This window comes from Motacilla alba, chromosome 1 (assembly GCF_015832195.1).
Source record: "Motacilla alba alba isolate MOTALB_02 chromosome 1, Motacilla_alba_V1.0_pri, whole genome shotgun sequence".
Classification (NCBI taxonomy): Eukaryota; Metazoa; Chordata; class Aves; order Passeriformes; family Motacillidae; genus Motacilla; species Motacilla alba.
In genome coordinates this window covers 13,305,770-13,424,376 of record NC_052016.1, presented here as the reverse complement: position 1 = coordinate 13,424,376, position 118,607 = coordinate 13,305,770, and the positions used below count along the sequence as shown (strand labels likewise).

Here is a 118,607-nt window from a genome sequence, read left to right as displayed (position 1 = left end):
AGCCTGGAAGGGCAGAGCCATCACCAACCTAAGCCAATCCAGAGCAAATCCTCGTCAGAAACACAAACCACTTATTAAATAAGAGCCCGAGGGAGTAAATGCATGCTAAGTGATGTAGGTTTGTACAGATACTGCACACCCTCCTGCAAAATAAAATAAGCCCTGGTATAGTGTAAGCATTTACAGTGTAAGGGCTTTTATTTAGTTGTAATAATCACAGCAAGAGGGTCGCACACTAATGAAAACCGGGAATTCTTCAAGGAGAAAAAAAACATGTGCAAATACAAATCAAGAGTAAAATAATTTATTTAAATGCAGACTTCTGCTTTGCTGGTTTAAATTATTTTGATTTAAATTAAATGCATCCTTTTTTATCAGAAACCATTTGCTGCTACATTGCTCCAGTTTTTCTTCAGTACAGGTTCCTTGAATTAGATAGATTAGATGGACTGGGTTGAATTACAAATCAGACTTTTATTTTGACATAATTAAAACGATGGTACTCTGTAGAGAAATCAAATACAGGTTATAACATTTCTGTAGAGAGAAAATCATTGTATATGAAATGGCTGAGAGGAATCTGTTATTTGAGTCAGACTGGCACTTTCTCCACTGCAGGGTTTTGAGGTTTGGGCTATGATCTAATTCCTGTGCATTTGTACTCCATCCATGCATTTTCCACCAGCATGGTTTGCAAATGCAGACGACAGTAGCACCATGTGTTTATGCAGAAGTGTTTCCATGGTGCTCAGAGAAGAAGAAAGCGTCATTAATAGAGCCAGCCATACAGAGCTTCCCTAAGTCGCAGCTCCAGCTCCAGGCAGGGACTGCCTCTCTGTGAGTCAGATGGAATAAACTTTCTCTGCTAGTCTAATCATGAATCCTTATCATTACAGAGTTACTGGCAACCCTGCTACAGCTGTACAGTTCATCACCTCACTTCCATTTTAAATTCAAGCCTATTTTTAATACAGATTTCTGCCATTAGCATGTTACAACTAGAAGGAAACTCCAGCCTGTTACCGTTTGCGTCTGCATTTCTTCCTCAGGACTTAACCCTGCTTTTGGATGAGCAGTCCCAGGGAAAGTAATTGAGCTCATCAGCAGCCAGATGCAGTAAGGAAGTACACAACCCCTTATTACACACAGAAGAACCTGGATCAGCTAAGGCTGCCTAAATTTTAGATATACAGCTGAACTTAGGGGTGTTATTCTCACTCAGGGCTCCTTCTCTTTTCCTAGGTATTACAGTTCTTGGTATCTTATCCTCTGGAGATCTCCCTGATTGCAAGGAGACTGAGGTAACAGAGAGAGAGGAGCAGCCAAGTGCTTTGCTCTGCTTTGATCAGAGGCAGAAGTTGTAATTTTTCCATCACTTAAAGCTTCCCTAAGCATATATCATATCCTTGATTCATGAAACCCATCAGTTCAAGGATGTTATGCATCTTTAGGATGTTAACAAAGTTGAAGGACTCATACATACTGAAGTCACAGAAGAGAAGACAGTGCTTTTTTGAGCACTGCAGAGAATAATATAAGCCCACCAATTCACAGCAAAATCCCCATAGAAATAAGGTTTCTTGTGCATCTGATTAGGCCTTCAGCATTTCACCTCTATGCTGCTCCAGAAACAGCTTTAAATAGGTAGAAATATTGCAGAAGAGAAGCTAAGATTTAATAAGAAAGGATGGCTAAATTCTGCTAAAAACATTTACTGCAGAAAAGAGGAAGATGTGAAAGCATCACACAACTACATTGTTCCATTGCTTTCACAGAAAACCATAAGGGAAAAAGCAGAAAAGACATGTGAAATTTTGCAGCATATGTGCTGTGTAGGGGAAATTAATTTCAGTAATCAGCACTTGTGGTAGAAATCCTTTGCACCCAAAGGGAAGTGTTTTCAAATCCATTGCTGCTAGTGTTCTCCTGTAGACTCACTGACATCACCAACTTTTTCCACCTCTGCAGAAATGCACTTCCAGTGCAGTCAAGCATCATTACTTTGAACATTTATTGGTTGTCAAGAACATACAAATAAACCCCAACCTCACTCTCTTTCTCAACTGACATCTCAGAGAACTCTCAGAAAGGTCAGAACTGGGTAATCACTAAACCAAAACACAGTACCTACTCTCACTGAGGACTCCTAACCACATTCCCTCCTACAGGACTGGGGTACCTTTCACTGTTTTCAAGGTGAATAGCCATTCCAATCTGTGTTAATCTGAACTAAAAGCACATCTGCATGCTTTTAATACCAGAATGTCCAGGTTGAATGGGAAGTACCCAAGATATGTTTCCAGAGATGTACATCATCAAAATATGGTTCTGCAAATGCCCTAAAAACATCTTTGCCAGAGAAATGATCACATTGCAAAGCAGAATAACATTTTTAGGGATACTTTTTACATAAAATCATAGAATTAGGTTGGAAAAGACCTTTAAGATCAATTAGTCCAACTGTTAACCCAGCACTGCTTGGTTTAGTCCACCGCTAAACCATGTCTACATGTATTTTAAATACCTCCAGGGATGGAGACTCATACCCTGGGAAGCCTATTCTGGGGCTGGAAAACACTTTTGGTGAAGAGTTTTTTTCTGATATTGAATCTAAATCTTCTTTGGCATCACTTGAGGGCATTTCTTCTTGTCCTGTCAGCATTTGATGGTTCCCATACCAGCACATGGAATACAGGGTATGTGGAGAATGAACTGAATTCAGCTGGTAATACTCATCTGTTTCTCAGTGGAATTATATGACAACTTTTTTTTCTTTTCCTGTAAGAGAAGTGCAGAAAGCAACCTTACCAAAGTGGTCCCAGCATCCTGAGAAGTTAGGCCTTTCACACAAAGACTGATGGTCTCCTATGCAATATCAATAACAGAATAAAAGAACTTTGTGAAGTAAGAAGAAAATCCAGCAGTTTCAGGTTACAGAAAATCCCTTTTGTCTTACAAAAGAAAATAACAATAACAAAATTCCTACAGCTTCAGAGACTTCTTGTTCTTATTTTTCCCCCTAGCTGTCCCCAACCTTCAGATTCTAAAACTGGCAAGATTTGAAGTCTTTGTCTTGGCACAGATTGGAGCACAAGCATCATCGTGTTTACAGATTAAAAAAAAAGGAAGGGGGGGGGCAGGGGAAGAAGGAAAGAAAGAAGGAAGTGGCGGAAGGAAGTGGCAGAAGGAAGGAAGTGGCGGAAGGAAGGAAGGAAGTGGCGGAAGGAAGGAAGTGGCGGAAGGAAGGAAGAGGCGGAAGGAAGGAAGTGGCGGAAGGAAGGAAGGAAGTGGCGGAAGGAAGTGGCGGAAGGAAGTGGCGGAAGGAAGGAAGGAAGGAAGTGGCGGAAGGAAGTGGCGGAAGGAAGTGGCGGAAGGAAGTGGCGGAAGGAAGGAAGTGGCGGAAGGAAGTGGCGGAAGGAAGGAAGTGGCGGAAGGAAGTGGCGGAAGGAAGGAAGTGGCGGAAGGAAGGAAGTGGCGGAAGGAAGGAAGTGGCGGAAGGAAGGAAGGAAGGAAGGAAGTGGCGGAAGGAAGGAAGGAAGTGGCGGAAGGAAGGAAGGAAGGAAGGAAGGAAGGAAGGAAGGAAGGAAGGAAGGAAGGAAGGAAGGAAGTGGCAGAAGTGGCAGAAGGAAGGAAGGAAGTGGCGGAAGGAAGGAAGTGGCGGAAGGAAGGACGGAAGGAAGGAAGGCAAGAGAAAATGAACAGATAGTGTGCTTTGGTGACATGGTACATTTGAAAGCACAGGTAGCATGTCTGGTGTGCCACAGTAAATCAGGAGTGACCAATAAATTTTAAAAAATCTTCTGAACACAGAAACAGAGAGGGGGAAAATGATCCCAGCAATGCAAATGCAAAATGCATCAACATTGTTTAACAAGTTTAACTTTGATTACACCTGATTACTGCGTGGGTGGATATTTGATTCTTACTGCACAAAGCAGCGGGGGTTCTTGATGAAATTCCCTAATAATCTGGGATTAACCTTCCTCAATTACCTCACAGCAAAGTACTGTAAGGAACCCACTGGATTGCTGTCCTTTGCTGTAGTGAGGCAACCCTGCTTGTGCAACCACCATGGTCACACAGTCCATGCAGGAAGGAGCAACAGGTCTGTGCATGCAGGCTGGCACTCACAGCTGCCCTCATCCACACCCTTCCTTCAGGGCAGCTCCTGCAAGCTCTTCCCTTGTAGCAGAGGTGCTCATGAAGAAGGGTGCAATCTCCTGTGGTTTCCACCCCTGTGAGTGATGACAGAGATGCAGACACACTGGTTTCCCTCACAAAAGCAGGATGGGCTGCCTGCAGTGGTTGTGCCAGGGAGTCACAGTCCTTGGCAGCACCAGGCTGGGAAGAAGACACAGGCTGATTTTTATTGGTTTTAATATTCCCACCAACTATTGCAGCACACGGGCAGCTCAAACTTTGTGTCTGGCTGTGCTGTGACTTAAATTACCACTTGTGCTGGGTGCATTGCAGGCTTTGCTGGCTCATAAGGGGCTGTGAGCCTTCATCCTGTTTTCACATGCAGTTTAGGCTGGCAGCTCTGTGGTTGAGATGACCTTATCCTAACTACATTTTCCTTTTTTTTTTTTTATAGGTGCTATTACACGGAAAAATGTAAATACAACCAGGGGCAAACATTGTAGAGGGTACACAACCTGAGCACACTCCCTGCCCTGCTCCCCCAGCTCGGAAGACTGCTGGAGCCCTGCCTCTCCCTGCAGGCAGGGCACCTGCGCTTCCTGCTCCGGGCGCCAGCAGTGCTGGGGTGCAGCTGAGGACAGCCCGATCCCTGGAAAGCCTGCCTAATCAGGCATTTTGCTATTTGGCACAAGTGACTGCATCAAGGGGAAGGTGATTTTTGGGCTGTTTCCTATCCAGGACTGTATTTCCCTGTGTTACCCTTGTATTCACTAGGGGAAAAAGTGTAAGGTTCTGAGTTGGCTTCAGAGTGCGTCACACAGAGGCAAAATCTGGACCTTGGTCCTAGGGGTTTTGCAGAGATCCATGGAAATTCACACTGTCCTAGTCATGAAACCACAGTGACAATGAGAAACTGACACAGTGCAAACATAAGCAAGTAAATATTTAAGTCTGTGTGCCAAGATGGTGACATGTGGATACGAAAATGCACCTGCGAAAGGAATTAATCAAAATGTGAAGTACCATGTTAGAGAAGCAGCACTTCGGATCTGCCTTCTCTGTGAGGTCTGCTGGGCATTGGTCCTCCCAGCTTAGGAATCTGTCAATATGATTAAGGACTGACAAACGGTAAGTGTGTTTTGCTCATCAGAACGTTGTTTTTTATTTTAGTAATCCACAGTTGATTCCCATGATGCTTGGTTTCTAAGATGCAGGCTTACAAAAAAATCCCAAGAATTACTTCCATATGGTTGATCAGAGGCAGGGACAAATCTCACCCCTGAACATTTATCCCTCAGTGTCCCCTTGGAATTTGGTTCAACATGCTAACCCTGCAAAGAAAAAAAAATTAAACAAACTTGCTTTTCTTGGCCATCTTTGTGAGTTGCATTGATTTACTGGAACCAGCATCAGCAGCAGGACTTGGTGGACTCAGAAAAAGAACTGATGACAAAAAATGGGCATTAAATCAGCTCCAAATGTTACATATAATTTCACCCAAATCATTGTGTTCAAACATCTCCTGCGTTTAAGAGTGAAGCAAAGTAAATCACCCCTGGTGCCCACAAGAGCATGTAATCAAGGAATTAATTAGAACCAATGAGCATACTGCTATCTTGCAGCCCAGCTTCCTACCTGCAATTTGCCCATATGGACAAGCACCATATTTGTAAGTGTGAATCCCATTCTGACACAGATTTATATATAAAAATGGAACACTGTTTTCAGTGGAATTCATGCCCAAAAAGCAGAATTATACACTCTGTTCAAAGCAGAGCTGAAGGCACTACCTGTAATCAGTGCTGCTAGGCATTGTTGTTGTCTGGTTGGGCTGTGGTTAGGATTAATTTTAAACTGCTGAGACTGCTGAGCTATCTTTTTTTTTTTTTTTTTTTTCCTCAGATATGGTTCAGACAGATCTAATAAAAAATCCTCCAAAAAAAAAGAAGAAAAGAAACATGTATTTCTACCACTAACAGTATGAAAATAAAGAGGTTTTATCCTTTTGCTAAGGCTGTGATTGTTACATCCTTATTGGGCTCTGGCTTGTTTCTGTCTTGGAAGAAGAAATTCAATGGTCAGAAGAGCATTGTCAGGGCCCCTGCATTTTTCAGCTCTTCTGGTTTGAAAGCAAAACCAGTGAGAGACTCCAAGTCAGAAATACAATTTATTAGGAAAATGATAAAAAAACCCCAAAATACATGCATACAAAAGAAAAACCACTGACAGAGTCAGAATACAACCTGACACGCTGCTAGTTAGGGTGGTGGTAGCAGCCCAGATGAAATGGTCTTGCTGAAGTGGTGATCCCATAGAAAAGATCTGGTAGCTCTTGTCCTCTGGAAACCAGTTGGTAGGGGCTGCCTGTTCTGTTCCAAACCCCAGACTATATCCAGGTGGGAATGCTCAGCTCCTCTTCCCTGGGCAGAGCATCTCACAATGGGCTAATATTATTCTATGAGTCATGTGGTGGGTCCATTAAACAGAAATGGCTCCCGAGGGAGTTATCTCTGAGTCAAGGCAGTGATGGGCTCATTAACAGGAGATAAGGAAAACAATGTCCCTCCTGGTTTCAACAGCTCTTGAGGATGGGAACAGAATACATCTTTATATTATAACATAGGACACCAACCCTTTGAAAAATTATGCCCATATGTGTGCCAGGAAATGTTAGCTGGTTTCATTTTGCATGAAATGCAAATCCTGCTCAGGAGAGGGATCAGTATAGAAAACCTCCAAAACCTCCATCTGCAGCAAGGTTGTGCTGGCAACACACAGACTGGCCAGTTTTCTTGCCAAACAACATTTCCTGGCAGACTTGCTTTCTTAGAGACAGCTATGTATCTGCCCTTGCTGATGCATCAGCAGACATAGCTCACTGTAGTGTACACACGGATCAGACAGCAACATGGGAAGTGCAAATTCAGGGGTTTCAGGAAGCAAAGCTCAGAAGGACTCAATTCCAGAAACCTGCCAGCTTGACATTTGGAGGTAGGAGGGGGAGTTCAGGAGAAAACAAACAAAAGCAAAAGCCCCCAAAACCTAAAACAAGAACCAAACCTGAAAACATTCAGAACCTCAAACCTAAATGTGATGTCCAGCTTTGGTTTGTTTCTTTTCTATTTGAACATAAAGAGAGTAATTTCTGTAAGTGTGAGCTGTGGGGTTTCCCCTTTTAAATGGGTATCACAATTTTTTTGGATGGAAATCCTCAGGCTGCTGGGACATGGGTGCCTTTGGCTTGGATCTGCCTTTCTTCAGAGGCCACGTCCACTATCTGTGAGGCTCAGGTGAGGCTGTCTGGACAATACAGCTCTTCCATCAATGTGTCTTGTCTTCCACTTAGGGAAAAGACTGAGGCGAGGCCCGAGATCCAAATATGCCCATGAAAATCTGCCAGGAGAGACAAAGCAATGCCACTGCACAGGTGCTATTTGCCTTCTTCAACAGATGTGCTCACTTTCCTTTTCTTCCTGGCTACACTATGGTGAGAACTCATCCTCAGTCAAACTCCTCTTACTCTGTATTTTTCAAATGGCAGACAACAAGCTGGGAGCAAAACATCTTATAGCTACTCTCTGCATATGCAAGCTTGCACTTTGTGCTGCTGCTTTTTACCCAATTTCCCCTATTCCTGTCCTCGATGCCATCAGTTCTTCTCTTCCTGTAGCCTGACAAATCTTCGCAGTGACTTAGTCCTTCAAATCTGACCAAATCTGATTACAGCTTGTTTTCCTGCTGGGTAAACAGGATCACCCCTTTGAGGAGCATCATTAATAACCCCTTTCTACCCAGCTCGCTTCCCTTGAGGCACAACCTCCTGACATCCTTTCTTTAGGTAAATCCTTACAATGCTCACATTAATCCCCTGGTTCTCTAGCTTAATGGCTTTGCCTGTAGCACTCTAAGTGCTGCCTTACTGAAGTCCACTGTCTACATAGTCAATTATCTTATCAAAATAAACCTACTAAGATAGCCAGGCCTGAGATAGCCTTGGTAAACTCATTTTGCACTTGATCTCATTTCCCATTTACTGAGGTCAAGCTAGTTGGTTGCTTGGGGATCCCAGCTTACACAGCTCTCCAGCCTTAGTTTCTTAATGATAGCAATGACCTTTGCTACTGGTAGAAAGTCTCACCACTTGACTGTGTTTTCACATGCCAGTTCCTGAACGGGGCAATTATGTTGCCCCTCATTTCCCCTTACCACCACCCACACCCTTTTCAGCAAGAAATGCAAGCAGTTCTTCTGGTTTGCTTCCTCCTGCAGTTCTTCTGGTTTGCTTCCTCCTGGCCACAGCCCAAGGCTCAGAGGGGTTCCTCATAGCCAGCTTTGTTTATGGCTGGACACAGTAATGTCAGTCCAAGCGTGGCCTCGAAGGTTTCACTATCACAGCCAAAACAACTCAAGCCACGCATGAGCAGGTTACATCAAAGTGGCTGGCATGTCAGGGATACTCAGTGGAAGAAAATGAGAAGGCTCTGGGGACTGAGGACAGGATAAGCAACATTTCACTTTCCAAGCACTGGTCCCAGTGCAAGCAGGTGACTGAACAGCATGAACAGCCTGCACAAAGATCTCACACTCCTCTGCCTCTTACAGCTCCCCAGCTACTCCAGAGCAGCGGCGGCGCTGACAGACCGGAGACCAAGACATTTCCCACACCCAGCAAATGTCTGTGCTGACACAAAGCCGGAGCCCTGGGCTCCTGCTCTTGTCAAATCCATGTCAAACAAGGAGCTGTCCTGTGCTCCTGCTGCTGTGGGGCTGGGGGAGAGCACAGGGATGGGGTCTTTGATACAAGACGAAAGCACAAGTGTGATTTTCTCCTCTGCTCCAGCAGAAGTGACTGCTCGGAGGCAGTGCAGAGCCACTGTCATCAGAGAGGTACGGATCACAGCAATTCTAAACCTACCAGAAGGGCAGCATCCTTATTCCTGTGCTTCTCTGTCTCTTGGAGTTATTTTCTTAACTTGCAACAACATGAGGTCTGACACCACATCAAATATGCTTAGTTTTTTTTCCCACCAAACCAGATTCTCTTACACTGTCTTGCAGCTTTCACCTTGTAGTTCAGTGGCCATGTCCTCCTAGACCTCAAGTGCTGTCTCAGTTTTAAGAGCAAGAGGTTTCACAGTTAGCAGATTCCTTTGCCTAGTGATTGCTGTCAGGAGCTTGCCTGTCCTTTCTGCTGGACCAGGCTCATCCTAGGAACACACCAGGGTACTGACCACAGCATCAGTGTCTTTGGTGACCTCTCTAAAGCCTTCATTGCCCTGCGAGTTTGGCTACATGCACAGGGTGAGGGTTAAGCTGGAAGAGCAGATGCCACTGTCAGTGTGATGCAATTCAGTGGTGACATTGTTTTGATGCATGGAAAACTCCTCCTGGAAGGAGGAGCAATCCTTACAGGAAGACTTTTCCATGCATCAAAACAATGTCACCACTGAATTGCATCACACAGAGCACATAAATAGAGAATGGAAACATAGGCAGATATTTTTAAGCCTTGTCAGACCAATGGATAAAATAGAGCATTCAATGATGTTGTTCACATGTTCCTCTTCCGTCACAAACCAGCACTTCCCAATTCTCTGAAATTCAATTCATGAAGAAACAAATGCAGAAGTAACTTTTCAAATGTCGAGCTTTTTGGTGTTCCTAAGCTCTTTCTCATGAATTCTCATGCCCTTTTGTTCTCCTGGTACATGTTCAAAAGCAGGAGCCATTCCCAAGGAACAGCAATATTACAGAGGAAGCTGGTGAAGAAATAGCCACAAGAGAAAGACAAGAAAGAAGGCCCTGGTCACAGCCCAGCATCAAAGAAATCCCTGTGGTGAAACATAACCACCCAGTCAAGTAACTCAGAGTCACCACAGGGCTTTTCCTAACCTATCATACCTACAATTTCGCCTACTCTCAGTTCAAGTCATTCAAGCTGAGGAAAGTCATCCTTCAGCCTGCCGGGTCCTGGTACTATAAGTTCTCTCCAATAAGCTAATAGGAATTTCTGAGTATCATTCCCATCCACCTGCTTTCCTAAATTTCAACTACTGCCTCCAACTCTCCCTCCCTCAAGCGTAGCTCTTGTGCCTGTACACAACCCATGATTTCCTCAGACACCTTGAACACACTTGCAACTTGCTGGCAGAAGAAAGAGAAGCCCTTACTTACCAACCGTACTCATTTCTTATGAAAATTTCTCATTTCTTTTTCATTTCTTATGAAAATTTTCTTTTTCCTTTCTTATGAAAATTTTCTCATTTCTTTTTTTTCTTAAAAAACCTTATTTTTACACTACTTCTATCCTTGCAAAACCAGGAGCTTCAGCAGAGCTTTGTCTGGGATTGAAGGGGTTTCTGTCCCAGAAGACTGAGCTCCTTCTCCTGCAGCTGTTCTTCAACTTCCTTGCACCTGGCACATCTTTTCTACACTGTGGGCTGCAGTCGTGCTCCCCAGACTGTCTCTTTTCCCACAGAAAGGAGAAACCTGCTCTCAAAGCAGAAAGCAGATCTAACACTCAAACATCACTGCTTGCACAATGCAGGAGGAGCATCACTGTTTCAAAACCTACAGCATGATGAAATCTTCACCCCTCCCATCGCTAAGCACCACATTCCATTAGGGTTTATTTTCATTGGCAAGCGCCAAGGCCCCAAGTTTAGCCTGCTGGTGCTGTAGGGTGAGTTGAGAGTGGTTGAAAGGCAGGATTGATGGACTCCTCTGCTTGCATGACCCACTTCTGATGGGCTCCCCCTCCACCCTGATACTCTCTGAAAGGACAGGAACTCAAGGCCAGCAGCTCCTGCAAAGAAAGCACCTGAAGGGACAACAACACAGACCCTCAGACACTGCCACCATGCAAGCGGGGAACACAGTGGCAGCACACAATCTGAAATAAAAATATCACTTGATTAACAGCAAGGAGTAACCAGCCTGTCAGCCCTGGAGCTTCAGATCCACCACTGGAGCCAGATATCAGCTCCACGAGAGATCCCTGAGATTGCTTCACTGATGTTCCCAGGCTCAAAAGCAGGATTTGGAGTGTACTAGGGTGCTAGGGAGGTTTCTGCCCACACTCTTCCCTTTACCAACATGTCAGTTATGAACCTGATGAAGGGCAGTAACGATGAGTTTGCAGTTCCAATTATAGATGTGGACAACGAAAAGGTGATCACACTCCAGGAGATGTTCCCTGTGTCCCTGACCTTCCAGGTTGGGCCAAGCTGGCATTGCAGTGCCTCTCTCAGTGGTAAGGCAATTACCCTGCTTATCTTCTGCCCTGCAGAATTATGGTTATTTGAAACAGTTAGATTCTTTTGTACTTTTTACATTTTTGTTTTAAAATCTGTGTTAAAGACAGCTTTTGAAAGCATTATGAGGAGAGCAGTAGATGCCACAAAGAGGAGAACACACCGATTTTCCACTATTTCCCTTTTGCCCTGAAGAGTGAATTGAGCTTACTTTTGGACAGTTTGTAGAAGAAAAACCTGCAAAGAATGAGGCTGATATTTCTGCAATAAACTCTGTTTTCTCAGCAAGAAACCAAAGTCCAGCGTTCTCTGTAACCCAGTTGTCCAGAGGCACCTCCGGTCCTGCAAGGGCATCCTGCCAGGGTGAGTGCTTCCCTTGCAAGGCAGGCAGGGTCAGGCACCGCTGCCCCACCAGGACTCTGCCCAGGCTCACTGCAGAGATCCAGACCTCACGTGGCACTTGCTGCCCCTGCTTGGAATGCCCCTGCTGCAGAGCATTGTTATTTACTGGCCCGCAGTTACAGGCACTTGGGGACTGAGAACTGGGGTAAGTCCAGAAATATTCCCCACTCAAAAACAAAAAAGAAAAAAAAAAAAAAAAAAAAAAAAAAAAAAAAAAAAGCCTGCTGCTGTTACAGAGAAAAAAGTGCTATAAAAGAATGAGAGATTGGTAAGAGTTTGGCACTGGTCCAAAATGAACATATTTTTAGGGTCCAAAAAGATTCTGTGGAAAGACTGGGGAAGCAAAGAGAAGATGAATAGGGGAGGTGAAAAATGAGAATTCCAGATGTGCCTTTGCAGTCCCATTTTGGGGACAGCTGTAGGATCTAGAACAGGAATACTGATGTGTTTAAGTGCACCACGCATTTTTAGTGTTCAACTTTTTTCCTAACTCCTGGCCTGAAGGCCTCATGGAGTTCTGAGGAAATGTCCTTCAGGGTCTCAACCAGTTTGTATCTCCAGTGCTGCAGTGCTACCCTTCACAGCCCCCTCGAATTGGAGCCCTCAACCCTTAGCTCATCTAGAAAGGCACATTTTTTTAGTCAGAAAGAATTACCCTTTTTTTCCAGATGAATGTGACGGAAAATTCTAAGTCTAAATGAGTGCTAACCACAGTGTCCAACACATGGCAGGGGCAGGTCAGCAAGCTGCTCCAACCTGGTATTTTCCAGAAGGCATATACTGGCTACTGGTGCACAGAAGCCTAAATTTTCATTAATAAAAGATATAATAAACCCCCCAGAATGGTGCAACATGGTGAGTCAAACTCTTTGCAGTGCTCAGCATCAGAAGGCCATCTTTGCAAAGGGAGAGAATCGTGCTCACCTCCCCACACCACAGTCTCATCCAGGGCAACGCTTCCCTGCCACGTCTTGGAGATGGAGGTGCTCCCTGATGGAGAATGCTCTCCTCATCACTTGTGAACATCCCATGGGACTCACACACAGAGATCCCTTTGGGATCAGTGCATCCCTTTGAGCTTGAAGACTGCTGCTCTCCCCACCCTTGGTTGGCAGGCTTGTGCTGATGGTTCCTGCTGCTGGATCATTATCCTCCATCCATCTGCAAGGAGCCCTCAACACTTTTCTCTGACATCTCTTGGATGTCACTTCACTGCACTGCACATCATGTTTTCATTTTTTTAGGAAGCTGAGAATTCAGGAAGCTGGAAGCAATTATGAGAACCAAACATCTCAGCGCCACAGGCAATTTCTTGCCAATGTAGAGATGTTGTCCCATCTTCCTTCTCTGTTGGAGGAGCTCTGTGACCTTCCTCTCCACTCCTCTGTCCTTGAGGCTGGAGCAGAAGCCATTCCTCACAGACAGCCATTCCACAAGACAAAAACACAAGGGGTTTTTCCTCTCACAGGCCCAAACCTTAGGAGCGAAAAACCCCGCTTTGCTTTTGAGCACTGCACCAACCTGGGTAAATTCAGAGCTGTTCTAGAGAAAACAAAATGAACCAGAGAAGCAGAAAAGGTCATCAGGCACTGCTGGCAGTGTTGGAACATCGGCAGCTTTTTTTCCCACTTCCTTTTCTCTTACTATTTCTTCTGCTAGATGCTTCTCAAACTCTGCATTTGCAGCAGGGCACAGAGGAGGAGTAGATCTAGGAATGAACATGGCATGATGAAGCATTGAGGCTACTGGGGCTGATGTTCCCATGCAGACCTGTGCTCTGAGCTACCTGAATTCCCCCAGAGCCCCCTCCAAGCCCCCTCCACTCTTGACTTGCCCCCAAATTCCCCAGGGACTCTGCTCTGACCCAGCACTGCATTTGTGATTGCCCTGAAATCCCCCAAGGCTGCAGCTCAAAAACTACCACCGCTTTCTCCCACAGACACCAAGGGGGAAATTTTTGTTTTCCCTCCATGTGAGAGGTGCTGGTACCTTCTGGGGTGAGCAAGGATGCTGGAGACCTGGTGTGGAGGTGATCGCCAGCTGGTAAAAATGTTCAGCTTCTACAAAGTACAACTCCAGCCATGCTCAGTCCTGTTTCTTGCTCCTGTGTTGTGCTCCTATACCTTCCTCACCCCCTGACTAGACTCCTTCAGCTGCCTAACCACTACAAAAACTAAAAACAAAGGATAAAGCAAGGCAGTGGGATCACAAGGTGCCTCAGGACACTACGGAAAGCAGCACTGCTAGACATAGCAAAGGTCAGCCCTGGTTTGGGAGGGCTTGGGGTCACCAGGGAGCTGATCTGGTGGGGTTGTTGGGGAGAGCATTGCCCCCAAATACTGAAGAAAGTTTTTTAGAAATGAAGAGACTTAGAGGTGACCTCAATGGTCTCTACAACTACCTCTTCTACAGTCTCTTCTACCATGCCTACAGGAAACAGCTTTAATCTGGACAAGGGAGATTCAGACTATGTACTCGAAAGGGTTTTTCACTGTTAGGATGGTCAGGCATTGGAATAGAATTCTCAGGGAGGTGGTGGAGTGGAGCAGGCACAGGCCCTGTGAACCTGCCTTGGCGTTCAGAGACAGAATGCTGAGTCAGGATGACTGGACAAAAGGAGCCCCTCTCTCCCGCTTTCGGACCCTTGCTTATCTCTCTGTAAAGCTATAGGTCACTTTCCTTTAACCCTTACCATTGGACAATTCTCAATCCTCCCTAACCCTATATAAACCCCTGTTTCTGCCCGGCTCATCGGAGCCGCTGTCCCTGAGACCCTTCGAGACACCCCGTGGAAGAGCTACGAAGAAGACCAATAAAGACATCGTCTTGGAACCTCACACAGCGCTCTCCTCTCTTTCCTGGTCTTCCGAATGCCTGCTGCGTGCCCCAGCCGAGCCTAGCAAGCCCAAAGAGCTGAAATCACTCATGAGCTGATAATCACTGAGCTGAAATCACTAAAGGCTTGCTAAGGCGTAGGCGGTGGCACTGCCAGAGCTTGGGCTGATTAGCCCCCCTCAGAGCTGTGCTATCCGGCTTTGATGCAGCTCCTGGGTACACCCCGTATCCCAGCCAGCGGCATTAGTGGAGTCACCATCCTGGCAGTGCTCAGGGCGTGTCTGGATGTGGTGCTGGAGGTTGGTTTTGTGGTTAAGGGGTTAAAGTGTTGTGCTGTGTGGATGGTTGGACTCGGTGATCTTGAAGGTCTCTTTCAACCCTGAGGATTCTGTTGAAAATGATGCAACTTTAAAAACTTTTTATGTAACTTTAGTTTTGTTTGCCTTTGCCCAGGGGGAGGGGAATTGAAGCTTCTCTTTAGAAGAGTCTGTTCAAAGAGGTTGGGCGAGGTTTTATGAGTTTAACGTCTACAGATTGGGAGTTGCCAGAAAATACACAGGAGGTAAATGAACATTAATGAATATTACACAGGGTGGGGTCAGAAACACATGGTCTGGGAAGAGATCGATAAGAGAATCAAAGAATGAGGACCTAATCAGCATCAAAGGCGAAGGGATCAATAACCCACAGGAGATTGAATACTAAGAACTGTGTAATTTAGGACCAATGAACATTAATGTCTTTGGAGTTTATGCATAAATAGGTGAAAAGTCTAGTAAAGAACCATGTATGGTGGAATGATTTTCACTGTGCTACCCGGCCATGCCTGGATGGTAATTTCTTCTGCACATCCTGGCCAGAATAAAGTAATGCTGTGATTTTCTAACACTGAAAAGATGTTCAGGGAGTTCTTGTTTTTCCCGCAGTTTCAGAAGCAATTCTGTGGTTCTATAAAGGGCCAGGCACAGGGACAAACATTCCTGGCAAAGGCTGGAGGCTCTGCTCAGGCTGCAGCAAGGAGGGGAAACACAACCCAAAGCATAACCCAAAGGTGAGGAAAACCCTCCCAAAACCTGTCCCCAGCGCAGACACAGAGGGGGATCCCGCTCAGCGAGGATCAGGGAGGGGCTGCTCATCCAGGAGGGAGAGGCTGTTCGTCCACGGGAAATGCTGTCAGCGCTTTTTTTAAAAAAAGAAACAGTTAGTTTTATTGCCCCTGTTCCAGTTTCGAGTCCGAGGGCTCAGCTCGGCGCCCCTGAGCGCAACCCCGAAAATGAAAGCCAGCCAGGCCCTCCGCCTGCGCCGAGCCGGGCCCTTCGCGGCCGCCGAGGAGGGCCCGGGGGGCTGCCAGGGAGGGCGCGGCGGGGCTGCCGAGGAGGAGCCGAGCCCGGTGACACCGCCCCGGGAGGCCGCGCACAGCCGGGCCGAGGGGAGCGGCCCGGCGCGGGTTAAACAGGCCGCGCCCCGGGCTGCGGAGGCCGAACCGCGCCCCATGGGCCGGGGCGGGTTCCCGTGGGCTGCTCGAAGTCTGCCGGGAGCGGTGGCCATGCTGGCCGGGCTGGCGGCGATCGGCGGGCTTGCTGTGTGAGTACCCGCGGCTCGGCTGCGGCCCGGGGCCCGGCTGAGGCGGGGCTGCCGGCTTTCGCTGCTTCTGCTTCTCACCAGCGAAAAGGAGAAGCAAGGCCTGAGCTGCGGAGGGTTTCTGGGGAGGGCGTGGTTGGTACTTCATGGCTGAAGGAGCCGCGGGCTGGGGGCGCTGCCTGTGCGAGCAGCCGCTGTTGTAGCCTGCCCGAGGAGCAGGGACAGGTGTCACTGCCATTGCCTGGCCCTGCCAAAGCTGAGCAGGCCGGCCAAACCTTACCCCTTACTTTTGTACCCCTGAGGGTCAGCCTGACCTTACCCCAGGGTACAAAAGCCGCTGGGTGCGGATGTGAGCTTGCTCATGCACTCAAAAAGGTGGAGAACATGGTTGTGGTCACATACCTTGCAGATGGTTCAGCAGTCCTGCCCTGGGTTTTTGGTCTTTGAGCTGGGTAGGATATGCAGCTTTATCCTGCCAGCATCCCAGCAGGACATCTCCAGGTCCCCTGGCCCAGGGCTGGGGTGCCCAGGAGCTGCCACACACTTACCCACGGTAGGTGCACAGGGTCCATGTGCTGTGAGGAAATACATCCTCTGAGTGAGACTCGTGTGGCAGGCAGGGTATCCAGCCTGCTGGAGCTTAGCCCATACTGAACTGGAAAAATTTAATTCTCATTCTCCTTCTCTTTTTTTCTTTCTCATAGTGTCGTCTACACTCAAGTAGCTGTAGGACAAAAAATGTGTCCTAAGGGAGTGGAAAACTATGTGGCATCCATGGTGCTGAGTGCAGTTGGTGACACGGTGGCATATTACAACGGGAGATGGGAGTTCCAGATGAGTGGGCCAGTCATCCACAAGGAGCTGGCAGACATGGGGGGACTGGCCAACATCAGCCTCCAGGGCTGGATAGTCAGCGATGATACCGTGATGCACTTGGCCACGGCTGAAGCCCTGGTAGCAGCTGGGAAAAACCCGACATTACCACATCTCTACACTCTGCTTGCAAGGAACTACAAGGAGTGCATGAATGACATGAAGGGCAGAGCTCCAGGTAACCCCTCCGTCCTGCTGTCTGGGTAGAGCTCTGCTGTTGTTCATGTCTCTCCTGCAGCTTGGGGCTGGGAGCTGGGGCTGGCCCCGGCTCTGCTTTTGGCTCTTTAGAGTGTTAACTGTATGTCACAAAAGGAAAAGTGTTCCACACTCAGTACCTGTTTCAGGATGAGCTAAAGAGAACAGAATAAGGCAAGCTGAAGTGGCTTGAGCTTCTGTGAACTAGATGAAAAAGATGTTGTTTTGTTCACATTTACAAAACATTCTTAGGGGTGTGTTTGAGGCCTAGCCTGAGCTCAGGAAGGGTGAAAACTTTTGAACTTGGGATTCCTGCATTCAGTGGCTAAAAAATTCACATTCAGCTACTGTAATGCACACCCTGAGATGCACCCCAGAAAATTAATGCAGAACTTCTCATCATAAACACAACAAATTACATGTAAAATATATTTAAAGGCATAAAGATCCTTGTTTGGAATAATTACACTTATTAAACGCAAAGTCTGCTCGTGGCTAGCTCTGCATGCCTGATTTCTGCACCAGGACAGTCGGGCCAGTTTTCTTTTCTGAACCCTGTACTTCCATCATCTCTCTTTTCTCTGCACAGACACAGTGGTGCTGAGTTTGTGTCACAAGCAGTGGGCCTGGCAGTATTCAGGAAAGGCACCTTGACAGGTTACAGTAGCCAAGACACGTACAACATATCCCTGTGGTTCCTAGCTCACCCAGTCCTCCTGACCCAGCTCTTCCCCAAGAATTCCATCTGTCTCTGCAGCCATGGCCCAGGCTCTTCTGGATGCTTGGATTACATTTAAATTGGAGCTGCTTAGGCTGGGCCTCTAATTTGACCAGCACAGGAGGCGTGAAGTATCCAGGAGACACTCAAATTCGGCAGTCCTGTGCAAAGTTTATACATTGAAATTGTATGTATGCTTAGATGTGCTTATTTGGAGTGGCCAGAGTATGTCAAGAGTGTTCCGACTTGACATTAAACATGGGAAAAGCCAAATCTTGCCACTGAGCATAGTGTATTGGAGCTGTGCATTTCCAAAATAAACCAGGCTGGAAACCTGAACAGGAATTTATTCTGCTTACCTTTCCACAGTGGGCTCCTGTCCTTGTGTAAAGAACTAAATTATCAGTCTTCTTTTAAAACCCATATTCCCAGTTGTTAGAGTGGCCTAATTAATAAAATGTTTAGGAAGGGGTAAGGATGCTTGTCAGGACAGCTGAAGTTGGCAGATCAAACTTCCAAGAGATTCACGGCAGTTTTGGTGAAGCAGCATAGTTTAGTTCCCCCAGCCAAGATGGACTAACCACAGCTTCGAGTGAGACAGTACCTGGAAGGATTTTCACTCTCTAACCCTGGTGACTAAAACCTAAGATGAAAAGGAGAAGAACTTAAAATTTAAATATTAGTAAATAATATCTAAGGATTATAGGACACCTACTGCATTCCTTCTGTGAATTCCTTCCTTCTAAACTGAGCTGCAGTATGCCCAAAAGAAGTTCCTTTTCCTGGAAGTGATGAATTTGAAAGCAGACTTGCTATGGACATTAAGAGGAGTGACAAGGAAAGGTCAGATTATCTAGGTGAAAAAAGAAATACACATTGTTTAGTGGGTCCAAAGACAATTAAAAATTTTGCTATCAGAATTTCTCCTGCTGCAGGTACAGGAAAGGCATTCAGCTCTGGGAGTTTAAATCCTGGCCCTTAGCAGTTTGATTCCCACTGAAGGGAATAGCTAATCCATACCCTGAAAAGCTGTCTGGATTCTCCATGCCATATTGATAAGTCCTAATGATAAAAGCTGCATGCCAATAACTTCGTTTGGCAGTTCAGAATAAATGGATTTTAACTAAGAACATAACCAAGGTGGTGTTCTTCTGGCCTAAGTACTCACCAGGGAATTGCAGCCCTGAAGGCTGAGAATGGAAAGTTGCTGTTGGAACTTTTGCCCAACACAGAAGAGATTTCCTTAGAACAGTGGGGGAAAGTCACATTGATGGCTCACACGAGGCAGTCCCGACCCAAAAACCCAAAGCTGCAGTAACAAAGGGATTCCCACAACGTTCTGAGTCACACTGCAGCCACAGCAGGGTCCCTCAGGGACACAGCCCCAGGAGAGAACTCCGGGGGTAGAAATTCAACGACAAGGTAATCCCTACATCCACTGTTGCTATTTGTGATGTGCCACAGCCCCAAATTGATTGTTCCTTGCAGATTACAAAGCCAGTGAATTAAGCAACGCAAGCACAGACATCTTTTTTCATGGTACAACTAAAGCACTTCTTCAGGAAACCTTCTGCTTCAAAATTGGTCCTAGTCCTCTCCCTTTGGAATTATTTACCACTCTGTGGTTTGTTTAACTCACCTTTTTTATGTGTACTGATCAATCCCAAACAACTGTTACCTGAAGAGTCTAGGTAAGTGGAATGAAAGCCTATCCCAAAAATTGAGTCCAGCTGTTCTTGAAACTTTTTCAGATTGCCCTAATTCACACACTACTTTTTCCTTGCATTTCTTCTTTCCTTAGACCAGTACCATGCTTAAGTTACTTTTAATTTCCTGTTGTTAGTACAAAGGTTTCCTAACCTGGATGTAAAGGATTTCCAAAACAATTTGCTAATTCAGAACCTCCTACAGCAGTTTTTTAAAACCTATTTAAAAAAAATAAGACCTGATGTGATTCCATCTTAGTCTTCCTAAACTGACTTTCCAATGTTTTAATATTTTAACTGTTTAAAAGTGTGAGGGATACTACTTGTAGTACTTCATAAATTGTAAGTCTCAGCTGTCATACACTGGTTTTACACAATTTTTCCACTTGCAAGTTATCAGTAGTCATTTCCTAAAATAATGCGCACAGGCATAAAGCTGCAAGCAAATTGTATTGCAAAATAACCAGTCTATCTTTCCATTGAAAGCCTTGTCATCTTCCTTTTTATTTTAGCTACAGTTGTGCAAGAACAACCTCACTTTTTATCAAGGACTGAGGTGTGTGGTCTCAGCCTGCCCAGACAGGTCCTGAAGAAATGTTTTTTCTCAAAGTTTCAGCAAGAGTAATCTTTGCTTTTGTTATGCAGATTTTGATTTTAAGCTACCTTAGTCCCTTGTGATCCCTCCCTTCCCCCTTGCTTTCCTGGAAGAAGTTCTCTTTTACCAGAATTTACAAATAGAGTGGTTGGCACAGCTTTTTAAAAAACGTGGCTTTGTTTGACAGGTTCATTTTAATGTCCTGCTACAGGTCATTGGGTACAATGCTAGAAAAATGCCTCAATTTTCTGTTAGTCATCATGAAGTTGGAAATTATGCTGCTGTACCTCTTAACAATTTTGATACATGGCAGCCAGCCCTCAATTAGTAAACTACATGAAATTTAGAGGCCTGGACATGTTCCCACACTGAGACATCCTAAAATCAAACTCACAGACACTTCAGTTAGAGGCTGGTTGTGACTGGTCCCAGTAGAGCTGAAGACACTTGACCCAGCACGACATTATTCCTGACAGTGGCCAGCTGTTATTTTTAGCATATGTCCAGAAGCCAGTCTTAAAGCTGTGCATGGATTCAGAGATATTTCAGTTACAAGGGTGATGTAAATGGAGGTAAAACAGGCTGCCATAAACCAAACCTTACTGCCAAATGTGTACGTGGAAGTGCAGAAGCCAAGAGCTCTGCAGGGGACTCAGTGCAGTAGCTGGCTGTGATTAGCAAGGTCATAGATAATGGTGACCGAGTTTGCATCAAAGTGAGGTGAATTTGCTTGACCAGGCTTCTTCCTTGCTACTGTATTCTATTTAGTTTGACTTCCAAGTAACAGAGCACCTTCAAGTTCATCAGCTACCCATCCCACCAAGTGAGGGAACAAAGTGTAGGAGCAACAGCCTGGTTTTTAGGGTGTGGTAACAGCCAGCTGCTGCTGTTACCCTGTGTGTCTGAGAGACAACTGAGCACACTGGGGTTAGTCTGTTGAGCCCACCTTTGCCATTGTCCAGCACATTAAAACTTAAATGAAGCTGCTTGAAACATGCCTTGATTTACCTTCCTGCTGGAAAAGAAATATTTACAATTGGGCCAGAAGAGAAGACTAGGAGAAAGAAAGAAAGGTAGAAGAGAATCAAAAATAATTCAATCTTCAAAACCTGTTTCTTCTTTACACACAAGCATTTGGGCTCAGCTCTCAAAACATTTCACTGTCTTGGCTGGGGAAGCTGGCTGGGCTCTGAAATTTGGGTGTGTTTTCTTTGTCCTATGAATGTGTTGGACTTTAGTCTGAAGAAGCAACACTGGAAGAGGCAGAGTAATTTCTTTAAAAAGTAAATAGCAGAAATATGAAAGAGATGGAGGTGGAATGGTTGCCTCATTTCTTATAGTCTTTCTGTAGTTACCCTTTAGTGGCAGTGTTTGGAGATGAACTAGTGAGCCGGACAAACCTTTGGTCTCACGTCGTGCAGCTGCTCTTTAGCTTATGAAAGAGGAGTACAGTAAAGTCAGTCATGCTGACCGTGTTGAGGTGAGACAGGTGCTACACTCAAGGCTTTCTGACAAACTTAAAACTGCAGCAAGGGAGAGCTGGAAAACATTTTCCATCAGTACATTTTTTATTAGTGAGGCAAATGAGGAGCTTGTGAGGTCTGTGCCTTTAGAAGGAAGTCCTGTGAAAAAGCAGTAACCTAGTCTGGGCTTGTGTCAGAGATCCTGTTTACAGAGAGAGAGAGATATCTAGGTGTATGTGTATCTATCTATTAGTATATATGTTGTCTTGGATAACATAAAATGTAAATATAAACCATGTCAGTAAATGAGCAGTGAAGTGTTTCCTACCCCCTAGACCTTTTAGTTGTTTTCACAAACAAAAATTGTCAGGTCTGCTGGGGAGGACGCAGGTTGCTGCAGCAGTTTAAGGTAGGATATGTATGTGAGCAGACGACTTATGGTTTTAAAAGGAAACTCAAAACCCTTATACAGAGCAATGCTTTCTTCCCCACTGCCCTGCCTGTCTTCCCCCTGTTCCCAAGCTACCTCCTGCTGATGTTTCTGTTTCTTCCTTCTCCTGGGCTCTGCGGCTCCTGTCTCCAGGTGGCATGACTCTGGAAAGCACCATGAAGCTGGCTCCAGGGCAGCCGAACGGCTGGCGGATCCCATTCAACCCACGGGCAGGGGGCTGCGGGGCCGCCATGCGCGCCATGTGCATCGGGCTGCGCTTCTTCCACTCCACCCAGCTGGACACCCTGGTCAAAGTCAGCATTGAGAGTGGCCGCATGACCCACCACCACCCCACCGGCTACCTGGGGGCCCTGGCCTCAGCCCTCTTCACGGCTTATGCGGTGAACAGCGTGCCCCCCGTGGCCTGGGGGAAGAGGCTGATGGAGGTGCTGCCACGGGCAAAAGCCTATGTGCAGGAATCCGGCTTCTTTGTGAAGGAGAACATGGAGCAATGGTGAGCTGCACTCCCTGCACTGCCCTTTAAGTTTCAGTAATCACATTATGGCAAACTCCTAGGGCAGCACACACCTGGCACAGGATCAAATCAGTTCAGAGTACCTTAACGTGGGGGAAAAAAAAAGATGGGTTGTGTTTGGGTCGGGTACTTGTGACCATTTTTTGGATCCCGTATGAAATAGGTAGACTTGTCATCTCATGCAACTGTGATCTTATGAAAGATGGCATGCAGGGCTGGGGAACGGCATCAAGCTTAGGGCTGAGCTCAGTTTGAAAGTTATAACCAAATCTGACTGCATATTCACTGCACCTCTGTGTGCAGGGGCACACACAGAGGTAGAGCTGCTCTGAATTTGGGCGGATGACTCAGTTCTCACTCTGAGCCTTTGAATCCTGCAGGTGCTGGGCTGCCTTCTCCCGTGTGACTGGAGGGAGGGGAAATCTAACTCACTGAAACTTGTCCTTGTGCCTCTTACTGTAAATCACGTCCCTAGTTTTGACAAATGGGGGCCGCCTGCCATTTTGCTGAGCCCTCGCTCTGGGCTCTTGACGTGGCACGTTTTCCGCTGGCGCCTGCGTGGTGCTCAGCTGCGTGCTGCTGCCCTGGGACAACTTACAGCCGCTCCATCCCATCCTGTTTGGCAGGTATTACTTTGAAGAGAAGTGGAAAAAATACCTGGTGGAGAGAGGCATCTCGGACGGGGTCTCACCGCCCAAATTCCCACCCAAGTACGGCGTGGAAGAGAGAGACTCGTTCTACACCTCCCTCAGCTACAGCGGCTGGGGGGGCAGCAGCGGGCACGACGCGCCCATGATCGCCTACGACGCCCTGCTGGGCGCGGGGGACTCCTGGACGGAGCTGGCTCACCGCGCCTTCTTCCACGGCGGGGACAGCGACTCCACGGCTGCCATCGCCGCCAGCTGGTGGGGCGTCATTCACGGCTTCAAGGGGGTTCCCCCCTCCCTCTACGCCCACCTGGAGTACAAGGACCGCCTGGAGAAGGTAGCCAAGGATTTGTACAGCATCATCTAGGCAGGAGATGGCAGGGCACCCCACAGGCACACTTAGCCAGCAGCTGTCCCGTGCTGTCTCGCTTGGTTTGCAAACCTGCTGAATTAAATCTTGAGAATGTAAGCCAGAGCCAGACCTGCCATTTCTCTGTGTGCTGGCTTCAGTGGGGAGGCCATGTCGGTGCTAGCTTCTGGCTGGTGGTTTGATAGGAACACACAGTGGTCCCCCGAGACATCCCTCATGCACTGCAGCATGGCTGCACATTGTCTGGTCTTCAAGAGGAGTAGGAGCACCCACAGCAACCCTGCTGGTCCTGCTGCAGCAGCAGGACAGGCAGCAAACCCCATTCAAACCCCCCAAACCAGCATTCTCCCCCTACAAGGGGAGCAGGGAGCACAAGCAGCCCATTGTGTCTGGGGACAACAGAGCTGTCTTATAAAATTATTTTAGCAGAGGATGTTTTTTGTTTCAAATCAATGTGGAAAAACCCCCCAAACCCAACCTTAAAGCTGTGTGAGCAGCGCCTTTTACCCAATTCCACACCACTCCTGCAATACAGGTAGGAATGCATCATGCTACTTCCCTCTTTGAGTGAATATGAGAGAATTCAAGACTCCTGACCAAATCCTTCCTTGAAGCAAAAGTGGCTAAGGACAATTAACCGGTTGCATTGTACATCAGCTTCTTTAGTGAACTATATTCTGCTTTCATCAAGGCTACTAAAAGTAATTTGCTTAACATTTGCTATGCATAATTCTATTAAAATAACATTTTTCTTCAAATCCAGACTATGACACAGCAAAGTACTTTTACTGTTTTCAGAACAATTTCAAAACCAGTGTGTTTCGCTCAATAAAAAGTCCTGCCAGGCCTCTGTTAAATGTTCTGTTCTATTATGGCATGGGTTGAGGGTTGGATGGGATATCAGAGGTGCCAGGTATCTGCAAGCTCCAGCTACAAGAGAGAGATGTGCTACAAGTGGTAGGTAGAGAAGTTATTGCATCAAGGAGTAGGGGCAGAGGGAGAGTGTTCCCAAGAGGAGGGCCTCAGCACACCTTTATGCTCTGAGTGCACATAAAGGCATAATAAAAGCCCAGATCTGACAAAAAACAGCAGCAATAGGATTCACAATTTCAACACAGTTTACTACAGCTCTCAGGTGTGTTGTATAAAACATGTTTTAGTGCAACATAGTACAAAGTTTTTGTTGGGTTTTTTTTTCACTTTTTTCTTTTTTTAAAAATCCCAAACATTTTTCCACATCATGCATGGATACAGTCTCTCTCTTTCTTCTTGGGTTCGTTACAGAAAGTTACTGCAGAGAGAGTGGTTTGAAAAGCTTGTGTTAAAACTCATTACAGGAAGAGGCTGCCTTAAAAAAACTGAGAGAAGTTTGAGACTGGGCAACACACTGCCAGAGCAATGGAGAAATGTCACCAACAAGGTACATTCAGGGACCACTGTGGGAGCCACTTCCCGGGAAAGCCTGGGTTCTGTGGCAGGCCTCCAGGAGAGCCCTGCTCTGGGGCAGACAGGCTGGCGAGGAGGAGTGTGGCTCAGGCGCAGAGCGGAGCTCTCCCAGGAAAGAACAGCTCCTGCTGACTTCATTCTCTCTTCTTCCTTAAAGCTGAAGTGAGTCATGGTTCCTGCCCAGGAGCAGTACATACAGGAGATAGTACAATTAGGAAACAATACCCACTGGCTTGCAGCTGCAGCTGTTTGCACCTCGATTCTTCACTTCCATTCAATTCTCATCCCACTCCTCTCTTTGCAGACGTCTTAGCCAGAAAGGGGAGACAAGTGTGCGGGTGTGCGATACATACAGATATAGGAATGTGAATTGTATGCATATGCTGGGGCCAGTAAGCAGTTACTTCTTGAGGAGGCAGACTTCACAGAGGGACGAGTGAAACTGGGGCTTCCCAGCAGAAGAAGAAACCAGTGCTGTTCTGGTGGAGGTGCAGAGGTGGCCAACTTCAAACACCTTAGCATGGCAGGATCTGCAGCCACGTGGGTCCTCTCCCAGACAGGAGCAAGGCTTCATGGTGCAGATCTCCTGCTTCACCACCACCTGAAGCTTCACCACCTCTGAAACATCAAGGCATCAGGGTCTAACTGACTTAGTGCTACAGAGCATCTGCTGAGGTCCCCTCTGCTCCCAAAGAGCAGTCCAACCCTCCGGAGAGGACAACGGCTGTGGGTATGGCACCTCTCACACGTGAGGCGGGGGGGGGGGGTCTTGTGGCTGCACCCATCTGCCCCCCGTTGGCTTCAGCCATGCTGCAAAAAAAGAAATGGCTGGATTTGCCAGGAAGACATCAAGGAAGACAACAAAAGGCCATTTTTGGCAAACATTTTCTTCCGCCAGACATAACGCTTACGGGGGAGGAGGCGGTTTCCTCCACAGGACAGGGAGGGGGTTCTTGGCATTAGGGGGTGCAGGAGGTCAGGTGCCCCATGTGGCGAGAGCCCTGGTTTGGTTCACAAGAGCCCTATCTTTCACAGAAAGAACAGCATTTCCTGCCACGGTGACTCTTACAAGAGCAGGTGACGTTGCCAGGAGGGGGAGCTTATGGAGAAATGGATTCTCTTCCTGAAGTCTCAGAAACAAATGGCAGATGCACATACACGCAGGGGGAAGATTTCTCTTGGCCAAGGGGACAGGGAAGTCCCCAGGGTGCTGATGTGCTGCGGGCCCCTTGCTTTGTCCAGGTTCACACTGGGGAGCAGTGCAGCCACAGGAGAACTCGTGACACACGGTGGTTAACTGCACGTCCCCACTACGTGGCATGTTTGCTACTGGGCTCCTTGGCTGAACCATCCAGGGACTGTGAACCTGACCCGTGGAGCGTCTCCTTTCCTCCTTCCGACAGTCTTTACTTTGGTCATGTTGAAGCCTTCAGAGACTGGATTAAGCCTCCCATTCCCAAATGACTGGGGTACAGAGGAGATCTGCCTCATCAGAGATGGCAGCATGGACACCAGGGAGGAGCATGACTCTGGTGAGACCGTACAAGGACCCTCTTTGCTACAACACAGTCAGGGCTTTCAGGTGCTCTTCCTTTCCCCCCTTCAGTTCCATGAGACAAACTAAACTGCTTTCGTCCTGACCGCAAGCACAGTCAATATTCAGTCTCTCCAAGACCTGGGAACACTCCCAAAAGGTGAATTGCTCCCTCCTGAGAAAACGAGTAAGGTGGAGGCAAGAAGATGCTGAGGCTACAGCCAGTCTCTGGAATGGACCTCTTGACAGACAGCCCAGTTAACGCCTGTGGGGACAGACCTGGCTTTGTCTGTTTCAGATGAGGGAGAAACTAGCTCAGTGCACCTTGGGAAAAGATCTTCTTCACTGTGGCACTGAGTCCGAGAAGGAAAAACAGTCTGTTTTGGAAAACATACACATATACTTCCAAAGAGATCATCTTAGGACCAAATACCCCCTGGGAACTCCACACTGTATGGAGGGCAGGGAAAGTCTACAGTTCTTTGAGTGACCAAAAAAAAAAAAAGATAAAAAAGCAACAGCCCAAAAAATCAGCAACTGATGTGAGTCAAATTAGTCCAAGAGGAACATCTGCTATGTACAGCAAGTGCCTCTGTCCATTGGGGTGAGGGGGTATGTTCCCACAGGTGCTGGAAGAAGCCTTGGACCATCCTGCTCCTGGTGGCTGGGCAGAGCTCAGCCACTGTGTTGGAGCACAGACATGGAAACAAATGAAACAAGAACAACAAACCCTGCTGTGCTCCTGAGGGTTCCCGGTGTATCTCTACTTCTCTCCCTCTGTGTGTCCCTACAGGTGTCTCTGCCTCTTTAGTCCATGGTTCCCGGGTGGATGCTGAGGACTGGTGGCTCTAGGCAAGTGGGAGAGTAGTTGAGGTGAGGCTCTTTGATCCACAGCAAGGGAACCCCATTCTTGCCCTCCGAGTTCTTGCTGGAGTTTCGGCTCTTGAACCGCACCAGGAGGATGGTGATGATCAAGATGCCAAAGATGGGGAAGGGGTAGAAGAACACAAAGTAGAAGAGAGCGTCATTGGAGCAGATGACAGACTGCAGCGTGGAGCCTGGAAAGAGACACAGGGTGGTCACATTTCATGGTTTCTCTCTAATCAGGGCATGCAAACTTCCTAGAAACATAGAAAACCAGATGTTCATTATTCTGTGTCAAAGCAGGAGGTGGAGCTCTGGGAAAAATAACAGTGTTAGAACAGAAGAAAGTTCTAACAGGGCATGTTTCAGCTCTATCCCCCCAAGAGTTTCACCAGTGATAGAGTCCTCCCTGGTGGAGATTTTATAGTATCTTATAAACCATTGAGCTGATTGGAAAAGTACCAGCACCACAGACTTGCCCCAGTCCCACTCACTCTTTGGTCTTTTCATCTTGGTTGAACTGAAGATGCACAGGATGCCAGGGCCATGGCCCAAAACAGTCATCACCACTTCTCACCTGCATCCTGCACGTGCACAGCGACCATCCCCGACTCCTCCTCGGCCAGCCGGTACCAGACGCCGTTGGGATCTGCCAGCCACTCCTCCACTCGGCATGAGTAGTTGCCCGTGTCGGCACCGCCTGCCTGCAGCACTGTCAGCCGGAAAAGCACTGCTGAGAGCCTCTGGAAGCGCAGACGGCCCTCCCAGCGACCAGCCTCGGGGCTGAAGATGGCATCAGGCCCCACACTCAGCACCACTTCCCTCTCTTCCTCCTCTTCCTTCCCCTCCTCCGTGTGGTCGCCTGCCTCCTTGGCCCGCAGGCTGTACCATGTCACTGCAAAGTGGGACTCGGGGCTGGAGCGGGACAGGATGCTGCAGTCCAGTGGGAAGGACTCCTTCTCTTGCACTGTGAGGTTGGCAGTGGCTGTGTCCACCTGCAAGGTGGGATCTGAGATGACAAAAATCAAGAGGTGAGCGCTGAGCTATCATCAAAACCACCCTGTCTCAACACAAACAGTCGTGACTTGTGCTGGGCATGATCCAAGCAAAACCCAAATCTTGATGCAGCCTGCCAAGACTCACAGGGACCCCTGAGGCCAACCCTGCAGGCACAGCATCCTCACCTCACCAAGCACCATCTGGCACAGGGTCAAACAGGTGCTGGCTGCAAGCACCATCCTACCCCTGCCCATCCTCACCCCAACTAAGGGACGAGGGGAGAAAGCTGCTGCAGCTCATCCAGACATGCTGTGTGTCAGGATACCAAGGTTTGGTGCATGTGCTGAGGAGCCATGTGCTATTCCTCCCCAGCTACTACTGCAAAGAACATTGCACTTCCTGCTTTTTATTTCTTTGAGAATGCTCAAAGGACTTTGAAGTCATTATGACAGAAGAGTAAAAGACCTTCCAGCAGCTTGGAAAGTCATTTAGGTAAGAGGTTCCTCCATAGAGATGGTCTCAACACTAATGCAGCAAGGATGCTCCAGAAGTCTTCCTCATTTTTTTTCCTCTAGTGCTTACTGCAAGGCTAAAGAGATGTTTTTACCTGAGACACAGTGGCCAGAACCCACGATGAGTTGATTAAAGGCTGACTTCAAGAGCAATTAACATTTGGTTTAGTCATCCTGCCAGGGAGCACATACTCCAGGGATCACAATCAGTCTGGATCTAAGCTTTCATTTAAAGATTAAAAAGCCCTTTCCAAAGTGGGAGCGGAGCAGGAAGGGCAAGTCAATAGCTCACCGAAGAGAGAGGCATTTTCTTCTCCAGTGAGCAGAGCTGGGCAAGCCCTCCCTTGTGCACACCCTGGGTGTCTCTCAGGAGGGGGCTACTGTCCCTCAGCTCTCATCAGCCACAGAGCTGCTGCGCCCAGTGGGCTTCTCATTACAGCACCTGCCCAACACTATTTAAATGGTCCCGTGAGGAAAACCTCAATTAAGGCCAGAGCTCTTCAGGCCATAAGCAATATGAGTATTTGCAGTTCACACCTTCCCAAAGAAGACTCCTGAGCAGAAACAGAAATGAGTTAAGTCATGAAATTTTGGGGACTACGAAGGTAAAAAGGAGGAAGGGAAGGAAATGGCTTGTCAAAACTAACACAAAGCCTCCCTGACCTTTAGCAGGTTAAGCAGAAAGAGGAGAACTGATGTCTGAAGGTGCTGAGAGGTTTTTCTCCCCCTTGCTGATGATTATAGCCCTGACAGATGAGGCTGGAGATCCTCACTAATGAGACATGAGTCACAAGCACAGTTAGTCATTTTGTTAAGTACTGACTGCTATGAAACAAAAACAAACAACAACAAAGCACTTCTAGAAAAAAAAATCTTCAATTAGCGAACTCCCAACTCCCTCTCTTCTTCCCACTCCACATTCTTCTGCAATTCAAGAGGAGCCTCAGAGATTTTTCCTGCTGTTCATTATCCTCCCCATCAGGGCTGGAAATTATCACACTGGATGGAGAGCTGTACTGCCAACCCAGCATGGCACAGGGATTGCCTGGGGAGGTCTCTCTGCTCAAGCCACTTTGGCCAGCAAAACTCCCCAAGCAAAGACGTGGCAGATAAGAGCTCTGTCCCCTGCTCCTCCTCCACAGTACAAACCTCTGCCAGGAATGACCACTAAAATCTTTCCAGAACCTCGTGCTTTTGCCAGCTCCGCTGCACAGCTACAAGGCTGACATCTTGCTGGAATGGGCAGGCGTGAAGCACTGCAGAACATGCAGAGTGGCTGCTTTAGAAGCTGGAAAGTACTCGGTGAAGGAGGACTGTACTGTTATTTGTCCTACAACCTTTAAGACAGATATTTAATCTTGAGTCATATGCTTCAAAAACTAGGGGATTTGTATTTTCCAAGGTAAACTGCCTTTGCATCTTATCTGTTGTTAAAACAGGCAAAACTTAGCAGAATACTCTGGGAATCTGCTTTTAAGGGTTCAGAAGTCCATCAGTGCTGGTCAATGTTAAGAATCATCTTTTGGGAGCACAGGAGCAGGCAGCTCCACTGTGCCCTAAGTCAAGCAATGTTGGCTGAACAGCAACTCCTTGTGGAGCTCAAGAGGAGAAAGAAATGGTATGATCTCTGGAAGCAAGGCTCTGCAGGAAGGTTACAGAGCTGTAGTTCACATATGCAGGGAGAAGAGACAAATGTCAAAGCTCAATTAAGAGTTCAAATTGGTCAGTGTTGTGTCAGCACTTTTTAAAAGCTGTTAATAGCAAGAAGATGTCTAGAAAATGTTGAACTACATTGTTCATTGAACTACCTGTTGAAGATAGTTACCTATTTAATAGGGATGAAGAAAAAGCAGAGGCATTCAATGGTTTTTTTTGCCTCAGTTTTTAATAATACTGATAGACCTTGGGCTGCTCAGTCCCGTGAGTCAGAGGACCATGAGTGCAGGAACAGTAACTTTTCCATCTGCAGACTCTGAAATTGTGAGGGATCAGCTGTATCAGCCAAGTGTCCACGAGTCCATGGGGCCTGATGGGACTCATGAGGTGTTACAGCAGGGCTCCTCCTGAACATATCCAAGGGCCCTGGGAGTCTGGGGAAGTGCTTTTTGGCTGGAAGCTGGTCAGTATATATTCCAATTTACAAGAAGGACATGAGGGAAGACACAGGAAACTACAGACCTGTTAGTCTGACCTCAGTTCCTGGAAAAACTATGGAGAAGATCCAGCTGTGGGATGGGGGGGGTGGGTTCATGGTGCACTGGGTGAAAAACTGGCTGAAGAGCAGAGTTCAAAGGGATACAGTGAATGGGGCTACTTCTGGCTGGTCACCAGTGGTGCTCCTCAGGGTTCAATTTTAAGGTCAGTGCTGTTCAATATATTTGTCAAAGATCTGGATACAGGAGTTGAATGCACCGTTAGCAAATTTGCTGATTTATAATACCAAACAATACCAAACTGGGAGGTGCTGCTGATTCTCTTGAAGGACAAGAGGCCTTACAAAGTGATCTAGATAGACTGGAACTCGGGACTTCAATTAATGGAATGGAATTTAACAAGTTGAACTGCCTGGATTTTACACCTAGGTCCAAGTAACACCATGCACAAGTAGAACTGGGAGAGGAGTAGCTAGAGAGCAGGCCTGCAGAAAGGGATCTGGGGGTGCTGGTTGCCAGCAACCTCAGTAAGACTCAGCAGTGTGCCTCCACTGTCCTCTTCACATGAAAGGACCTTGCTCCTGGGGCACACACCTGGAAAGGACGGGTAGCTTCTTTTATCCTAGTCTCAATCAAAATGTGAGTAAAATCAGGAGCCTACCCTATTTAATCTGCCAAAAGTGCTGAAAAAAAATAATTCTAAGTGCAGTGACAAAACACCAAGCCCATCTAGTTGTATTTGCAGAACTTGTTCTACACACTTTCCAGAAAAGCAAGAGTGCAATCAAGAAGACAAGGAAAAAGGAATCAGTGTGGTCTGTCCTGTGATCCTGCCCTGTGTCTGGACCCACTGTCACTGACAGACAGATGGTGATTCAGTCTGCCCAAGAGGGCACAAGGCTGCTGAAGGCAGATGGCACCAGATCCCACTGACCTGGCTGCTTGACCGTGAGGGTGATGAGCCCGGAGAGGTCCTCTGCCCGCTTGTACCAGCGGTCGCTGGGGTCCAGCAGCCACTCCTCCACGCGGCAGCCGTAGGCACCGCTGTCCCGCACGGTGGAGTTCTGGATGGAGAGCAGGAAGAGGCCCGGGGCCGGGCTCTCCAGGTGCAGCCGGCTCCGCAGGGCGCCCAGCACCGCTAGCTCCCCGTAGTGCAGCGTGCTCTGCCGGCTCAGCCAGGCCACCACCTCCTTCTCGGTGCGGCCCGGCCGCCACACCGACCACTCCACCAAGAGCTGGGATGAGGGGCTGGTCCGGTTCTTCACCAGGCACTCCAGGGTCACCCACTCGTTCTCCAGCACCGTCATGTTCTTGTGCATCTGGCTGACCTGCAGGCGGTTATCTATGGGAAAAGCCCATTAGAAATGCACGTGACCAAAGGCTGCAAGGGTCCTTTGTCACCCCACAAGCCTTTCCTGCATGGCCACAATCCTGGGGTGGGAGGAAAGAAATAAGGAAGTAGAGGGAAAATGATGGAGAAAGGAAAGGACAAAAAAAAAATAGAGGAGAAAAAAAGTCTGGTGGTTTTTAGGGTCTTCTGAAAATCTCAGACTAGTCACCAACAATGACCCATTCAGTGCAGGGAACTGGAAACCCACAATCTCCCAGCAGGACCTGGGAGGTCCTAAGTGCACAGAGACCTAATGAAGGGAGATCACAGCTCACTCTTTTCTTGTTCTCCTCCTAGGATGAGGCAGTAGCCTCATCATACCCCAACTAGTAGCCCCCTGTTGTGGAAAAAGGAAAAAAACCAGCAAGGTAGAGAACAGACAGCTGATTACAGGGAAGCCCCGCAGCAAAACAAGAAGTGGTATGAGGGTAAAGTCACACGCAGTGTTTTGCTGCCTCGGGAATGTCCCTGGTTTTTGCTCCACAACTTCATTGATACACAGGAGGGTGACTGGAATCAGCTCTTTTATGCGAAATGACGTGTCCAACTCTCCTAAATCCTTCACAATTCTTTCCAGGGCCAGCCTGGACTTCCCTGGTACTGCTGCTGCAGCAAGCAACAAACTCTGTACTTCCCAGAGGGAGGTGGGTGATGCAAAGGAGGGGACAGTCACAGACCCCCGTCCCTGACCACCCCTCAGCCATCCTGGGACTCTGCAGACAGAAATGAGGAGCTGGCACTGGCAGCAAGTCATGCCCTGCTGTGCTTCCTGTGTGTGTGACCAGGCAAAGCTGCACTGGGGACCATATCCAACATCCCTCTTGCACCCTTGTCCACAGAGCTTGTGTCTAGCCAGCCAAATCCAGACAGAGAAAACGCACGAAGCATCCTGCTCTAGCCCTGATATCCAGCTGCATCCATCCTGCCTGCAGGATTTTATCTTCAAGACACAGGCAGCTGGAACAAGCAAGGACAAGGCAGGCTTCCTCATGAAGTACCAATGCTCTGGACAGTACTTGCCTCCCTGCCTCTCCCCTTCGCCCCAGCTTGTGTGAGCTATATTTAGCTCCTCCACCAGCTCACCTTTATCAGTGTAATCCACTTCCACAGAAACCACCCACAGAGCAGATTTTTCCTTTCCTAGCAGCCAGCTTCCCACCTCATTAAATGTTATTCCCATCTCATGTGCAAAGGGAAAAGACACAAGGCTCCCTGTGCCTGCCAGGATACAGGCACAGAGTAGAATTAAACTGTGTGCAAGACATAAAATTGCTTTCCCAGGCAGGCACACACACAGGGGTTCCCTCTCAGTAAGTCACTAGCGGACACTCTCGCTACATGGTGCTCTCAAGGATAATGAAACCTGGTTGGATGCAGTCGCCCTATAGACTATGGGGGATGGACAACCTTCACGCGGGGACACTGAAAGGCTCAGCCTGGAGGGACAGGAATCACATCAAAGGAAGGAAAACCCTCCTTCCACGAAAGGATGTGCAGGCATGAGGATGCAATCTCACAGGGTGGCAATCTCACAGGTCGTACCAAGAGGACCCCACCTGGCTGCTTGACGGTGACCTCGGTCCGCCCTGACACCTCCTCGGCCAGCTTGTACCAGGCGTGGTTGGGGCTGAGCAGCCACTCCTCCACGTGGCAGTAGTAGCTGCCGCTGTCGCGCACCTCTGCCCGCTGCACCGTCAGGCTGAAGAGGCCGCCCGAGGCGGAGCGCTCGAACTGCAGCCGGCCCCGCAGCCCCTCCTCCTCCGCGTAGGTGCCGTACTCGAAGGCCGAGCTGTGGGTGGTCTTCAGGATGAGCTTTCCATCAGCATCCGAGGGCTTGTGCACATACCACAGCACGGCGAAGTGGGAGTCGGGGCTGGTCTGGGATTTCACCGAGCAGTTCAGGGGGATGGGCCGGTTCTCCACCAGGGTGATGCTGCGCTTCGACTTGCTCACCTGCAGCTTGGTCACTGCGAGGGGGAACGGAGAAGGATGAAGAGAGGTGGGTCATTAAAAAAGGAAAGAAATTCACCAGATCTGGGGTGGACCAGAGAGTGCCCTCTGCCTTGGGTCCCATATGCCTTTAAGATATTTAGCTATTCCACCATCTCTCCTTTCAACCCCTATCCTCTCCTGGATCCTCCCACTGTGTCCCTCAGCAAGAGAGGCTGCTTTTTCTGTCTGACCTTCAAAAGACTCTTTTTAATTCACAGTGCTCTAAGGCACCAGACTTAGTAAGATGACTACACCCAAACTCAGTGGTTTTTCTCATGGTGAAATCATACCACTTGTACCTCAGGGCAATGAGCTGTTGACCAGTTCCAGAGAAAACCACTTCTGAGAAAGCGCATTGAGACCCCACTGCTGTCACATGCCAGCCATCTCAGTGAGACGTATCCCACAGACACGCAATAGCTAGGGGAGGAAGTGCAGGCACAACTGGAAAAGGAGAAAGAGCACCAGACTGGAAGGGATCAGCAGGGAGCAAGCTCTGCTCCCACAGCCAGGAGATCTGGCTCCAAGTCCACCACAAACTGCAGTCTAGGACAAGCCACAGGCCCATCACCTCTCCTGGCATCCCAAGCACAAGTTCAGTTCCCACGCTGCAGCTAAGCAGTCCCACGGTGTTGAGGATGATACAGCAAAATGATTAGCTCTAGTTCCTGTAAGGAGAGACACACAGATTCCCAATTCCTCTCTCCCTCTACAAACACAAGAGAGAGCCTCTGCTGCAGTGTGTGCTCATGCTGTGCTTGTCACCCCAGCCCCGAGCCAGGGCATTCCTGTTGGCAAGGGAGGACACAAGGCGCCCTCCTGTGACACTTGTGCTCACTGTGCCCTGGAGTCCCCGCCAGCTACAGACAGGGGAGAGGGGCAGCTCCCATCCAGTGGAACACACCACTCCTCCCAGCAGCTGTGCCACCATGGGCCTCCCCTCCTTCACCTCTCCTCACATAGCTGCTCCCCTCTGAAAGGGGTAATGCTGCCTTGCTGCTGACAAGCTGCAAATCTCTTAAATAAAACTTGAAGAATGCACGGGTACAAGTAGCACAACGAAAGTGTGGCACCACATGCACAAACAACTGAAGGCTGCCAGGGGACCTGTGCCCATCCACACCCTGGAAAGACATCCCACGCATCCTGTGTTTGTGAGGAAGCAACGTTGTGCTCTCTCTCTCACCAAGGCATAGGCTCCTTGCTTTGCATCATGCTTTGCTTCCAGCTTCCCTTGGCACCAGGGCCTCGGATGCCTGTCAGCACAAGCAATGAGTGACAGTGCCCAGGGAGAGGATGGGCACAAACAACTTCAAATGGGAGGAACTCCCACCACAGCAATGCTTTCTGCGCTATCACATCTGAGATAGGCATCCTAGTATCGCATCAGACATTCCCCTGGAGCCTGGATTGCCCGTGGCTTTAATCAGTATGCTAATAAAGACTCCGTGCCTGTGGTATGGCATGCAGACACTGGAGGAAGGAAAGGAGGGAAACTGTCCTTGTTTTTCCTCCCTAGGGACTTCAACCTAATGGAAAGAGTCAGTGTCACCCTCTTGAATTTCTGCCATACCCCAGACACATTCCTTCCCCTTTGTTTCACTCTAGGACAACAGCCTTAGCCACCACATCCACCCTCATCCCACCATTTTGGCTCACCATTGGTTAAGAACGGTTATTTCGAGCATTAATCAATCTTCCAAGTCCCTAGGATATGAACCAATAAAGGAGAAGGTGGTTCTCAGCAGTTTCCTTTCTCCCCCAGCCCCCTTTCCAAACAGTTTATTTTTAATTGGTACTGGATTATTTTCTGCAACCGTTACTACGGAAACCTTTGTTACTATAGCAACTGTGTATGTTAAGTCAGTAGCCCTATATCTATTAAAATGCAGTATATACACACACGCTGTGTGTGGTGGGTTGCTCAATATCAACACACACACACACACAAAGCCAGGGTACACATAGACCAGAGCTGCTGAGAGGCAAGCACCCCTCTCAGTGCTCTTCCCACATCGTGGCACCTCCAGGAGATGAAATGAGGATGGCTGACACTGAGTAATTCTAATCTTAGTTTGGGGCAACAGACCCACCTTATACATGACAGATATATTCCTCCACTGAAGCAGTGAGTGCTTGTTCCCAGACCATAACCACAGTAATATTCACTGTGTACTAATAGCATGGACCCCTAAGGTCATCCAAGGACTCTTAGATGGCCCTTCAGTAGCTTTCCCTGCTCCCATGCAATCTTTGGGAAGAAATCTTTTTGAGAGCAATGGGAAAACAATCTTATTAACTCTGGCAAAAATGAAATCCTAATTTTCACACACACCCCCCATCCTTGGCAGGCACTGCAGCCAGCAGTCAGGAATTTGCCCACATTTGTGCTGAGTCCCCTAAGATATTGATGAGGTAGTGCTTCTACGGCTGCTACCAGCTGGAGCAGCAAGCCCTGGCAGAGAATCACAGGTCTTCTCTTTGCCAGACTATACTCTAACAGAGGTTCATAACACTGTGCACGAAGTTTCCTCTAAATTAGAGGTATCAGTGATATGTAATGACATCCCTGCCAATGCACTTTTCATCAGACATGAATTATTTTCCTGAGGGAGGCACACTGCAAAAGTTGCAAGTGCAGGTTCTGTTTCCCTCCCACAGAATTAGAGAGGACATTCTCAGTCTTTTCCAATTCTGTGAATGCCAAATGTTTCCACATCCTGGGGCTGGCTCCTGCATAGTACACAGGCACCCATCTCTTCTTCATTACCTTTTACAGATCCTATAGTAGTGATTCAAGGCTTTTATGGACCACAGGCTGATAACAGCTAAGTTGGAAATGCTGTGGCTCACAGGTTACCTTGGGGCAGCTTCACCCTCAGCCTGGTTTGCTCGTCCATGCAGGGGAGAGATCCTGGTGAAGACACGGGAAGCTTTGTGGGGTAACTCGCACTTCTGCTCTCCCATGGGGCTGACCATCAGCCCCTGTTCACAGATACACAAACAAATCCACAAAGCTCATTTTGCATTTGGGAAAAATTATTTAAAAAGGGGAAAACAGATAATACCGAACTTGATGGTCCAGGGTAATGGGAATGGCACAATACAACGCCAGGGAGTCCATCCATCTCTTCCCATAGTGGTGGTAAGCCTATTCCAGTGCAAACTGAGTCTCTCCATGCCACATGCTTGCCAGGTCATGTTTAGAGATGCTGCCATGACATGGAAATGGTTGTAGCTGCTGGTGCACCAGTGAGGTTGCAAGAAGTCTGACACCCAGGCACCCAGCCAGCAAAACCTCACCCTCCTGACAGGGGGGAAACTCCCTTTCCTGGCTTGAGGATTTGCCTGGGCAGAGAGCCAGGAAAGGGCTCAGCCTTCAAAGGCTGAATTGATCTGGTGTGCCCCAGGGGCTGGGGTTTCGGTGAGGCAGGGAAGGGCTGCTCCAGCCCCATGTCAGGCAGCAGAGGTGGTGGTCCAGCAGTGTGAACAGACACAGTTACCCAGCATTTTCTGCTGGCTGTCAAGAGGCTGATGTTCTCTTAACAGCCTCCCAAACATCTGCTCTGTGAGAGGAACAGGTGCCTGCGTCTAGGTGAAGTTATCGTGCATATCATCTGCAAACCATAATCCTGTTGCCACAATGTCTCCTGGCTCCCTGGAGAGTGCCAGTAAAGAGGATATTGTACCTTAATGTACTGTAATTGGCCCTACATATGCTGTTAAGGCTTTCAATTTACACAGGCAACAAGTCATGGTTAGAAACCTCTTAGGTTTTTTTATCATTATCTCAAGATGCCTGTGGCAGCTTCTGGTCCTCAGAGCTTGCACCTCTGGCTGGGACCTCAGGTCAGACACACCTTACAACCACAGCAAGCTATGACACAGCCAGATCCTCTACAAGCTGATATGTAGTAGATGTTTTCTCCACACCATCAAGCAGGCAATCAGTCTCCTCAAGCTGAGCATGTTGGTAAGCACAGTTACACAAATATTTGGAGGAAGGGAGTGCAGTCATCAGAGGAGGAGGACTGAGACAATGATGTGATTCATGGTTTTTCTGCTGACTTGCTGCCTCTTGGCTCCCTCCCCTCTTTTTCCTAATCATCAAGCTGGGGTTACAACACTTACCTTTAGCAAAGCACTTTGCAACCTGTACCTAAAAATGCTGTGATAAGAAGATGCTCCGTCTCAAACACCTTACATCATTTTGCCTTGTAGGCAGCAAGAAAACACAGCAGCAGGAGTTTACTTCCCACCTGGGAGCCACTGTTACCAAGTCCTGGGAATGGCAATGTTTAATTGCAGCTAAAGATACTGTTTCCCCAAAACAGCCCCAAACAAAACCCCAGAATGTTGCCCTGCAGTAAAGGAGGAGGGGGCCATCCACTGGGGAAGGAGCTCCGCATGAACCAGCAGCTGTGGCACAGAAGGGTGGGCAGGAGGATGGCCACCACCATCCCAGAGAGTCCCCAGAAAGCCCTGTCACCACAGCAGGGAGGCAGTGTCCCACTTTGGAGGCTGCTGCTCGCTGGGGAGCACTCCTCCAGAGAACACTTTTGCTTGGAAAGAACTGATGAAATGTTGCAAAAAGTTTTCCGGGGAAATGTCCTAATTTTAAAAGCCTCCACCGAGATTTCACTGTGCTGAGGTGTGTGTGCAGGGGGAGCAGAAATGAGGCCAGCCCAACCTGAGCCAAGCCCTGGTTTAACGCCATACAGGTGCTAAACCCACGTTTAGCAGGCCAGTCATAAGAGATTCTTTTCCAGCAGCACAGCCCCACGGTGACTTCTACAAGGAATCCCTCTCTCCCCAGCACACTCAGTGTACAACTCTGAAGGGCATTGGCCAGGCCTTTGGCACAAACTCAGCCATTCCCTCAGCCTGTGGTCATATCCCAGAAGTGTTTCATCATTTCCCTCACTAGGGCCTGAAAAGCACTCGGTGCCTGAATTCCTCCAGGAGGATGTTTGCCTGGGATTCAAGAGACCAGTGTGCAGGTTACTGCCACAGGCTTAGACATGCACTAACATTCAGACCCCTACCAGCTCTTCTCCCTTCCACAAAGCAGGGCTGAGGAGCCTCCTCCACCTCCCCAGACACTGCAAGGACTCCTGCTTTAATGACTGAACAGAGTCAAGCAAGTACACGCCAGCCTACTGATTCAGCATGGTGAGAGCTGGGTGACTCACGTTTATTAGGTTATTTGAAATCAAACCAACGTTCAAAAGGAAAGATGTGCAAGTCCTTTTGGAGAGGAGGCATCAGAAGAAAGGCATTTGCAGAAGGGAAGAAAACGAGATGCTCCTAGGAGGACTGTGCTCATTAAGCTTAACCACAGCACAGAAATCACAGCAAAGACAAGACAAAGGCTTCCAGCACTGGGGCAGCCTCCCCAGAGAAGGCAGGAACATGGCAGCACAGCTCCCGACTCCAGCTATTCTTTTTTAACTGAACACAATTCCTCCTGAAACTGGATTAGTGAGGTTGCAAATTGCATTAGCCAACATGGGAGGCTGTTGGTGCAACAGGAGCAGCAGAAAGGGAAATAGCATTAGACTTTGCCTGCCATTATTACTGCCATTATTAACTTGTCACTTTACTGTAGTGTTCCTATAACAATGAATTATTGCCTGCAAACAGGCTGACATGATTGAATTACTGGGAGAGCAGCTCTGTGGGAAGGAAAGACAGCGTTAACCCTTTCCTGAGGAAGGCTCAGCTTCAGCCCCCTACCATGAGGTCAAACAAAAGAGCTGAGGCTATGACTCTGAACACCACCAAATGACCTGCATTTCAACATGTTCAGCAAGTTGCTGTGAAGTCCACAGCCCAGCAGGCAGCCCAGCCGCTCCCCAGCCTCACAGCTGCTGCTGCTGCAGCAAGACCAGCCGGGTACTTAAGTAGCTGTGCACGTCCATGCTGACCATCACCCGTCCAACAGCCCTGCCCAGCACTCAGCCCCAAGCACAGGCACAGGACTGAAGGACACTGCGCTACTGCAGCCTGGGGAGTGGAGTTTGATGCTCTCAAAATGGTGCCAGAGGGTGCTGTGGCAAAGCAGAACAGGCACCACTCCTCAAACCCTATGGTGGATCCGCTTGCTAATCCACACCCCCCACCAGCTCCAGCCCCAAGAAGCCTGATCATCCCAAAGTACCTACAAGTGGCCCCATGCCCTGCCCCTCCCCAAAAGCAGCACAGTCAGACTGCAGACCCACCAAACACTGGGAGAGCAGGTCAAGTCCATCTCTGCATGTGAAGACTGCAGGCAGTGATAAGGACATGTGCTTGGCTAGGGAACAGCTTGGCATTACCAGCCGTGCTGGAGCCTGTGGAACAGCTAACAAACCAGCAGGTAACCAAGTGGGGCCTTGGGGAGGAATGCATGTGTGACCCAGAAAGGCTTTTTAAAGCCCAGAAGCCATACATCTGCCAGTACATACAGAAAAGGCAAGGATGGAAAAAGCTGGGAAACTCACAGCCTCCCAGGTCCAGCCAAGGCTAAGGCAGAGACCACCAGCTGGGATGTATCACTGGCCTGGAAAAAACAAGACTTTCCTCAAGAAACAGAAGCCATGTCAGTGTAAAGAACAGCAAGAAACAAATGTACCCCAAAGCAAAAGGCCTCACAAACCTAAAATCACAAACTTTCCTGCAAAACCCTGAAACGCACATAAAAGTTCTGCACGAGAGAGAAGAGGGGAGGGAGGAATAAAAGATTCCCAGCATGAGTTGTGCCTGCTGTCAGAAAACAATATACGGCTCACTGATCACTTGTAAATTAAAATATGGAGATAGGATCACTGGAAGATAAATTCAGTACCAAGCTACACTGAGGATAAAGAAATAAAAAAATAACATACAGAGATATTTAATCAACTCCTCGTCAGAAAGATTTCAAACAAAGAAGTGCTCTGTCAATTAGGAAAAAAAAGTAATTAAATGCACCCGAAGAGCAAGTTGTTAACACACACAGCAGCACCACACACCAACTCCCATGCCAAGCTGGAGGCTGGATTTCCTGAGATATTTCTTCCCTCACAAAACAACTTGGCAGTTTTGTGCAGTTGCACACTCAGAGCACAACTGCACTCTGTAGTGCAGGGCTGACTTTCGCACACACTGTGTTTGACTTGGGCATTTTTGGCAGCTCCTGCTGAAAATCTGAGTGCTGGGCAGACAGAGATGAGCTGCTAAGGGTGGTGTGAAATGTCATTTTCTTGCCACCCAGAGAGCAAGCTCTCCAGACAGATCCCAGGCAGGATCAGGAGATCTTTTGGATACTGCCCACACCAGCTCTGCCAGTGTCAGGCGCTGCTCTCCGTGCAAAGAGAAGTCCCCTGAGAATGACCCAGCTGAATTCATCCAAGCATTAGCTCACTCCACTCACCTTTAACTGTTCCCTTCCACTGGGCTAGCTTTCTGCAGGTGTACTAAACTGAGCTGGTGCACAGCAGGACCTGTGCCAGCACAAGCAATGGGGCAGGACCATGCAGCCAGCAGCCCACACTGGAGATGAGGATCACCTCCTTCTGTGCAGCAAAGTGCCAGGTCAGCTCCACCAGCAGGAATTTACTTCCCACCTGGGAGCCACTATTACCAAGTCCTGGGAATGGCAACATTTAATTGCAGCTGAAGATACCATTTCCCCAAAACTAAACACTCAAGGACGATGCTGCTTCCATAACTAGTGAGTACCACTACTGCTGGAAGAACAACTCAGTGAAATGAGCCATCTGTCATTTCTGAAGGAATTGTATTCTTGAGCTTCTTAAGGAGTGAGGACATATTACAGCATAATGGGCTACAGATCCATCATCATCTGAACTCCCCGCTTCTCTGTTAATTTGGACAGGGAGAACTAAAGTTATTTTCTTTACCAGCATCCCAAATGCCTATTTAAGAAAGTAAGATAGCCTTAAGAAAAAACTTTTATGTATACATACATATGTTAAAATAAAAGAACCTGAGCCACAGGTTCAGCATGTTCGCAGCCATTTTGCTGTAAGGAAGCAGATCTCAGGTTCAGCGAACCCAGAATTCATTCTTTGACCAATGTCAGAACATGCAGTTTCTCATGCCAAGAGAAGCATTCCTCAGGATACAGAACACAGAAAAATGGTGCAGGTGCCATGTACAGGGATGGACTGCCAAAGGTGCTGCTTGGGCATACAGGGAGGGACCCCTGGGATGGGCACTGCTTTGACTGGAGGCTAAGAATGCAGCAAGAGAAATATTGTGCTGCTGCAGCCTTGAGCCTGCTGGCCCCAAGGCCACTCACCTCTCAGAGAGCTGGGGCTCCGTGCAGAGACTGGGACAGGACAGGAGTGGTCAACACCTGGCTGCAAAGCTGCTCATCACCAGTCTCCCTCTCCCTCAAGGGCTGCCCCTGCTGACTCTGCTTTTGACATCTTCAAGGACAGGAGGAGGTACAAAGCCTTAGAGATGGACACCACCTAAGTACTGCTCAGAGCAGAGTATTTCAGTCCAAGGAAAGCAAACAGGGAATCGATGAGAAGCTAAAGTGTGTGCAGAGAGAGAAGCTGTTCAAGACAACATCAAAGAAGGTGCATGTGCACAGACTGCAAACAGGCTGACACCATGGTTTTGTACATCCACGCTGCAAACAGGAGTGGAAAACTGCTCAGGAGATATCAAAGAAACAAAGCAGAGAGTACTCTGAAATGGAAGTGAAAAATTTGGACCTAAAAGGTAACCATGGAGAAAGCTAATTTGAAAGAGCAGCATATCCTGGATATGGCCCAGGTCTCCTGGCATTATCAGTCTTGTCAGAGGGCTGAAAAGAAAGACTGCCTGCACTAAGATCAGTGGACACACACAGAGCAGGCTGAGTCAGGTTAAGGTCCCACTAGATGCAAAGATGCATTCCCACACTCCTCACCCTTCTGTAATGCATCCAAGATGCTTCATCCATTTAAAGTTCAACTTTTCAGGTCATGCCCCTGGGTGCATTTTCCAGGCTGGTGTCCCAAGAGAAACCTTGAACATAATTGGCTGCAATCAGCTCAACACACCTGGCTCTTACAGGAGGCTCTCACAGGCAAACCTGCAGAGGAGCCAAGCAGCATCCCTCCCAGAAGGAAAACCAAATGCAGGGAGAACTGAATCACAGCTCTGACCCCACAAGGCCAGTGGCATCATCCTCAATAGAGCATCAGGAATGCAGCAGCACATCCAGCATGAGCTCCCTCCCCTGCTGCTTACACCCAGGAGGACAGGGATGTTTGGAGGAGGGAGTGATAGCTAAATGTGGAGAAAAAGTACCCTGGGGTGCTGGCCTGGGATAAAAAACTGTGCCAAGAAGGTGACAGCAAGTCTAAGTGGGGAATCTGTCCCAGAGGACCTGGCAAATGTGGCAACAGAGCTCCTCAGGGCAAATGGGCAGGAGTAGGAGATTACCTGGGGTACAAGGTAGGAGAATCAATGCTACCTCTGCTATCTGCAGAAGAAAAAGGGCTTCAGCTGGGTCACTAACACAGGTCCATGCAAGGGGACAGCTCTGGGTCATGCCACACTGAGCCCCTTCATTTAATGTGTTCAGTGTGCTGGAAGGAAGGAGCAGCAGCTCTGAGGAGGAACAGCAGGTCTTACCCCACTGGCAGTGAAGAGAAAGGAGCAAGTCCCTGAGCACACAGGGAAGAGGAGACTGCTCTGTGCCACAGCCACTGCTGCTGAGGAACAGGCTCCTCTCTTCTGAGCTCTTCTTAAACTCCTTCAGCACTCAAGCAGGAGTACAACCATTTGCCAGATGGAGAGGCAGCTGTAAGGCAGGGAAGCAGTGCTGTTGTACAGAGCAAAACCACTCTGGGACCAAGCACGCAGCAAACTTCAGTTTCCAGACTTCATTTCTGTAAGGAAGTTTCCAGCTCATTAACTCTGCTTGTTTAACTTTATTGCTGGATGCTGCCAAAAGCAAGAAGTGTCAGGTTAAAGCACAGACTTTGTGGCCTTTGAAAACACTTGTTTGAGCCTCCACTCAAGAGTCCAGTCAGTGTCTAACTTGCCACTTGTGGTAGAAAAGGCATCTTTCACATCCACCCATGTGAGGAGTCCTTAAACACTGAAATTACTAAGAATTACTAAGATGAGATAGAATAAAGAAATTAACAGTAATATCTGAGTTAAGGAAAGTTTCTCACTATACTCCACAAATATCTTGCTAGTTAATTATTTGAAAATCAGTCCTCCTCTCCCAGCATTAAGCGTGCTATAAAGCAGCCTCCTTTTCCAGTTCTCCTCTGCCTCATGCCCTCCTCATCTTGCCAGCATCCTCAGACTGCAGTCACCACCATCCACTGCTTGGCTGCTCAGTGAGCCTTCAGAAAGAAGGAGGAGCATGAGACTGAACAGTCTCTCTGTGGCTGCCATGGATGGGCTTGGACAAAGAGGTAAGAGTCATTCATTCTCCAATCATTAGGTCTTTCTGGCCATTGCTAGCCCAGCATGGCCACTCTCTGGTTTCCTGTAGAGAGCAGAAAAGTGCACAGGGCTCTGCACCCACCTGAATGCAGGGCTTCAGGGAGAGCACAGCTCTGGCTCACCCCACTCCTAAAGTAAGGTACAGGAAGAAGCCACCCACCTCCAGCTCCTCCAAGGCCAGCTTGACAAGGCTCCACCTCCCCCTCCATGATAGTTTCAACTTGACAGCTCCTAATAAACCAAACTTTAAGAAGTGGCCCCTGGAGAGCCTCTAGAAGATAATTAATGCTCTAATGAACAGCATGACTGCCTTGTTTGCTCGACAGCTCCCAGGTCAATCAATCTGCTGCAGACCGGCTTGCAAAAAAGCAGTGAGGAGCCCAGCACCCCTGGCTTCTGCTCAGTTATCATCCCCTGCCATCCCTCCTCCCATGTTCATTACTGTCAAAATCCCAGCAGCAAGAGGATAGATTTATAGAGGCGATTGCAGCTTCTCCCTGAGCGCCTGATCCAGATTTAGTCACGAAGGAACAGGACAAGGGACAATGCAAGGATGGAGGGGTGGGGAGCTGCACGAGTATGAAAGGGGTGAGAAGGTGCTCTGAGGGCGGGGGTGTTGTGTGAAAGCCCTGCTTTTTTATTCTGCTGTTGCCAGATACACTCTCCAGCACTCAGACCCCAGGACTTTGCTTAATCACCCCCTCATCTGTGCTGCAGGGGAATGATAAGTGCAGTAAAACACACAATGACAATGGCAATTTAATACACCAGCACAAATCTGCCCCAAGCCTCCTTGCCAAAAGAGAGAGCATTCTGCAGACACTCAAGCCTGCCCAGATTGCAGCACGGCCCCCATGGTCCACTGTCTGCTGCCCTTGTCTGAGTCCTGCAGACCACACGGACATGCACTGCTCCCAGACAGTGCCTGCTGTCTCATCCCTGGACACCTGGCAGGGAGAAGCAAGATCCAAGGAGGAGATGGGAACAGAGCTTGCCTGACAGCCCCTCGGTCTTTCCCTTGACCTGTCTGAACCTATCTACCACCTTCCTCCCTCAGGCAGGACCCAGAACCCAAGGGCTGTTTCCCCTCTGTGCTGTGCAAGAAAGGGGGTATGGAACAGTGAGGTCAGCTGGTATCTCAGGGAGCACTGAGAGCTCAGCCTGAATCCAAATGCTTCCAGGGCCACTTGGATTCAAAAGGAACCACTTGCTTCCCCTAAAAGGTACCTCTGCTTCCCCTAAAACCCAAGGAAACTGTAAGTGCCAGGGAGCCACCACAAATATTCTCTCCAAGGATAGGACACGGCTAATCCTGACGGATCTCTCAAATATCAGCCCACTAAGCCTTGCAGGCTGGATGCTCTTCTCAACCTGGAAAGGGGCAAGGCAAAGGACAAACTAATGTCTCTATATGGGAAAACGGTGGTGAACCCTCAGGGGAAAGGGATGATGGCCTTGGGGATGAAAGACACAGGTTTTCAAAGGCAGGCCAGATACCGCAGCAGAAGGGGAGCCCCAAACACAAAAGAAATCTCTACCCCTGCACTTGGGGCTCACTTCTAGTTCACACTGCACTACTGTGCATGGTCTTCTGCCAGCTTTGGTTTCAGGGAAGCAGCTGGTCTGAACTGAGTTGTACTTTTATTATTCTTCCCCTTCTGCTGCAACAAGAGCTCACCCAGAAAGAAACAACAGGCATCTTGAGAGATGTAAGTGAAAAGGAGAGCACTGCATTGTAGGGAAATGAAATAGCCACAGGCTATCTAGCCAGTCTGGTCTCCAGTCATGTCTAACAGCCCCCCACACCAGCCTGGATTTCTGCCCCACCTGCAGAAGTTAAAACTCAGCAGTGGCCCTAAAGCAGGGCAGGTTTCTGTCCCTGTAAAGCACACATGAGCTCTCAACCCAAGGTGTGCAGACTTGCATGACACTGAGCAGCAGGCCAGCAAAGGGAGCTTTGGATCCCAGTGCTGGTGAACTTACATGATACCTAAATTCTCTATAACCTTCCACCCACAGAGCCAGCACCCTTTATAGGGAATTTCCTCACACTGCCAGTCTTTGGAACAAAAAGATCCCAAGGGATCAGGAATGTCAGTCTCAAAGGCCAAATCTGGCTCAGATGCCGCACAGGAGACTTGTGCCATCATGCCTACAGACCTTGTACTCAGAGTTGGGTTAATGCTGCCATTGTCTGCCTTCCTTGCTCCCTCCTTCAGCTCCTATATGTTTTATCTCTCAAAACACTGCTCATCTCTTCTTGGATTTCACAAAGCAAGGAGGCCACCACTAATTTACCTTTCTCTCCTCAACGCGCTTCAAAGGCTGAGGTATACTGATTTCCATGTCTGCACCTGGAACCTGTCAAGCAGAAAGGTCACTCAAACAGGGAGCAGGGGTTTGAGAGGGAACTAGAATCCCCACACTAACTTAAGAGTCTAGAAACACATGCTGGCTCCATTTGCCAAAAGACCTCCAGACAAGCCTTCTTTACGGTGTCCCTTAGTGGACTGGCAGTGGAGATAGGTAACCCCAAGCATATGGGTCAAGGCAGACAGCCATGGCTAATGGCAAAGGAAAGGCTAAGGCTGAGACACCAAACAGCAACCTGAAGTTATCTCAGATTAAGGTGACTGTAGTGGAACAGAAATAGACAGACAGCTCCCTCAACTGTTTAATCATTCTGGGGTCTTGAATGACCCTTTTTGGTGAAGCCTTGGATATTTATCTGAAACAAATCCAGCATCCACTTCATCAGCACAGGTTTGACTGGGAGGGCTCTAGGGCGTTTATTCAGAAGTGTCTGGGGAAGGTATCTCCCATATCATCCTGAATCCTCTCTGGAGATCATACAGCCAAAGACCCAGAAATGACACAATGCAACCCTCTGCCACCTGCAAAACCAGAGAGAACCAGAGCAGTCCCTGGTCTGACTGCCAACATTTAATTCATGGAGAACATCAACCACTCGCTCCCAGAGGCTGCCTGGGACATGGTAACAAAACACAGAGAGGGTGCAGCCATGGTGCTGGGAGAGCTCTGAGGAGTCCCTCTTCTCTTCCATCCCCACTTGTGAGCCATAAAGCCTCAAACATGCAGGGCTCACTGAACTGACAGCTAAGATTTATTTTGCAGTCGTTTGCTGAGCAGCTGGGAGACTGCAAGGCTCCCAGACTGCAAGACTGGGAGAAGTAAAAAACCACGGAGACCTGGACAACTTGTTCTGTTAAGGCATCACTTGTGGGTTACTGCTCCAGTAAAGAACAACAGGCTGCCAGAGCATGGTTTAACCGAGCTGCCTGCCACCCTGAGCTGTGACACACAGGCTCTCTTCCTGAAGCTGTTATCAAGGATTTCTCTTTCCCTCTCTGTCTCACACACAGATATGCTTGCATAGGGCTGTGAAGAAGCATGTTACTCCAGGGACCACATCCATTCAACACTGCTTCCTAAGGAAGTAAGCTAAAATGATGAACATCACCAACTCGACCTAGCAAGCAGTAAAACATGTATTACAAGGCAGCATAATCAAGATAAATGGAGAAGATTAACCTGGAGATGAGGGCAAGGCAGAGAGAGGGAAGAAAAATGATGGAGAGCTCATGAGGTGGCTCAAGCTCACAGCATCCCCTGAGTTGTCTAAAGACAGGGTTGGGGAAGGTGGAGGGATTATGAAGAGGGATACTGATGAGAAAAACATAAAGCCCAACCAGTGGAGACTCTAGGAAGGAGTCCTTCTGCACAGGAACACAGAAAGAGAACTCACATGCAGCAAGGACCTGAGCCAACAATCTTGAAGGTGTTAAAAGCCTCACTCCAAACACCAACTCCCTATCCCTAAGGCCAAGACAGCAATACATCATTCAGCTCAGCAACAGCCCACAGCTACCGTGGCCACATATGCCCAATTGTGCATGAAAAGTTTGTACTTTTCATGCACAAAAGGGACACCATGAAAATATCAGTGACAAGGCCTACAGAAGGCCCCTCACTCACTCCAGTGGCTGTACAGGGACAGCACCTTGTAGGTTTTCTGACTGCCCCTGCCACGCCAGGTGCCTGTTGCTTATCTGCTGCACACTCTGTGTGGGCACCCATGGCCATGGAGGCTTTCAGCCAAAAGGGCTCAATTTCTGGTGATGATGAAAATCAGGATCTTTGATCACCATCTGTTTTTGAAGGTGCCTCCAGCAGAATGAGAGATGCACCCAGTTATTAGACCAGAGCTGCAGCACTCCACCTATGGTGCACGTGCAGCTTTGGTGGCAACACATCTCTCTCTTTCATTGTGTTTGCCCCATTCTTCTCCTCTTTTCCGAGTCTGCCCTGATAAATGGAGGCGGCAACCTGAAAACCACCTGTCTCACAGGAACACTCCAGACACTGGACTGAGCTCAGCTACCTCACTTCCCAGAAGAAAACCCCAGAAACAGCATACAATAGGCAAAGAGAGGACCCACTTCCCCAGAGGTGGATAAAGGAGCTCCAACGTAATCAGAGTCAAATAGCTGAGCCAGCTACAAATGAGAAACATCACGCACTGCCAGAAGAGCAGTCCTAACTCAGGGGAGACTGTGGCAGTCATATTTTCTGAAAAATCCCTTGGCCCAGGATTTTCTCCTGGGAAACTGAGAAGCCTCAGAGAAAAAGGAAAAAAAATTCTTATCTCATTTGCTTCTCTTGCGTTTTGTTGCTTTGGAATGCGTTTGGACATTGTTTACCAACAGGTGGTTGTTACTTCCTTTCATGTGAATTGTTTTAACTTATTGGCCAATCAGGGTCAAGCTGTGTCGAGGCTCTGGAAAGAGTCATGAGTTTGCATTATTATCTTTTTAGCCTTCTGTAAGTATCCTTTCTGTATTCTTTAGTAGAGTATTCTTTAATGTAATATAGTATCTTAAAATAATAAATTACCCTTCTAAGAACATGGAGTCAGATTCATCATTCCTTCCTGCCACGGGGCACCCCACAAATACAATAGGAGACCTCTGCAGCACCAGCACATACCCCATCCCCCCAACCCCCTCCACACACCCTTGGCACTCACCTGGCCGCAGGACCCTGATTTCCAGCAGGTTGGAGGTCCTGTCCGCCAGCCTGGTCCAGCTGCTGTTGTAGTTCTTCCTCCAGAGCTCGGCCACGCACTGGTACTTGCCGGCCTCGGTGTCGCTGGCCCTGCTGATGCTCAGGCGCACGTTGTTGCTGGACTCGGCCTTCTCGATGGCGGTGCGCGTCCGGAAGGCCGCTGCCCTGTCGCCCCACTGGACGCCGCCGTCGCGCGTGAAGGTGACCAGGTCGTGGAACTCGGTGCTGCCCGCCGGCTGGAAGCGCCACGTCACCGACACCGGCACCCACGACGGGTAGTGGGGCTTGATGATGCACTGCAGGTCGAAGGACTCGTTGTAGGTCACCCCCGGGGTGCGGGAGATGGCAGTGACAGCAAATCCGGCCTCTGTGGGAAGAGAGGAGAGGGCTTTGAGACACCTGCCTAAGGGGGCCCTACTGTCAGCATGCAAAAGCCAGCGTGGTCATCCAGTGGTGTGATCAGCCACTTGAGTTGTGTCAGCTTCTCATTTGCTATGGCTGGGCAAGTGAGGTGAAAAGCAGAGGCAAAAACAAGTGGTGATAGCCTGAGCAGCAGTGACTGCCTGAGTGAACACAGGCTGCAGAAATAGCAGGATTGCCCTTGATTTCTGCCCAGAGGAGTGAGATCCCCTGAGACACAGCCTCTGCAGGCTGCCAAAACCCTGTATGGAAATGCAGCAGCACAATGGCAAGGGAGAACACCTGGCAGAGCAGCTACTCGGCACCAGCCCACTGTGATTCATGTCCACCTCTTGGGCAGGGGGTCCCACCCTGTACCCCAACCCAGGTCTGCATCTGGCTGCTGCAGCTGGAGGAAAAATGAGGAAAGCCAGAAGTAGCAGCCTTCAAAACATGCATTGTAGAGGTGGCAATGGTTACAAAGCCCCAGGATTGAGGGAAAGTGAAAGAGAAGCTGGTTGCTCCTATTCTTCACACAGCACAGGTTTTGTTCTCTTCCAGACCACAACTCCAGGACAGCTTTATGCAGTTATTCTCACACGTCTGCAAGCTGGTCAATACGCTTTGACTTGTTTACCCCCAGGACTCTGTTTGTTTAGAGGAGTTGAAATCAGCAGTCTATTGGTGATTAAAAGGTAACATATTCCAGTTAGTCAACTGTAAGCCAGTGAGGCATACATATGCAGGCAGAGTATTTCCATTGCTCATTTGAACCAAGCTGCAAAGAGAAACATTTTCTCCTCTTTCAATCACTTCAGTGTGGCCAGCAGACTCAGCAGGGACCTTGTTTTCTTCTGCCAACGTCCCCAAGAAGTGCTCCCCTCCTCAGAGGCTCCATGGGGCGTCCCACATGGGCTGACAGTTCCTCCCTCTCCCTGCAGTGTTGACCACCCCAGCTCTCAACGAGCTGCCACTGCTTGAGGAGACCCCAGACAGTGCACAGTCAAAAAACGAACATCTTCTGGATCAGCATGGAGCTTCAGCGTGCCACTGGCTCAAAAAGCTGAGCCAGGAGCTCCCTGCTGCTGCAGGCAGACCGGGCACAGCATGGAGCCCACCAAATCTGCTCACTTCCAGCAAGTGCCTCTGCAACCCCATGGCGTCACCGTGCCAGAGCTCCAGGACATGTAATTACTGAGAAAACAGGTCAATCTTCAGGATTAAAGCTTCTCACAGCATGTTCAGTGATTACCCAGGAGGGCAGTGAGACCCAGGCTGCCTCCCCTGCAGAGATGTTGCGTCTCAGCCCCACACAAGCCCTCACCTTCAGACCCCACAGCAGCCCTCCTGCCCCAGTAAGTGTGTTAGCAGGCCCAGCTCAGAGAAACCCTGAGCCAGAGAAGGCCCTGGAAAGCCAACTTAATTTCACCGAGACCAGCTGACTTCATCAAGTTTACTCTCCAATTGGCCCGGGCAAGGAAGCTTCATGAAGTCATGCAGAAGCCAGGTGTGTTTCTCAGGTCTTGAACTCCATCAACACGGTCATGGCACTTAAGTTAACAAACAAAAGCTCTTCTTCTTTTGGGACTTGGTACAAAAAGCATAAAAGTGGATTGATTCTCCGTAAAACCGCCATAAAAAAATATACCACTCCTTCAACCCCTCCTTCCATGGCCAGACAGGGACTTAAGTCTGTGCCGTGCACTCAAGAGCCTCAGAAGTTCAGGAATATCTGGTCTCTTCTGCCACCACATCTCTTCTGGCTCTTGCTTCTGAACCACCCAGTGGTTAGATTTGTGGGTTTGAACATCATCAGCAGAAGAGTTTCTTACCCGGACAGGCTGGCAAACAATGAGACCTTAACTTGAAATGTGAGTGTCACTAAATTTACTGCATTTTTTTAGAACAGCGGTTTCTGAAGCCATAAACCTCTCTTGCTTTTTCTCAGCACCCTGAATTTGTGTTTCTCAGGACACTTCAAAAACATGAAGCTGAACAAAAAAACCTCCACAAACAGATACAGCAGCAAAACAATATTCAATAGTTTCTCTACTATATTTTTATGAGGTACTTCAGCTTTGCTAGTTAAAGAGACCTAGGAATTTCTTAGGACTAGACAGAACATGCTCAACAGCCAGTGACTGAGGAGTGGAGGAGGTGGGACAACCTTTCCGTCACATCTTCTGGAACTGCTGTGCACTTCTGAGCATCTTAAATTTTAACAAGAGTAGAAGTGACACATTTTACAATCTCAGTGCTTAATCTCAAGACTTTTACAAGTGGCAGAGTAAAGGGAAGGGCTGACACTTGGGACTTGTAGCAGGCCAAATGCTGCTGACCTCATGAGGAAGACACCACTGAAATTAGATGAGAATCTTGCTTTAGTTCTTTACAAAAGAACATCCCTACCTGCTTTTGGAAGCTATACAGAAAAGATTTCTAACTCCAGACAAAACAGCCTCTGAAAGGAAGTTAAAAATAAAGGAGAGGAAAGGAGGAAAAAAAGCAAGATTTTCATCAGAATACAGTATGATTTTGAAGTCTGGTCTCACACACATCTTGTCAAAGCTTAGGATTAATACTTCAGAGTACCAGTAAGAGCCACACAATCCCCGTCCTCCTGCCAAGATTCCCATCTCAACCTTTCAATAGAGCTCCCTGATTGTCTTAGCCTTCGCATTCTGAAAATCAGTGGCCTCACAGAAGCAGTCATTCCTTCTTCAGCCTTCTGCAGATCCCTTTTGGAACCATGAGGACCAAAGTAACTCACAATCCATGCACAATGTCAAACTCCCTACCTGCCCTCTCCTGAACTGATGTGGTTTCACTGTGTTGGAATAGAGGAACCCCTTGGCAGAGCAGAGTACCAGCTGCAATGATCCCAGGTACTGGTTTACTTTGGTCACGGACAACATTGCTGTTGCGGACCAGGAGCTCAGTGTCTCCCTGCAGAGGCAGCGAGGACCATTCCTAACTCACACTTTGACTCACTCTGGCAGAAGTCAGAGATGCTCATCATTTCTGCTTTTTGGGCCAACAGATGCCCAGCATTCTGCACTCCTGATCTGGTGTGGGCAGAAGTAAGGTTTACCCAGGGCAGGCAAGGATGATCATGGGCTGCCAACGGAGCACCACTGACCAAAACCCAGCTCCAGCACCAGCAGGACACATCATGGGACTGGCAGCCTCTCTCCTCTGAAGGATACTGGAAGCCCTAATCCTCTCCTCAGCCATTCCCTGCTCTGCTCGTGCCACAGCCACCCCTCAGACTTTGCCCCAACACACAAGGGCGCATGCAGGCGTTTTGCACCAACCTATGAGGAGCTGTGGGCAGGCTGCTGGGTGCCTCCATTTTGATGGCAAGCTGAGGCAGGAGCGCTGAGAACAGCCTCAGTGATCTGCAGGTGATCTGGGGGACGGCCAGGCACACGGGGGACCGTGGCCCCAGGGCCCCCCATGCCTCAAGTACTCACCCAGAGCAGTGATGGACACCGGGGTGCTCGTGTGCCGCTCCCCAACCATCTGCCACTCCCCATCCAGTGTCCGTGTCCACTCGGCCACCCGGCACTCATAGTGGCCCTCGTCCGCCTTGATGCTGTTGAAGATCTCCAGGGTGAAGGAGCCGGGCCGCACCTGCTCCACCTGGATGCCCCCGTAGCTGCTGCGCTCCGCGTAGGCGGGGCCGGGGTGCAGGGTGCCCTCCCGGTCCAGACGCACGATTTCACTGCGCCGGTTCAGCTTGTCCACCAGCTGCCAGGCGACCGAGAGGCGGCTCTGGGGCCCGAAGCCCGAGCGCACGTTGCAGCCAAAGCGCAGGCTCTCTCCCTCCAAGACATTGGTGGCGTTGTTGACTATCTCCAAGGAGATGCTGGTCTCTAAGGAGAGAAACGCATACACACAGGGGAGATGATACACACTCGCCACTGCTCGGGCTGCAAGAAGGACGCTGCTGGCCAGAGACGCTTTCCACCAGGTGCAGGAAACTGCCCACGCATTTGGGTCCAGGCACGTCTTAACCTCATGCGTGACCACATCCAAAAACAGCTGGTGGGCAGCGAGCTGCTCCTGGTGACTTGCACGCTCAAGGCAGGTGTAGGCCAAAGCTGGGAGAAATCTCTGCCTACGGCTCAGGAGACATTGCCGTGTCTTCTGGTCACAGGTCCAGGATGGGATCTTGGCAAAACTTGAGGGAATTTCTGTTGCTACAATATGCACTGTGTGCCAACTGGCTCTGCCAAAAAAAAAGCTTCCAGCGCCCTGTGGCTTTTTCAATTCACGTCATCCTGATCACCATCTTGCCACATCCATTCCTACCAACAACTTTTGGGAGAAGCTCTCCCAAACTCCCATTGTTAGTGGCACTATAGGTAGCTATCACTGTTTGCTATTGTTCAAAAAAAATCTGGTATCTTGAGCTTCCAGAGGTGTAAGGCTTTGTGGCTGGTTTTTCAGACATACTGAGTGCTGGTTACTCCTGCTGCCTTCCATCACAGTTATGGACACTTAGCACCCTTAAAAAAAATCATCATGTTTGTTCCTACAGCTGGTGATTTATCAAAGGCAAAAATCAAATCTGTCTGAAAGGTGCCTGGGTCTAGAAACAAAACATTTTAGAAATTTGTTCAGTGCAAGATTTCTAGCTAGAGTGATTTTCAAAGCCAAACAAATTAGACCAAATATTGGTAGGACAGAAAAGAAATAGAATTTCTTTTGGAGAAATGAGGAGGGGGAAAAAAAAGCTAGAGGAAAGGGCTGCATTTCCCTACAAATCTCAGAGACAGGAGGCCAGTAAAGCACAAAATCCTCTTGCAGCTACCCTCTGCTTGGTCCAAGCCCACTGCCATGATAGCCTGGGCAACCCATGCAAAGTTCACCATGCCATGGCCACCAGAGTTCCAGAGAGCAAAACAAGGAATGAGTCAGTGGAATCTCTCCTATCAACCTGTTATTTCTGTATTGACCATGTTTATCTCACAAATATAAAAGACATTCAAGGCAAGCCTCCAGTTGTTTTCACCAGAGCTGGCTGACACACAGTGACCAAGACAGAGCTCCACATTGAAGAGCACTGGGGCTCAAGGAGCACACCTGGTTTCTTCCAGTACAGCTGTCTTGCAAGACAGCTGAATCACCATCACATAACAGCCTGCAGGAACCTAGCAGCTCCTAGGATAAACCAAGGTCAAGCTGGTCTCCCCACTATGCCTGCTGAGTACTTTACAGAGCACCCAGCTCCCTGCAGAACAAGGCCAGGAGCGAGACGTGAGGAGTTAGTCAGAGGCTGTCACAAGTACCTTCAGCTCAAGAACGGAACTGCCAGTGTGGTGTCATTACAAGGTGGGGGCATGACTCCCCACCTATGAACCTGACACACACCCCTCCTTTTCATCCCCTTCCCAACAACAGAAATACATCTTACCAGTTGGGATTCCAAGCCCGAACAGCATGTGAACTCTTTTCCTCCTCCTGTACTGCTGTGGTCTGGGCACATCACATCTTTCCCAGCTACCTGCCCAGTACAGCAATGCCCTCAGGAGGGGATGTGCTCGCCTCTACTTACTGAGTGGCATGACAGTGATGGGGATGTTCTTTGGCCTCTTGCTCTCCTTGTCGATGAAGTCTCCCGTCACGGTCTTCTCCCGCTCAGTCACCCTGCAGTTGTACTTGCCGCTGTCCTCCAGGCGCAGGCGGTAGATCTTCAGCACAAAAACATTGTCACTTTCTTTGGCCACCTTGAGCTGGCCCAGGGCCTCACGCTGGGCAAACTCGTTGTTGAGCACCGGCACGGCGTTGGGTCCCAGGCTGGCGATGAGGGAGCTGTTGAAGGCCCAGGAGATGGAGAAGTAGCGGTCAGGGACGTTCTGCGCCTCCAGGATGCAGCGGAACTCCACTGGCTCGCCCACGATGTACATCCGCTTCTCTGTCTCCAGCCGGACACTGAACTCCTTGTCTGGAGAGAGAGACTTGTGTCAGGATGACAAAGCCCATCAGGACAGCCAGCACACCTCATGTCAGGTGTTCACAACTTGCTATGCCCTGCATAGCCAATATCCCTCAGACAAGCACACTCAGTGGTAAAAAGGTCAGGGACTTGTTTTTGCTGTGGGAGACCAGATAGGCCGTTCTGCCAGAGAGGCAGCTTCTTGCCCATCAAGCAAAGAGCAAGCAAAGGCTTCCTCAGTCACATCCCTGTCCTCCAGGTAGCAGCTCTGGAGCATCCAGTACCACTGTGGAATAGGACCTGGAGCCTAGTCCTACTCCCACCCTGCTCAGCCAGAGTCAAGAGGCAGAACGTTTGGGGATATCCCAGAGGAACAAAGAGCTCAGCTGGGTCTTTAGATCCTTAGCAGGAACCTGTGCTGGGGGCTAGGAGAAAAATTTTGACTTGTAAATGGACATTGTGCAATACAAAAGGGTTTGATGAAATTTTTAGTTTTATTCCCTGCTATATCACTCTTACCTCCTAACTTACAAAAATCCTCACTGCCTGTGCTAACACCAAGTGCTTAAGAAGTATGTTTTAGTTTCTGTGCCAGCCCCAGATGCCTGACCACGTCAGGAGACAGGGCCTGCCTCCCAAGCCCCTTTGCTAACACCTCCCTTGGCTGCAGGTAGTGCCTGGGCCCTCCTTTGCCCCGTTTCACCCTGCCAGCAGCCCCAACCAGTGGGGCACATGGCAAAGCAGGGAGCCAAACCCCAGCCACCGAACAAGGCACAGCCCCATTTTCCATCTCCTCCCGCTGCCAGCCCAGGGAGAAGAGGCAGAGGAGACACTGACCAGTGGCTTGCACGTTGACGATGGCACCCTGGGAGCGCTTGCGGGTCATGGCGTACCAAGAATCGTCCGGGTCCTGGATCCACTCCGCTGCCTCGCAGTAAAACTCGCCCTGGTCTGAGGGGTGGAGGTTGTAGATGGTGAGCTTGGAGGTGGTCTCCCCAACTTTGTCCAAGCGCACGTCCCCCGTGGCCTGTCGCTGGGCGTAGGCGCTGCCCGCCCGCAGGACGAAGTCGCGGCTGAGGGAGATGATCTCAACGGGCGGCTCGCTGCCTCGCTGCCGGTACCACGCGATGGAGACGTGGCTGTGCTGGACTGTGCTCTTGGACACCTCGCACTTCAGCTCCAGGGAATCGTGCTCCACCTTGTTCAGCGTCTGCGGGATCGCTGTCACCCGCAGCGAGTCCGGGATCACTGCAGCAGAGCAGGACACAAACAGCCCAGAGTTAGCAATGCCAATATGCTGAGGGTAAAGGCCAAACAACTTAAGAGAGTTGGGGGAGAAGTTTCTTTTCACAGCTGCAATTAAACACTAAGAATTAGCAAAGCTGTGTTAACTCACATTTAGCCCCTAGGAAGAAGAGAATTGTCCCCAAAGCCCTTGGCTGGGAAAGATCATGACCTACAGCACAAACTCCAAGTGTCATGCTTAAATTCCTGCTCAGTGGGCCCCAGCAACTGAACAAAGTTTTCCACCACACTGCAGAGCAGCACAGTTTATTGCATCCATTTCCCATCGAGGCATTTTGTCACGAGGAGCCTCTCCTCCATCATGTGCCCCCCCAGTATGTTCTGTGACCCCCCTTCTTGCCCACATCCTTCCGCCACTCCTCAGCCCTGGCATGGTCTTCACCCCTCCTCAGTCACTGGTGGGGCCAAGCCAAACATATTCAGTTCCTTTAATCTTCCCTTGTAAAAAACTCAGGAAATCCAATTCCCTTCTTCATAGTTTATATTGTTTCCTCTTTTAATGACCCCCTCAGGCCAAAGGAAGGGGTTTCTGCATTCAGAGGGAACTGGCTCCTCTAAGGGCAGCAATACAATTGCATCCTGACCAGCACTCACTCCCAGGACACAGCTACCTCAAGGCACTTGGTAGTAAAACTGCTGGCTACTTTTCCACTTGATTAACTAGAGGAAAGGAAGTACAGCTGCTAAAATCAGGAGGAAAACCAAAAACTGCAGCTCTCCAACCTTGCTTGCATTTAGAGAGAGGTTTGACCACCAGAAGATGAGATTTTTTAAATAAAGAAGCCTTTCTAGATTTTGCTGTCTCAAGGACCATCACGTGGAAAGAAGAATGTAAACTTTCTCCCCAGCTCTGCAGGCAAGGCAGTGTTAGTGAGCCTGTTAATGCCCACGGTTTTGCCACATACCAGTGGAATATAATTAACACATCTCAGTTTGGTTTCATTGACAGCTCTGGATGGTTTGACAAAATTAGCTGAGCTGCCAGAAGCTGCATCTGTTTCATTCAGGCACTGGTACAGAGAGCAATGAGCTGCAGTGAAGACAACCACTGGGATTATTTATGGCAGAAAAGTCAAAATCAGAAGAGGGCAAGGAAAAAAAGGAACAAGTAGGGAGTAAGTGAGAGGGAAATCTTCCCACATCCAGTCCAGATGGCAGCATTTTCTTTTACTACACGTTCACCACCCAAGTTACTGCCCAACAGGAAAAGTACCTTGTAAGGCTGCTTATACTGCAGGTCATTGTCTCTGTCCCTGTCACCACCACATCTTCTACTCCCTCCCTTCCCCTCATCCCTCTCACTGGAACCCCCATCCCCTGTTCGCTGGCAATAGTTTCTGCCCAGGAACCTTCTTACTTCACCTTTTCCCTTATCCCTGACTCCCAAACAGTGATGACAGCAACAATCAACCTTGCCAGTTCACGATGCCTGCACAACAAGCTTTAAACTTCTCATTTCAAACCTTACTGAGTAATTTTCACAGATGCAAAGCTCCTTTCTCTTTGCCCTCCAGCCATGGACTCTTACAACTTCTCCTATGTTATTTAAATAAATTAAGCCTCATCATCATCTTGCTGGAGTGATTTTCCCGAGGAGATGCTTTGAATGCAGAGCCTCTGTGCAACAGTTTATGGGGTGAAAGCAGGTACCTGTGAAGGAAATGTGTCTGTCCTCTCTCCCCTGGTCTGAGAGCCCTGCGTACCCCACCAGTTACCTGTGTGCCCCCAGCCCTGTTCAGCAGCACAGCTGTTCTCTGCATAAGCACAGGGAGCTGCTGACCCCAGAAGCCTGTCTGGATTTGCAGGACAAGCCAGGTCATGCTCTAAGAGGGGACAGGCACTTGGCCTGCCAGACGTGGAGCTGCCCACTTCCCAGGAGTAATACAGTGGGAAGCCTGTCTGAAGGCTGGGTCTCAGGCAAGCATTTGCCACACCATTCCCTGAGCACGCTGGAAGCTAGCACAGATATCATTTTGCCAGCTGGAACCATGACTTTGTATTTCCAGGTCATAACCCGGCTGTAGGGTTGGCATCTTTTATCCCACATAGGCAAGTTTTTGCAAAGTGCACTCCTGGAGAAAAATGAGGAGGTGTCAGCGTGTGGTTAACGCTGTAATTTAACTATGGTAACACCTGACACACTGTGCTGCATTCCTCCTGGTACTTTACTTTAAAAAGGCAACCAAGATCCTCCTGGTTAGAGGAACTGGTAAGACCTTTTGGGTTGCACACAGCCTTCAGGCTGTTGTCTTACATCAGCATGGCAGGGACATATATTCAGTCAGTGCCACCTTCCTAATCAGGAGGACTTGATACATGTTTGATAGATGAAAGCCCAGTTTTCCAAGGATCAGATGATCAGGGAGGAACAAGCCAGAGCCCTGAGGTGGCTGGGACAGTGGGGAGGCTCTGTGCTTCACACCATCACTCTCATTCTTGGCCAGTGATGCACAAACAGCTGTTCTATTTACACTGTAAGATGTACCTCGGTGCTGTGTTCAGTCAGGGGGGAAGTTGTCAGGAGAAGAGAAAATGCAATTCCCAAGGCACAGACCCCACTGACCCACACCAATAAGGGGTAACTGAGAGGGGACCTCATCAATGTATGCAAGTATCTGAGGGGCAGGTGTCAAGGTGGTGCTAAGCAGTGGAGAGAAACATGAGGAAACACTTCTTTCCTGTGAGGATGACAAGAGCACTGAAACAGGCTGCCCAGAGAGGCCGTGGAGGCTCCTTCTCTGGAGATGCTCAAGAGCCTTCTGAACACAATCCTGAGTAATGTGCTTTGGGGGACCCTGCTCAAGCAGGGAGACTGGACTAGATAATCTTCAGTGGTCCCTACCAATCTCACCCATTCTGTGACTTCATGTGACAAGAGAGCTACAGGCATGGCTTAGCCCATCAGGCTGGAGCAGACTAGGGCTGCAAGTCACACAAAAAAAAGGGAACACCATAAAGGTGCTCACCAGGGCAGGACAGAGCATGCAGGATGTGCATTCTCAGAAGAGAAGTTCCTCCCAAGCCAGTCACCCTGCCCAGGTGTCACAGACATCAGTTTGCATATCAGGACATGAGTGAGTCTTAGCACAGAGCTCACCTGGGAGCCCTGGCTTTGCTGCCAGCCACCCACACTCATCCTGCAGCCACCTGCCACAGGAAGCACCAGGGCTTCTGGGGACACTCTGCAAGCTGAGCTCCACTAGAAAGCAAGGACAAGCTTAGATGAGATTCACCTCCTTGTATGAAAGGGAGCAGAGCCACACCTGAATCAGAGCCAAGTGGGCTGCTGCAGGACACATCCTTTTGCTCTTTCTTTCTCATCCAGCTCCTGCCTACTTGTCCTCTCTTCTCTTCTCAATGTGCCCTCCAGGCAGCCTTCTCTGCACTTCCCCCAGCATCCAGCCTTGCTTCCTCCTTGTCCCCAAACACAAGTCCATCCCTGCAGCTGTCATGACCCTCTGGAAGTGTCAGTAGAACTCCCTTCTCTCCAGCATCAAGGCTAGGTTTGGCAGCAAGCAGCTGGACAAGGAGAGGACTGACTGAAAAGCAATTCCTGGCAGCAAATCTACTGCACTATCATCCCTGAGCCAGTCACAGCTGACAGTTCTGAGCTTGTACGTACAGCACTTAACAGCATTTCCTATGAGTCCCCGGGCCACAGGTCACTGCAGAGGGTGTTGGATGGGCTGCTGAGCACAGGGTGCTCACAACCACCACCACATTCTGAAAGGTCCTGAAATATTAAACATAAATATTTCCACTAGAGGGTGTCAGGGACTCAGCCAGGGAGAGTCCCAGGAGGAGGAGCTCAGAGCTGCTCCCCACTGGCCAGGGCAGCCCTCCTCAGGAAGCCTGCACACCCAGCTCCAGTCAAACCCACCTCAAATGCACACACCTCAGTAACACGTAATCAACGAGAACTGTGAGCTAATTACAGCTAATTTCAGGACATGGAACTGGCTTACAGTCTCCCAGAAAACAGGCAGGGAGCAGAGACTGGAGTTCCCAGGTGTGCACTTGGTGCACACCTCAACACACTTTTCTCCAAGCCCCAGGACAGGCTCCAGGCTTCCAGCAGCTCACAGTGCCATGCTGAACTCTGCCCATGCACACAAGGATGATCCAGGTGTCTCACTTTTCCCCAGGCTGGCTCTGGTTCATCCTTGGGTCTCCAAAACCCCAAACATCTCCAAGGGGTAGGTTATGAAAGCTTTTATGAGCTAACACAAAGCAGAGATCAACCAATGTTTTCTCTACTCTCAGGCAAGGCAGCAAACCTGCCTGAGACTCCTTTCCTTGCTAAGCGATACAGAGGATCATCAGGCTGGGAGCCAGAGGCTGGTGAAACAATGCTGTGAAAATCACTTAGCACCACAGCAGCCTTACACTTCAGGCTCTTCAGGAGTGAAACAACTTAGACAGGCTACCCAATACAGCTGGACCATCTCAGGGCCACTGCAGAACAAGCAAAACACAGCAATCTCTTCTTCCCTTGGATTTCGTTAAAGCTTTTACCCACTGATACACTTTAGGGACCCTCTATGGTGCTACCCTGTGCCCCCAGCTGCGTGCTTCATGCCACCCACACAGGGCTAAGCTTACCAAGTATCAGGTGTGAAATATTTAGGAAGAACAAACACATGTATTCCCTACCCCTAAGAAACTGTTTCTGGCTAAGACATGCACCCTGGGTTTTGCAGGGAATTAGTGCAAAAGATATGTTTCCATCTGCCCCACAACATCTTGTTGCCCCACAGGGATCACAGCTCAGCACCAACAAACCTTCCAAAACAAGATGCTCAAGGGGAACAGCAATGCCAGAGCTACCCTGGTGAAGCCAGAGGCGAGCACTGGGAGGCACCTGAATGGCAACAAGGGTGGCAATATGAGGAAAAGGAACACAGCACTTTGTTGTAAGACTCTGCAAAATCTGCTAACCCTTCTGTGGCCACCCATGCCACCCCAGCAAAGGAGGGAGGGTCTGCCACCAGAGACACAGGAGCAGCTGGAAGGGACCTGTTGTCTCCCAGCCACTGGAAGCTCTCAGGGATCCACGCTCCTTACATCCCTCCCCCACAGCATTATTGATTCCCATTCCATACAGGATCCAAGTACGTGTGCAGGCGTGCAGTGGGAGGGAGGGGGTGGTGGTAGGCAGGAGCAGTATCTAGATTAGCAGTGTGATCCTCTGGAGCCCTCCTGCCTGGCAATTAGCTGTACATGCTGATCCATACCTGCTGCAGCAGCAGGCACTCCTCCCTGTCAGTCAGGAGCACGTGCAGTGCCTTCAGCAGGGAGCAAACACACAACCTGCAAAACTGATGAAGACCCTCAATGTCACCTTTGCAAGGGGGAAAAAAATCTGAGTTGATCACGACACTGGTAGCATCCCTTTAGCTTGTTTTATTTTTAAGTACAAGCTAGAAACTCTCAGGTGGCTGCAAGCAGAGGAAAGCTGTTGTTGTTGCTGCTTGTAAGTTCCCTCCACAGCCCAAGGTCCTACCTGAGGATCAGAATTTGAGAAGTAAAACCTTCCAGCCCAAGAGGTATTTTCACTGTGACTGAGGGTGCAGGGTCTCTGTACGGAACATTCCCTCTTCCTTGCCTACCAACATATGGCCACAGGCTCTGGCTACCATGGGGAAAAACAAGTATTAATAGTCTGGTTGTTTGGGGATTACTTTCCTTCAGCAAAGCCCCTTCTGCACTGAAAAATAAGGATAGATAAAGGCAGATAAAATACTAGCAATTGTTTAACTAAGCCAAAAAAGAAGTCATACACTTCTCTGAAATAACAAATTCCTTTCAAGGTCCTGCAAGGTTCTTCAGGCCACATTACTGCTGTGGCCTAAAGAAAAACAGTCAAAATATACTTTTCATCTTCATGGAAGTATATAGATCTTATTTTAAATGAGAAGTCTAACAACAAAGTCACTTGCAGCTGCAATTCAATCCAGAAATGGATAGTGAAGCACTGAACTCACTCTCACTCATATCACTGTAGCATCCTATGGTAAGAGCAGGAAAAAAAACAGCATAAAATAAGACATCCCCAGGTTGCATGCTTGCTGCACTTTTAAAAGGGCAGTTTTCTACTGATTGAGCTACTGGCAGAAGACAGGAGGGGAGCTGGAAGAGTTAAGTGAGACAGCATGGCAGTTGTTTCACAGCAGCAGTAATAAATCCTCCGATTACAATGGTATCCTTGTTGGTACATTAACGACTGCCTGGAATGATTATGCCAATAGAAATGCATCTCCCAATGCAACTGGGTGAGTTCAAGCAGCAAGTGAAAAAGGACACAGAAAAAAACCCAAACAAACAGAAGTAACTAATGTAGGAGAAAGGGGAGAAGAGAATCTGACAAAAGATGCAAAAAGTGGAAATTAGGTCAGCCTTCTGACTCAGGGCCTGAACTTCTCTGTGCCTGTTGAGGGCTTTGCTTGTCACGTGTCCAGCCCACCCATCTGAGGCTGTGGCTGTGCTCCTTCCCAGGCAGTGGCAGAGGGTCCCATGCCTCCACAATGCCCCTTCCAAGAGATGCTGCCCGCGCATCTGAGCTCTGTGAGACCACTCAGACATCATGGACAGAAGCCAGCAAGCCAACCCCAGGCACACGGGACAGCAATGCTCCCCTGCAGCTTCCCCAGCCCCACAGAAACCCACAGGGGCTGGCTCCTGGTACGCCAGGAGCCCCTCAGAAACCCCCTCTCTCTGCACCTAGGGCACGTGTGTAAGGGGAGCAGATGTGCTCAGCCCCAGTTCTGGCTTGTCCTTGATGGACCTGGGAGAGTTGAAGCTTTCTGAACTTCTCAGAAGTGCTTCAGCTCCAGGAAAAAGGACACCTGCCCACACCTTTTGCCTTGGGCTTTACTCTGGGGCTCCAGCTTCACCAGCACAGCACTGTTCAGATCATTCCTTTGAGTGGATATTCCTCCAAAAATGCTAGCCCCCTTTCCCTGACTGCTTTGGGTGCAGTGTGGCAGGTGCTGGGAGCACACTCACAGCCCTTGCCCTCAGCTAATGCTGCTTTTGGGAACAGCAGAAGGCAGGCTCCTGCTAACAAGCTTCTTCTCCTCTATCCACCCCTGTCCCAAAGCATCCCAAGGAGCATCTGGTTATTAGGACAACTAATTTAGGTGGAAAAGTTCAAGCAACCTCATTAAAATTAAAAAAAAAAAAAAAAAAGAAAAGAGGAGAAACCAGAAAACGGTGGTAAAAGGACAAGGCGGCACCCAGCAGTGAGAGTCATCATTTGTTCATTAAGCAAAAATTATCTGGAGCATCAGTGGAGCGAACCCTGATGACAGCAGCCCAAAGGGCAAAGACATTGAGAACAGAGAGGCAGCCAAGGAGTGCCATGAGCTGGGTGTGTGGCAGAGAGCACAGGATTCATCCCTGCTGCCATCTCCCAGCCAGCTCAGGGAGGAGAACTATTCCCTCACACATGCACACCTTTTTTTGCAATCCTGCTCTGAGAGGTAGATGCGCTCTGCAGGGACTGTGCAAATCAGCCTGCAAGTAAAAAACAGCCTTGAGGAGGTGGCAGGGATGACACCCAAAAGGACATGGATGTTTGCTTCTCTGCAACAAGGAAACTTATGCTTGGTAAAAGGCTGGATGTCCCTTCTCAACTACCCAGCACTTGGCAGGAGGTGGTTCCTGGCTAGGCTCTGTGGTCACAGAACCCCCAGACATGATCCAGGCACACTATGGCACTGCCCTGCTCTCACAGCTCTCCAAAGGTAATGCTCACACCCTGGCTCTGCTCTGGGTGATGCCGGCCCTGGGACTTGTCCCTGCCCCAGCTGCTGTGCTCAGTGACACCTGGCCAGGCTGCCAGCCCAGTCCAGCCCCACCAAGCAGCCCACAGACCCCTCCAAAGCAAAGCCTGGGGGAGACACCCAGGGAGGGCAGCAGTGGGCTGCAGACCACCATGTGCCACACCAGCCTCTCACCGGTGGAGGCAATAACCTCCAGCAGCAAGCCAAGGTGAGACAGACCACAAATCCCTCCTCTGCCTCCCTCCCTCCCTCCTCCACAATCTCACCTCTGTGAGGGTTTAGCTCTCCCACTGATCCCGAGCACCAGCAGCTACCGCAGCTTAAGGCAAGCCTAAGCCACTGCAAACACGAGGGCAGAGCGCATCAGCACGCAACTCTTCCACCGAGGGTTAAGCTGATGTGTTTTACTTAACAGCACTTGTGAGCTAAGAGCAGGGATGTGGGAATTTGCTGTGGCTTAAACCAGCACAGGGCAACCTGCTAAGCCACAGCCTCCTGGAGCCTGCAGGACAGGCAAGGGAAAGCAGAGAAGGAGCAAACACAGAGCTGATGCAGCCTGGGCTCCTCTGAAGATGTGCAGGCAACACTGTCTTAATGTTTTACACCTCTGAAGCTGAAGTTAAGAAATGACAGAAATAGGAAGCTTAGAAAATCCTCTTTTCTCCAATTTTTTGAAAAGCCTGATTTCATTCCACCTAGTGCACTTAGGCAGGCAGGCAATACGAGCAGCTGAACAAGGAGAGTTGTGTAGTATCATTTCAAAACACATCCCAGGCCACATTCCCCCCGGACTATAATAATGTTTGTGGTGCTTTATACTCAGGTAAGTCACCCTTCTCAAAAATCAATTTTCAAGGAGGATTCATTCTCCTCTACCTCGGCTATACAAGCAACACCAGGAGATAAGAGTGCAAGAGCTGCTTTCAGAGATTAGTGCCCCTGCTTCAAGAGCTTGGCAGAGATCACACAGGAGGTCAAGGTGTGCATGTGAGAGCTGTTTTTCCTTCACTTATTCAATAATGAAGCTTTTGAGACCAGCAAGCATCTTTTTCCCATCTGCCTTTGGCCACCTATCCTGTCCCTAGAGGTGCAAAGCCCACAATCACAATTTCCAGTATCCCCTTCTGTCCTACTCCTTAGGCTCAGCAGTGCTTTATTTTTGCCTCCAGGGCAAGACAATACAGACCAAGGCACATTTGGTTTTTGCAAGCAGAATCTGAGTCCATCCCCTGCAAAACCCACTCTTCTGCTGAACACACAAGAATGGAACATTTCAACCCTCACAAAGTGCCAAATAAAGCACAGAATTACGCTTTATTCTCTATTATTAAAGCTAAAATTCCTGTTCAGCCCAGGTCTGGGTCTCAAGTTTCCAAGGAAAGACAAAGAGAGAACACTGGCATCTTGATGCACAGACAAGGAAGGAGAGAATCACAATCTTTCACATGCAGATTACTGAGAGACATAGGATAGTTAATAGGTAGATGAGAAGAAGTTTTGAAATCTAAGGCAAAAACCAATCCCATACAAACTAAGACAGTGGAAATCCTTTCTTCATCCATCAGTCCTGTTTAAAGTATGGAAATTATTTGTAACATATTATACAAACATACATCTTCACCAGACAATAACCATCTAGGAGCCACAAAATCAGCATGAGCTGGAAGGATTTCTGGAAGCTGGAAGGAAGGGTGGTGGCTCTTTTGCATATTTCCAAGCTACTTTCTTCCAACAAGGTTTTGGCAGGTCAGAACTGTTACTCTGAAGCTGGCACTCTCATAATGAATGAAAGGCACAGTCTGGCTCTTGCAGGATGGAGTCCAAGTTCCCCAGCCACAAGGACCACCTGCTCTTTTCCTTTACTAGAAACTGAGGAAAGCAGAATTAAGATGAATAAAGCAAATTCAGCCAAACAGTTGACAGCGTTCTGCCATCTGGTCAAGGTAGCATAGATAAAACAAGGAAACGTCCACTTCTGCAAATCTCTTTTCTTGAGGAGTTTATTTTCTACGTTACTTCTGCACTTTGGCCTCTTACTCACATGGCTGTGTTCATCTCTCCTCTCCAAGCCTTGTCTAGCTCAGCTGGTGGTAATTTGAGGGACAGAGGACAGGTAAAAGGGAGGTGAAATGGCTCTGCTTTTTCCAGACTGCAAAAAGTGTAATTGTGCAGCAATGAGCTGGTCTGGAAAAGCTAATGTGGCATGTACAGCTGGCTGACTTTCTGCATGAGAGTGTCTGGCATCTCTGTATTAGTACCTTTTAATAAATGAGTTTATTTTTATATGCATTGATCTCAGCAGCACAGACAGGCCAGTAATGGTTACAGTCAGAAAGGAAAGCTCAGTCTTCCAAAATATAGGTAGGTCTCCTAGAGCACAGTGATCCAAGTTTTCCAAGACACCTCAAATCCTTTGCAGGAGACTGTGGGCATTTAAAAATAACTGTTCAGGAAATAAATCTCTCATTAAAATAGGGAGAAGATGCTTTTGGCACACCTATCATTAACCCAAAGGCACACAGTGCATCAAAGCAGTGCATTAAGAAACCCACTCAAAACAGTAAAGAAAGTAAGTCACAAAATAAACTAGTAAATAGGAAGTTTCCAGTGCAAGATCAATAGCACTGACTCCAGCAGAATTCAGCATTTTATTTATAGGGCCTCCAGCCCTTCTACTGGTAAAGCCCCTGAATGAGAGCCAAGCACAGTTGACACACTCCTGTCCCCAGATCCACAGACATCTCCCACAGTTTTCCCACTCTCTGCTTGTTTCACCATTGCATCTGAGGGCAAAAGGCCCTGCAAGCTGCCAGCTTCCCAGCTGCTGCTCCCTAGCCTGCAGGTAAACGGCAAAATGGCCAGCATGAAGCATTTCACTTGGGCTGCTCCCCAGGAATGCCCTGGGCAGAGGTAGGCTCTGGAGTTTAACTGGCTGAGGCACCCAGGGAGAAAAGCCTGGGAACAGCAGCAGACACTCTGCTGGGTGCTGTCAGCTCAGCAGATGGAGGAAAGCACAGCATAATGGAAACACCACCAACTCACATCAGCCTGAAATGACTCTGGAGCAGAAGGAGGGCGAGGGAAGTTCTAAGCAGTTTCAGAAAGAGGGATCTCTAAATGTGCTGGGCTGCTATGAAAGAAAAATGAGGGAGCAAGACAGAAGGTAATCCTTTTGACAAGAGTCTTCAGGAGGGGCTTCTCAGCATTGCAAGATTCTTGGACAGTATCTTTTTCCATATCTTTTTCCATCTTCACCATTTCTACCAGTCTCTGGCTGGTAAATGTTCTCAAGTTGACCTCTTCCTACAGATATTTAGGCTTCCAGAGGAGACAGCACCACTTGGCAGTGTAGTGTTTGCACCTGTCTCCCACCAAACTTCAGCAAGTGGCCACTACTTGGAGAATGGCTAAAGTTTTCAAAATAAAAGGAAAGACAGCAGTTCAAGAATAAGTCCTGCAAATTTCATTAAATAACTGGAGAAGCAGAAGAGACACCCACCACATATTAATATTTCTCTGTGGAAAACAATGAAATGTTTGGTCAACCCTCAGACACCAAAGAAGTCACCTGGAAAATAACCATGGGGGTATTATAATCAGGAAAAAGCAGTGACTGCACTTTTTTAGATACTTAGCAATTCAACCAGGAAGCAAAACCCACGGGAAACCAAACTTCAGTAGTTCTGCCCACATTTATTCTTCTTCCTTTTATAAAAAACTCCAAAGTTAGCACTGGTATCAGCATTCTATCCTGTCTAAAACAAGGGACCCACTCAAACAAAAAAACCCACTGAAGGTAGACTCAAGAGCCTTGTTGTGTGGCGTAGCTAGGACACGTCCTCCCTTCTTTCTTATCACTGTTTTGTTCCCTGTAACAAAGCAGGAGAGTTTTAAAGGCTATCATATTTCAGATCACAGCTAAATTCCTATAAACACAGCCTTAAAAAAGGAAGGGAAGAGCTTTAGACTGGTCCTTTTCTTCTGTTACATTAAAATGGTATGAAGTTTTTTTTTCTTTTTCCACGTAATTATCCTGGTGGTGTTCTTTTGTATTCTAAAACCTTTGCTTGAGCACATTAGGTATTCCAGTCTCCTCAGCCCTGGCAAACTCAAGGGTGACTGAAGAACTAGTGGAACCATGACAGCACAGATGGGAGAGTGGGGAAATCAATACAAAAGGGAAGGGATCTCCAGTTGGAATCTTACAGCTCCCATTAACAGGCACGCTTGGGAAAGAAATTCCTTGGGAAACACTCTCTTACCTGTGGCCTGTTAGCAGGGGTGGTCACACCTGAGGCTCTAAACAGCTCTTTTAGCCTGGCTCTTTGAAATGCCACCTCTCTACAGCAAAACAGACTATATAGCAACATTGTACACTGCTGCCCCAAAATAAGCAGGGAAGGGATTTTAAAGAAACCAAACATCCTTGTTTAAGAAAAATGTTCATTCTTCTAGCTATCACTGGAAAAAAAGCCAAACAAAAAACAGAACATAAAAGAGAGAGAAAGCTATTTTCCCATAAAATTCATTGCAAGTTTATTTGAGTACTCGATCATCCTCAGACATTCTGGGTCTATTAAGGTCTGGTTTATGCCAAAGAATTCCACACAAAGTGACTTCAGTTGAACTAATGCAGCCTCTTATCCTTGCTGTTAAAACAGATATTTGTAGCAGACTTTAATCCATGCAGCTCACCCTGATAACTTCAGGAATTTAAGGGTAACCACAAAGGGGGGGGGGGGTGGGGTAATAAGACTGTGGAAAAGATACACAGGCAAAGTGCAAAACTCACTACCTCACACCTTGCAAGTGAAAAGCCAATTCCTTTCATGCCACCAATGCCAATTCAGCCCCCAAGAGTACCCAGAAACAATATGAGGAAAATGTGAAGATTAAATTCCTAGGAGGCTGATAAATGCTTCTCCTTTATCCACAGAGATGCTGAGGTGCACACCACCACACTGAGAACACTGAGAGCACAGCCTTCCACTGGCTTTGGCTAAGCCTGGCTTGGGAACTCTTTCCTAGGGCCCACGAGATGTTTGCCTGTGGAAACACAGACTGAGAGTGGGTAAGAGGCAGCCTCACCCCCGAGAAATGTGTCATGTTCACTCTGAAACAGCAGTAGAGACAGAGTGGGTGGATGTGCAGCCTAACAGGGGCTACCAGCACCGGCTTGCTGAGTTTCACCTCCATCAATCTCCTCCTACCTTTTTTTCCCTGCATTTATTTTAAGCAATTAGGTCCCTGTGATTCAACATTTTTCCTTTATGGAAACGAGTCATATATCTGTTTTCCACCTCTACAGTTCGTGGTGACTGCTGTGGCTTTGCCCTAGGTGCAGACCAATACACTGCAGAGAGAGATTTTGAGACAGGGCTTTCCACTGAACTATGAAGCACTGGCTCCCTCCTGGAAATGTTATTTCCACAGAAGGACTGATGCATGCATGGCTGGTGGATGGCAGCAGGACTGTCCCTGTTGGGAGTCAGGCACACCTTAAAGAACTGCTCCACTGGGAAAGGAGGAAAAGCAAGCTCAACAAACTCAGTCCTTCCCCATTTTGCAGTGCACAGCTACAGCACTGAAGACCCCAGCCTGGTTTGGAGCAACCACATTCCTCCACCTGCCTGTCCGTGGATCAGACCTGACCTCCCAGAAATGCAAACAACATCACACCTCCCCAGAGCAGAGTCTGACATCTTTATCCATCAGAACCATGTCCTACCAAGCCAAGAAACCTCCCACAGTGCCATGGACCTACACAAAAGCAGTTGACCACCCTACAAATCCTCTCAGTTGCCCAACAGGAGGTTGGCTCCTCCTTAGCAACCAGAGGAGCATCCATCTGGGTCCTGCAATGCCATTGCATGAAACCTTGCTATCCTTTTAGACACTACACAACCATTCTTTCCTTCCTTCCCAAAATCACCGACCACTTCCACTGACACAGCAAAACAGACCAAAACAGGGCAGACAGCCCCCTGCAGCACAACACTTCTGGGTGGAAAATGGCAGGATTTTCCCAAGGTGTGGAATCCCAGGCAAGCACTGAATCACTGCCTCTCCAGCCAGCAGAGCCCTGGGAGAGGCTTTGCTTACTGTCCATGCAGCAGCTCCTGACACATCCCAGAGAGGAAAGCCTGGACTGTAACCTACAGCCCAGAGACACACAAAAGGAGGACACCATCAGCTTTACACACTCAGGAAACTTCACCTCACTGGGAAAATAATTGCAAGGTTTGGGCTATGTTTGTTTTTCCAAATCCCCCAGTGGCTGTCACATTATCAGAGCACATTACAGAGCATCTCTGCTGACATGCTCAATCGCACACACCTGTGAAAACCTCTCATTTTCCTTTTAAATATTTCCCTCCTTCCTGTCTTCCACTTTTTATTATTTTCATTGTTTCTTCGCAACCTCATTTATCTTCAGAGTCAGCCATTTAGATTTTAATAAAAGGCTTCACTGTCTATCCCCTTTTTTCTTCAAAGGCCCCGATTTATTTTGCTGCCTCTTCTTGGTTCCCCCCAGCCTAATTGTTATTATTTTTAACCTTCAGTAGTTTCCTTTGCTTTCTTCTCCATTCTAATCATTCCCTGCTCCTGTTTTCCCCTCTCTGTACTAAGTCCCTTTCATCCTTCACCTCCCTCTCCGCCCCTGGCCAAGCATCCAAATACATGCGGAGCAAGCGTAACCAAACATAAATATGAAAGGGATCATCCAATTTCAGCAAAATGCTTGCCCCTACCTATTCAAATATTTAACTTGCTATGACTAAGTCCAAGAAGATCATAAATTTTTTTTTACAGACCTCTGCAGGTCTTTAATAAACCTCAGCCTGCACCTCGATGACAGCCAGAGCTGCAGTTGCTGAGCTGTTTCCTATGCATTACAGCAGATTTGCTCCAAGGTAAGCAAGCGGGATGCCTGGGCTCAAATTAGAAGCAGGGAGATTTCATTCCCCAGTTGCTACTTTATTGAAATTCAATGCCTCCCTCTCACCTGACGCTTTGTTATGCTAACCCCTACCAGCCAGCAAAGATTTCCAGTCCATGGGGAAGGCAAGCAGCCAAGCTCCCAAGAAACCCAGGGAATTGTGTCCTGCAGGTGACACTCCCATCAAACCTGGGAATTGGTGCATCCTGCAGCGAGACCTGTGGCATTGACAGGGGCTCTTGTAGGGTCCCACTGCCCAACAGAGGGGCCACTCCTCCTAAAGGAAGGTAGACATGGGGGTGTCACTGAAGGCACTCCACACCAGGGGACACCAGGTGACGGCCACATCTTGCAGCAGATTATGGCAAGGGCTGTGGAGGGTTCCTCTTGCCTTAGAGGGGCAGGACCTCGTGGGGTTCTGCACAGAGCACCCATCAGGGCTCTGCACTGCTACTGCATGAAACCTTGCTATCCTTTAGACACTACACAACCATTTCATCCAAGCCATCTCCTACTGGAAACATACAGCTCCCACTGCATTTCCACCTTCTAGAAGTGCATGGGCTTGCAGACCTGACAGAGCAGCTGAGCTGGAGGAGCTCAGGGCTGAGCAGCCAGCTGGGACACCAGCTACCCAAGCCCATCTCCCCAGAGCCCTGTGCTGCACAGAGGTGTCTGAGAAGAAAAGATGAAACCTCCACGCAGCTCACAATGCCCGGGAACAAGCACATTTGGGAGCTGCTGGCCCCTTTCACTCACTGGGGAAAAACACAGAGGCACAAGGAGGGGCAGGGCAAAGATACAGACAAGGAAACCACGCCTGGAGCGCAACAGAGCCCTCACAGGAGTCATGCTGCACTTTGCAACATTTCATTAAAAGTAAACCCTCCTGAAGGGAAGAAAATATCTTTCTTTTCCAAAACGGGAGAAAACATGCAAAAGCTGAGCCATACGTGCCCCTGGGTGAGGCAGTAAGACAGCCTATACTATTAATGCCCACCAAGGAGTTTTGACAGAGCACTGCCACAGCACTGGCGAAAATACTGCACTTACAGAGTAGAACAGGGCTGCAGAACAAAGTAATCCAACTCGTCATGCCTTCTCCCCATTTCTAGAGGAGACAGAAGGCTGATTCAAACGGTAATGTAGACTTTACTTGTGGCCAATCTGGATGCACAAGCCTGGCTGAAAGAGAATGCATTTGTTTTTGTTCAACCTATACTGTAAGTTAATTCCTATGTTTTACACTGGCTCTTTACACCCACCCTCAGCCATGGAGATGCCCTCAGTAATGTGGCAAGCCTTGGGTGAAATTTGGCTGGAGTAACCCTACTGGACCCTGCCAGATGCTGTTGCCCCACAGCAGCACTGGAAGGGGCTCCTGCCTGCCCAGCACACACCCAGGCACCATCAGCAAGGACCTCAGGCTCTGCTGGGAAAAAGGTGCTTGAGTTTAGCATCCCACAGGAAAAGCAGGTCTCACCAGTACAACCAGCCCCACAGCAGCCAGCTGTGAGCTCCACAGAGGGAAAGTTTTTTAAACAACCCCGAATTCCCCAGCATCCCTCTGGCTGCTTTCCCACAAAGCAGACCTCAAACCAGTCTCTCACTAGGAGGAGATAAATAAATAAAATAAAACACACCCGTGTGTGGGCTCATGCAATTTTAATCAAACTAATGTCTGCAAAAAGGGGGGCAGAGGGGCGGGGGCAGGGAGGGATTACGGTGCCACTTGTTCCAAGCGCTCCCGTTCATTCCCCATCTGCGATCCCTTCAGAGGAGCGAGAGAGGCACAAAGCGAGCGCGGTGCTGTCTCTGCTTTAGTCACCGTCTGCTGCTCCTAGTGTCAGCCAGAGAGCACCCCGGGGAGCCACTCCTCTGTGCTGTGCCAGCTCATTACAGCCGACAGAAGCACCTGGAGGGGGGAAAGCCAACGGGAGAGGAAACCGAGCATCCCAAAAAACCACCGGTAACTCACGGCACGAGTTAGAGGTAGAGCTGCTTCCCCATGGGGTGGCACATGGGCTGGAAGAGAGAGCACCCTGAGCTCCACTGGGAATGGTCCTGCCCAAAGGAGCAAGGACCCTGGAACAGGGGAAGGTGGCAGGGTGACAGCCTGGAGCAGGAATCAAGGTAAGTGGGTGCAGAGGAACACTGAAAAGATAATGCGGGCATCTCTGGGGTGGAAGGAGAAGGCAGCAAGATGGAGCAATGGCTTGAAAAGTACTGGGTGCCATTACCTGCAGAAGTGCCAGGCAAAAAAAAGCTGCAGAAGGGTGAGAGAAGCTTGTGGGGATATAGTGATTTTTGTCAGCTGTGTCAATGCCTGATGTGCTCCAGAGGTGGAGAGGATCTCATGGCAAGAGCAGAAGAGGAGCTCCATCTCTCACCCGACCATGCAGCTCCGCAAGCCCCATCCCCTCCTCTCAGCAGGCCTGCTGCTAAGCCAGCAACACCAAGGCTCACCAGCCTCACAAAGGAACACAAAACACTTAGTAACCATTTTGGAAGTGGTCCATTCACCCCAATACCTCCCTCGGGGACACACGAGAGCCACCAGCTGTGGAGAGAGGAAGAGGCGACTGAGCTGCTCAGGGGAAGCTCAGGTATTAACCCACCCCCAGGCCCTGGGACCTGGACACAGCTCCCAGATGGGGATTAAAGCCAGCTAAATGAGAATTTCAAACACACACCCTGCAGCAGCAAATAATCAGGTACCAAGAAGGAGATTAACCCTGTGGGGCTGAAGGAAACAAAGGCGTAAGAGCCGGTCTATTTAAGAAGCTGCTGCTGCTGCTTCTCCCAGACGAACACAAATCCAACCAGGAGGAATCTGAGGGCAATGCCTGCATGAGAAACACTGATTGCTAAGAAATATAAGCCTCTGATTTCACGCAGATCCACAACAAGTGGCACGAAGATCCCGGCAATAGCTGCTAGGCGGAGGCGGTGAGTCAGGTAGTCTCCCACCCAGGTTGTACCACAGGATGCATCGCACTTCAGAGCTTATTTTAGCTGATGGTGAGCAGAGCACAGAGCCTCCTGCAGCAGTCCCTGCTCTGCCAGCTCCTAGACCTACAGCAGGCAGCACAAAGCACCCTTGGGAACCGACTGCCATGCCCTGACAGATGGGCAACAGCTCCTCATTTGGGGTCAAAGTGACACACAGGCCATTGATGGAGCAGTTGAGCTACGGGGATGTCCTTTACAGGTCACAGAGGGGACACACACACCAGCCAAGCTGGAGGGGTTGCTGTACCTGTAGAGCTGAAAGAACAGTGCCCTGGTCAGCACTTACTTGTTCAGGGGACCATCCATTCCAAGCCAAGATGGCAGAGAAGGAGGAACTGCTCCTCATTTGCAAGCAGATGCAGCCAGTGCTCCTTTTGGGAGCAGGCTCTTCCTGCATTCTGCTGGCAATATAACAGCTGTGACAGACGTGATCCTTATTCAGGGGCTAGCTGTGTGTCATGACAGGCTTCCAGAGACACATCCCTAATGCTCGTGCCGCTGCAACAGGAACATGGTTCCCAGTCAAGCAGCCTCCAGCAATACCACCTTGGGCTGTGATCTTGTCAGGTTTCATAAACTTAATCAGGCTCTGCTCTGGCTGGCGTACAGGGGTTTCACAGACAGGCTGGCTGGCTGTCCTGCTGCTCCACGCAGCATCTCTGAACGCTCGACAGCAGTGCTAAGACCTGGCAGTCAACGAGAGGACTCACATTTCAGTCTTGTCAACTTCAACCAGAAGATAGTAAGGGATGGGTGGCCCTGTGGGCATCAGCTCAGTGGACCAGTAACAGGGCTGGGACTGTGGTGCCTGGCTCCAACTCATGACACTTTAGCAGTGATGGAAAGCACTTTCTAGCCTTTCAGTGAGAGATTTGAGGAGGGGAGGGTTCTACAGTGGCTCCTGGGGGCACACATGTCAGCTAACACATCTCGTTAGTGCAAACTGCCCACAGTTACCCGGCTGAACTCAGCCCTACCAGAGCATCCAGTGGCCCGAACATACCACAGGAGACAGCAAGTCCATCTTGCTGCTCTGATGGTCTGTGACAGGGCTGCCTGCAGAAACTCATCCCAATTCTGCCAGGGGCAGCTCAGCACCCATGCAGCACCCTGAGCCAGCGCTGCGCTTTTCACAGCAACAGGCTCCGGCTAAGCCCAGAGCCATGGGCACAACCCAAAACCACAGCACTGCTGCCCAGCCCAGCACTATCCTGTTCCTTCTCTCCCCTTCCCTCCATCCACATCAAACCCTCACCAAGAGGCTCTCTAAGCAGCTGAGATCTAAGGAGCCTGGTGTCTCTGAGGATGGGCACGCAGGACACACTGCTATGGCCACAGACACGAGGGAGCTGAAAGGATCTGAGAGTGCCGGCCACCAGCGTCTCACTCCCCACTGCTCACCAGTCCTGTGACTCACAAAGTCACTTCAAAAGCAGCTCCTCAAAGCACCATCACTGCCTCTGACATCCAGTCACAAAGGGAGAGGAATAAAGGGTAGGAGGCAGCAGTGCAAAGGTAATTACTGCATCCTGTCAGCCCTGATGGAAGACAGCACTGAAACCCCCATTGTCTGCTCCAGAGTCAAAAGCCTGAAACAGCATCTAGGGCACTCGAAGGACACATGGAAAAGGTAGGAGAAGAGCCCCCACAAAGCCCTGAAGAAGGAGGCCAGAGGGAGAGGGACCCATGTCTCTGGCACTTCAGGGGCCTGCTTCCATTGGAGGAGGGAGCAGGGACACTCCTTTCACCCCAACCACAGTCCCTCTCTGGTCATCCCCATTTCAGCTCTCCCTGCTTCAGTACCTCCAAGATGCCAACCTACACACCCCACTGCTCTTAATAGCACAAAAGCTCCCATCCAAGGTCTTCCACCTGCCACTTCTACACACCCTCCTCCTCTTGCCTTCCATCTTTTCTTCCTGCTCCCTTTCCCCTCTCCTCTCACCTTTTGCTTGGTTTTTAACTCCTCCATCTCCCTCAGCCCACTCACTCTCTGCCTTGCATGCCTTCATTTGCTCTCCTTTACACTGCCCAGCACTGGGATGACCACAGCCTTCCCTTTCCTCAGGAAGGGCAGGGGTGCCATAATCTCCTATCCCACACCAGCCAAAGGGCTCCATCTTTGGCTCAGCTTACCCTGCACCCCACGACTCTGCCTGAAGGCAGGAACCTCTCACGCAAAGGGATGCTTTTCCCTGCACCACTCCTCTGGATATGCTTATACACTCATTTGGCTGTTACACTTGAGAAGGGCTGTTTGGATGATGGGCAGTGCTCCTAAGTTCTGCAGAAGGGAAGACACTGGAAGCACCTCTGTGACCACAGCACACCTTTCACACTGTCCCAGAGCACCTGCGCCTCTCAGGGCAGCCCTTCTGGCCTGCACCCACAACGAAGGAGTTCCATCAAAGCACAGAATCTCCCCAAATTATGGACTCATGCCCCTGATAACCCCACCTCCCCACCCACTTTCCCTTCCCCACAGGTAAACACTGCTGTGCCAGCGCTCCCCCCTTCCAGCCGCAGCGCCATGTGGGCCACCACCATCACATGCAGTTCTGCAAGGACTCCTGTCTGTGGACAGGTGGCATCAGTACACCTGAGAGAGCTCAAAAGGTGACAACAGACTGCCAGAGCACCTGTGGTCATCTGTGGCACGCTGATGCAATTTTTTTGCAATTTTTCAGTGGACACAGAGCCCAGCATTAACCCTCTGCTAAGCAACCTGCTGCTTTTGGATCTCTTCACTTCCATGCAGCAGCACAATGCCATAAAGAAAACCGATCTCTCTAAACCTTCTCACCCTCAGTATGTTTGGCATTACAAGTTACAATCAGGAAACGCTTTTGGTAAGAAATGGCTTCATAAAAATCTTGCTCTCTTGAATAGGGAGCTAAAAATGAAGGATGACAGGGTCTGAGAAAGTTAAGTGCTCAGAGCACATTGCGCCTAGCACAGAGGCATTCCTGTCCAGAAAACCCTGCCTGCCATGACACACTTCCCCAGGGCAGGCATCCCTAGCGCTACATTTCTTTGGAGAGCCCTAAGTTATCATTTTAACTCTCAAGCAGCAAGGAATAAAGCCCTGAAGGGTGCAATATGTTGAACCACAATGTCAAGGAACCGGAGCAGGGCAGAGGCAGGACACTGAAGGGCATCCAGCCCATTAGCACCAACTCATCATCCAGGATCCCTTAAGGCACAGGCTCATTCAGACTTCAAATGGGGAGCAGAGCAGCCCCACCTCTTGCCTCCTCAGGGTAAAAATCACGCTTCTCTCTGCATTCTAAAGCGCCTTTGTTCGGGTTTGCCCTGTTAGCTCTGGCTTTTCTTTGTAGGCTCTCCAGAAACATCTCTTGTTGATGGCAAGGGCAAGTGGGGCGGCTAATCCCATTCCATTAGCATCCTCTGAAATGCTCCAAGGACCAGGATGCTGACTGGGTGCAGGTGGCCAGAAGGCGGCTCTCACTAAGACAGCACGAGTTCTGGATGCGTGCACACACATCCAGCCCCAGAGCCGTCTGCCATCAATAAAGCCTGCCAGAGGGGGGAAGAGGATAAAGAAACAGCCCACATGTGGCTGGAAAGGAGATTTTTCTCCCACAGGCACAGCTTTCCCAAAGCCAAAGGTCGCCAATGCTCCTCCTTTCTGAGGGTGACACAAAACTCCTACATCGGGGGGAGCATAGTATGTGTAAAAACAACAGAGCACCACCCCACAAGGGCCAGGGAGGGTGGAGGGGACACCCCCACCCCCCCATGCTCCTGGGGGCTGCAGCAGCACAGCCCCTGATACCCGAGGGGGCAGATAAAAGGTTGACAGAACCTATCCCCTCCTCATATGATGACCCAGCAGTGCCTGCAGCACTCTCATGTTCCTTGCAGCCCCCCTTCCCATTACATTTCCCATTTATAAACAGCTGTTTGGCAGTATTACTAATCAGTGCTGCATGGAATAATGTTACTTTTCCCACCACATTACTATTTTATCTTCTATACTCCCCACCTCCAGCTGCTGCTTTCCTTCCACCACCCCCAGCCTGGAAAGCAATAATACATTTCTTCATTTTATTCAGGCTCTACTTTTCTGATAGCACAAACAATTTACTTGCAACCCCTGAAAAAAAAAAAAAAAACAACCCAGAAAGTTGTTTTTTTTGAAAATTAAATACTGTTAAACCCACTTAAAATAAATACTTGCTGAAGGAATATCAGCTGGAGACTGCTCTCTGACTTATAATAATCCCACTGCGCCCAGGGAAATCCTCTTAAACCTATATCAGATAAAGATTGTAAAACTGTTAGGGGGCTAAACTGACAGGGCAGACACAGAATCAAGACGGAAAATTTCTCTCCCCAACTTCTCTTTACCAAGGGGCAGCTCTGTCCCAGCGCAGGTCAGGTTTCCTTCTGAGCACATAAAGCAAAGCCCTGCACCATCTGGAGCTGAAGGGAGAAGGGAGGAAGGCCAGTCCTGCCAGGGCTTTGGGCTGAAGGAGGAGGAATAGGCTGCTGTGGGACTCTAAAGTACCAAAGAATCGCCTTCCCTTTCCCACCCCTCCTGTGGGTAGCATAAGCAGGGCAGAGACCCCCTGGAGCTTTAAACCTAAAGAAATCTCCCCATCTCCCCCTTCCCCCAACCCTTCTCCCTCGGATGCTCAAAAGCAACATCTCTAATTAGAGATAAGGATTCCAAATCATCGGAGCTAGGGGTGGGACAGAAGCAGCAGGATTTCAAGTTTAGTGCTATCTTATCTGAGATGACAGAAAAGATCTGATGTAAATTGGTAATGCTCCTAGGAGAAATTTGTGCTGCTCTGCAGTTTGCTTGAGCACTGGCCACCAGTTTGACTTTGTTGGTTTTGCAATTTTTCAACAAGATCTACATCCACACCACAGGGAGCATTTTGTGGCACAGAGCTGAGCAATGGGCACTGCACTCATCCTCTGCTACGTGGGGACTCCACTGTTCATCACCAGACCTACTTGTTCTCCAAGAGAGCTCAGGGAAAGCACCACATCAACAGCAGACACAGCTGCCCCTGCCTTTCAAGGCAGCAGAGCAACAGAAGCACAGAGCAACCAAGTCTGAGGGGCTGGAATTAAAGAACAAATAAAACAATCCTCCAGGGAAAACAAATTAAGAACAAAAAAAAAAAAAAAAAAGAAAGAAGAGTGGGAGGAAGAGTAAACACAGCAGAAACCTCCCCAGGGAAGCACAGCAGGAAAAATAGGCAACGTGGAACATGAAGTTTTCGGTGGTAATGGAATAAGGGGCCGCTCCATTGCAGGACTTCTCAGTGCTGCAGCTGGCTGGAGCCACGGGGACCGTATTCCACTTTCAGAGTTCACTGAGCAATTGCTAAGGCAGGGGACGGGTGCCATATGTTACCAGCTGCGCTCGCAGTCGTCGCTCTCCCCGTTTAACGCCGAGAGACTCTTTGGAGGCACACGAGCACAGAAACCTGCACACTTTGAGCCTCTCCAAAAAGGCTGCCAGAAATGCCAACAGCTCTGCCAGTGCCACTGGGAGAGGGTCCCCATGCCAGGGAGCCACCAGGCTGTACTGGCGGCTCAGTACCCAGCACTGGCAGGGAGGTGCAGGTGGAAGAAGAGATGGGTGTCCCCGAGCTCCTCTCCAGGCCCTGGAAAGCTGCCGAATGCACAGGAGGTAGGAGGCAGGTACAAGGCTCTGCCCCTCCCACTTTGCAGCCTGCTGGCTCCACCACCTGCTCATCCAACCCAGCCCAGCTCCTTCTGACTCTCCTTTTGTGTGCAGTAATTTTTTTCCTGTATTTCAGAGCTTCTCTTAGTTGTGCATATAGTGAAAAAGTAATCATTTGGGGGGAAGGAAAAAAGGGTTTGGGATTGTCCAGACAACATCAGGAGGAAATGCTGAATTCAGGATGGGAGATAGCACTAAACTGTTTTCAACACCAGACAACTTTTTGCCCCAGGCTTGAACTTAGGATGCTGAGTAACTACCACTTGTGGTAGAACTGGTCTTCAAATGCACCAGGATCTCTGACTAAAGATTCTTCCATCCTACTTAAAAACCTCTGCATCCTTTACCTCTTCTCAGCACATTAGGTCAATATACACAGTCAGCCTGTGCCACCAATCCCTCTACTCAGGGGGACAGACTAAAAGGCATCCTACAAAACACGACAATTATCATCACCAAACACCTCATTTTACCAGGAACTGGCAAAGCACATGAGAAGAGTCAGCAGGAGAGGCAAAAAGAAGACATGGTCTGAGCAGGGTTGTGTTTTCAGCAATTCCTTTCAGGGCAGCAGAGGACCCCAAGCCCTGCAGCCTCATTGACACTGAGGAGGCTTAGGGCTCAGCAAAGAGCAAGTGCCACATTCCCATCGCCCTGAGGGACGCCTGAGAGGAGCCAGACACGGCTCGAGAGCAGACTGGAGGGCACGACTCAGAGCCTTCAGAACAGCGGCTTTTTCAGGAAAGGCTGTTTAGTTTTCAAAGATCATTTTAGCTGACTGTCCTGATGTTACGATTCAGGCTCAGCACTGCAAAGAAAGCCACCCAAGCAAAACACTGCAGCTCTTTACAGTCTGAAGGCAAGTCAGCATTCAGGGTTCCACTCCTGCCTTCCTGACAAGGAAGGGATGTAGAAAGTCTGGAAACAAGAGGGCTCATTTTAAAGACAAGCCTAGATCTGTGAGCAGAGGGGCGTGCAATTGCCTGAGGCTGAATTAATTTACATTTTTAGAAATGGCTTTTAGAATACATTTTTTTCTTACAATGCATAGGCACAAGTGTACAGGTATGTCCAAAAAAGGACAGATATTCTCATCATAATTGTTCTCCACATGCTTGCTAAATTAAAAAAAGTACCACTGCTTCGAAGAGGACAATATAGGAAAAACATATGGAATACAGTGATGTGTTCCAAATGTGTCTAATGCCAGGTTTTTGAGAAATGGGTAGGTGGACCGCATAAAAAAAAGAGAAAGAATCAGATCCCCAACGGAGAGCCCTTCCCACAAAGCATGTCATGCCACTAAGTTGCTTCAGGTTTTGAGGGACAGGGCAGAAAGGCGAGGGAGGGGAACAAAAAACTGAAGAAAGAAACAAAGGAGTGGATAAAATGGATTGCCCATTTTTTAGGCAGACTGCCCATCATTTGTTCCATTTCTCCTGCACATTCAGAGGTACAGAAGTGATGCAATGTAATACAACAATAAGAAAGAAAAAACCGGGCAAGCAATTCCAACAAGAAAGAATAGGAGATGGAATACTGCAACAAAACAGGAATAACTGGAAGTGTTTAGCAGAAAAACACAGTAACATGGGATGAGATAAAGACACACAAAGGGAGTGAGCCCTGTCCCACTATGCGAGGGCACGCACAGAGATTTCTGTTATAAGCCATCAGCTCTAACCTGACTGCTATCTACAAAAGAGTGGTTTAGGAAGCACAAGGAATAACCAGCCCATGGAATCCACTGCCAGATTGTACATGACTAAAGCACAGGGTTGCCTGTGCCGGGCTCCCACGTACCTGCCCACGGCGCTGCAGATCAGCAGCCCCCCAGTCTGGCAGTGCCTATCAGCCTCACAGCTTCTGCCAGGGGAAAACTGGGTGAGCTTAGGCAGCTACATGTTCAAGATAGCAGAAATGACTAAGCAGGACAGGAGATGAATCCTATTCAGTATTATTACCAGGCAGAGCTGAAATATAAGCCTTTGTTTTTAACTCCCGCTATCTGAGGAGCTCAAAGCCCATCACAGTTATTTAGCATAGACTTTGTGAAAGGCTTGTGTGCTATTATCCCTAATTTTACCAGCTGGAAAATGGTGAGGGAGATGGATTGCGCCACATCCAGGGATGTGCAGCAAGTTGGCAGCATAACAGAGCTGAATGCCTGTAGCATCTCAAACCAGGTGCAATTCCCCAGGCTCTGGCCACAGGAACTGCCAGAGGTAAATATGTTTACCCCTCCCCACTCCTTCCTCATTAACAGACAAATACTTCCTTTCCATCCATAGCAGGAACACAAAGAAAAAGCAGAATAGCATAGGTCAATTATTTTGTGAAGGTTACTACAGAGAGAATTAGGCATGTAAAGGAGGACAGTAAAAACAAAATACCCTGTGTCTAGTTGCAAAGGACCACCTATAAGAAGGCATTTGATTTTTTTTAAAAAAATCCCTTTTTAATGCCAGCTAAAGGGTAATTTGAAAGTGAAGGACATTTTGCTTCTCTGGGGAGCTAATTACTGCAACAAGCACAGCCCAAACAGGCGAAGATGAATGTAACTCACACAGCACAACACCAATCCTGCAGCTCACTTTGGTTAACTCACACAACTTGGCCAGATAAAGCACACACATGTTTCATGGAGGTAGCCAAGCTGCCGAGACAGACTAAGAGACATTAGGACATCTGTGCTTAGGATTTCCAAGTTCCACCTTCATATACCAGAGCAGAGCAATAGAGAGAAACTCCTGCAACCTCACTAGAAAAGTAAGAACAATATGAAATCTAAAAAATATGCCAAAAAAAAAAAAAAGAATTTGGGGATGTAAAATACTTTCTTGGTGTTGTCATCCGGTTGAGATCATCAATGTTATGGCATTATTTAGCTCTGACCCTCCAAATTCCTTTATTTAGCACCAACCCTCCAAAATGCTGCCTAACAGTGGTTCCTTTCTGCAGTGCAGACAAGTAGCTCATCACAGGACAATTCAGGGTGGAAGGGACCTTGGGGGTCTGTAGTGCAGCTACAGGGTCAAGCAGGGTCGACTATAAGGTCAGACAAGGCCACTCAGAGCTTGATCCTGTCAGGTCTTGAAAGCCTCCAGAGATGAAGCCTTTGCAACCTTCCAGGACAGGGGGAACTGCTTATTTCGATTTTTGTCCTGTTGTTGCTCATCTGCAAAAAGCCTGGTCTCCCCAGGACACAAGCTGCTCACTCAAGTACAGTGACAAACACTTTACCCTGTCTCTCAGGTGAATACAAAGAAGAAAAATGCAGCACAGAAAGAAGAGCCCCCAAAGACTTCTATCAAAACTGGTAGGTTCTTCTTTCTGAGATTGCCATCTCTCTCCTCGACACCTGCCTCAAGCAAAGCCACCTTCAGCCCTGTTGACAGCTGCAATAAACCAGCAGCCACCCAGGTCCACGTGCCCCACATGGAGAGAAGTGACTGCTCTCATCCAGGTTGCCAGGAGCAGACTGTGCTCTCCCAAATCCAAACTGTGACGTGACTTTCTCCCTCTATTCTCAGACAGATCACGTATGGCAGCACTTGACGAAGAAGAAGGGAAGCTGCTGGCAACAAGCAGCAGCAGCTGGTATGGGATAATAAAAGTTCTTTTTATTTTTTTTCTTGCCTGCTACACGGTCTTTTGCTCTCAGCAGAGAGATCCTGGAGGTTTTTGGTGGCAAGTTCAACAAAATAGACCTGCTTTCTTCTCTTGAAGGCTTGTCTGAGACAAGCTCCCTTCTTTCTAGTGCTAAGTGTCTGGGCTGCATAAACCTTTCTTCCACCTCCCATGCCACCAAAGCCTCTCAGACATACCCTATACGTGTCCTGCCTGTCCCAGCCACGGACTTGCAAGTGGCCACACAGTTACATGCCAGAGCTGCAGGGCACAGAGGATCCTGAAGACAAACTCCTAAAGGCATGCTCTGAGTGCCCATGGACTGAGTCCCGCTCTGCAGAGAGCTGCAAGTGCCTTGGGCAGCTCAGCATTAGGAGACAAGACCCCACCACGCAGAGCCACAGCCAGCCCTGACCTCAGGCAGAGAGGCAGATGGCTCTTCACCCATCAATGCCCTTGCCCTCCACCATTCCCAAGCTTGGCACGGTGTAGAAACTTCACCACAATGGGGCTACCAGCCAAAAAACCACACAGAGACCCTGGGAGCCACCACAGCTAATGCAGGACACTGGAGAACAGGGCAGAGGCCAAGGCACCAACCCAGCCAGGCAGGATGAGACCAGCGAGAAACAGCAGAGAGCAAAAGTGTGACCAGGCTGAAGGGCAGCCACTGAATAGCACCTAACCAACATGAAGCCTCTCTGCCCTCTGTGACCTAAGCCTGGCTGGAAGAAGATCCAGGTGACCATCCCTGCAGGCACTACCACCAGCTCCACAGCAGCTCCTGCTCACTGCAAAGGCAGCTGTGTTTGAGTGCTCCTTGTTTCTCACATCTGCACTGACATTGCTTCTTCCCAGTCTGCGGTACTGTGGGGACTGTGGTCTCCTCCCATCCAATCCCCTTTCATTTTTTTGCTAACTTGTTTAGGATTGATGCTGTACAGCTGCTTCCCCCAAAATAAAGACTAAAAGACCTGCCACCTTCTCAAGTGCTTTGAAACCTTTCCTCCCGCTCTATCACTACCTGTTTAAGAAAAACCTCAAAGCTTGATTTCTTCCCTCAAATCACTTACTCTGAAAAAGATCTCAACGTTTTTGGGAGCACAGATGAAAAAACACTGAGATAAAAGTCTGAAACTTCTGAAGAGGTTAGACCTGGGCCTCTTCACTGTTATCTAAGTGAGGGTACAGGCACACAAACAATTCACTGCAGAGATATAGTGGAGTACAAATTTGCAGTGACTCACGCTCTTTGAAGGAACTGCCATGTGCTCAGTTCTACCCTGCAGCAAAACACAAGTTTACCCATCAACAGGAGAAGCACAAACCAGCGCCTCAATTTGCATAGCACTTCTGCAGCTTCACCAACTAAATTATTGTGCCAAAACCTCCTCTTCTACCCATATTTCAAGAGTAAAGGGATAATTCCAATGGCAACCTGGAAAATACTGCTGTGGTGATGCTGTGCTTCTGGGATGCTGCTTTCCTTCACCTGCAAACTTTTTGCTGTCTCTTCTTAAAAAAGTACATACTTATCACAGCCAGCAACAAGCAGGACCCCAATACAACTGTGTGCATTTTCTCCAGATCCATGATTTAATCACCCCAATTTAAATTTTGTAACTACCCCCTTCAGTACACTCAAGTGTCTTCCCAGTTCAACCACAAACTCAAAATTCCCACCAGTTGCTTAGAAGCCTGATAGGACAAGTCTCCAAAAGCAGCTAGTTTACAGCCACTAGTGCCTAACTTGAGTCTAACATGCAGGATCTCTCTTTAGACAAGATAGAGAACGATGCACTTCATTTAAACAAGGTGGACTTGGACTGCTCCCCAGATTTGTCTTTTTCCGTCTTCCGATGGCAGATATTGCCTGGGTATCTACCTTAGGAAGCAAGTCTGGTGTTAAATGGGTGGCAGACAACTCATGAGATCTTCCAAAATATTTTCCTGCCACCCTGAGTAAAAGAGCATGAACTAGCCTCAGCAGTTTTGTGTCAGTCTCAGGGAACTAAAATCTGAAGGCAAACAACAGAGTTGCAGACTTTGTACGTGGGCTAATCCTTTTTCATACATCAGTCACAAGACTATGGTTCCACAACATCCTGAAAAGCTTCACCCCCTTTTTTTTATTTACCCCACCTCCCTCAGCACCTGAAACTCAGTCTGACATGTCCTAAATTCTTCTCCTAACACATCTCACAGCCCAGGCATAACTCCATCATCCCAGAGATGCAGCTCAGAGGGGAATGAGAAGAGGAGCAGTAGGATACAGAAAGCTTGTTTTTGAAGCAATTGAAGACTGGTGAAGAAGATTAAGACTTGATACACATGCTGCCATGGCAGAAGGCCTTTGAACCACATGACTGGCCTCATTCCTAGTTTCAGTGAGATTAGCACTTGTGTTGCATGCCTAAAATTGAGATAAGAGTCCCACAGAGTGCCTGGGGAGTACTTCTTACTCCAGGCCATCACAGACGTCAGGTCCTCAAAGCAGTACTAGACCGTGGCCAAAGTCTCAGTGAGGGAAAAGGAATCTGGAGCAGTGACATTTATAACGGGAGAGGGACAACTAACCATGCCTGCTGCACATGAGGTGGAGAGAAGTGTACTTCCAAACCAAACTGGCATGTCTCTGAAGCTGACAAGATTATTTTTTAGCAGCCTCAGAGCTCTGGAGACACAGCCTTCAACAATGCTCAGATGGCAGGAGGAGAACACATCCCAGCTGCTCTGCTGCAAGCTGAAATGCCCCGGTGCAGACAGCACCCCCACGTGCTGCTGCATCAGTGTCCCATGCAGCTCCCCTGTCACGGGGCTGCATCATGAAGGTGGAAAAGAGGAGAAACTCCTCCTTCAGCTCTTTCTTCAAACCATGGGACACAACAATTCCAAGGTCCCAGAGCAGCAAGCCTAAAATCAACACTGCTTCAAAGCCATCCACTTCACACATAAGTGGAGAGAATAGAGATGCTAACAAACCTGTCTCCCTTCAGGCTTTGCTGCTGCCAGAAAAGAGCCACTCAATCTAATGAGTCAATTAAAAATTCATAACTGGATGAACAAAAAAAAAAATATTTTTTTTTCTTTTTCTGAGAAAATGAGAACAGTAACTCTCTTCTGTACCTCTTCTTGCATACTGTCTGCAGAAACAAAACCAGCCTGAAAAACCCCAACCTAGAGTTGAGACTGAAAAACAGAAAGGACCTCTGATCTGCCCAGGTTTGCAGAGAGGAGCCCATTCCCCCGGAAGGACTTCAGGGTCCACTGCAGTTGAAGTCAGCACCACTTGCCATGAACAAGAGGCAGAAGGAAGGCTCTCTGTAAGGGCATTCTGTCTACAGGTCATTGCTGGGAGCACTCTGAAAAATTCAGTTTCTGTCAAGAATTTGGCTAACCCACAGAAGGGAACCTACACAGATGCACATGTTCAAAATGCAAGTGATCCTAAGCTGTTTCCAAAGTGAATTTTCAGAAATGAATTAAGCAAACCAAATTAGGGCCCAAAATCCTGAGCACAAGCATCCATGAAGGGGCATAATGTGATTTAACTAATCCACTAGAAGTTACTTTAGATCAATTTTCTTGAGTATCTCTGACACATGTAAGCCCCAAAGCCAATGTCCTCCAAGCACTGTTCATGGGGGTCTACAGACTCCCAGATCTTACTGCTTTGTAGCTATGGAAAGGGAAGGACAGAGCACAAACAGATCAACCCAGCTTTGCCTTTCCAAACTGTCGGGAGAGCAGTGGAGGAGCTTTTCACTGCCCAACCACTGGATATGCTGACTGCTCAGCTCCAGCTCTTTGGCAGAGCCACCCAGAATCCATCCAACCCCACCCTGCCCCCAGGCACGTTTTTTCAGTGGGTGTTGGTTTCAATGGGTTTCACTCCCCAAGGTGACTTAACAAAAGCAGCGCTGACTCAGTCTTGTTTAAACTGCAATGGGAACTGCAAATCCGGACACCTAAAGCAAATTACAGACCTACAAATAAAAAATAGAATACTCAGGCATCTACCCTCCAACTACTCATGGACATAAGATGGCAAAAAAGGCACCTAAATAAGCACCTATACCTACGCTGTGGAGCTTCACCTGGGAGAGTGGCTGGGCTGGCACCTCTGAAGGAAAAAAGCCAAGGCCATGAAAGCTGGAGCCAAGAAGCTAAACCCGAAGGAAGGCTATTGTGATTGAAATAATATCTTGGCTCCTTTCACATTGGATTTCTTGTGTCAACACAGCCTGAACCAACAGCACCACCAAGGGCTGGATAATGCCAAAGTGGTTTGAATAAAGGGCCAAACCAGTTGCAGCCTCACAGACACCTCCAAAGGAAAGCAAGCCTGCTTGCTGTCTGTGTTGAATTTGCTAGAGGGGTGTCCATGCTGCAAAGGAGCTCTTTTAGGAGTCTTTCAGCCAAAGAGTTGGATGGAAGCTATTTGACTGCTGTTAGCTGAGTTAGACACTTCACATACTGCTTTGAGATACAGAAAGCAAGCTGAAGCTTGAAAAGGTCAAACCTTCTAGTCAAAGAGGTGCTGTGGAAATACTCCATTTTTGAAAGTACCTGTTTTCGATTTTTCTAATGCAAACCTAAAAAAAAAAATAAATCCCAAACCACCTTCTTCACACTCACCTACAGACAGCTCAATCTGCTCAGTGGTTTCAGGATGTACTCAGCACTGCTGTAAGAGCCTGAAGATGACCATCTCTCCTGTTCCCTTTTATGTGCTGCTCATTACTACTCCTCTCTTCCCTGCTCAGTCATTTCACCACCTTTGGCAAGCAGCTCTCTGGTCTGTGACTTGTGCCATCTGACACAGACTCCCTGCCCCTTTCCCTCTACTAAATCAGTCCCAGTTTTGCTTTCAGCCATGGCTTCAAACGTTCCTCTGCCCAGCCATGCTGCCTGGTGTGTCACTTTTATAAAGGCCTTATTAGTGAAGAAAGCTCACTATTTCCTGTGCCTCTACACCATGATTTCCTGCAGTTCACACCACTGTGCCACCTGCTCTCCACTCCCGTTCTCCCTCACAGGATTTTTATCTGACAGCCCATGCAGACCACCCTGCACACGTGGGCTGGAAGAGTCTGACACCCCACCGGCCCAGCCATTCTGTGAGCAGCACAGCTTACCCACGAGGTTCATCTTGGCACTGTAGCTGCCGAAGTACCTCTCGTCGGTGTTGGGCGTGTGGCACTCGTACTGGCCGGCGTCGCGCTCCTGCAGCTCGGTGATGTGCAGCAGCACGGCGTCCCCCTGCAGCCGCTCCACGAAGATGCCGCGGCTGCGCACGCGCTGCGTGTAGATGGCGTAGGGGAACGAGGGGTCCACGGTGCTGACGATCTGCACCTCCCGCTCGGGGGCCGAGGGCAGGTAGATGGACCACTGAAAGTTCTGCTCCGCCGGGCCCTGGTAGCCGCTCACCTTGCACCACAGGGTGACGTGGGACCCCTCTGTGCGGTAGAGGGGTCCCTCCTGCACCGTCACTTGCCGCTGCGCCAGTGCCATGCCTGTGGGAGGAGAGGAGCCCAGCGTTACTGACCAGCAGGCAATCCCCGCACCTACACCCAGATATGCGCCCACCCTTCCATGGCCATGCTGGACAAAGCAAGCCCTCACACCCCGTTTTACATCCAGCACATCAGGCTCTGGCACAGCACCCCTGAGTCACACTGCAGAATTCGTGCTGACTCAATGGAAGTGTTTTAAAAAACACCCCACCAAAGAAGCAGCTCTGAGGTAACATAAACCCCTTGTTTGGAAGCAGTAAGAACCCAGGCGTGAAAGGGCAATGCACCAAGCAGTAACAAATCAGAAACTCAAGGTGACAGGTCTTTGTTTTCAGTACTTTTACTTTCCAACTCTTATCACCCCCATGGAGAGAGGCCAGGGGGCTACACTCCCTCTCCTTTGGCTGCTGGGCCACCCAACTCCAATGCCCCAGGCACTCGTCCTCCATCAGCAAACCTGCCAGAGGCTTCAGCTGGTACAAAACCCCCTTCTTTTTTCCCAAACCCAGCACACCTTCTCCATTCTCTCTTATGCTTGTAAAGGCCCACAGAGAAATATCAGGTTTCCGGCACTGCCTTCCCAAGCCAATTTGAAAGGTGTGCATTTAGCACGTAACAAACCCAATTAAAGTTAATGGAAGGAGTGGGCACTTTACACTAAAGCTCAGTGCCCCTGGCTCTGAAGTCAGGGCCCAGTGCCCTGCGCTGTACACACGCAAAGGCATGCCACACACAAAACAAAGCCACGGCGACTGCGATCCGCTGTATTTGTACACAGATTATGGATGGCTGGCCCTTGGGCTCATGGCACATTACCAGCACAGCCCTCCAGGGGCCAGATAAATTACAGCAATCTATCTTGTTTGTTGCTACATCAAAGGCTCGAGGTCTGGAGACCACGGTGGGTGTTCATCGGTTATTGAGTTACCAGCAGCATGCACACATGGCAAGGCCAATCACCCTGGCTTCTGTGACTGCTTGCTTGCCATCATAAAACAGCAATAAGCCGATTTAAAGCAGGTCCTGCATAATCACGTTTGCAAATTTCATCCTCTCTGCGCGTCTGTATGTTGGGGGTTCCCCCCCTTTCTCTAATTTTCAATAACAATGCTCAAGTCCAGAGAAGAATTTAAGCTTTCAAAAGCTTTCAAAAAGTGGCATCTTGCAGGTGAAGAGGTAGCCTAGAATCTGGGGTTTATTGATTCAATCCTGCCCTCTGAACATTGATGTCCAGAAACGAAGTTTTTCACCACAGCCAGCCTGGACTGGAGCCAGGAGAGATGGTTCTTAGCAGCTTAAAACAAATTGTGAAAAATGGGTTCAGCACATCCATCAGGGCATGCAGCTGAACAGATGGAGTGCAATTCAAACTATTAACTTGGGCTCAGCTTGCTGCTGCTCCAAATTATGTTTCTTTTTACTCTTTATGAAATAATGTGATTTAAGGGGAGGACGGGGAAAGCTAGCACATTTGAAACAAACAGGGAGAGGAACAACAGAGGCAAACACTCCCCCACTGTTTGCTGTACCAATCTCTTCATCCTGGGGAAAGACACTGCTAGAGACAACTAACACATCTACGGTGCAGGCAGCCTCTTCTCTCACCCCACAAAGGCCAAAGGACAAAGCAAATATTACAGCCTTTGAAGTGAACTGTTTTCAAAGCAGCAGGAAGGACAAGATCTTTATTACACATCTAAAGACAGCTCATAATCCAATTTCTGTATGCACACTTGCTACAGCATACACATATCCCACCTGCAATGACAATTAAAACTGCACCACAAGGCAAACATGCAGTGGTAGGAATTAAAAGTTCCACACACAACACTCCATCAGGTATTTCTCAGCTAAGTGCACAACTTTGTTTATAAGGCTTTTAACACGGTGCTGGATTTTTTACATAAGAGTTTTCCAGCTATCTAGTTAAAAAATAATATTTTATCAGAGATGGGTATCTGACTTTCCAAAGCTCACTAGAAGACCACAACCCTGGGGACCCACAGCACAGACTTCTGGTAGATGTCAAATCTCACCACCCTCACAGCCAGCACTGGCATGGGCTTCCTTCTTCCCTTGTCAGTGGTTTTTAGGACCGTCACCGTAACTCTAACCTGGAGTCCTCCTCCACGTTCTGAAGAGACCCACTTTCTACGTTCCTCCTCTTCTATATCCCCTTGCAAAGGGTTGCTGCACCCTCCTAAAGCAGCCAAAAGTGAGAGAGTTAAGAGCCAAAGAGCTCCTTGCTTCCCATTCTGGCTCTGGGAGCCTAAGAAGCTGAGGGACAGAAGGAGACAGTGCAGAAAAAGTCCTGCCCAGCTCCAGTATGGACAGAGGACAAAACAGTCAGGCTTTTGCTGCAACCTGCAGCAGGTTGCTGTCCCAGAGGAAAGACACAAAGGCTCAGAAGATGGATGAACAAGCTGGATCTCCAGAAGAGTGGGGAGCAGCACATCCTCAGCACTGTTCCCTGCGCCTGGCCGCAAACTCCTGCTCCAACGCAGGTGGGCACAAATGCTTTTCAACACTTTAAAAAAATCCCAAACAGCAGAAGCAGAAGTACTTCTCCAAAACTATTTTAATCAAGAAAGGAAAGAAGAAAAATAATCAGCCTGAGGCAGACATCCAGTACATGTTGTGCTCTAACAGTTACCTTTTGCATGGTGTTTGGCATTTTGCAAGCTCTGGAAATTGCTATATCCACGATACACAGTATTAAGAAGAGAACTTCGTTTCTTAGTGAGTAAGTGCTCTGATTAACAAAAATAACATGTCTGAGATCCCATTTAAACTCTTATCATTCCCTCTTGACGTGAGAGAAGAGCTCGCTACAGGAGGAGCTGTGTGCTCCACACCTTCCCTAGGACACCCAGGAGACAGTGATGGTGGCATTTGGCTGGTACTGCACTGGCACAGCTGGCTTTTAATTGCAAATCCAATATAATTTAGTGACAACGCAAGGGCTGATAGGGAGGAGGTAGTGAGCCAAGTGCTACTTTAAAATTAATAAGAAATTGCAGGTTTGTGCATCTGTTTTTTTCCAAAATACAGCAAATCCCATGTGATAAGGAGGAAGCCATCCCCTGATCCTTATCCCCTTCAGATCAGGGCTATTGTTGCCAGCCTTTTGAGCCGGGGGCAAGCCAAACAATAGCCAGGCAGCTCTCAGCTTACCCATCTCCCAAGCCCTGGAGGTGCAGGAAGGATAAGAGCAGTGGCAAGAGGGGGCAGTGCAGCCAGGTGATTAGACTGAAGCAGCAAGGGACAGTGCAGGACCCAGGAACCTCAGATGTCCAGCAGTCCCTGCAACTTCCCTATGCCAGCTCTCCCAGCAGGGCCACTGCAAATGTCACTGGAAACAGTTCTGAAAAGCACAGGAAAGGCAAGAGAAAAATGCTATTCAGAGTCACACAGTCATTCAAATCTCCCTTGTCACATCACAGCCAGGATTTCAATGCCTCTCCAAGAAAGAAAGGAGCAAAAAAGGAGCATCAAGCATCCCTGCCAGCCAGGCATCTCCCCCAGCAGTGCTGTAGCTCAGCTTCTGAGTACACTGTGTCTTTGCAAAATCTGTACCCTCACAGCAACCTCAGATCATTTTGGCAAGATCTGACCTTTCCACGGAGACACACACAGAGCTCGGAGCTCAGGCTTTCCACACACAACTGGTCATTTAAGGTGCCTGATCTGAAGCACTTTGAAGAGGCCCGATTTCAGAAAGTGCCAAACATTTACCTTCTGGGAAGAAGGTGGACCTTCAGGTCCCTTTCAGAAGAACATGTGTGCAAAACTTTAGCTGAGAACATTGACTCGAGGCCTATTGCAAGGGACAGGTGGGTGTAATAAAAGGCTGCCTGAGCATACAAAAACTCTGCCACAGCATTGACAGCTCAAAAGAATAAATAAAAACCCAGGACAGAATGATGAAAAGCCTCTTGCACAAATATTCTCTCCATCTCAGACCATATGGGTTATGTCTGCACCACATCCAAAAGCACTGCAGCAGTTGCACTAAGTCATCTTCGATATCAGTAATCACTGCCAGTAGTCATCTAACCTGAAGGAGAAACTTGAGCTCTTATGAGTATTATCCTGCGTCTCTAATCACTAGGCAGCAATTAAAAAAGTCATGATATACACATCTTCTTGGTATAGATATCTCCTGTAAGCACCAGGGCTAACAGTGATGAACACCAAATGGATTACATGGTTTGCGGGGATATTTCTACCCTTGCAGCTTTACAGAAGTTTTCCTTCACTGCGAATCTCTAAAGTACTATTTGTCAATAACTGACAATATTAATCTTAAATTTCCTTTAAAAATTACTTTGTGCCTTTGACTACACTTGTTAGACAGAGAACATTTCCAAGGAGATCCCTCTCCCTTTCACAAACACACAGCACACATCTGGGCTTTGTTGTTGTAGCTATTGTTTGTTCAACTTACAGGCACTCCTGAAAAAGTGTCAAGAGAGGAACAACAATGATGATAAACACTAGGGAATAGCTTCTCTGTCAGAAATAATGGAGTCTGGAGGAGAAAAAAGGTGACTTGAAGGGGATCTGGTAAAGGTTTTTTCACAAATATACACACCATGGCAAGGATGGTCAAGAATTTGACCCTTTACCATCTCTTCTAGTTTCAATACCAAGGGCCATCAACTGAAACTGGTCAGGTCCAGATTTATAAAAAGGGAGGCAGTTTTTGCAGCTGTACACAGCAGACCTGTGGAAGCCCTTGCCAAAGGATATTGTGGGTATGGAAAAAGTTTACATGGGTCAATATATGAGTGGGACAAGCACATAAGAGAGGGCTACCAAACAGGTAAATTACATCAGGTTCCTAAGGCTCCCAAAACAAGCTACAATTGCACAGCTACCTGCCTACAGCTTTTTGAGGCAGGATGCTGAGCAAGGTGCAGGATTTATTCTGAACTGGTTCAGCTGTCCTCATGCCCCTTCACAACCCACAGCATTGCAGACTGTAGTCTTCAACAATGTGAGTCTGCAGAATATGCCTTGGTTATACTACAACAGAAGCTAGAAAAGGTACTATTTTGGCTTCTTCTCTAAGAGCATGGTTATTTCTGCTCTGAACACCTGAATTGGTTCCCTCAAAACATCCTTAGAATGGACATGGGAGCTTGTGCCCCTATGCAGGGAAGGAGAGGGAAGGGGAGCGTCCATAAATCCCACTTGGCTGTGACAAATTAGCATCTGCAGCAGACCACAGGACCTGGCAGAAAGTCCCCAGTAATGAAGACAATTCAGACATAAGTGCTAAAGGGCAGTTATGCTAAAGAGTCTAATTCTGAGCTGCAGAGATGCTCCGGGCAAGTTCAGATGCAAGTGCACCACAGGCTGTGGCCACTGCTGCCCTCCTGGACGTCTGAGGGGACCTGCAGGAGCACAGGCTGACCACCCAGCTGGCCACTGCGCTCCAATGCATGGCATGGTGCCATCTAAGGTGAGCAAAGTGCCAGCAGACTTCTTCCTGCTGCTGCCCATGTCCTGCAGGCTGTGGCATGGCCCCTCCTCAGTGCTCTGACTGCCCTGCCCAAAGCAGCAGCCCTGCACAGGCCCGTGCTGCCAGGGAATTACTCAGGGACAGTTAGTATCCTCTGAGCTCATATTCCCTCTTACATCAGAATAATTTTTCAGTCTCACTTATGCCCGAGACTTCCCATGGGATGGCCCTTCCTCTCTCCCTTCTGTCACCCACAGAGCTTGTAGACACCTCTTGCCAAACCCAGCCCATCACTTAGTCCCTGCTTTTTCTTTGGACTCCACAGCAGGGCTGACACCCACAAAACAGTAATTCAGTTCAAGAAGGCTCTTCCAAGTTAGTTACTGAGAACACTTCCCCAAGCAACCATCATTTTTTTTGCCATGGGCTGAAGACGAATAAAATCTCTGAGGGAGACACTCTGCCCCACCAGGCAACACCAAAGCAGAGAAAATCTTTTAGCAACGCACACCTGCTATTCTGTGAAGTCTCATGTTAAGGCTCACAACCAAGAATTAGGTTTGAGCTTAATTTTTGCATAAATGAGTCACAGCAGGAACAATCTCCATACACTGCAACCTGCTGCCAGATGGATAAAAACAATGCTATCAGAAGAAAACATGTGGTAAGCCCCCACCATTCCCCCAATACAGTAAAGCCTCATTCTGGGAAAATACAGTGTTTTCTTGGGGTATTTTTTCTCATGCCAAGAGAGCTCAGTGCACTGAAAGGCTGGCTGGAGCCACCTGCAGAACAACTCTGCCCCTATCCTCCACCCTTCTGCTTTAATGTTTAAATGGTGCAACCAAAAGGACGTCTGATCCCCTATCCTCCCCTTCCTCCACTCCTGCCACCATCCCACCACTCCCAGCACATGGACCATCTTTCCTAAACCAACTCATAAAGCTATTCATTCCTCATTCGAATTCTTCCCACTGCTGAGCCAACTAAGGATGGCTAAGTGGCGAGGTCAGCCAGGAGCAATTTATACAATAATTGGTATGGAAATATCAGAATCAGTGGGGAAATATCAAAGCATGGGCAAAGTAGACAGGAGCTGCCAATGAAGCTCTTTGTTCTTCCAACACCACTGCCTTCCCTCGTCTCTGCTCGCCGCTCTGTCTCACAGCGCTCACTTCCACAGCAGATGTTTACTGTCTTTTAAGAAAAATGTTTTCAATAAATATGAAAGAGATGGCATTTCTTTTAATCACCATAGATTGCTGTGGCCTGTGCCTAGCTTCCCAAGTTCTGACTGTAAAAGAGGTCTTGTACCTCTGCTATAAATATGCATCCAGTCAGACATCCGACCCCCTCGCCAAGATCAGAGCCATTTTACATCCTTTGGTTCTTCTCAGATCTGGCCCCTATACTGACAGAAGACTTCCTTATTTTCCCCACTACAGCATTGGTATTCTGCAGATGCACAGTGTGAAATGTGATCTGCCCTTGTGATTTCTTTCCCCTCCTTTTTTAAGCAAACTACATCCTATATGGATGTCACATTCCTCTAACTGCTCCTTCCCTGTTCTACAATTAGGCATATTAAAATATGCTAGTTTTAACACCACCTTAGAACAGCATGTTCTTGAGCCACAGATCAAGGTTGTTGCATTACTACAACCTTTAAACTTCAAAAAATGCTGAAAGGATGAAATAATAATTCATCATCTATGCTGGACACTGAGAAGACAAGAAACAATAGGCTTGGACTTGAAAAGCACAGATTCAGACTGGTCATGGGAGCTAGCTAAATGCTCCATTTCCCAGAAGCTAGGAAAGTGAGGCACCAGAGAGACTGCTCGGTGAGACTGAGCCATCTCACACTAAAGCTTCCTCTAACAGACACTTTCTCCAAGGATACCATAAGGCAGAGATGAACCTGCCCCAGGGGATGCATGACACAAGATCTCCCTGCTCTTACAGTTGTATCATTATCAATCATCCCACCAAAAAGTATATTTAAAGTTACTTTGCTGCACAGAAGCCTGAAACTACTCTTTAATCTAGTATAGCTTTACTTTGAAAAGTCAAAGTACTCAGCATCCAGAAGCCAGCCAGACACGTCTGTGGTCAGAAAAAAGAGCAATACCCATAATAACCAAAGGAAGGGGAATGGCTGGGCAGTCCTTCTACACACAGATCCCTGAGCTCTGGAGCTCGTGGTGCTCAGCCTCCTTACTTCACAAGGGCTTTGAAGCACTTGGTGGCACAAGATGTACCTGGATGTAAAAGGTAACAACACATGTTGCTGGACGAGGGACAGACTGAGCTGGCTGCCCTGATGCTTCAGAGGCACAATGGTAAATGACTGTTTGGGACCCAAATATCTTTGTGCAACACACCTAGTGCTTACTGCAGTTCTAATAATCTCCTGCAAAAATACTGAGAAGAAAAGAATCCCTTAAAACCCGCAATCCCTGTATTCACCAAAGTTTTGACTAACCCCACAGAATGAGGGCTCTTTTCTGTACCTAAGGTAGAGCTTGTCCTGTGAAATATTTCATCAACTGTTTCTCTTCCTCCAAGGTCAGCACACGACCTTTGCAGCCCTTTCCCATCTCCCAGATCAGCATGTTCTTCCCATACAGTACCACTATTACCCTTATCACTATGGGAAGAACAGAGCAGAAGCTCCCTGGCAGATTATGCTTATATTGGGAGTATGCAGGCAGGAAGTGTTGGATTGCCCACGCAGTACTTCTGACTTGCACTGCTCCTCGTGCCTTATCCTTAGGAGTTGCAACTTCCTCACAGCCCATTGAATCCATGCCCTAGTGACTCGTATCACTGCTGCTGGTTCCAGGTCTGGTTAAGCACTACAATACAAAACAGCATTTACAGCAGCCTGCTGGAATGCCCAAGGCAATACCTACTTTTATATTTTCCAATGAAAAGCAGTGATGGCTTCATTAGTGCATCCCCAGCCTGAGTTTTGAAGCTGTCGCCACACGTACTCCCTGTAAGATTTAGTGCAGACCTCCACAAAAAGTGAAGTCTCCAAAGATTCCTATGTGTGCTTTTCCTTCTGTTCTTGTAGCTAGCTCTCAAAATACATGAAAGGACATACCATTTACCCTGGTGTCTCTAGTACTGCTTCCAGACCTCTAAAAGACTCAGCACTGCCATTTTAGTACCAAAGCTATGAAGCACCAACACTATGAAGCATTTTGGACTGCGGAACCCTTGGCTGGTATGTGCTCCCATATCCTATCAAGAGGAGGGGGTGAAAAGAAATTGTTTTGAGCAGGAAATTTCTGACATAGTTGATTATGCCTTCCAGCTCCTGTATTTCTTTTTATTATCCTTCTTTAGTCTTCAAGTCCTACATGTTCAACGTCTAGGGTCACTTGAAGAATTGTCAAACATTATTCCCTGTGCTATCACTCACTCTCAGACAATAAGAAACTTCATTTTGTTTCACAGTCAATAACGTTTTAATGTCACTTCTTTTTTCGTTTTCCTGCACGCCCTGCAATCCCTTCCAATATTAAAAAACAGAATGTCCCTATTATTGCTGTAATTCACCTCATAACATCCCAGATGCTTAAGTACTCTCCCAGGAGAAAAGAGTGTGGAGTCCCAAATCTCACCTTCACAATATCCTTGCCAAAAGGAAACAGCATTTATTACCCGGGCTTTCATTAAAGGAATTCCCTCTCTTTCATGAGATCTCTTAAAATACATCTGATGCATGGAGAGCCTGGTTTCTTACCTTCCCTCAAATTTATTTTTCCTAAAGAAAAACAAAGCTTCTTGTTCTCTTTCATTAAAACACAGGGAGGAAGGACAGACATACAAGTGCCTCCCTCCATCTCCAAAGAGAAACAGCAGTGTTTTGGCCCATCTTTCCACACACCTTGAAGTTGCTTATTTGGTTTCCTGCCCTTCCCATTTTTTCAAGCGACTCCAGATATTCCCTTACTTTGGTAAGGATGACACTTAGAAGCTTAGCACCCTTATTTTTCTCTACAACCTTTACTTGCATCTTTGTCCTTCTGGGCAGGGCTGGAGCATCTCCTTTTCAACCTCTAAACTGGAAGCCTCAGGCAGCCATTTATTAATTGCTTAACCCCGAATTGATTACCTTCCAGAGAGAGAAACTTAACAGCAATCTGTTCAATATTGACAGGCTGGAAGAGCTGATGACAAAGTGCCCTGCTGCACATTCCTTCCTACCTCCCAGGGCACACCATTCCTCCAGCACTCCAGCTGTATCCTCAGGCACGGGTCTGTACCTGCTCCCCACCTCCTTGGGAGCACACAGCTCTGCAGAAATAACACTGAAAAAAAAGTTCTAAAATGTAATATCCAGAAAAGAATGCAGCCGGGGCAATCTCTCCCTCTTCCTTCTGGCATGCTGAAGAAACATTTGTGCCCCTCAGCCATGACCATTAGCAGGAGAGAACATTCAATTTGCAAGGCAAAGCTGCCATCTTGTACTTATTCAGCAGAAGGAGCTTTCAGGTAAACAGCAAAGTGACTTATCCCCAAAGTCAAGTGTACTGTCTAAAAGGATGCATTTCTCCAAGATAGTTTTCCCACCCCACCATAAAGGATCACAGGAATATGAAGGACAGCCACATAGCTGCAGTTAGTTTCCATTTTCTCTCCACAAATTCATCTGGATTCTTCCCTGTTCACTAAGCAGAAGCAAGATGCTGCCTCTCAAAACTTTTGTGATTCAGTCAGACAGCATCCCTGAAAGACAGACAAAGAGCCAGGGAGATTCTTCAGCTACCTGCTCCCTTTTATTGCTAATTAAGATGTTAGAACTCCTTGTCTGCATACACTATAATTTCTTAGTTTGACATGCTACACAGACTATCAGCAGTTGTCACCAAACTACCAAGGCTCTCATTTCAAATGGGAGGACAGGAGCTTTCTGGCATTTGGAAAGGAAAACAGAACAAAACAAAACAAAGGGATGCAGAAGCATTCATGTTACTATTTCTTCCAGGGAGAAAGGTACAGTCATTCCTTTTAAGCACAGTACTACTGTCAGTGAGTAAGAAGGACAATCATGCAATTCTCCTCCCTGAGGAGGAACAAGCCCATGTACCAGGGGGAACTGACCAGCTGGAAAGCAAGGGAAAACACTTTTTATACTAAACAAACAAACAAACAAAACCAACAACAACAGTGAGGGGTAACTGCACACTGGCAAAGACTGCTCCCAGAGATTGTGGAGTCCCCACCCTGAAGGTATTCAAAGTTATCAGGACATGATCCTGAACAACCTGCAAGGGGCTCGGACCAGATGACGTCCAAAGGTCCTTTCCAACCTCAACTACTCCGTGAAGGACTCTCCAAAACTGCATTTTCACCACTGTAGACTCAGTTACCTTAGCCCAGCACCAAGCACCTACGCAGAGCAACTTCACAGCACCAGCTACAGAGAAAAAGTGGCAAAAACACCCTCATCCCAGGAGATTCAGTTTAAAAACGTGGTTTCACAATGCAGTTGAGCTGATCTAGGTACCAGCTGCCACGGCAAAAAAGCAGTCTTGCCTTCCCACTCACTTTATTTCTAGCAAAATACACTCATTCCTCTCCCCATGCTTGACCTCTACACAAGCTGAAAAAAGAATAACCCAAGGAAAGAGTTTTCACCAAGAGAGCAGGAACACCTTTTTCTTTGGGGTACAGAGGCAAATAACCCTTTTAATGGGCTGGGATAATGCACCAGCCTAGGCACCCTATCAGACAGCACCTTCAGCCAGCCAGCAGATGGGTCAAGAGAGGGCAGGGAAGGAGAGCAGGGCAGAGTGGGAGCCAGTGGCAAGATCTCTATCGGCTGGGAGACCCTGATGGCAGGTTTCTAGCAGGCTTCATGTAAAGGCAAGTGAAGAACTGCTGCAGGTGCTCACTGCAGGTCACTCCCCATCATGCAGAGTAAAATAAAAGGGTTCGAAGCCACCACTTTCAGCAAACAACCCTAAGAGCAGGATACTTAATGAAGCCTAGCTTCCCATGCCTTTCAGGAGGGAGGCTGTCTCTGAGACTAATGACTTGACTGCGAGCTCCAGCTGGAGCTTCTCCTACAGCTGGCACAGTCATTTGGAGGCACTGCTGAGGCCCTTGAAGAAAAAGGTCTCCTTCAGTCCCCTGCCACTGCCCTGACTCAGCCACCTACTCTTCACAAGGCTTGCAGGAACTTGTTTATATCCGAGCTCTCTACTCCTGTCAAATTTGCGTAAAATTGGCCAAAGGTTATCTGGAAAGGGGTGGCAAAGGCAGCAGATCAGATAAGCCCTCTTTCTCTGAGAACCCAGCCTGAGGAAACACAATGAGAGGCAGAGGCTGGGAACCAAAAACCACAGAGGGAAGAAGCACTAGCAAGAAAACGTAGAAGGGCTTCAAAAGAGAAGACACGCATCTTGCATTTGGCACAGCAGAGGAGGAGGAACTAATTTGAGAGTTCAGGGGAACCAGCAGACAAGAAAAAAGAAAAAAAAACCAACAAACCTGAATGAATTTCAGATGCAGAGATGGATAGGAAATGCTGCAGCTTATATTCCTTAAGCAGAAACATACATGTGCACGCACCTGGGTCTAAGAAAGCACCAGAGACAGAGGTCAGAATTTTGAATTGAACAGAAATATGAGCCTGTAACAGCAGCAGAGAGAGGCCACTCCAGTTTTCAGGAGTGGACAAAATTACAAAGAGGCAGGGATTGTAGGAAGATCTGGACAAGGTCATAGAACAGACCCCTTGTAGCCAAACAAAAACAAACCCTCAAGCTGGTATACAGAGTAAACTCATGAGGTCATAAGGAAAGCTCTGTCAGAGGCAGGAAAAGACAAAGACCACAGAACTTAGAGGAAATCACTCAAGGAAGAGACCAAAACTGGTCAGTGCAAGGTCAATTACAATGTCAAGAAAGGTAGTATTTGATCACAACCAAGATGTAGAGCAGTGGGGGCTATTAAGAAAGCCCTTGCGAAATAAATCACAGAGACAGACAAAACTGGCAGAGAGCTGGGAGGCAAAAGCTCCAGACAGAGCATCCCATGGGGCTTGCAGAGGACACAGAAGCTGCTGGAGGAGGAGGGGAAAAAGCAGCTTTGCATTGGAGGAGAGAGGCTATGAGCAGGAAAACAAATGACAGAGACAAGGGAAAATTAGTTGGGACCCTTAAGACAAGCAGAAAGGTTAGAAACTCTACCTTTGTGAAAAACATGGAAGAGGAAAGCAGGGCAGAGAAAACCAAGAGGTGAAGACAGACCATCATTTGTATGCCAGCTCTCTTCATAAAGTTGCTACAGTTCAAGAAGCAAATCTGAAGTTGGAAGAAGGGTCTATCCAAGCTTGGGGGGGAATACCACCATCAGCATTCAGTAAAACAAAAATTAAAAGAGTTTATGAGAGACAAGGCAGAGAGGGGAGAGGCCAAGCTCTGAGATGGAGAGGTCAGCATGGTCAGAGGACTCATGTCACTGCATGACAGCAGAAGCAGCAGATGGTGGGGCTCGAGATGGAAGAGAGGGCAGAAAAAGTGTCATGGGGATGAAGGGAGATGCCACTGCATTGGTGGTATAAACACCTACAGGGCTGATAAAAGAAGAGTGGGGGGTAATCCAAATCCAGCGTTTACAAAAAAGCAGCAGCAGGAGTTGGCAGAGGAGGAGAAAAACAGAAAGACCCTGAAGGGGAGGAGCAGTGCTGACTGAAAATCACGACATGCAAGGCTGGTTGGCAAGCCAGGTACCCACTTAAGGCACGGGTGACCCAGGCCAGGGTCACAGGAGGAATGACTCTAGATTAACCAACAGCATCTGCTGAACAAGAGGGGCCACAGCCTTCAGCAGCAAGACAAGAACTACACACGAAAGATGCAATATAGAAAGGGACATGACCTTAACTTAATGCAAGTCTCATTTGATGTATGGAGTCTGGGAAAAGCTGCAAGTTGGATTTTTTCAGGATTACAAAATCAGCTCAGCCACACCACACCTCGGGCACCAATCCAAATGCCCTTCTGCCTCCCAGAGCAACCCATCTCAGCATCCACGAGATGAGATGGATGGGGCAGTATTGTATTTGCACGGACCCTTGTGGCAGGGAGGAATGATGAATCTGACTCCATGTTCTCAGTAGGCTAACTTATTATTTTATAATACTATATTTATATTAAAGAATACTAATCTAATTAACTAAAGAACACAGAAAGGATCCTTACATAATGCTAAAAAGATAATAATGCAAACTCGTGACTCTTTCCAGAGTCCCGACACAGCTTGGCACTGATTGGCCAATGAGTGAAAACAACTCACATCAGAATCCAATGAAACAATCACCTGTTGGTAAACAATCTCCAAACACATTCCTTATGTGAGCACTACACAGGAGAAGCAAATGAGATAATAATTGTTTTCCTTTTTCTCTGAGGCTTCTCAGCTTCCCAGGAGAAAATCCTGGGCAAAGGGATTTTTCAGAGAATTTGAATGCCCAGGCCAGCACAGCCTGAGAGATGCTCCAAAGGCCATTCACCCTGACTTCAGCAAGAGCAGACTTGCCTCTCTGTGGGGCTGCAGGTTTATCTGAAGGTCTGAAAGAAAGCAGAGTCCCAGCTTCTAGACACAGACAATGTGTTTGAGGGTGACTAACTAAACAGCATTTGTCACTAAACAAAAAAACCTTTCCTAATCAACTGAGAAAAGGAAGAATGGGGGATGAGGCAGACCTTTCCTAAATACACCACTCTGAGCATCCTCCTGCCTACACTCCCCAGCGAGCAGACGTATGCAGAAGTTTTCATCTTCAGCTACTTACTTAGCAAAGCCTAGTCCCCCCTCTGATCAGGGAGTTAAGGAAAGGCTTACACAGCTACCAGGGAGGGAGGGTTTTATTTATCTGATTTCAACATGCCCAAGTTATCAGACTCTAGAGGAATTCAATTAATGAGAATAAAACTCTTGTTTGATACAAGTCTGAAAGGGTGCAGTGGGTTGTTTTTTTTCCTGCAAATAGCTGCACCCCAGAGATTTTACACTGATTATAAGCCTTAACAGCGACCAATTGATACAAGTTGAACAGATTCAGCAGCTGCACTGAAACACCACACAAGCTCCAGATCTGTGGGGGACTGACACGGCTGGAAGAGACCAGCAAAAAGACAGGGAGAAGGGAGGGCTGCAGGGCAAGGAAGATGAGATTGCAATCCCAAAGGAGCTGCTGAGGCCATCCCCCTCCTCATCTCACAGCAGCAGCAGACTGGTGGTGAGGGTTGGCACGGGTTGCACCCACTAGCACAGCTGTGAAATGTCACCTCCCATGGTGAAGGCAAAATTAAATGCCCTACACAAACTTGTGAGGCAAAGCTGGGCACCACAGGCACTTGGCTGCTCCTGCTCCAGTGTCCCAAAGCACACAGGACACAGCTCTGTGCCCAAGCCAGGCTGTCCCTGGCTGGGAAGGTGACCCCATGCCCACAGAGCCACCTGCTCCCTGCCAGGCCCTGGGGCACCTGGGGCACTTGGTCAGGGCTTCTTCCTGCAACCACAGCATCCCCTGGGTCCCCTGGTGAGGAGGGAGCATGGCCTGTGAGGGCAGCAGGGACCATGGCACACACTGCCTTGGATTCCCATCTCAGGACAGGCCACTCCTGGCAAAGGCATCAAGCTGTCACCACCTGGGACAGAGCTCCTGCCCCTCCTGGCAGCATCCATCTCCACTGGCTCTGCCCGGGCCATGCCCTCCCACCTATGGCCATCCAATGAAGGGGCACAGCCTGTCTCCCAAGGGACTCCAGCAATGCCAAGGGTTGGCCCCAAGGTTTTAAATATGGCAGTGGTCACACCTGGGCTGGGGTTGGCCTTTGGCAATGTGAAAGAGGGCAAAGAAAAAATTCTGACAGCAATATAGGCTTTGGAGAATTTTAGTCAGCTAATCCTCTCCTAAGGTTGGCCAGCTGGCTTTAAAGGGAACAGACGGAGCAACATCACAAATCACTGAACCGACAGGAACCCAACACAGGGCGCAAAACTCTTCTCATACAAACGTTTCTTTTTAAATCCTGCCATGAAGATAAGCACAGCTCCCAACACCACTCCCAGGCAGTGCTAGTCCTAAGAGATTTACCCAATGTTTATTCAATGCACATTTCTCCAAAACCCACATGGTACATCCAGCCAGGAAACCGAGCAAACATCCATAATTTCCTTTGACACCTCCTAGCTACACTGCTCTGACAAAAGCAACCAGAGCCATCCAGTACCACTGCATGCCAAAGAAAACAAAACAAAGAAAAAAAAAAAAAAAAAGAAAGAAGAAAAAACCCCAAAGAATCCATGTTATCCCTGTCTCCTTACTAAACCCCTTCAATACAGGGAGCCAGCAAGAGGGAGGAATCACAGGCTGAACCAGCCAGATTCCATCAGCTGGTTAGGACAGCACCAATAATACCTCCTGGCTGTATATTTGGGCAAGACATGTAGGTGTTTCTATAGTCTGCTTACACAGAAACCTCAGGAACTCTCCCCTCTCTTCCCTAAGGGAGATTCAAGACATTTGAGGTTTAACAGCTGCAACAAACAGCATCCTCTTACTAGAGAAAATATTCAGGAACAAGATAACAAGAGACACGGTTACTGAAACAGGATGAAAACATGGAAAAAGCCTCTGGGGTCTAAGTGCTGCCCTAATGACTGCAGACTGCTACTCAGAAAAATCTGAATTCAAGTATACAGCTCTCATCACCACTTGCAGATCAAATAGGAATGGCAAGATGCAAATCTTGCTGCCTGCAGAAGAGGTAATCTAAGACACCATTTGTGAGCAACCCACTAGCAGTGCCACAGCCCCTGCAAACACAAAGAAATAAAAACCTGCAAATGCCCTTGATCTTGCATTCATTCCCCAGTAGATTACTGTGCTGAACCCAAACATCATCACTTTAATGTCTGGAGCAGTTGAGGGCACAGTTATTATTATACATTAAATAGCAAGGGTATATATTCTCTCTTCAAATTCGATTGCAGACATGGCAGATGGGTTAAAAAGATGAATTAGAAGGAAAACAATGCCAACTATTCTCCTTAAAATAGTTTTAGGACCAGTATCTTATTTATTTCACAGCCAAGAGGTAAAGCAATTCTACAAAGCCAACTCAAAATTAGCAGATATATTTTCCCTTTACACTAGAAAAGAATGCAGATGCTAAACCTATTATATAGACAGTAAAGTGTCATCAGAGCAAAGAAGGCAAAAATAGCTAAGTTATCTGAAAGATGACTAAGCAAATGGATTTTCAAAAATATGCTTTCAAATATGACACCCTTTTCTTAGAGCTGCATACATCCGTTTAGCTTTGTTAATTTCTCAATTCTTTCTTTTGATAATTTATTTTTAGCCTCCCACTAGCATACTTCCCCAGAAGCCTCACTTCACCCTACCCACACTCAAGATTCGCATCCACATACGGAGGATGATTTAGAAAATGATGCTGATCACCCCAGTAACTATGGAGAATCTCTACTGCAGCAGTTTTAAGATCACGTACATAATTTCTTTTACATCTGTCCATCTACTGGAAAACTCTACTCCTGCTGTCTCCAACCCTCATTTCTACCCCTTCTTCATCATCCCCCCACCCATATTGCAGGGGCCTTCATGGCTCCACTAGTGCCTTCCAGGACTGATCAACCTTCCTTTCTCATGTGACCCCTGATCCTATAATTTTTGCAGGTAAGAAACAGCCCACCTCCTTCCCAGGCCACCACCAGTACCAGGAGGAGAAGGCTGCTTGATGCCACCTCAGGACCAGCAGTGGTTAGAGGAATGGGGGCAGGAGAACCGAGTGCTGCTCCTGCAGCTGGGGTGGGAGCCACATTCCCCAGCACATCTCTTCCACATGTGCTGCCAGCAGCCCGGTTTAAAGGCAGCTGGTATCAATTATGGTCACGCACCCCTTGCACATCTCCCTTTTCTACCAACACCCAGATATCTCTGTAAGGAAAATTACCCTATCCTCAGATTACATCTCTTCAGGGACTTAGTTGGCACCCACACAACTGCAGCCTCTGGTAATCTACATTTCTGAGGTAACAGCAGGAGTTGGTGCTTGGCCAAGCCTCCCACTGAGTCATTTTTCTGCCACACCAAAGCCCTGCATACAGCTCCTCTCTGACACTCCTCATGGAGGGATGGGTACCCTAAGGAGGGTGATGAAACATTGGAATGGGCTGTCCAGGGAGGTGATGGAGTCACCACCCCTGAAGGTGTCTAAGTGCCACTGGACACAGCACTCAGTGCCATGGCCTGGTTGATGTGGTGGTGTTCAGTCACAGGCTAGGCTCAGGACCTCAGAGGGCTTTTCCAGCCTAATTGATTCTGTGATTCTGAGGCAGCTCCTGCTGCCTGCCCTGTCTGCTGCCAGGAGCCCAGCCCTCAACCTCCAGGAGCCAAGCACAAAGCTCTGGGATCCCCTTCCCAGCAAGCGGCCTTCCAAGGCTAAAATCCATTATACTGAGATCATTAGGATGCTTTCAGTAATGTATCCCAGTGGATCTGCTAGAGCAGCTATTAGGCATTTGACACACAGCAAAATCCTTCCTCACATTCACCTCCCTCCTCCCTACACCCTCCCCCAAAACAACCCAGCCTAAAAAACAAAGGGGATGCAGATGAGAGCCAGTGGAAGGGTGACAATAGCTTAACAGGGGCAGGCTTGTGAGAAGAGGTGACAAACCTCTTTGTGATCAGCCCCTTGCCTCCCCTACACTACCCCATGCTGCTCAGGGCAGTCTCAGATAACTTTCTCCACTGCTCCAGCAAGAAACAAACCTCCTTCCCACTACCCATTTGCAGCCACATTCTTCTCTGCAAAGGCTAAAAGACAAAAAATTAGCCCAAATACCAGAGCCAGGCACAAATTAGAATAACCACTGAGTAAGAGCTGCCTTTCCTTCACTTGGCAGCCACAGGGTAGCATCTGCAGAGAGACCCTGCAGGCACAACTGGACAATTCTAGAAGAGTGGATGAGGCGTAAGAGCAGCAGAAAATAGGAAATAAAAACAAAAGCTAGACTTCTCAGGCAAGACTTATAAAATATGCAAGATGAGGTCCCTATATGCTCTAATGATGATGCCAGTATCTGAAAGATCACCTCTCTCCTCTCATGTAAGCAAGGGGAAGAGGTGGGATAAAAAACAACATGAGAGGAGAAAAGCTTGTTTTGATATCTAAATATGAAGATGAGCAGGTAGATTTACACACTCCTTGTAGCTCTTTGGACTCTGCACAACTTTTGCCCCTCTGCAGCACAAGTATGTGAGGCTGGACTCTGAGTCCTAGTCACAGGAAAGGTACCTGAAGCTGATCTTACTCAAGTCCAACTCATTCACAGCAGACAGGAGTAAGTGCTTGGCAAACTTCAAGCATTTGGCAGCTCCACACTCTAGATTAGATTTAACTGCCAACCAGCTCATGGCATGGGACTGATTAGACGTAACAGCTCCTGAGGTGCCAGTGACCCCTAGATTAACTGTGCTGCTGTAATGCTGATGGCTGGGATGAATCACAGCAGCTCCATGTCACAGTCACATGGGCTGTGCCCCACCAGCCTAATGAGGCAGCAAGGAGAGCTCTCCTTCACCTAGGATAAGCAAGAGAGCTTGTGCAGGTAAGTAACACCACAGAGCTCAAAGTAAAAATCAATTTTCTTGTTTTTCTAACACCAAGAGTGAAATCAATCAGGCCGTAACAATCGTAACAATCTCTTCCATGCCACGTTTACTTCCATGCATAAGAAAAAAAGCTGCCTGTTTGCTCACAGACAGCAAACGAGACCTCAGCCCCAACGCTGCATATCTCCTCCCCAAAACATCCCATGACACCTTTTAAGCCATTCTCTCTACTTCAAGCAGCCAAGAACAGAGACAGAGTGACTTGACTACCACTGTATCACAAGTCAGAAGAAAGCACTGGAATTTGCACGCTGTGACTCCTGCTGTAGGCGCCAGCTAACACTGCAGGCATAAAGGTCAAACCCTTCAGCAGGAGCTCTCAAGCTATTGTCTGCAGGCCACAAGAAGCCAGCAGAAGGCTGGGAGATGGCACAATGCCAGCCCAGCTTCCCTTGGTATCCATGTCCTTCCTTGGAAAGCGCCTTAGCACCTGGCAGGACGGTTCAGCACTCATCCCCCACAAGACGGAGCAAACATCCCTCCTTTGTAATGGGATTAGACAGCGGAGCAGGAAAACAGGATCCTGGAACCTCCAGGAGAGGAAAGCCAAGCTTGACAGCACATTCAGGAGGGTGGAAGAAGCTGAGGGGCCATGTATGAGAGGGGAAGAGCAGAAAGCACTGAGTCAGGGAGATAAGATGATATGGTGAGAAGGGGCAGAGCACTTTGAAAGCACACCGGAGATAAACGCATTCAGATAATTGCTCAGAACGGAATAAATATTAGTAAGTACTATAATTACCTCGAACACTTTACAAAGCTGTAAGAAGAAATATGACTAGAAAAGAAGTGGGCACACAAATGCTGGTTGGGAAGCTCTTATTTCAAGCTATCAAGAAGGAACCAACAAGGCTTGACACCCAGGTTGGTAATTTCAGCTTGGCAGCCAGCCAGAGCCCTTTGGCTGGATCCTAGGTGCTGGGTAAGTCGAGTTAATAAGTGCCAGATTCCAACAGTATGATTTTCCAGAGTACTGAGCTTCTGGATGACTTCTGGCAACAAAAAACTGCCTTCTCATACTCATACTCAAGGTCCAGCTTCCCTTGCAGAGAGATTTGGAGGAACCTGGGCAGATTCCTATGTTCATGGTGCTGATGCTAAATGGAGACAAAATGATTATTCCACAATGAAAAAAGTCCACTTTATCTAAGCAGCCAAATCTTAATAACCTTGCTGTCATGAGAGATCAGAGCCCTTCTTTCCCAAAGAAACGACCAAAAGTTCTGCTGCTTTGGGGCTCAGTATCTCATCTTCAAGCCTCCGTTTCTCTAAAAGCTTCAGAAGCCACCCATTTCACAGCAGCCTGGGTCAGTGCTGAGCTCCTCTCAAAGCACTAGAAAGTCTGCTGAAAAATAGATCTACCTCACCCCCTGCTCCCATCTCCAACAGGCTTATCAACTTCCCCACAAAGCCCAAAAGCCATAAAAGTGACAGAAGGCCTCAGGCAGGCACATCAGGAATGTGATGTGGGAGGAACAACCAAAAAAAACTCCCCAAAAATCCCCCAGATGCACCACCATTCCCTGTTATTCCCCCTGTAATCACAATGACTCTAAAAGGAAACATATTTGCTGGGAAGCAAAACTATCACCTTCTGTGAGCAGAGCAGGGAACACCAGGCAAATGACAATTTCCAGACTCACGCAACTAGTTATAAAGTCCCCAAAACTCAGCAGTGCCACAACAGCTATCAAAAATCACCTCCAAACACATCACAGCCTGATGAACTGTTTTGCAAGGGGCAGAAAAACAACATCCAGAACAGCAAAGCAAACAACTGGCATTAGTGAAATGCCTGACAGTGCTAATGGCTGTGCAGCTGCGCCAGATGCTGCTCTGGATCCCAACTGGGACAACTTTGTCACCAGAAACTACGCTAGAATCTCCTTATTCCTGCACTTCAGCAGCAACCTCATCCCCTCCTGACCAGCAAAGTCTTAAGTCTGCCAAAACCAGAAGAGACAGGAGAAGTGCTAGATAATTTTCCAAGTCCCAGATGGAATCAATATCTTGTTTGGAAAGAAGTCAGCTAAGAGGAGTGGTAAGCACACTGCTCAGGAACAAATACAGACAGATCCTCACTATCTGAGATTCTTTTGTACTCAGGAGTCTTTGACACTTGAAATGCTATGAGCATGCTGTAAGGCCTGGCATTTGGCAAGACTGATCTTTCAGAGCCTGTTCTCCTCTATCTTTCTTACCAGCTGGGTTCTTCACCTTCCTTCTCCCCCTAATGCTTTCCCTTGGCTCATCTTTTTTTCTTTTTATACAGCCTGGAGAAGAGAAGGCTCCAGGGAAACATCACTGCAGCCCTTCAGTACTCAAAGGGGGCTTATAAAAAAGATGGAGAACAACTTTATAGACGGCCAGATAGTGATAGGACAAGGGGGAACAGTTTTAAATGAAAAAAAGGGGACGTTTAGATTAGATGTTAGGAGGAAATTCTTTACTCAGAGGCTGCTGAGACACTGGAACAGGCTGCCTAGAGAAGCTGTGGATGCCTCATCCCTGGAAGTGCTCAAGACCTGGTTGGATGGGCCCTGAGCAACCTGGTGTAGTGGGTGGCATCCCTACCCCTGGCAGGGAGGAGGTGTGGAACTCGATGACCTTTAAGGTCCCTTCCAACCCAAATCACTCCATCAGTCTGTGATTCTCTTCCCACTCCTCCATTTTGCAGTGCAGCACCTTTCCCTCCCTGTGGATCACTGTCCAGTAAGAGATGGAAATGGACCTAGGAACACCAAGGAACTACCAGCACAGGAGTAAAATCAGGAAGGAGGAGCCATAGGAGGGTTCAGGCAGCTGTTTCAGCCAGAAACTACAGATTAAATGCTGAGCAGGACAGAGCAAGCAGCCTCTGTCAGGGGCTGGTAAGATTTAAGAGAGTGGCTGGGGCAAACACTGGGCTCAGCTCACTGGAGGGCTGAGTAACTGGTCACACATCCTTGGACCCACAGTAATGAGGCCCTGGGACATGGAGCATGCCCACCCCAGCAAACTGGGTAACCCAGCCAGTCAAACTTGCCATGACCTGCAGTCACCTGCCTCCACAGGAGCCCCCCTCCCTTGGGATCTCACATTCATCTGCAGGACCACATGAAAAACACATCTACTTTCACAGCAGACACACACACAGTCCCTCTACGTATTTACTGCATTTGTCAAGTTAGCTTTGAGATCAATCAAGTCCCTCCAACTGGTCCTCGTGTGAGCACCCTGACCTGCACCCTCCCCTGCCTGCTACACTGGGCAAGAACTAAGCTGGAACATCTCTTTTCAGGAGCATCCCTGCTTTTTGGCATTTGTTTAAGCACTATGCAGCAATGGTACGAGTCCTGAGTGTCAAAGCCTTTCCCTTTCCAAGGAAGGCTTCCCATCACGTAGCTGAGATGATCTGGTTTTGCGCTCATGTCCAATTACTTACTAAAATGTGACTTTAGAAACAGTCAGAAAGGCAAGACTTCCTCTTGTCTCACTGCCACTTGCTAATTAAACCTAACAAGAAAAAGCTTACTGACTTACATCATTTGAAACATGTTCCTCCTGATGGAGACAGGGTGAGCAACAGGTTAGAGCTGGACATGACACAGATGCACAGACATCCCAGACCCACCAAAGGCAGCTGCAGACTCAATTTCTTTGCCTTGCAATGTGATCAAACCCAGCTTTGTCAGGAAAGGCTCCATTTTAGCCTCTCCATGGTTGATAAGAAACAGATGCTAAACGTCTCCTAATATTCTAACACAGAGAACTATTCCTTAAGAAGATTTTATACGACTAGGAAAGAAATACCAATATAAAAATGGAGTCAAAACCCATTTAGCAGGTTATCATTAAGAAGTATTTAGGAACTTCAAAGCCAGAGGCAAATCACAATAAGCAGTTTTCCAGACACTGGCTGCAGGGCCTAAATGCCCTTGATACCAGTAGACAAGTCAAATCATGAGCTGAGGAACCCTAGCAACAATAAAAAAACTCTGTTGTGCTAGAAAATTTTCCCCTGCCTTTCAGGTGATTTTCTTGGTACTGTAAGTTCCTGGGCAGGAGGAATCCTGCAGACTGCTAACTATCAGACAGCAAAGAGCACTCTTTCAGGTTACAGCACTCTGATTCACCCAAGGTAAACCAATGAAAACACCTCTGGCTTCAAACTAGACTGTATAACCTTTAAATCAATGACAAAACGCTTGACCAGTTTTGTACGTGTAAGAAAGAAACCAAGAAAGACCAAAAGAAAAAAGTTTAAAAGGTTTTTTTTTTCAAAAAGGCAATTTCCTGGTTAAAAAAAAAAACTCAACAAGCCTCCCAACACTGAAGTGATGCTCTCCCTATGACCCTCTCTCTCCCACCCCCTTCTCTGTGGTCTGCAGCACTGTTTATTTTCCCTTTCACTTTATATAATGGGTCTGGTAGAAGTGTTCTAAGTACACATTCGATTTGCAATAAAAACTGCTTTAATAAAGACATCTAACTTGACGGAAGGTCAACTAGAAGACAACAATTCGCATAAACCAAAACCTCCTGTGTAAATAAACAGGATCTGCAGGAGCCTCAGGATGTCAGACAGTCTGGCCAAGACTGCAGGGAGGGAGTCTGCCCATGAAGAATTACACTTGGGGATGGGCAGGAGCGGAGCCTGCCAGCCCAGCCCCGATGGCTGCAGCAGTCTCCCACCTTAGGGACATGCAGAGAGCCACCTCGTGAAGGAGGCAATGGCCAGAGCCATCTGCAGAGCATGTTCCCCAAATAAAGCTGGGTCACAGCCCACCCCAGCACGCTCGGGATCAGTCCAGCTCCGGCACTGCACAGCACAGGGATGCCAAGGCAGCGAGCACAGGCACGAGGGCAGTGGAATTGGCTCGCAGAAGGACGCTGGCGGCGCAGGACTCGGGGCAGACGCAGATGGAGAAAGCTCAATCTTGGCCGCTGCTGCTGACAATGCACCGAGGAGCAGATGAGGCGCCAGCAACGCTCCTGAGCCATGAGCTGTGGTAAACAAAACACCCCCTAACCCCCTGTGTGCAAACACCCACTACACTATTTTCTCCGTATGCTCCCCTCCAGCCAAGCAGTCCCCAGGTTGATCACACCTAGACTTGTGTGCCGGGGCAGGCAGCAGGAGAGCAGGAGGGTGCAGGGGCAGAACTCTTGAACAGCAGCCAAGTGCACACTGCTGCCTCCCAGCCAGCACCCCTTCCCCTCAGGGTGACAGGCCTGGAAGATCATCCCTCCATTCTCCAGGAGTCACCTCATGTTGGCATGGGTATTTCACTCCAACATGCCATTTACCAGGGAGCTGCGGTTTCAAGACCTTACGCATGCTCTGCTCCCCTCTAGGAATCGCAAATAAATCACCAATTACTATGCATGAATAGAGAGGAAGAGGGTAATGAGTCTATGTACATATATACATATGCAATGTTTGAACACAAAGAGCCGTAAATTGCATTCACAGGTGGTATTCTGGAGACTGCAAGAGACTCAAAAGCAGAACTATTCATAAACCAGTCACTGACATGAATGAGTTCAGCGTTCCCTAGAAGCCTATTGTGTTTCCTATATATTACACTATAAATATGAGGAGTACCAGAGTTTGCATCCCTCCCTGCAGAAAAAAAAGGAGGTAAATCTTGCAACTACACATAGGATTAGCACTGGCTGGCACAAGTATTAATGGTCTCATTGCTGCATGAGGATTATTTACAGCACTTGCTCTATTTTCCCATTTTGTACTTGTTGTGATGAAGTGCCACTTGTTTAAAGAACCCTGTAACAAACACTGCAGCAAGAAGGGGGGAAAAAACAGCAGAGATCTACAAATGTTACACCCACATGCCAGATGTGGGTTTTCAGACTCTGGTTTCACAGTTACTTGGATTTTGGTAGGTAGTTAATGCTTGATATATTATATTAAATCACCCACCATCTCTTTCCATAACCACAATTCCTCCTTCATTGATTTTAATGAGTTTGCAGAAAGGGAAGGAAAGAATGAGTTGCATTTCTTTTTCTGCATATTTGACCCATAGTATCTTATCCCCATATTCTAGCATTAACATCACTTGTTCAGAAAGCAACAGTCCTTTTCCAGTCAGTCATATTTACGTTACAAAACATGCATTTTTTTACTTGACTAAGTCAAATGATGTCTCAGTTTTACAAGGGGCAACCTAAAGCATTTTTGTGTGACTTGTGGCTTTGAGGCACTGCCACACATCTTCAGCTTTATTAAAACTGGCAGCTGCGCAGAAGAGGAACAACCAGCTAAGAAGTCCAGGTGAAAAGAACTAAAAGTAACTCCAGGCACACACATGGTACACATCCTACCCTTAAAAACAGCCTCACGTTCAGCACAGGGAGCCCAGCAGGATGTTTTTACGAACTAGATACGTCCATGGGATTTGGGGACCACTGAAAAGCAACCTATCCTCCAAAGCGACAGATGACACCGCGCAGCTCGTCCCCCGGGGAGGACCAAGGCAGGTTAGAGCCGCTTTTAGGTCAAACGCAGAAAGGTAATTCCTGCAAGCAGGGGGTCGGGGCGGCCTCGACAGCGGGCAGGGCTCCGGGTGAGCAGCAGCACGGGGTGTGAGCGCAAGGCTGGCGGGTCCCAGCGGCTGGGAGCCCTCGGCAGGAGGAGGGATGCCCTCGGCAGGAGGAGGGATGCCCTCTGCTGCTCCTCCGCCGCAGCAGCTGGGCGTGCTCCGGAGGGACCCACAGACCCGAGCGCTCCATATTAGGCATCCCTAATCCAGAATGGTGCTATTGTTCTTCAGCAGCAGAGACGGAGCGTGCGAAGCCAAGGCAGCAAGCGCTGTGCCCTTCGCCTACACCCATCTTGCGGGCTACGACAGCCTCGCTGCGCCCACGGAGCAAAGGCACCCTGGATAAACTTAGCTCGGAGACGGCTTTTTTTCCAGGGAACCCATGGAAGCAAGCTAGTGGTTAGGGGAAGTTTGAACCATCTCCAAAACCATTTCAAAGAGTACGCTCTCTCTCTTTGCTAAAGACAGGCAGAGCACACCAAATCCCCCTCCGCCCCAAATTACAGACATGAAGCATGAGTGCAATTCTAGTAGAGATCTTGTTTCCAAATTGGCAGAGCAGGTATGTATGTGACAATTCTCAAGACAGTAAAACTGCCAGCCCCGCCGCTTCTTCCCTCAATAGCGTTAATGCCAGCAGAAAATCATACCAATGAAAAGGCAAATCAAAACAGCTCCGAGGTTGCTCTACACATACACAGGCAGAAAGCAGCGTGAGGGTGCCGTGCTGTATTTTCCACAAATGTTCCCATCAACTCATCAGTAATTAAGCCTCGGACATCGGTCCGCAGCAAAAAACCGTAGAGGCGTTTTAACTGCCTTGTATTCTGCTTTTCCCGAATTTGTAGGAAGGAATCTCGCATTCCCACAGCATCTCTCACCCAGCGCTGGGATCCCAAAGGACTTTAGAGAGCTGCACACAGTCATCCCTGGGGCAGGCACTCGCGGGACGGGACAAAACCACGCGTTTAACGGTTCACGGGCTGCCAAACGCCGGCCGGGAGAAGGGACTACAGGAGCACTTTGAGAGACAGCACAAAGCAATCAAATTGCATTTCACGGCAGCAGGGACTGCCTTCCCTCTACATTTCAACGCGCTCTTCCAGAGCTAAGCAGAGCACTTTGTTTCTGCAGCCTACCTTACCCCAGGCATTTTCTCCGCTTTCATTGTGCAAGCTCAGCACAGACCCGTGTAACTCCCTACCCTTACGATTCCACTCCGAAACACCCCCCGACGCCAGCAGCAGCCCCTGCACGGCCGCCCGCTTCCCAAGTTGCAGCCGGAGCCCGCCCGGAGCCGGAGCCGCCCGACCCCTCTGCTTCCACCGCTCCCACGCCCCGGCCGGACCCCGGGGCACGGCGAGGAATGGTCACGGAGGTACCGCGGCTGGAGATGAAACCCTGATTGATTTTACACACATATGTATACATATACACATATTTACAAGGGTTTTTTACAGCCACTCCTCCCTCCGACCACAGGAGCAGCGCGGGCAGTGACAACTCCTGGGGACGGGCGCTTGGCACTGACAAGGGGCGACCCTCCCTCACGCCTTGCGAGGGACTGCACCCACCGGGGGTCCCGTCCCGTCCCACCGGGGGCACCCCGCGCTGTCCCGTCCCGCCCCTCCCCGCCGGCCACGGGCACTTACCGAGGAGCAGCAGGGAGGCGAGCTGCGGCCGCAGGGTCCGCATGGCTGCCGGGGCGCGGGGCGGCGGCCGCCCTTACCTCCCGCCGCGGGGCGCCGCGGGGCGCCGGCTCCCGGGGCAGGCGTCGCGCCGGGCCCGGCGGCACAAAGGGAAGGCGGCGGGGCCGGCACGGGGAGGCGCCAAGGCAGGCGGGGGCATCGCCCCCGCAGCGGGGCGGCCGCCGCGCCTCCCCTCCGCGCCGCCGGCTCCCGCGGGAGAGGCAGGAGGAGAGCGAGAAAAAAACCTCTCCTCCGAGGGGCGGAAAAAAAAAAAAAAAAAGCGCGGGGAAGGTGCGGGGGAGAGGCGGCGGGGGGAGGCACGACCGACAACAAAAAGACCCCACCCCGGAAAGTTACAAAAATAAGCAGGGCGCCGCGGCCGCCAGCTTTCCCCGGCCCGCCGCCCTCACCTGCCCGCCCACCCGCCCGTTCAGCGCTGCCGCCGCCGCCGCCGGGTGCCCGGCGCTTCCTCCGCGGCGGCAGAGCCCGCCCCCGGCCCGCCCCGGCCCGCCCGCTGCCCCGGCCCGGCGCGCTGGGGCCGCGGCTGCCCCGGCGAGCGGCGCTGCCGGGACGGCGCTGCGGAGCGCGGTGGCTTCGGGAAGGTTGTGGCGTGGGGTAGGGGTGGTGAGGGAGCTGCAGGGATAAACGGGGTTCCTTTGTTTTAAGGAGAAAAAAAAAAAAAAAGAAGAAAGAAAAAAAAGGGAGTCCTCGGGCGCTCCACGGAAAGCCGGCGTCTTGGGACATGGTATAAATGTGCCCCTTTGT

General features: G+C 48.5%; 2 protein-coding genes across 3 annotated transcripts; one reads left to right on the top strand and one right to left on the bottom strand.

Annotated features, from left to right (window-relative positions):
- Window positions 1-15,854: 15,854 nt before the first annotated feature.
- Window positions 15,855-24,590, top strand: ADPRH (ADP-ribosylarginine hydrolase). The gene is made up of 4 exons (XM_038133546.1): window positions 15,855-16,214; window positions 16,916-17,262; window positions 22,345-22,705; window positions 23,353-24,590. The coding sequence occupies exons 1-4, from the start codon at window positions 15,904-15,906 to the stop codon at window positions 23,738-23,740; spliced, it is 1,407 nt and encodes a 468-aa protein (XP_037989474.1). The 5' UTR covers window positions 15,855-15,903; the 3' UTR covers window positions 23,741-24,590.
- A 235-nt stretch (window positions 24,591-24,825) lies between these two features.
- Window positions 24,826-118,241, bottom strand: IGSF3 (immunoglobulin superfamily member 3). Of its 2 annotated transcripts, XM_038133510.1 has the most exons (10): window positions 117,807-118,239; window positions 90,036-90,413; window positions 57,339-57,749; window positions 56,121-56,510; window positions 54,034-54,435; window positions 50,124-50,528; window positions 34,198-34,608; window positions 32,186-32,593; window positions 28,165-28,596; window positions 24,827-27,781 (listed from the first exon to the last, which is right to left on the bottom strand). In XM_038133510.1, exons 1-10 carry the CDS (start codon window positions 117,847-117,849, stop codon window positions 27,531-27,533), a joined length of 3,531 nt encoding a protein of 1,176 aa, XP_037989438.1. In that variant the 5' UTR covers window positions 117,850-118,239; the 3' UTR covers window positions 24,827-27,530. The 2 variants fall into 2 exon arrangements, with proteins under 2 accessions (XP_037989447.1, XP_037989438.1); XM_038133519.1 differs by lacking the exon at window positions 54,034-54,435 and having other exon boundaries at window positions 24,826-27,781; window positions 117,807-118,241.
- Between the last annotated feature and the right edge of the window lie 366 nt (window positions 118,242-118,607).

Bases quoted from the DNA above. Each gene is read 5' to 3' on its own strand.
- IGSF3 (XM_038133510.1), bottom strand. From the start codon at position 117,849: ATGCGGACCCTGCGGCCGCAGCTCGCCTCCCTGCTGCTCCTCG. The intron at 90,414-117,806 runs GTAAGTGCCCGT...CTCCTCCCACAG, and splicing joins CGCCTCCCTGCTGCTCCTCG to GCATGGCACTGGCGCAGCGG. The intron at 57,750-90,035 runs GTAAGCTGTGCT...GCTCTGCTGCAG, and splicing joins TGCCAAGATGAACCTCGTGG to TGATCCCGGACTCGCTGCGG.
- ADPRH (XM_038133546.1), top strand. From the start codon at position 15,904: ATGAAAGCCAGCCAGGCCCTCCGCCTGCGCCGAGCCGGGCCCTTCGCG. The intron at 16,215-16,915 runs GTGAGTACCCGC...TCTTTCTCATAG, and splicing joins GCGATCGGCGGGCTTGCTGT to TGTCGTCTACACTCAAGTAG. The intron at 17,263-22,344 runs GTAACCCCTCCG...TCCTGTCTCCAG, and splicing joins CATGAAGGGCAGAGCTCCAG to GTGGCATGACTCTGGAAAGC.